We start from the raw sequence: 128,724 nt of genomic DNA on the forward strand, positions 1-128,724 counted from the left end.
AGAGGCCGTTCACAAATGACACATGACACACCTGACATCCACCACCTTGGAAAAGCCACAAAGAATAAAAACGATGGTGCACATGTTTGTGTAGCTGAGCTGAGCGATCAAACAGGAAAAAATGTAATTAATGTTACCATCACTTCACCACAAGCACATGCTTCAAATATCTTCAACATTTTGTCACATTTAGCTTCAAACAATGTTTGAAAAAGTGGTGTGAATTTTTTTATCTAAATCTAAATGTTAAATCTAAATGCTAAATCTAAATCTAAATCTACATCTAAATGCTAAATCTAAATCTAAATCTAAATCCAAATCTAAATCTAAATCTTTCGGTTGAAACTAAATATTTAGCTAATATGAAAATTCACACTGCCGGTAAGCAGAAGTACCAAAATAAAAGCTCAAGGAGGTAATTGGCCTGTCCTGTGATCCGCTGGCTCAGACGTCTCTGTTGTTAGATACCTAAACACTTGCAAAATGTGCAAATGAGGTGGGTTGGGTCGGCCTTGGGCTTCCTTTTTTCCGCTCATTAAACACATTTCTTGCAGGTTGTAAATGATACGTTGTTGGTTGTGAATCCTCATTCACGTGTGGTGAAGAGTAAATCTGGTCGCCTGCTTGATGGAGAGGGGCAGACCTGACACCACTGCGTGCTGGCCCCCTACACTTTGAGCATGTTAGTTTCATTTTTGTAGCATTTTTTGATGCGCAGCGTGAACTGAAGGGGCTCAAATATCCCACTCTGCATTTTGTGCTGCTATGGGCAGAACGACTCAGACATCAGTACCAGCAAAATGCCAACGATACAGCTTTTATGTTGGTACTTCTGGTTACCGGCAGTGTGAATTTGCACATTAGCAAAATTTAGATTTAGCATTTCGATTTCGATTTCGATTTAGCATTTAGATTTAACATTTAGATTTAGATTTAGATTTAACATTTAGATTTAGATTTAATATTTAGACTTGCGGCCTGGAGGTGGACCCAAATGCAAGAGGCTGTCCGTAGATGATCAACAGTTTATTTAACAAAGGTTTTCTAAGTCCTTAATTCAACAAAAAGTGGAGAATAAACACAGAAAAAGGCAAGGTTAGAATTAACGCTCAGCTCATTCACAGGAATTCACAAGAGTCATTTCACTGGAGGACTCTCAACCACTGGTTTTAGAAGTGATACATGAAAGACAGGGTGCACCTTAAGTGCTGTGGGGAGCTTTAGTCAGACGGCACTGGGGTTGATAATGCAGTCGATGATGTACGGACCGATGTATCTGGGAGCCATCTTCCGAGATTCTGTCTGGAGGGAAAGGTCCTGTGATGATAACCTGACCCGTTGAACCACCTTGTATTCAGGGGTCGGTGTTCGATGGCGGTCGCCATTTGTCGGTTCCTGGCTGCTGTTCTCTCCAGAGCAGCTCGGGCTTCCCACCGGACTCTGCGGGCTCGTCTGAACTGGGCTTGCACAGATGGGACAGCAACTTCTGTCTCCTGGCAGGGGAACAAGGGAGAGACGAGAGACTGACTGAGGACCTCAATGCTTGGCAGAAGGCTGTCCATACTCGGGAGGTGAACTGGGGACCTCGGTCTGAAACAATGTCCAGGGGAATGCCATGTAGATGGAAAACATGCTGGACCAGCAGGTTGGCAGTTTCTAAGGCTGATGGGAGTTTGGGGAGAAGGACAAAATGCACTGCCGACAATGGTTAGAATGGTGTTATTACCTTCTGAAGGAGGGAGTCCAGTGACAAAGTCGACAGCGATGTGTGACCAGGGCGAGGAGGAATGGGCAAAGGCTGCAGTAGACCAGCAGGGGGGCGGTGAGAGGATATATTGCGAGCGCAGGCAGAGCAGGCAGCAATGAATTCCCTGGTGTCTGCAGCCATTGAGGGCCACCAGAAATGCTGTGAACACCAGGGTGACAGGCCAACTTGGATGAGTGCCCCCACTGAAGTACTGGGAACCTAGCAGATGGTGGAACGAACAGTCGGTCAGGGGGCATCCGTCTGGGGCTGGATGATCCTGGAGGGCCTCCTGAATTGCCTGCTCCACCTCCCACCTTACCGCTCCTACCACACAGGATGGCGAGAAGATTGTTTCCATCATAGGTTCTTCCTCAGCAGGGCCAAACTTGCGCGAGAGGGCATCTGGCTTCTGATTTTTAGGGCCTGGACAATAGGTGAATACGAAGTTGAACCTCACTAAGAAGAGTGCCCACCAAGCCTCTGTGAGCTAAGCAGAAACGAGACCCACAGAGGGGGCGGAGGAGGAGAAGGAGACGGCCTTTAACAGTAGCAGTGCTCCAGCCCCAAGACAACAACTTTAACTCAACTAAAGCTGTCTCTCCAAGGGAGATTTACAAGCTTGTAGCAGGCTACATTCTAATGTGATTCTAATTTGGTTGTATCAACTGCGGAAGCCCCAACTTTACGTAAGATAATCAATAAAATCCCTGCTGCTTCTGCAACAAAGTTGACTTGGACACGGAGAAAGAACTGAAAAAGATACGTGTATGTTTGGAATGAATTTACACCACAGCAATTTGTGGACAACCAACAGTAAGTGTTTTAAGCTGAATCCATAATGTTTCTTTGCAGCACGTGAAAGCTGCCTTCATATACCGGGTGAGTGAATGACACTGGTGAGAGAGTCAGCAGACACATAATGCTATAAGGCTTTCGTGCTTGTTGTAACAAGCTACTTTTAAATATGCCCTAGCACTGCCTTAGCACTTATCAAATGGTTAAAGTCATGGGATAGGAAAGCTCATAGTTCAGTGTTTCCTTGATAAAGGGTGGGGGTAGGGACAATGCATGGGTCTTAAAGTAAGACCCTGGAAACACAGATCCTTTGGAAAATATAAAACCTGACTGAACTACTGTCGGGAATAAAAGACCCTGAAAAATGTCAGACCCTAGGAACATCAGATCTTGGAAACATAGGACTAGAAGACATCATACCTTGGAAATATAGGACCTGGGTATAGGATCGTGATTGGACCATGAAAATATTAGACTTTGGGAGCATATGACCCTAAACCGTCAAACTTGTGGAACATATCGGGTCCAGATCGTAATAAAATGGGACACTAGAAACATTGGACCTTAGATGTTAGATGTTGGGGTTATCTGCTCTCCTTGATGTTGTCTATGTACAGTGCCTTGAGATAATGTATGTTATGATTTGGTGCTATAAAATAAAATTGAATTGAATAGAATTAACACTAGAAACATTGTACCTCAGATGTTATATGTTCTGGGCATTAAACCCTTGAGACAACAGAACATTGGATCTTGGGAACATCAGATACTGGAACACAGTTAGCTGTCAACATTCATCAGCTCACACTGTTAAGTAAAAATAAGTGTGAATTCGAGTTGCATCAGAAGTCATAGGTCAAATCTGGGAATGAAGTGCACTCCAGTTCCCAAATGACCAGTGGTTAATGTTAACGTTATAGTAAGGTTCACTATCCAGCAAGCGAATCTAGCCCATTTGCCTGTACAATGCAGTAGCAACATGTTCATTGACACTAGTGGGACAGTACTGTGCGTACGTCTTATACTGGACAAAAAAAGTGTATTAAAAAACCCTGTAAAATCTAAAACGTCACCATTGAATCATTAACTGAGTGTATAAGTAGTTGAAACGAGTGGATGACTTGAAATTACCTCAGGCAGCATTCCAATTTTCATTTTCTCCTCGTAGCTGGGAAATTATGACCTCCGAGTACAACTGTGAGCATGATAACATTCTAATGTCAGTATTTACAGCTTAAGGCTACATTTTACCTTCGTGCAGCTGTGTATTAAACCAGCTTTAATTCCAAGGGTTTTATAATGTAATATATTCACTCTTAGTTGTTTTGTTTTAGGTTGACTTAAATGTTAGATGGAACCTAAATCCAGATGTTTAATGGTGAAATTCACCTTTGATTTCCTCCATAATTATTTATTTTAACAACTGTTTTATTGACTGTGTCTTGTTCACTTTTGTTTCTTCTTATTCACCTCCAGTGGGTGTGGACAGACTAAATACAAGAATCTAATAAAAATAGACATCAGTGAGGAATTCATCCCCTTTGGCCAGGGCCTGAACGTCTTGACACTCCCTTCCTGAATCACACTCGGATTTGGGATTCTGTGAACTTGCAGTTTTTGGAACTGGGTTCAAAGGGTCGTTATATGAATAAGACTTAATTAAAGAAGCAGCAAGTAGGAACAACATTTCAACCTGCTCTGTTTGTTGTTAATTTTAGAGCATGATTGTCATGGAGATGATCCAGCATCCAGCTTGACTCCAAATATTAACTGGGTTTCTTCCAACTTTCTCTCAATTCAGAAGCGTATTTCCAAAGAGTCTTTCAAGGAAAATATGAAATGATGTCTACTTCTATGAACAATATTATTATTTATCTAGGAGGGTGACCATGTCCTACAAAATGACGTTGCCCAGTGAGAGTTAAATGGTTTCATAGTGATCCAATACAGACCACCATTATACCTAGGTAGAGCACAGTTGATCAAAGCAGATTTGGCAAATTGTTGGTGTGGATTTTCCAGTGCAATGGATGGATGTTTGTAGCTCTGCATCATTAGAAACTGGACATTTTCAGACATGTCCCCAGAATTGGGCCAGGAAATTGTCCATTGTCTGGGTCAGGCAGTTCACAACAGCAGGTGAATGTCCAGAACATCCAAGTGAGGGAGTGGCACTGCCTGTAGACAAAATCCAGTGATTATTTTTGTCACCACAACAAAATTAGACAAACACTTCTTTAAAATAGAGTGATGGGTTGTTGTTAGGCTTCAGCTCACCTAATTTCTCTTCCTTGCACGTTATTTTTGCTTGAGTCACCTGAGGCTTCGACCACAGACACTCTCATTCACATTTCTGGAATGTTTTTGAGTCTCTTTGAACGTCTGCATGCACGCAACACACACACAGACTCTTACTGTATATCATTATTATTACATTAAACTATGAGATGATGTACACCCAGAGCTACGGATCATGACACACTGAGGATAGTATTATTATAGATAGTATTATGGCATTATTGATAAAACCATGTTACACAACATCAGTTGAGTGGAAATGGCTTAAGCTGTTATGCGAAACATGTCAGCAGTTTGTGCTAACGACAAGAAACCCAACAAATCTTTGACACTGTTGAAACTGTACCATCCCAGAATTCACATCAACCTAATACCATCATGAGCCTGATTCTTCACACACAGACACACACACTCACACACACACACACACACACACACACACACACTGATATCCAGAGCTGTGGGATTGTTTGTCTCAAAGTCTGCAAATAAATGTCTTTTTTATATGTGATATGTTTATATGTGAAACTGAGGAAATGTTAACAGTAAGAAGAGATGAAAAGTTATGGAAATTGTATTGGCAAGAATTTTTTCTACATTTATTTTTACTTATTGCTTAAAATCCTCTTCACACCCAGATTGTAATCTATGAATTAATACATTGTGACGAGGCCGGGCCTGAAAAAACGCCATCTAATCATAATGAAGGGCCCAAACAAAATAATTGGATCATGATGCATCAATCAAACTGCCATTGGCCCCTCAAACTCCCCATGCATGCACCCCTCTCCGTGCACTGATCGCGCATGTTCAGAAGACAACGCCAGAGCTTATGCTAGCTTGCTAAATCCAATGAGACATGAGACAGTTGCAGAAAAGGCAGAAAAGGTGCCAACGACAGGTGTTGGTCACAAATGAAATACGTTTTTTGGAAGGCTACTGCCAAGAAAAAGGCTGACAGAGCGATCCCAGACCAGAGTGATCATTGGTGCTGTGTTTGATGGCGACAACTGAAAGCCCAGACAGGGTTGCAAAGTGATGACAAGGTGGCCCTGTTTCTACTGGACAGGTAGGTTAACCTTATGTCTTTGAGATTATTTGTCCAAAAAAGTAAGTGTCACTGAAATGAACCGAAAGTTACAGATGCTGCACAGTGCTTGTGAATCCTTGTTTGTGCTCTGGAGGCAGTAGCTTCGGAGTAGGGATGCCAACTGTCCTGTATTAGCCGGGACGTCCCGTATATTGGGCCTAATTTATTTGTCCCGTACGTGCCCTCTCTTGTCCCGTTTATTGACTGCTACGCTGATCTAACCACTGAATGATACAACAACAGCAGCAGCAGTGCTGATCACGACACTTGAGAATCATCGACGACACCTGTCATCATCCAATCACAGTGTGATGATGACAGGTGCTGTCCCACCTCGCACCGGGAGACAAGGTGGGGCTATGAGTCCCGCATCAGTTGCACATGATCAGTATACTGCAAGTAAATGTGCAAATTCATCCAAATTAAACTACAATGAATAAACCTGCAAAAAAAAAGAGACTGTGCAGCTACAACAAATTATGGTAAGTTAAAAGGACGTGGGGTAAGCCCGTCAGTGGTGATTCAACAAAAGCCTTCTGCACTTTATGTTGGAGGGAATTTTCAGTTGGCCACAGATGGTGCACATTCACTTCTATTTTATTCCTCAAAAACTGCTATCATTATGACAAATGCCTTAAAACAATACACTGTGTAACCGAGATAAGGGCGTCTATACTGGGTACGTAAATAAACAATCGAAGGACACGAATGGGCGGTGTTGACGCCAACAGCGTCTCACTTTTATTCCACTTCCTTTTTTTTTTGTATGTAAAACAACGCTTCTTCCCGGCAACAACAACCTCCGGTCTCACAATAAAACTACACATCAGGTATGAGAAACACTACCTGACAAACTCTACTAAGAGCTGCCATAATAAAAAAATATGTTACACACTGTTTATTCACACAAAACTTTTGTCCCTTATTTCATAGTGACAAAGTTGGCAACCCTACTTCGGAGGGAAATCTGACTTTTGAATTCCAAATGTAGCCTGCTCGAACAGCTTTTCCACAAAATCCAACCCTACCTTTAACTTATTCAACCTCTGGTTTCTTCAGACTAGAATGTTCCTTGCACTGACAGTGTTATCAAAGCAATTATAACAATATGGGAAAATATATTGTGAGAAAAGCAAAGATGGCTGACACATCACCACTTCCATCCACTGTACAAAAATGACACTTGACGTCTACTTTAAATTTATATATCCAACAGAGGGCAATAGAGGTATTTTGGCCTCAGTAATGGGAGCTGTCATGTGTTCGTCTTTATATACCTTCATTGGCACAGCCTCAATGCAACCGCAGTGTGATGTGTAACAGCATGTACACACTTAATCTTTTCTTAGCTTTTGGCATTTTTAGACACTTTGCATTTGGAAGCTTATTTCACATCAAAGCACAGTCTGCCTCGCATGACCTCAGGTGTCATCAGTGGATTTACACAGTTACAGACATGTCATCAGCTCCAGGCTTTTGAGCTAATTTCTACTTGTGAAAGTGTTTTTGTGAATAAATGTCTCCTCCTGTTGGGCCCCCTTTACTCCTGCAGTCGTGCAGATTGTGGGTTTTTCATAGTAAACTAATGATACACTGATGCAGCCCAACCTCTGACTTGAGCTTGTTGTGCAGCTGCAGCAGCAATTCTCCCACAGCACTAAAAAAAACATAGGGAGAAGGTGGAGGAATTTTCATGGTGGGGGAGAAGTGGTTTGCGTGCATCTAAAAATAATTTTAACTTACTCCAACAATAATTCCAGTGGTGGGCGGGCTCTACCTGGCCACAGGCAAGCTGACAACACCTACTCCGCACATATTTAAAGAGTGTGTGTGCAGAATTTAGAGCTAGATTGGTGATGGAGATAGACTTCCAGGGGGAGAGGGAGTAATTGACGACAGGCTGACACTGTGACATACAGGCTGAGGCAGTTTGTGTCAAAGAGAGAGATTCTTCGACTGAAAGAGACGAGTAGATGCAGCAGCTCGGACTGCAGAGGTGCCTTGATTATTATAGGTGACAGTGTTCAGTCTAAGAGCAGGAGGAAAAAACACTGCAAGCTCAGCAGTAAAAACAAGGAAGCAAAAACGTGAGAACGTGAAAGGAAACAAGAGAAGGGGATCGTTATATAACAGTAAAATCGAAGAAGATCCTCAAACATCAATCATGTCCTCATCATCCTCATGCAGACCGGCCCCTGTGGCCCTGGGGCCTTTGGAAACAACCAGTAACCTCTCCAGCACCTCTTTTTCCTCTTCCTCCCTGCATCCCTGTCCTCCACGGTCTCGCCGCTCCCGTCGGGTCCTGTATCCGGCCTTCCGGAGCAAGAGGCCCCTGCCGAGGGAGGCCCCAGACCAGGCATGTCGCTGGCTCCTTTTCCTTTCTGCACTTGTCTTCCTACAAATCTACACTGAGGAGACACACACCTGCACAGGTATGTCTGAATGCTCTCAACGACTTACACACTGACTCCTGATCTGTTGCAGCACAACACAACTGAGTAAACTATGTGCAAATGTAATGACAAATGACTGCAGGGTATAGTTTAGCTAAATGCTTACTAAATCCAAAATGTACCCACAAATTCTACACGTATATGAGTGTCATTGTGATTCTGAAGTATTTTCTGCTCGGATTTGAAATGAAAAGTCTTCTGATATTGTGTCAGTGTAAACGTGTTATACACTATGTATGTTTTAGCTATTGCTACGTGGCCAACATTAAGAGAACCTAATATAGCTGAAATGTTGTGGCTTTCACTTCAGCTTTTATTTGTATTTATTTTTTTAATGTAAAACTAATCTCAATCATCATGGTTGTGTAGGTTAAAGTTAAGTATTAATTCTGTACTTCTTCTCTGATTGTAGAGGTCCAGAGCCAGTGCCCAGACCTGTCAGTATATCAACCCCAGGAGGGTGAAGGGAGCATGTGTGCAGCATTGGGGTGGACAGGAGAGGAATCCTGGAGGGTCCAGACTGTGGGAGGAGCATCAGAGGTTCAGTTGGAGTGCGTGGTGGCCTGATGGGGAAGAGAACAGTAAAAGAAGTGGAAGACAGTGGTTAAAAAGAATAACACCACTGGACGATTGTGGAGCCGTCTTCCGCTGTTGGACTGAAGTCATGAGTCACGGCTCAGCTCCATCAGTGGGTTTGAGGTTATCACTGACCACTGACATGAGACCACACACATGTTCTAGGCATATTTCTATCAGGAAGAAAACCCACAAAGAACTGTCACAGTGTCCATTAATATGTTGATCTTTGTAAAGGACTGGATTCATACCAGAGTTTCTTCAGCACCAAAATCAACTTCTGCTGTGCATCTCTGCAGAAGAAACTATTTAATGTTTGTAAAATTGTGCACCACAATAATAATACAATGCATATGTGAACTGTATAATATCTGTATTAACTTGTATAAAATTTGTAAAATGTGTAAAAAGTGTAATAAAGTAGTCATGAAAGTGTATTTATGTGTTTGTGTGTGTAGTGGAAGTAGAAAGTAAGTACTATAGTCATAATTTAGTTTAATGATGCATTCACACCAAAGCAAAGCAATTAAATACAGTCAGTGCAAAGATACAAATAGAGTCTTGAATAATGCAAATGATGTGACACAACTAATGCAAAGATAAAAAAGTTGCATCATTCACTCGACATCTTCAGCAAAATATTTCTGTTAAGATTTGTGGAACACAATGTGGTGAGCGCGGGAATGTGATAAAAATTCTAAAAAGACATAGCTCCCCATCCTGTCCTCTTTTCTGGAAAAGAACAGACAGGTGGTTATTTGTTAATGAATTAAGCTGCAGGAACATTGACTTCATGTTTGGTGTTAACACTACATATTTCTTTTATTTTATGATACTCTGCCACATTTTAACAGTAAATTAACCTTTTCTGCGTCGCACAAAGACACGAGGGTGGAACCAAAGATCTCAAATTTGGACTCCTCAGAACAAAGCACAGATTTCCACTGGTTTTATGTCCATTCCTTGTGTTTCTTGGCCCAAACCAATCACTTCTGCTTGTTGCTTTTCCTTAATAGTGTTTTTTTAGCAGCTATTTGACATAAAGGCCTGATTCACGCAGTCTCCTCTGAACAGTTGATGTTGAGATGTTGCTACTAGAACTCTGTGTGGCATTCCTCTGGGCTCTAATCTGAGGTGCTGTTAACTTGTGATTTGTGAGGCTGGTGACTCCTGGTCTTCCTTTCCTGGGACGGTCCTCACGTGAGCAGGTTTCGTCATAGCGCTCTATGGTTTTTGCGACTGCACTTGGAGACACATTCAAAGTTTTTGCAATTTTCCGGACTGACTGACCTTCATTTCTCAAAGTAATGATGAACTGTCGTTTCTCTTTATTTAGATGATTGGTTATAACAGTGGTCAATAGGGCTGACATTCCCACATCACTGAGTGAGAGTGTAGGTGCTGATGTGACATGTTGTCACACAGGATTTATGGTTTGTTTCAAAGTTTGATAAGTTAATAAATGCATTTCATATAGTGTAGATATGTGATTTAAAAGTTGTGGATGTTAACTACAGAGATAAAATATTATTATTATTGGATTTCTATTGGTTTATTGGTGTGTGACAGAACTGAAGTTTCCAGGTATTAGTTTTTGTACAATGTTGAAGTTTAATGTTTTTATTTGTAATTTTTGCTAAATTACTTTTTAAGAGAAGAGAGATTTAAAAGGACATTAGACTTACACACCTCTCTTTATTACAAGCTGCAATAAGGATGTGTTTGTTAGACTTTCACTTTAAGTTAGGAAACCTGTTCATTTCAACTGTGTTTGCTCATCACTGTAGTTGTCACGGTGAGCAAGGGTGAGGATTACCATTATTGACAAACGTCAATCATTTCCAAAAGATATTTGTTTTATGACTAATGTATATATACGTATGTATATATACATATGTATGTATATATACATACGGCAGTCTGACCAATCATCACATAGTACCAACTCAGCACGCTTTGGAACCTCGCCTGAGCAGGTACTAAGAATGCTATTGGAAACACTACTTAAACCGTGCCGTGGTGTGACGAGGCGAGTTTTGGAATGTAAGTGTGTTATACAAATGACATTTATACCATGGCTGACAGGGGAAACACACTGCAACGACCCAAAATACATACATCAACAGAATCACGCCGCAAAAACAAAATGAAAAAAATGAATGACAAATCCCAAAACACCAGCAGGAGAGAAAACACAAGCACATTCAATAACGGAAGTTCTCCGGGTCTGTGGGGCGCTCGCTGTGGTGCAGCTCTACGACCAGTGGGTCAAGTTATTTGGAAATAGTAATTAGTTACTGATTACTGCTGCAAGAAAGTAATCCAGTTACTTTACTGAGTACTTATTTTCAAAAGTAATTAGTTACTTTAATAATTACTTTACTTAGTTACTTTTCAAAAACACAATGCACAACCTGAATACGATATAAAGCAATAGGCCGTTCAGCCTAATTCTATTCTTTCTGCATATTCCAGCATATAAAAGTTAATTAATGAAACAGTGTCTTTTATCTTTCTTATCTTGTCTTTCTAATATTTCTGCATATTCCATATAAAATACAATAATTTTTTGTGTTCAGTTCAGCGGCACTAAGTCCTGTCGCTCTTATGTCTATTTTCATCTGTTGAGCAGCAGAGGGGCCGTCGGAGGTTTGACCGGTGGAATCGGATGCAGTCGCCTCAGTGGGGAGATTTGAGGGTTTCTCAATGAGTTTCACATTCCTGTGCTGGCTTGCTAGGGGCTCGCTCAGACTTGAGGTGGAATTGTTCACTGTAGATAAAAAAGTGTTCAACAGACGCTAAGATTTTTGTCACTTTTTACCGAGTCAAACTAGTAATGTAATGTCGCTACTTCAAGCATCACACGCTGCATGGCCCTGGTCTCTCCCATATGAGGGGCCGTTTGTAAAGAGGCTCCTTCTAAAAATAACTTCAACATTTTGTCACATTTAGCTTCAAACAATGTTTGAAAAAGTGGTGTGGATTTTTGAAAGTCACTTTTCTGTGTGAGTTTGTTAATTTAGAAATGTATTAAATAGTTAAATCTAAATATTAAATGTTACACCTAAATGTTAAATCAAAATGCTAAATATAAATATAAATATGACAAAATGTTGCAGTTATTTTCAGAAGGAGCCGCTTTAAGTCGTGTCTGTTGTTTACCACTGACGTCGCAGAAAATAGGTTTAAATGTTCAACAATTTTCTTCAAGTCAGAGACTGTTTTCATTTAATTTAATTTTTGCTTAATGCAATGTGCATAGAGTTAAAAGATTGAAACTAATAAAACGAGTTTTGAAGAAGAGACTTTCATTTGATTCAATTTTATATGATGGAATATGCAGAAAGAATAGAATAAGGCTGAAAGGTACAGTGTATTCAGGTTGTGCATCATGTTTTGGAAAAGCAACTAAGTCAAGTCATTATTAATGTAACTAATTACTTTTGAAAATAAGTAATCAGTAAAGTAACAGTAATCTAAGTACTGTTTTTGTAATTGTAATCCCTAACTTTACTTGAAAAAAGTAATCAGATTACCCATCATTGGTCCCTATATTAAAAGTTTGGAAAACACTGGTCTAAACACAGCCCACGTTAGTAACCACATGTGCGTGTGTGTATCCTGGAGAAAGAGTAGTGCTCCTCGAGGTAGTGGGGATGACTAAGAGGAGAAAGCAGGTAATCCCTGTTTGAGTTGAAAATAAACACACAAGAAAAAACCCATGACTGGTTATTAGTGTGAGAAAGTTAGTGTGTCTGTACATGTCCTGGTATGTGAATACGTGAGAACACACAGCTGACCACACAGAAATCAAATGAGTGCTTAATCCTCAGGAAAGATTAAATAAATAGAGAATAAACAAAAAAAAATCAATCAATCAGTCAATAATAAATAAATTAAATTATTTTAAATAAAAACAATTAATACACATACTCTATGAGTTTGTTTACATACTGTATTATATAATGGCAGCTAGCTTTTATTATCTAACCTTTTGTCTGTATGTTTTTTTATTATTGTTGTGATTGTGTATAATTTTCTGCTTACATTACAGAATCGTGTAACCTAAAACGTGTTTGGTATTAATGTAACCTCAGGATAGCTGCTATAAAATAATGTAATTGTACAATATTCGTGTCAGTTTAATCAAATAATAGTTCAGTTCAGATAAAAAAAAGAAGCAGGAAGAAGTTGTCATTTTATTTTTAGGAAGAACAGTAATAAAAACATCTGTGGTTCGGGGAAAAGAAGAAACAATAGGCTTGGATGGCGGGAGTCACTTGTGGTCATAGTTTTTCCCTCTAGGGTTTTTATTCATTTTCATTTTAAAAATAATCTCTTTTCGCTTTAGTAGTTTGTTTACAACTTGTAAAGAAAACCAGAATTAATATATGATTGTAAAGGGACCATGATCCCGGAACAGTCCTTCCTACCAGCATAACACAATAGGGAATAATCTCATGACATAAGTGTATAAAAACACAAAGTGCAAGGGTGAATTATGTACGTCCATTCACTACACACGTCCCCCCAGAATTCACCATATGAAAGAGGAAAAAAAAAAATAACAATAATAATAATAAACAGTCATCGGCGAGGTGGTCGTATCACCCGGCCACAACGGCTGCGCCGTACAGGAGACCCGGCAGGTACCACTGCGGCAGGCATCCCGCCACGACCCGGATGTGGGGTTCGAAATGCGGGAGCTGTGGGGGGGAGGGGAGCAGGGGGTGGGGGCCGAGCTGGAGGTCGCCCACGTCGCGGGGGCTGAGCCAATACAATGGGTCTAGCTACATCCAAATGAGCTGGTTTGAGGCGGTCAATGGAGAGCCGCTCCGGTTTGCCGCCCACGTCCACCACAAAGTGTTTGTCCCCCGTCTCCAAAACACAGAAGGGGCCCTCGTAGGGCGGACGCAGCGGTCCCCTGTGGGCGTCGTGCCGGATAAAGACATATTCAGCCGTTCGAAGTCCAGCGGGGACGTGGGACTGAGGCAGGCCGTGGCGTGAGGTAGGAACAGGTGCAAAAAGCCTGGCATTGTCCAGGAGTGTGTCCCGCTGTAGAGTCGCTGACCAAGGGACGGTGGTGTTGGGGACAAAATCCCCTGGAACCCGCAGCGGCTGGCCATAAACAAGCTCCGCGGATGAGGACTGTAGGTCTTCCTTTGGTGCAGTCCTGATGCCCAGCATTACCCACGGCAGCTTGTCGACCCAGTTGCAGTCTTTGAGGCCAGCACGAAGAGCAGCCTTCATCGACCTGTGAAATCGCTCACAGAGCCCGTTAGCCTGTGGGTGATATGCAGTCGTGTGGTGAAGTTTCACACCAAGGCCCCGGGCAACGGCGTTCCACAGCTCAGACGTGAACTGCGCGCCCCGGTCAGAGGATATGTCGGAAGGGGTGCCGAAACGGGCAACCCAGGTGCCAATGAATGCCCGCGTCACCTCCACAGAAGTCAGCGATGACAGCGGCACAGCCTCAGGCCAACGTGTGGTCCTGTCTACCATGGTCAGCAGGTAAGTGAAACCATGAGAGGAGGGCAGAGGGCCAACCAGATCCACGTTTACATGATCAAAACGTCTCTCTGGCACTGGGAACAACTCCAATGGGGCTTTAGTGTGACGGTGTACTTTGGCCCGTTGACATTCAAGACAAGTGTTAGCCCAGTCCCTAACGTCCTTTTTGAGGCCGCGCCACACGAATTTCGCTGCCACCAGTCTCTGTGACGCCTTCGAACCAGGGTGGGAAAGACCATGGATGGCATCAAAAACTTGCCGTCCCCATCCCGCCGGAACGATTGGCCGAGGACTGCCCGTGGAAACGTCGCACAGGAGTGTGGTGCCGGCGTCACCAAAAACCACGTTCTCCACTTTCAAACCTGTAGTCGAGGTCCTCAGGAGCTGCACATCCTGGTCCGTGGCCTGGTCTGCTGCCATGCGGCTGTAATCCAAGCCAATGTGGACTGCTCCAGCCACAGCCCGTGACAGGCAGTCTGCCACCGGGTTGTCCTTACCGGCCACGTGTCGTAGGTCTGTGGTGAACTCCGAAATGTAGGACAGATGACGTTGCTGGCGGGCGGACCACGGCTCGGCCACCTTGGCCATGGCGAAAGTGAGTGGCTTGTGATCGACGAAAGCGGTGAAAGGGCGACCTTCCAGCAGGGTACGAAAGTGTCTGATGGCAAGGTAAAGACCAAGCAGCTCTCGATCAAAAGTGCTGTACTTCCGCTCACAGTCGCGCAGCTGACGGCTGAAGAAGGCAAGCGGCTGCCAGGTCCCGCCTACCCACTGCTCGTAGACAGCACCGACAGCGTAGTCTGAAGCATCAGAGGTGATGGCGATCGGGGCTGTTGGAGACGGATGCGCCAGCATACTGGCGTTCGCCAGGGCGGCCTTGGTGTCGGCAAAAGCTTTTTCCCTCTCCTCACTCCAGTCCACAGCGTGTGTGCGGCTACCTTTCAAGGCCTTGTACAATAGTCGCATGTGTTGAGCAGCCCGAGGGATGAAACGGTGGTAAAAGTTTACCATGCCGAGAAACTCCTGCAGAGCCCTGACAGTGAGTGGGCGTGGAAAATGTGTGACCGCTTCCACCTTTGATGGGAGCGGGAGTGCACCGTCTCTGGTGACTCTGTGCCCCAGGAAATCAATGGTGGAGAGCCCAAATTGGCACTTGGCGGGGTTGACAATCAGTCCATGTTGGCTGAGCCGCTCGAAAAGCGCTTGGAGGTGCACCAGGTGCTGCGATTTGGACACACTCGCTACCAGGATGTCGTCCAGGTACACAAAAAGAAAAGGCATGTCACGTAACACAGAGTCCATGAGACGTTGAAAAGACTGGGCTGAGTTTTTAAGGCCGAAAGGCATCCTCAAAAACTCAAAAAGACCAAATGGTGTGATTACCGCCGTTTTGGGAATGTCTAGTGGGTGTACAGGCACCTGATGATATCCCCGGACAAGGTCCACTTTAGAAAAAATCACCATACCAGCCAGGTGTGCTGAAAAATCCTGAATGTTGGGGACTGGGTATCGGTCAGGTGTCGTCGCTTCGTTCAGCCGCCTGTAGTCGCCACATGGGCGCCAGCCGCCACCAGGCTTGGGGACGATGTGAAGGGGTGAGGCCCATGGGCTGTCAGACCTGCGTACTATACCCAGGCGCTCCATGTTTGAAAACTCAGCCTTAGCAACGGCCAGTTTGGTTGGGTCGAGGCGCCGAGCGCGGGCATAGACGGGTGAGCCGGTAGTGGCGATATGGTGCTCCACACCATGCTTCACAGCAGACGCAGAGAAAGTGGGTTGAATGAGAGTTGGAAAGCTGGCAAGCAGACGGTGAAAATCATCTGAGGAGGAGAGCATGCTAGACAATCGGACAGCATCAGCCCCCCCAAGCGAGCATGTATATGAACAGAACGTGACAGCGTCAATCAAACGGCGGTTCTGCACGTCCACCAGCAGTCTATGTGCACACAGAAAATCAGCGCCCAGGAGGGGCACAGCGACCTTCGCTATGACAAAGTTCCAGCCAAAACGCTGCCCACCAAAACATAGCTCAATGTACCTCTGTCCATACGTGCAGATGGGGGTCCCATTTGCTGCTTCCATAGGGGGGCCGTGGCTGTCAGTCACAATGTCCAGACGGGATGCAGGCAGGACGCTCCTCTGTGCTCCCGTGTCGCACAGGAAACATCTTCCGGAGATACTGTCCTGTATAAAAAGCAGCCTGCCTGTGCTGCCGACACTCATGGCCACTACGGAGTGCCGGCCCTGGCTTTTCCCGAGCTGCCGAAACTGCATGGCAAACGGCATTTAAGAGCCTTCGGTCCAAACTTTGCATGATAAAAACACAAGTCTGAAGACTGCTGGGGGCTAGAAGAATGTAGCCGACGAGAAGAGCCTGCAGCGACGAGCGTGGAATCCACCACAGGAGCGACGTGCGCAGGAAGCGCGGCCATGATACACTGTCCTTGACACGCCAGGAAAAATTTATCCGCTTCTCCAGCCAGTTCACGACAGTCAGTGATCGTGGTGTTGGCTAATGCAGCCCTTACTGCAGAAGGCAGCTGACGCAGAAAAAGTTGCACGAAAAGAAAATCGGGTCTGTGCTCACCCAGTAAATCCAGCATACGGTCCATGAGCTCAGACGGTTTGCTGTCACCCAATCCCTGAAGGGAGAAAAGCCTCCCGGCTCTTTCAGCGTCCGACAGTTCAAATGTTTTCAACAGGTGGGCTTTGAGCGTGTCATACTTCTCAGTCGCTGGAGGATTCTTAAGGAGGCTCACCACTCTGGACGCCGTTGAATTTCCAAGTGCCGACACAACGTAGTAGTACCGTGTGGCATCAGCGGTAATCTCCCGCAACGCGAACTGTGCTTCGGCTTGAGCAAACCATGCCGACGCTGACGATTCCCAGAATTCCGGAAGTTTGAGGGTAACAGCATTCGCGGCCATGGTCGTGTCGTGTTTCTGGATACGTCCAGCAAACAAACGTCGGGGTCACCAGTGTGGAAATTGCAATGAACAGGTAAAAACAATTTCTCAGTTTGAGTGCACAAACTGTGTGCCTCGTTTATTGAAAAAAGCAGAACCGAAGTAAACACAAGATGAGGGCGCACAGTAACCAACCAACCAGCACAGGGCTCTACGTCATCACAAACATGGTTACTTAAAGGGACCATGATCCCGGAACAGTCCTTCCTACCAGCATAACACAATAGGGAATAATCTCATGACATAAGTGTATAAAAACACAAAGTGCAAGGGTGAATTATGTACGTCCATTCACTACAATTGTGGGATTAACATACAGACAAACCTGTAATCCTAAATCATCCTGATAACAGTGTAAACCCACAAACAAAGTGGTGACAAATTCAGTATCAGCTGAACTGATCCATATACAGATGCAGAAGTTAAAGGATTGACTCAGAAGACGTTATCTCACTACACAGGAGTGTGACTGTCTCATGAGTGTGCACGTGTGTGTACTTGTTACCTTTTTAGGACCTCTGAAGATCCTTTTCTGGGATATAAACTGACCTTGTTAGGACCAGAGGGGTATTCCAGAAAGCAGGTTCAACACACTCTGAGTCTATCCCTGAACTCTGAGTTGACTTACTCTGAGTCGGGAAACTCTGAGTATCCGGTTCCAGAACAGCTGATCTGAGTTAGTTCAATCAACTCTGAGTATGTTAACCTCGAGGTACGCGCGTGCACAACCACTGAAAAAAGCCATCATCAATGGAGCCCCGATACCACGAGTCACCATGACAACCGAGAAAAAAAAGATCAACATATTTCAGTGCGAAGGAGTTGGAGATCCTTATGCTGGGCTACGGAGAATATGAGCACATATTTCGCCGCGAATGCAACACAGCTGCAGCAGCGAAGGAGAGAGAGACCGCATGGGAGAAAATTGCTGCCCGAGTCAACGCGTAAGTTTGAACGTACTATTCCATTGACGTAACATTTAACCGTAAGATCATAACATAGTCTATAGTTATGAATATAAGTAGGAATGAAATCTGAGTTTTTCATTTAGGTGCAATCCAACAGGAGAAAGGAGGACTTGGAAGCAGCTCAAAATGAAACATAAAAACATCATTCAAAAAGGTAAGGCATATTTTGCTAGGCTATGATTGCACCTCACTTTGATTTATTTTTTTATTTTTAATTGACTAAGGCTATTAAACGTAACGTAAATATTAATTCAGATTGCAAACATTGAGTTCTGCTCAGCCAACAGAAAGAAGGCAGAGGCCCGAAAAACGGGTGGAGGGCCACCTCCACCACCTCTGTCAGAGGCTGAGGAGCTGGCTCTCAGCCAATACAGGGGTCGCCCTGTGGCTGAAGGCATCCCCGGGGGAAGCTCATCTGAGCCTGTCACCCCCAGGACACAAGTGCATACATCAGATGCAAGTATACACTTATGTATTTTTTTTAAATAAAACTTTTTATATATATATATATATATATATGAGGAGGAGACGACGACGCTGTCTGCTGCCACAGGGAGAGATCCGGAGGGGCCTACTGAAGTGTGTCTTAATATTATGTGTAGCTACTGGCACTGCTCTACCCATTCATATTCATTTACATTCTTGAGTGGAATTTGGAGTTTGACATGTACACTGAAGTGATGAGCATAGATAATGGACAAACTAGCACATTCTTGTCCTTCAACAGAACATGGCTGGGCATCACCAAGAGGAGGGTCCATCAACTTCTAGAGCACAGCTTGACACAGTGAGATTTTCAGTCAATACCATGTTAAATCTGTTTGTAGAACTGCAGGAATTAAATGTCGTCCATATGTTTCCCAGTTGCCGGTAAAAGAGTTGTACAGGGTGCACCTAATGAAAACCATTCAAAAAACCGAGAAAGAAATGGTGTACCTGGACCAGCAAATAAGAATAACAGACTTGTAAATTCTATTACTTGAACGCCAGTTGAGGTGGGTGCATTGTCATGGTGAAACAGGTGAATATGTGAAATATGTTAATAGTTGGAACTATATTACAAATCCTGACTGTTGCTTTTGTACTTTTAGAGAATAAAGAAGAACCAAATCACATGTGAATTTGTCTTTTAATTTTAATCAAAACGTCTAATCTGGGTCGGAAGATTCTCTCACGACGTAATGCATTTCTAATAAATACGGCTTCGATGTCGATTGGATTTCTAATGAATGGGCAATCCATGTCTAACTGCTTTCTTGTGTGGGAGAAGACAGGTAGAAACTCTGGGTTTCTTATAGTAAACCTGCCAGCGAGCAGGTTATGTTCACGGAGTAAGTTACCGCAGTAACAGACCCAGAGTTTAAGTTACCTCTCTTTCTGGAACGGATAACTCAGAGTTTCCCTCATCTCAGGGTTAACAAACTCAGAGTTCTCACATAACCCGCTTTCTGGAATACCCCTCAGTAGTCTTCATGAAGACCCAAACCTGGTCCTAATGACACAGAACCTTATTTCAGTTTACGTTTAGGACTAAGATTTGAAATGTGGTTAGGTTATGGTTAAGGTTAGGCAGTACTGTATGATGCTGTCAATACAGTGTCTGAAGAGGAATAGCTCTAGGAATAGTGTGTGTGTGTGTGTACCTGTATTTTCTGGCATGAACTCTGACCTTGTCAAGACCAGTTGTCCTCATGGAGACCAAATCCTGCTAATAATGAGGCCTAATGTGAGTTAGATAAAGAGAAGAGAAAGATAAAGAAAGTACTCATATATGATATTGTTGAGATTCTAATGTGACTCCTGTGAACCCTCCCGTTGTTGTTATTGTTTTGTTTGTTTGCTGCTGTATTGTGGGAACAATCACCATATAAACAGTTTAGTTGTCATCCACACTGCCACACCTTAGCTTCACTATGAAACATTATTTTCCATTTGTGTGTCTTTTGGCTGAGTTATGCATGACAATAAGCAGCACGTTGTCCTGGTAAAAGTAAGATTGCACAACATATGATCTAAGATAATGATCATTATATGTGGTTTTCTGATTAGTGTAATGCTTAATATGCTGTTATCGTCTAGATGATTTGTTTTCTTTGCATCACATTATTCAGCATGAAGTATGTGTTCACCTCAGACGCTACATTAATATCACCTGAGACAAATGAAGGAAAAAGGATTTTGTGAATGAAGCTGTCAGCTTTATTGTTTGTTGCCACACTACAGCAGAGAATCTAAATCATATTGAATATTACAGAGAAGAGAAACTACTATTTTACTACTGCTACTACTGTTACTCTGGTGATATGGGTTAAAGGAGACATATTATACCCTATTTCTCCAAGTTAAAATAGTTCCCCGGTGTCCTAATGAACATGTCTGTGACATGCTTTGGCCAAAACTGCCCTTTTCGGAATGCTTGGTTTTGTGCATGGTCCCTTTATATGCAAATGAGACACAGGCAAACACACACCTACTTCTTCCAGGGGGTTTCTGATTTGTCCTTTTTACATCGCTCACTCGCTCAGCTCCTGTTCCCTCCGCTCCATTCCTCTCCCCCTCCCTCCACTAGTTCTCTGACAATATCAACATGGCAGCGTGAGGGCCGTCACAGGAAGAGACGTCCGACACAAGGATCAAGCCGAACACTGCCGAGCTGTAAATCAGTTAAAAACACTTAGGGACAGCATCGCTGATCGCCAGCTGCATAAACTGCCGCTGTATGTGATTGTATCAGACTGAGTCTGTGCTCCGGTCATGGAGGACGTACTGAACAAATATTTTTAATTAGGACGTGTCAGAATGGTCAGTTATGAGCTCTATTTGACCTTTTCTTAAAAATGTGTGTGTTTGTACGTTGGTGAAATACGGTCGCTGACTAAATACGGCGACCACTGGCCGCAGTCTGATGTGAAGTGGTGCGAACACACAAACACACGTTTGCTGACTTTATCCGGCACATTAGCTTCATATATAAAATCCTCTGAGGCTGGAAGTTTGTGTAAAACACTGTGCTCCACTGTGCAGCCACCAACAGCACACTTGTCCCTCTGCGTTGACATAATAGCGCTCTTCCTCCCTCGGCTGCACTCTCACATTTTATATGGACAAGGTGGAGCTAAGGTGGAGCTCTCGAGGTAAACTTACTGGTGGGCGGTAACATTCGTGGTGAAATACGCATGCTGCCGTCATAAACGCAGGGAATTCAACATCGCAGGTTTTATCGCCTATACTTACACTAAGGGGGACCACGAACAAAGGACTGAGTATTCTTTTTCCACACTTTGGCGACTGGTAGGGCCTCCAGAGTCCCAAATATAAGTATTAAAATGATTAAAAAGTTGATTTTGCATAATATGTCCCCTTTAAAGGAGAGAGTCTCTTTCGTGACACAAATACTTATGTTGATTTAAGGCGAAAAATGGATGCTTTGTTAGATATGAGAAAATATTGCTGACATTATGTGTTCTATTACTTTGTTATGACAAATGTATTACCGCTCCCAACACTGCAAGTTCTGTTTACAACTGACAGTACATCTATTTTCAGGTGCAGTCGCATCAGATGTGCAGGGATTTATTTATTTATTTATGTTTGTGTTGCGTATCTTGTGTGACAGAGACAAATGCTAGAACTGTGTTGACATGTGCATCACACTTCTTTTCTCCTAACCAATAAAAGATTTTAGAGCCTTTGTGAGTTATCCACAACCTGACAAGAGCTCAAGTAACTGTTAGAGTCCCGATCCTTTTGTTATAGCATGTCACCATCTGCAAAAAGTCTATCCGTCAATCAACTGCACAGTGACATTGTCAGCACCCGCTGACGTCATTTGTAAAATAGGAAACTAACCCCTGCAGGGAGGAAGCATTCCTGTGCTGCTCATCAGGTTCATTATAGAACAGAAAGTAAACAGGTGAAACACTTCATGATAAACCTGATCTCCTCAGGGTTTTTTAATCATCTACCTGAGCCAAAAACAACAGGACATAGTTACCTCCTGTTACTGTATTTCTGCCCCCCTGGTTTGTGTTTCAGTCGCCCTGATGTAACAGTTGTTGGCTTGAAGCCTGATCTGGCTCCGCTTTGTGGAATCTTTCTCGACGTGAGTTTTGCCTCTCACAAAGTAAACGGGGAAATCCTCAAGTCACTTGTTCCGTGAATCAAAGAAAGAATACACTTGTAGAAATTTCCCTGAACAGAGATAGAAGACAACGTGATAGTGAATAAAGCAAGTGTATTCTCTTTAATGTTTGTATGTGCTCTATGATCGGCATGATGTTCATTTTGGAAGTTGTGATCCCATTTATGCTGCTCTCACATGTATGTCTCAGCTTCTCCCCTGCTATTTCCCTCTCATCATTTGATGGTTGCACTGTATCGATCTCCTCATCAACTCATCACCCACATCCAGCTGCCAACCGGCAACAAAAAGGCTACAAAAGTGAGTGATTATGCCGTGCCATCCAAATAGCAAACAGTCTACTAAAGAACTTTGTATACTGACTTTTCAGCCTGCTGGCAAACTACTCAGACTTTGCTCAGACTCCTGCTGTCTCATGAGTGTGTGTGAGTGTTTGTGTGCACGTGTGTGTACTTGTTACCTTTTTAGGACCTCTGAAGATCCTTTTCTGGGATATAAACTGACCTTGTAAGGACCAGCTGACCTGCTGGCAAACTACTCAGATTTTGCTCAGACTCCTGCTGAGCTGTTTCAATCCCTGCTTTCATTGATTAACAAATACATCCGCCTTCTGCTGTTTTATATATTTATTGTGTGAACAAAGAGAGCAAAATGGAACCAAGTCAAATTCCTTGTTTGTGTGCACAAATAAAGCTGATTCTGATATTGTCTGTTTGTTTTAGATGCAATTGAAAAAATAAATCCTGAGTCAGTCATGACTCCAATACCAATGCTTATGATGAGGTTCTGTGTTCTTACCTGTATTTTACTGCTGTGTCTTTTTGAAAGTGACCAAACAGCAACCACAGAGGTGGTCTGCTGAGACTTTTAAAGAAAGTGTGGAAGTTTCTGGTAGAAAAAGCTGCACACTGACTCCACAAGTCTTTTTTTTACTCAACGTTAAGGTCATTTCTTTCAAGATGAGATTATTGTTGGACAATTTTAAATACAAGATGAATTTGTTTCATATAATCTGTTTGAGTCTGCTCTCTGGCTCAACAGTAAAAGGTTGCATCATCTTGATGTGATTGGCTGAGCAAGTTGGAATGGTTACTAAGCTTCTCACGTGTTTACAGGAATAGTTCACAGGGAGATGTTAAACTGACCACAAATGTGCTGCTTTTCGCAGCTCACCCCTACCTCAGCAAACAAAATACACTACTTCCTGGCATTGAGGAACTTGTGACTCCGTGTCAACGTCAGTACTCCACCAGCAGCTCCCTGGGCAGATATCCACGGCATGTCTCATATTGGAAACTACACACACATGGGAGATTTTATGTCATGTCATGCTGCTGCTGTGTGTCAGGGTTTTTTCTCCCCAGTCTTCTTGTAACTGCCCGACCTCAACTGGAATATTCCAGAGGTCTGAGTTTGAGGAAGTTTGACCTTTTGAGCTTCCAGACACCAGTAACTGGCATTTATGATTAACTGAGATCATTTAAACCTGCAGTGAGTAACTCTTGGTGATTATTCTTCCCTGTCTTTGATTCATGTATGCCATCAAACTGTTGAAATGTTCATGCTTTCACACTCCTGTTCACAGACAACTCCCTTTGCTAGTGCAATGTTGCTTTTGCCTCCATCGGTCTTGACATAAAACAAATCACTTTCTTTGGTCAGAGCAACACACAAGATCTAAATTCCGCTATAATGAGAAACAGAGTCATGTGGAGCTGATAGGCTTAATCAGCATTGCGTGAACTCATTTGACAGTGAACAATCCAGGAATAATCATGTGATCTGATTCTGGGAGGCATGTGGGCAGAGCAATGGTAAAAGTGGGGTCATGCACCTCCCCCACCTCACTCCGTCACCTGCTGGACGCTGCCTGGTCCAGCACGTAGGCTGGTTCTCATGGCAACAAGCCAATGACGAGCCAGCACAACCAGTCAAAACCATCTTTGATCAGAATTATCACACAATAGTGACCCACATCACATGGTCACCGTGCTGTGTGTGTGTGTGTGTGTGTGTGTGTGTGTGTGTGTGTGTGTGTGTGTGGTGGTTTGGCAGGATCAGAGACAGTTACTGTAACAGGAAAACTCTGGAAGGCAGAGAAAATAAACACCATGTAAAATCGAACCAAAGGACTCGACAGTTTAAAAAAACACAGGATGCGTTTATTTTCTCCACTGAAGGTTGTGACATCATTTACGGTAAAGCTGGATAAAGCGGACAGTGAGTGAAAGAGGGGGAAGCTGTGACAGCTACAAAGGTCGACTCAGCCGGGAAAGAAACACATGAGCCTAAAACATTAAAGTGCTACTCTAATGTTTTACTGGGGAGGAGTGAGACCTTGCTTACGTCAGAGTGGAATTTAAAAAACTGTTTTGTCTGATTGTGACTCACCTTCAGAATAATAGACTTAATCCCTTTGGATTGTAACAAACTCACCATATTGTTCACAGTTATGATACAAATAGTTTAAGAGCATTTAAAAGTGGAGATCTAAATGAACATTTCATGATCTGCCTTTTAATGCTGGAATAAACAGCATTTTTGTTGTGGTAACAGGGACTGGACCCAAATGCAAGACACAGAACTGAGTAATGCAGTAAAAGTCAATATTTATTTGTGACACGGTGAATAAATGTGCAGGGGGAAGGGGTGCTGGACAATCCCACGTGGTTTTGTGAAGGTGGCAAGTGAGTAAGTGTCTTTGTTTGGAGTCTGCACGTGTAATGACAGACCCACGTCCAACAGGGAGGTTTGTTCAGGGGACAAAGAACTCACGGCTGGGACAGGAGACACAGACAGGGAGGCAATGTTGTGAGCTGGAGCACAAAGCAGGCAGGAACAACAGGGAGGTGAATGGAACAGCTGTCTTGGACCTGAGCAGAGGCAGACGAAAAAAAATTAGAGAGTTCTCAAAAAAACAACAACACTGGACAATCAAGCAATGAGTGGCTGGAAAACCAGAGGCTTTATGGAGTGGGTGGGTCTGATTGTGGAAATGACTTTCACCTGGTGCAGCCTGGAAGAGAGCGTTAGCCACGCCCTCACACAGAGCACACAGACAGGAGAGGAAGAAACAGGAGGAACAGACAGAGGAGAAGGAGGAGCTGCCATGACTAAAACGTGTCATTGTTATGTTAAAAATGACTGCAGGTAAGAGTAAGGTTGATTAAAAAAAAATATCACAATCCATGTTTATATTAATTACTCACTTCTACGTTATTCTCAGCATAACAACAGCTCTGAGGAGCAGTGATTTCCTACTGCTGCATCATGACACTGACCCAGCAGGAATAGTTAGGGACATGAAAATTGTCAACAGCTCTGATCAACCCTCCATCTGACCTCGTAACATCGTTGAGCAATTTCAGATATAAATAAAGATAATTTCAGAATAAAGGTAATTTCCTTTCCTTTCTTAGGCTTCCTGGTCACATGTGCATGTCCATAGTTCCACTCATACTACAAATGTAGTAATCCGTTGTATTACAAAATATTGTTTTACATGGAACATGCACATTGGTTCACACAAAGTCCACATGGTGCAGGCATGCTGTCAGTTCATATCTTAATTGATATGGGTGGATTATTATGGAAGACCATATTAAATCTCAGTGGATTGGCGGATGAATTTGCATTGAGTTGTTGAGACATTTTAGTCTGATTCACTAAATCAGATATTTGATGAACATGGTGGAACCCAACATGCCAGAAATGTGGCTGAGGTGGGAGGCAATGCATCATTGACATCAGTCACAATGTTTCTGTGGTTACACTTTAGAATTTTAACGTCAGCCCTTTCAAACTTCAATGACTGCCAACTGAAGAATCTGCACCTAAAATGTCAGAAAACAAAATGTCACATTCACCTGGGTGTCATGTTCACATGAGTGCATCTACTGCAGAGTCATTAGAGAAGGAAATGCTGATACTTTCCATTCACACTGCAAACAAAAGTCAAATGTACCAGTGGAAAAAAAGGTTGTCTGCATAATTCTGCATCACTTACACTGTTGCTCTGCAGACATATTAGAGTATCAGTGACACTGTAAAATCTGAGGAATCCTGTGTTGAAGCTGGAAACCCTGAGGTGATAGTTAGTAGTGTGTCATAGTGAGACTTAGTAGGTACTTGTGTGTAACACCCACTCAAAATTGTTCAAACCACAAAACCTAAAAAATGCAACAACTGTGAACAAAGTGATGTTGTACAATATCCAAAGTTTTGGTCAGACATGTAGTTCCGTTTAATTTTCATCTTAACTGTTATCTTGGCAGATTACCAACAGAAACTAATGAAACAAGCACGTACTAACGTTTAAAGAAGCACATACTCTCCTGATAATTTGGTTCCTGAGAAACAATGCAACGCCTACATAAATCCACCTTTACCCTAAAAACATACAGTATTTACACTCATGAGGTTTTAAACGTTTCTGATTCTATCAACACTTTCTGTACAGAATGAAATATCTAACATTATAACACTTTGGGAAAGAGTTTCATTTGTGACTTATCATCATTTTTAAAGTGACATTTTTCACAAGTATTTGAGTCAGAATTCTAACCAGTTGAGGAGGAGTTTGTGGTATGAAATGTGTAAGAGAGATCAAGAAGAAACTTTTCTTATAAAGTTGTGTTGCAAGGACATGGTTGCACCACACTGCATGTGTGTGTAATGTGTGACAGCTACGTTGCCGATCTCCTGCAAATCACACACCACTGTTGTAGGATGTTATAGGATTTTTCTTAAAAATAGATAAAATAATGTATTTATTTATATCATAAGAATGTTTTTTATAATCATGTTAAAAGCCTTGTTGACAATAAAAAACAGCAGCATGGTTCACTCACACGTCATGACCCTGAGATAAATGACGCACACAGACAACGTGGCTGCTCCAATCTGTTTACATGGAATGTTGTAGCTCAGTTGTTAATACCTGTGGCCAGCAGGGGGCGGCTCAACACACAAGAGAGACTGTTTTGGTTTGTCTGCAACTCTCTGCATCTACATATGTAACTGCTGTGTAGATTAAAACTACAACCCATAACTAACATTATCATCCTGCCTTTTCACCTGAGGGACAATGAGGTGCCTGAATGAAAAGAACAATGTAGCACAATGCAGTCTGCATGTCTACTTGTCTCACTCATGTCTCCCAACACCACCAATACTTTTTGAATTATCTCTGACAGAAAAGGTTTACTAATATCAGAAAGCACAATTAGGGAGCCACTCTTATACCAGAAACACTGTGTACTGTCCTGTACAGAGCCCTAGACATGACACGGGGGAAAAACTCTCATTTGTGGGCACAAATACACAATACTATTTAATGATATTGATATCATTCCAAAGATATTCTCAAAATATTGCATTGCAAGGAGTCATTATTACCAAAGTTAAGTAAGAAAGTAAGTTAGAAAGATATTCATTGATTCGAACTTCCGTAATCAATTACATTTAAACAAAACATTGTTGAAACACATGCAGGACATCATAGTGATGTGGAAAACAAGCTTTATCAAAAAGATCCATCTTCCATTCTGTGGCAGTGTTACTGTACACGCTAATACAATAATACACGGTGCCTATGTTCCAGTCTTACTGACGACGGCACATAGAGATAAATGAAGTACAATCCAGGTACTTTCCTTGAATACGACCTATAGGGACTTTTTAGCGCACAGTATTATTCAACTCAACTAGGCACAAGTGTTTGGGAGGTTAGGGTTAGGGACCACAGAAGGACTGAGGTTAGACAGCTAGGCAGTCAGTTACAGATATTGGCGTATAAAGTGATTAGTGTTGAGTGGTAAAGTTTATATGTGGGACTCAGGCCTGTGTCAGTCACACTAAGGTAATGCTTTAACCACTAAATGAACTGCAGGTGGAAGGCCGGGCGCAGGAGGAGTGGGCAGCACAATTACGGAATTATGTACCTATGGGTCGTAATTCCTCCATAAACAAGAGGACAGTCTCGTTTATATGCACGTCTGTTAAAAGAAGTCATATGTATCTGTGGTGTGCAGAAATGTTCAGTGACTAACACGTGATCCTGGGGACTGGATTGGCACTTTATTTTATTTTCATAGGTATGTGTGTGTAAGGAAGGTACTCTCCACTTCTTTCAGGAATGTCACCCAAGGTTCCTACTGCAGTGAAGTGTGTGATGTCAGGGTACTGACGTCCTCGTCCTGCAGCAGGTCTCGATGCTTCACATTCTTCCTGCTGAAGCTCACAGCAAAACAAAACAAGCACAGGTATGTTCCTGCTATTTTAAGCTCACAGAGGCCTCAGAAACTCTGCTGTGTTGGGACCGAAACCTGTCGAGACTGTGCAGCACTGTGACACTCAATATAAACAATGAGACACTTTCGTTCTCAGTCACTATGATCGGGATCTGTTTGCTAATGAAGTTTGTGAAGAATACAATCAAGTGTAATCCAAGCAGCCGAGTTATCTCGTCCAACACTCTACTCTAAATTATATATACATTTGGGAGAAGAATCTTCCTCCCAATAAAAATACTATTTGAGGAAATTCAGGAGTAATAGAATCAAATGTCACTGACATTTCACCACCAATAAAAGCATATATCCTTAAAATAATGAGACACTAACAGTCTCATATAAATTCTCACATTTATTTAGCTAATAATAGCATCCACTCAGATCCTATTTTTAGTCAACCCTGCTCAACACAAAGCATTCTTTCTTCTCAGGTGTCACAAACTCTCTGGGCGAAATGTGAGTTCAGGATTAGCTGTTGCCTGGAAGTAAAACAAGTTATTTGGAATCATGTTGACGCTTCAATTATTTCCAGTTACCAGTTTTAACCAGTGCAAACATTTCCACCTGTGGGACAGATGTGGGGATCCTCACTGAAGGGAAAATTCCAGTGAAAGAGCAGCGAAAAAGACAAAGTTGTCATGACTTCCCTGATGCATAGTTTAGAAGAAGTGCATGAGTCTTGTTCTCTCTCAGATCAATGGATTGATATTATGATTAGATATTATTATGGAATAACTGATCAATAACAAATGTAGGTTATAATTTAAATCAAAGGCTCTGATTTGTTTCACTTCTGCCCCTGACACAGTGGGTACTCGCTGGCAGAATGGGACACACTTCAATCACGTGTTGTTTATATATATAAACAACACGTGATTGAAGTGTGTCCCATTCTGCCAGCGAGTAGATGAGAATTGTTTATTGATAATTGCAGTCATATTAACTGATAATATCTATTTACTGAAATAAACAATTAGTCACATTTCTCATTAAATGCATATTGGAGGTGGTTTCAGGTTGTGTTAGAAAATATTGATATTTCACTTGAAATAAAATGGAGAAGTTTAGATTTTCTTTTTAATCACTATGTGTCCAAACAGGAAGTTGTGCAAATGAAAAAGGGAACAAATGAGCTGACACACACATGACAATGGGGGATATTTAGGCTCAGTTATGACATTATGGGATATTTATTATTGTTTGCTGTTATGGGTTTGGGTTGAGTCATTGAACATTAACATTTTTTTGGTCATCACTGATTGAGTGACAGCTTTTTCTGCTTTTTTGTTTCCATTTTGAACTCAAACTTAAAACTCATCATATTTGTACCTTAGTCAGAATCAGCATTTGTTTTGTTTGCCTGTTTTAATGCAAGACAGAAATCTTGAAATCATGTCAGGACAGTCCAAAAATGTTGTGAATTGACTTTACTGTAAGTCCTGCAGGAAGTCCACCATTTTGGATTGAATGCCAAATCGAAGGCGATTTTGATTTTTTTGAACAAACTTATCTTAGAGTTTTTGTGTGATCACCTTCAACCTTGGTGAGGTCGCTGTGGACAAGTTGAGGAGCTTATGCTGTTGAACGTTTTTTTAAAATGTCGCATGGTGTACGAGATAGGGGGTGGCAAAGTTGGCAAAAATTCTCAATTTTTTGCAACACACACAAAACTCTTATAACTTTGCGATGGAAGGTCCAATCAGAACCAAATTTGCGATGATCGATGATGGGCCAATGCTGAAGACGTCTTGTTTGAAAACATCACCTCCTGGTGGTGATAGAAAATAAACAAAGAAAACGTGTCTCTACGGTTTTGGGAATACATTTTACAGAGATTATTGTCTCCAATTCAAAATTGGTGAAAACACTCAAAACACATGGTAGATGATGAAAAAAACATATTGTTATATCTTTGCGAATCCTGGTCTGATCTGAACCAAATTGGGTAGGATTGATGATAGTCCAGCCCTGAAGACATCTATACGAATGACATCTATGACTTTTTCATGCTGCTCTAATAGGGATTGTTGGATCCACCTAAAACTTGATATGTGAGACCACAGACCCACCCTGAACAAAAGTCTGCAAAAGACGACCTCCCAACAGGAAGTGGAACGCCCGCAACAGGAAGTAAAATGTATCTTTGCCATACACTGACCAATCTGCACGAAAGATGACATGTGAGACAAGGGAACTTCCCTAAACATGTTTACCGCCACGCCCTTGACCCAACAGGAAGTCAGTCATTTTAAACAGAAAGTGCCCTCTAACTTTACTGTACATTGACCGATCTGCACGAAACTTGATATGTGAGACAAGCGAACTTCCCTGAACACATTTACAACCATAGATATATATAAAGGCTAGATGTCTTATGGCGTAGTGTCGAATGTCCGCAGAGGGTGGCCATCTTGCCACAGTCAGCTCGCTCACCCATACCTTGTGTGTGTATGTATTCATTGCACCTTTCTGTTCTGCTTAATGTTATTTGAAGCCCATGCTTAAAATTATTCATAAATATGCAATAACTACATCTCTCACGTTTATAACAAACCAAACCGTTTGAAAATCGGTAGAATATTGAGCAAGTTATGGTTATTTAAAAAGTCCATGTACCACTACAACACATGTTATGTGTTGTGTGGACGTTCGACACTCCGCTGTAAGACATCTACCCTTTATATATATCTATGTTTACAACCATGACCATGACCCAACAGGAAGTCAGCCATTTTAAACAGGAAGTTCCCTCTAACTTTGCTGTACATTGACTGATCTGCTCAAAACTTGGAACGGGAGACCAGGAACCCATTCTGATGCTGTTGTTGAACACGTCGCGGTGGCTCCACAACCTGACAAGCGCAGGGGTGGTGCTGAAAATAACTAGTACTGAAAATAACTAGTAGATTGCAGTACTAGTTAACCTTGTTCTCTTTCTCCCTAGTTTGTGTCTTTCCTTCCTTCTCTCTCTCTCTCTCTGTGTGTCCTCATCTTGCAGGATTATTATTATCATACATATCATCAGCATTATTATTATGCTATAATTAAAGTTGATATCTTAGTTGATACATAGTTGATATATTTTTTATCAACAATTCCTGCTGCTGCTTATATAAATGATATTGTATCTATGTATTCTATCAACACATCATCACTGACTCAAAACTGTCCTGTATAAACTTATAACATATACAACATATTGTTGTTACATATACAACAATTGTTGTGTATCTGCTCCTGGTCTCTCTCGCTCTTCTGTCTCTACCTCATCTTCCTCTTGTCCTTTCTCTCCCCCCCCTTCTGTCCCCCATGTTTCCTTTCACCCCAACCGGTCGAGGCAGACTGGACGAGGCTGCACATCTCTGAGCCTGGTTCTGTCAGAGATTTCTTCCTGTTAAAAGGGAGTTTTTTCTCTTCACTGATGCCTAGTGTTTGCTCATTGTGTGAATTGTTGGGTGCTCTCCACGATGTTGTCTGTGTACAGTACCTTGAAATAATGTATGTTATGATTTGGCTCTATGCAAATAAAATTGAATTGAATTGATAGTAAATGGTCTGTATTTATATAGTGCTTTTCTAGTCGATGACCATTCACTTACACTTTCATACAGCACATCTATGTGCAGCCCATTTTCTATCACTCATTTTTCATACCCATTCACACATCAGGAGCAACGTCGGCTTAAGTGTCTTGCTCAAGGACACATCGGCATGTAAATGGGTATCAAACCCATGGCCCTCGAGTTGAAAGACGACTCGCTGTATCACAGAGCTACCGTCACCCCAAATGGAGTGGATCTCCTGTCAATCTGACAGATGAGTAGACAGGCAGTCATTTCCTTTTAACATGGGTCCCCATGTAGCCCTGTCCCTGGATATCGCAGGGAGTTCTGTGTTGAGGTGAGAGGCAGAAGTTTTCTGCCGCTCTTGACTGTTTAAAGGCCTCGATGCCTTGGTGCCTCCACCTTTCCCTGTCAGCAGCTGTATCCACCCTGTATTGATTGTCAATTGTGTGGGATTGTGGATAGAGAATTTTCAAAATCTGATCTGAGAGCGAACTAGACATCTGCATCTCCTCGAGACTTTGACCAATGATAGGACCGGTCAGAGAGAGAAGGCAACTCTTATTGACTGTGCTACGTACAAATCCCTGCAGTGGAAAGACCAGCAATCCAGTATGGATATCAACTGCTTATGCTGCAAAGAAATGTAAAAAAAAGGGGTAAAAGAATCTAAAACAGAGTCAAAAAATAAACACAATTCAACTGTGTTTCAGACAGGAGAGATATGTTATGTCATCTATAACGTATAATATGTTATAGTAATATGTAATATACATTAGATGTGTCAGTGTTTACCTGAGGACAGAGAGCTTTTCATGCACAAAAATCAGACAAGCAATTGAAAGAGATTCCCTTGTGTTAAAAATGTTTCCTGTCAGAGTTTAACATTTCATAACACATCCTGTGATTTCAGAGTGAGGACACAGACAAAGTCCCCACCGAGTGTTCACTTTTTTAAAGTCTGTTTCTGCAGTTTTACAACATGAAAAAGTAAACATCCCCCTGTGAGAATCCATTGATGTATTCATGTTTTGTAACAGAAAGGCTGAACCCACAGTTAAATGACTGAGCACAACAATTTACAAAAAGGGAAAAGCAGCAAGGAAATGGACATGCCTGTTTTGTACATCTGTTTTCTAAGTTCAACAATTAATTTCAAAATATCTTGTCATAATACTAGGTACAATTAAATTGAAGCGACCATGTTTGTTTATTATTTTATATGTCAACAGAGACAGTGTTCAACCTCTTGGCTGCAGAGTGAGCTCTAAGTGCAGTACTCAAGTAAAACAGATAATCAATTTATCATTGGGTTGGTTTTTTTTTTATTATACAATTAATGAAACAATTTTTCCTTGTATTGTTTCTTGTGATCTTCCATACTCGAACATGTTCAGTCTGTGCTGTTGACAGTAAACTGAGCTGTTCCATGTGAACATCATGTGAAGGTGACACTATCAACACACACACACACACATACACACACAGTATATATGTATATTTATATATATATATATATATATATACATATAATATACATTTTACTTAACATATTCTTTAAATTTTACTTGAGTGTTGAAAGGTAATTCCTGACCATATTTTAACAATTTTGTAAATTGTAATAGTAAATTAAACTTTTAAATTTAAAGAGATTGAACCTCTGGCTGATTTTCTTGGTCATTCGTGGTCATGACTTCATCAAAGGTCTGGTGATTCAGCTTCTCTGCAGCAGCCTGATCACCAACCATCCATCAAGAACTATGAGCAATAAGGTGCGGTGGCGGTTGAGCTTTAGGGAGTGGTCTGCTCTGAAAGGGCGTTTCTGAAGTAAAAGAAAAAAAGAGAACACACACACAACCTGGAGTCGAAGGTATAAAATGTGAGTTCGCAGTCGTTTCCCTCATATCTGACTGGCACAGCTGCACACACAGGAGAACACACAAAGAGACAAACTTAAGAGAAAGCCACACTCAAGCGCTAGAAAATGTACACACGCTCCAACAGCGTCACCACGACGGTGCAACAAGAGAGATTCGCCTTCTCCCGGATGGCCACGCGCAGCACGGAGCCGGAGGTCTTCACATTTGAGCGGATCCCGGCTCAGGCCACCGCCATGCGCTCCTACGTGCCCATCCGGCCGAAAAAGCGCTGTACCAGGGTCATGTACCCCGCCAAAGTCCGCATGCATCTGCCCCCACCGGAGAAGAGCCAGGCCAAGCGCTGGCTGGTCATCCTGTGCCTGGTGGTGCTGTGGCAGATCTACACCGAGGAGGAGTGCGCCGACGGGACGTTGAGCAGCACCGACGCGACGGTTTTCCCATTCCAGTCCGCGGAAGAGCAGGCGAGGCAGCTCACACAAGCCAGTGTCAGCTCCGAGCTGCTGACAACCACACAAACCGAGGCATCTGTCGAACACACCATCCCCGGCACTGCCTGCCCCACGTCCGGCCAGGAGGTAGAGAGCAGCCGGCACTTCGAGCAGAGCGCCGGGAAAAGCTATGTGGTGGCTCTGCTGGTCTACCACAGGTTGGGCAGCGACAACTGAGCGTCCCGGGAATGGTCTCAACTACAAACCAGCAGGGATCAAAACTGAACCGAGCTGGTGTCGACCCTGAGCGGTGCCACCATGCATAACGCAGCCGGGAAGAGCGTTCCATGCGCCGGCTTCACCCTGCCAATGGGTGAAACCTGAGAACTGAGACACGGGGTTTCTGGAACACTTGAAAAGAAAGAAAGAAAGAAAGAAAGAAAGAAAGACTTGAACTCCTGAATTGAAACTTGAATTAAAGAAAACTTGAACTGTCACTGCACTAACAAGCCTGAGGACAAAGTGATGTCACTCATATAGGCTTGAAACTGACGATGTCTATAGCCTACTGTTAATGTGTCATTTAGTTATTTATTCTGTTATTTGCTATTTATTTAATAATAATATTTTTTAATAAAAGAAATGTGTAAAAGAAATTCCTGTTTCTGTCATCTGTTTTCTTGGGTATTTTACATCTCATACATGTTATGAAACTAAACACAATCATCATTTTAAAAAAGTTAAAAAAAAGAAAATTGATCATAAAATGCAAATTATACTGTTTTAATATATATTTTTAAATGAATTAAACACACTTTGATTTTAAAAGTTAAAAAATAAATCTGTTTTCTGCAGTTATAAAAATTATTGGAGGATAATGTGAGATTTGTGCAGACTCGCAGAAAAACCTTCTGCAGAAACACTTAATTTTCCCCATTTTTCACTGTTTAGTGAATGCAGTAAAATGCTGAGTCATGATGCCTCATCTTTACATTACATTACAGCTTCATCCCATGATGAGCAACAGCTGAGCTCTGCTTCTCTAATGACTAAAAGTGTCAGACAGTTTGTAAAGGAACATATTCACTGTAACCTCATCGTGTTTCAATGATGTCATGGTGACTGAGGTCTACCGTTGCCTCTGGGCCTCTGGGGAAGCCTGTTGATGTTGATGTTGGAGGTTGCCATGTCACCATGTTGCCATCATTTAATACATATACAGCTGAACAGGTGTGCAAGTCACGTGTGAAGGTGGTGGTGGTGGGGGTGGGGTACTGGGTGTGAAACTGTGTGTCTCACTACCTCTCTTTTTTTTGTAGTGACACTGAAACAAAACTAATATTTTCTAGCCTTTTGTTAGAACAGTCACACGTGGCTGCTGAAACTGATCTGATTTCTGCTCATAAAACTCTGGAATTTGATCTGACCATATCGTCTTTTCTAGGAGATAGGAAGGAAGATATGGAATAAACCAAAAGAGTTTGGTTGATGCGAGGTATGTTTGTCCAAAATATTCTTAATTATTAGGGGGGAAGCCATATTCAGAAACGTCTCTACTGTTTCAGGGACTACACCTCAGGGGAGCAAATCGAGTTTGCTTCTTCTAAGCAGAATCTCCATTCCTAAATTTCTTAATATGTTGTATGTTGCCAGCTCCCTGTCCACTGTTATAGACACAAGACATTTTCAGACTTAATAAACCCTCTCTTTATTCCCCAACTACCAGATCAGACACTTATTACAGAGCCAATTTTCAGAATTTCAAAATCAACCTCACCCTGAAACTGACTCCATTCTCTGTCTGAACCACAATACAAAGAGCTTTACCATGACTTTATATACAAATAATCTTCAAATGGTCTGGGAGCAGGATTTAGGGATGGATCTGTTGAGCAGAACGTGAAAGACTTTCCTAGGACTAGATCTTTATGTATTTTAAGGAACATATTATAACTTGTGTGTGTTTATCCTCGACATCTTTAATATATAATGATAAAAAAATATATTTTTGTATCTTATTTACATAAACAATATAACATTAGTTCTGGTTGTTTACAGAGGTGGTTTAGTTTTTGATCGCTGCTCTGGACAAAGCTGGAGTTTGTGGCCTGTGGTTGTCTGTTTTTTCCTGTGTAGTTGTGTTGTTGTACTCTGTGTTGGTCCAGTGAAGGTCACGTTCACACAGATTACTCATTCTACTCACAACTTACTCTCTCTACAATCTATTTTTGACATATTTAAAGCCGCAGCTGATAACACACACACACATGGCTGTGGCATGTCTGGTATCAAGTTCAGGTCAGTTCACCATCGGAATCTTCAGGAATGAGCTAATGTTGCCTTTTCCAGGATTTTACAATACTCACTGGCCACTTTATTAGGTACACTTGTTACAACTCTTAGTCAGCCGATCATGTTGCAGCAACTTGATGCATTAGGCCTGACATGGTGAAGACATCCTGCTGAAGTTCAAACCACCAAACAAAATGAGAGTGAAATATAATTTAAGAGACTTTAAACATGGTTGTTGGTTTTAGACAGGCTGGTCTGAGTATTTCAGAAATTGCTGATCTACTGTGATTTTCACACACAATCACCTCTAGGGTTCATAGAGAACAGCAGTTCTCTGGATGAAAATGCAGGTAAGAAGAGAATGATAACACCAATAAACACTCGTGACAACCAAAGGATGATGATCATCTCTGAGCGCACATCCTGTCAAACCTTAAAGCACTTGAGATACTGTAATTGGTTGTTATATAATCAGATTTGATGCTCCAGACCTTTGCACAATGATTCATTAATGATAAACAACACAATCTATTGTCAGTAAATGGGTCAGAACTTGTGTTGTGGTCCATTACACACAACATGAAACAACAGCATGACATCATCATGACCCCACATATTGTTCATGAAGCTGCAGAATGTGGAGTTGTTGTTGTTGTTGTTTCATTGACTGTGAATTGTCTAACAAATACGCTCTATCAGTTGTGGTTGAACCACACACACACACACACACACACACACACACACACATATCAGGGTTGCAATAGTGTAATATGACAGCTAGAGGTGAGGTCATCAACCAAGTAATCAGGAACTGTGCTCACTCACACACACACACTCACACACACACACACCCTTAGAGCAGAAACCACAGTGGAAACTCTCCACTTGCGTGACAAATCTTCATATACAAGAAGCTGTTGCTCCAAACACACTTCACCGTCATTACCTCAACAGTGTAAACATGCTCTCTCTCTCTCTGTCTCTGTCTCTGTCTCTGTCTCTCTCTCTCTCAATCACACACACGCATACAAACATACAAATAACAGACATAAAGAAATGTATATCCTGGATAAAGAGATCAAGATAGGCGACACATGTATGTCATGCTTTAAGCACAGTATATCATTTCTGCCACTAGAAGACTGTTAATCAGAACAGTAACAAAATACCTACAGTAGTTCCATGACGTCAGAAGTCAGTGAGGCATCATTGAAATGGTTTTCTGTTGTCTCCTTTAGTTGCCCTGCAAGCTTATGCAGCAGAACATGCAGCAGACGGCATTGAGGAGTTGGGACTCTTTAGTGACAAATACACACAATAATATGAAAAACACCCTGGCCAAATATGTCCTTCCTCACACTCACACTGTTTCATAGGGGGTTTGCTCCAGAAGTTGTAGCTGAGCTGAGTGGATGACAGTCCATTACCTCAAATTGACATTAAGGTCAAATAAATAAATATTCAACAAAATACTTAAATGAATGCTGAGATTTTACATGTTTTATCTGTAACTGTGAGCTAACACCTACAAACTTAATTAACAATGCAAGTTAAAGTCACCTGCTTTGGAGTGGGGAGTGTGTAGTTTACTAGTTAACACAAACTGTCTTATGCAGAGTCTACAGCAGAAATAGGAAGCACTGTCAGTACCTCATACAACAACTCAAAGTATTCCTTTGAAGCTGGAGTCAGCAGTGTTATTGTTTTACTTATGTCTTGTCCCTCCTCTCCATCACATCATTAACATCTTCATTGTCTGGATCAGACATTTAATTATACAGCTTTAGCACAGGGGTGGAGTGGCTCAGTGGTTAAGTCCGGTACTCTGTGTGCAGAAGACGTCGTGGTCACAATGATCGCAAGTTCGACTCCACCCCTGGCTAATTGTACTTCCATTGTAAGTCGTCTGCTAAATGTAATGTAATGTAGCACTACTTGACTCAGACATGTTGTTTTCCATTACTATAGTACCTCTTCATGTGGGCATGGGTGTCATAGCATGTTGTCATATATGCGACACAAACTAGTGACAAGCAATTAGATCCATTAGAAGCCTAACACCAGTGTTGTTTTTGTCAACGATGACGAAATTGTTTTGTTGTCGCCCCTTTTTTTCATGACAATAACGAGACGGTGACGAGATGAAGTCTCAAGTTTGACGACGAAAACATGACGAGACATGTTTGAGTTTTTCGTTGATGAGACGTAAATGACGAGAATGGACGTAAATGTCAGTGTGTAGTTTGTCAGACGTTCAAAGTGCACGACATTTCTGCTTATTGTGCACATAATCTGTCAATCAAAACCTAAAAATGACTTGGTCCGTGTTTCGCCCTGTTGACGCGACGCGGTTGGGGCGCACTGAGGACAGTCTGCTCCTATCGACAGTCGCGCCGGGGGCAGGCGGGCGGGAGAAGCCGCAGCGAGTGCACATGTCACTCTTCACTGATGAGTGAAGAGAAAAACTCACTTTTAACAGGAAGAAATCTCTGACAGAACCAGACTGAAAGTGTGGATCAAATGCTACTGCCCCAGCCTGATGTGGCCCCGAAAGTATCTCCCCATTGCATCAGTTCGGCAGCCCCTAGCTCATATTCTCCGTGTCCTAGGCTGATGTCCACTCCCCTCATGCCCGGGTGGGCTCCTCCCCCTCACTCCTTGATTGTTCTCCTTTTGAAGCTTCCATGTTTCCATGTGCCTTTGCCCAGTCCTTTTTGCTCCATGCATTTTGTGATCACCAGCTCCAGTATTTTAGTCCCTCTGGTTCCTCTGTGTTTCTGTTCCTTGTTCCGCAATGCCCCAGCCTTCCTGTATGTGTAAGTCTGGTTAGTCTTATTGACAAGTCTTTTTTTGTTTCAATTTGTTTATTGGTTGTCCATTTATTTATATAATTTAACCTTTATTTAACCAGATAAAAGACCAATTGAGATCAAGACCTCTTTCACAAGGGTGACCTGGCCAAGAAAGGCAACATCACACATCATAGTTAATAAAAACAGGGAGATAACAGTTACAAAACAAACACTAAAATATAAAAGTGCAAGTAAATAGACAAATAAAGTGCACAAGTTATGGTTGCAGTAACAATTTAAGAGCAAAGGCACTGTTCAATGGATTCCTGTTCTCTGTCTTTTAAGATAGAGCGGAAAGCTCCCAGTGAAATAAAAATGTTAGTTCAGTTCGGAGGGTATTCCAAGCAGAGGGGGCAGAGAAACTGAAAGCTTTTTTTTCCCTTTTCGGCCCGAACACGGGGAGCAGACAGCTACAAAATGTAATTGGATAATGGATAAGGCATAATGGCTTTTGGTTTTCTGAAAAAAGTGCATAAATAAAAAAAAACAGAGTCATCCAGTGTGTGTAGCGTCTTACATTCAGGGAGGGCATGGAAGCTTTAGAATACAATTTGCAGTGGTGGATGAGGCGACTACAACCAGTGATAAACCTCAGTGCACAGTGGTAGACCGGAGTCAAGGACTGTCGGCAGCTGGTTGAAGCACACATTTACACAACATCGCCATAATCAAGTAGAGGTAAAAGAAGTAGTCGATATCAGAAGCTTCCTAGCTCTGTAAAGGAAAACGACTTTCACCCTTAATTTAGAAACCAAATTTCTAACATGCGCTTTGAATGAAACCTCTCCAATAATTAATATAATAATCAATAATTAATCCCAGGTACTTGTAACTGGTGACCAGCTCAAGAGCTTTGCCATTGGTAAAGCCATGGGTAAATTATTCCTTAGATATTCTCCAACGGAACAGATGAATTTGAAAGTAGCATTACTTTAGATTTTTCAGCATTTAAAACCAATTTCAATTTCTCTGAATCTGAATCAAAGGCAGACTGCAAAAATTTGAATGCTTGTGCAATCGAGTGTGAACAACAGTAAATTACGGAATCATCAGCATAAAATGGTATGAGGCATGTGTCATGTGTTTGCACACAGATCGTTAATGTAAATTGTAAACAAGATAGGTCCTAGGACTGAGCCTTGAGGTACACCTTTTGTGACCTGAAGGAAGTTGGAACTAACTCCAGCCATCAGAACACATTGCATCCTATTTGCCAAATAATCTTTAAACCATGTGGCAGCTTGTGTGGCGATGCCGTTTTTGATAAGAATATCTTGCAAGAGACTGATCCACTATGTCAAATGCCTTGGACAGGTCAATGAACAGGGCATCGCAAAACCTTTTTGAGTCCAGTGCCTCAAACACATCATTTAAAACGTTTATGGCAGCAGTGGCAGTGCAGTGCTGCTTCCTAAAACCTTATGAAGAGAGTTTAGAATGTTGTTGGATTCTGAAAATCCCTTCACTTGATCGTAAACCATCTGATTGGATCCTCTGTGGGCCTTCAGAGATAATGTAACTGCTCACAAAGATACACAGAGCCGTCTTGTTTCCACTGCACCTCAGGTATCTTTTGTAGTTCTGAATATTTGCTTTATCTGTAATCACATGTGTGGGCCCATCAGTTGCTCCTCTTCTTTGCCTCTCCAGGATCTTCATTGACTGTGGGTTGTCATAGCTGTCAAAGACTATAACGACACATTTAATCTCTTGCTTCTTCAGAAGAGACATGAAAAGGCTGAATCAGGAAGACTTTGGAGCAGAGCCATGCCATCAATGATATAGGCTGATTTTGCTGTGATCTCAGGCAGCTCTTGTGCCACCTCCACTACAGACTCCAGTTTCTTTGCTAGGTCAGCTTTTGTGGTTTTCCTCATCTCTCCATCATCATAGAAGAGAGAGAGTGGGATGGAAGCCAACTTGTGAGACATTACATTTTCCAAGGTCCCCTCTTTTTGTTTTGAAATGGCCAGGAATCTCCTGAAGAGCATCCATTTGAAGCTTTGTAGATTTGCTGGTTGCAATTCATTCATTTTCTTTTGTTGAAAAGATTGAAATTTCATCATTTGGTGATGGTTTCTTCTTTCTTTTATATTTTGTTCATTACCCTATTTCAGTGTTGTAATCTAACGAAGTACCGATACTTTGTTACTGTACTTAAGTAGAATTTTCACATATCTGTACTTTACTTTATTATTTATATTTCTGACAACTTTTACTTTTACTCCACTACATTTCCTAAAGAAAATGTGTACTTTTACTAATGCCTGTTTGTTGTCGCTAGTTGTTTTTAGTGGCACCAGCCGTTAGCCACTCAGCTGTTAGCCACGGATTTCAGCTCCAAGTGGACTTAAAACACACCCGCGGCTCGTTGTTTACCGTGTCCGACACCAAGGCTCTGGTCTCCGGGTTTCTGTTGTACACTCCAGACACCGGGAGACTCTAAAAGCTCCACAAACTCCAAAAGCTTCAAAAATACAAGCAGACACAGGGAGATAGAGAGAGAGCTTGTCACCATTCATTCAAATGTTGTTTGAAGTTGTTCGCCTGTACCTATTATGCTTTTATTGTTAAGAAGCCACAATAAATGTCAAAATTGTAATTGCTCACTTTGTATAATACTTTCATGTAATACTTTCACTTTTACTTCTAATACTTAACTACATTTTATATCAGAAAATAACTTTTGATACTACAATAAATGTCAGATACTTTAAGACTTTTACTCAAGTAATATTCTAAAAGGTGACTTTAACTTCTACCAAAGTAATTTTCTGATAAGATACTTGTACTTTTACTCAAGTCCCACTTTCAAGTACTTTATATAAGACTGCCCTATTGACTTCAGAGGGTGATATGGATTGCATATACCAAATTAATACTAAACAATAAATATATCTCTTTCTGGAAGGGCTAGATTATGGTAAATGAAAAGGATATTGTCTTCCTTTTGATTTTGTTCAATGAAAAGTTTTAGATTAGTTTAGAGGTCAACAGTACATAATAAAAACAAATTATCAACATAAATTCAGGTGATCCATGTGCACCAGGTACCTGACTACTCTCACACAAAAAGTGGATCAGCTTCCTTTGGAAAACTAGACTGTGCAATAACCCTTTCAACCCCAGAATCATCACTTGTTCAGTTGATTTCACAAATGTCCCACAGAAATAAGTTCCACAACAATGCATTTATTGAATAGGTGACCCTGAAGATTAAAAAAACAAAAACATTGCTGTTTTGTTCTAACTTGAGGGCCCTTCCTGCTACAATTTCCGCCTACACTAAAGTCATGTTTGCAGGACTATATTCTAATATTTCTTTGGAGAAATTACATTTTAAATATGTGGTGTTGTTGAATAGTTACTTGGGTCAAACCACAGCAAATTTAATGCAAATTTGAGTGAGCATTATGAAATTATGGGCTTTTTTGTTACTTCACCCCTATCCAGACTGGCCTAATTTGGCTCTTTTTCACATATTAAGGAGGTCTAAAGAATAGCCCAAAAAAACCTTATTTCCCACAAAATAAAGTTCCACAACTGTCCATTTCATTAATGGGACACATATGGGATGTTAAAAAAACATGCTTGTATTTTGTTCTAACTCGGGGTACCTCGAAATCTGAGGGCCCCTCCTGCTAGACTAACTTGAGGACCACCTCTTTGACCCCTCATTGGACTTGGAGTGTTATGAAGTTGCCACTGTGGTCTATTTTGTTGTTTCATAAAGGTAAGAAGGTGACTTTTACATGTTATTAGGCTATTGTGTTATATGTTGTGTGCCGTCATACCTTTTCATATTTTCTCAAAAAGAGAAAAAATAATTTGTTGTTGCAATCTACCTATAATTGTGGGGCTGCTGTGTACTGGAATGTATAATTAACAGTGAAGTCGCTCTCTCTAATCTATTACCGTCTATGGGTGTGCACCGTCTCATTTCACATTTTAATTCAATTATTGTTGTCGCAGTCTACGTGATACAATTTTGAAAGTAGGTGTGAGATTGTGGGTGTGTGTGTGCGTTATTTATATAGCTCAACCTCAGTCTGACATTAATTTTTTATTAGAGACCTCCACAAAGTACAGATTATAACTTGTACCCTGACAAAATGAATGGACAAAGAACAAATAACCCTGAAATAAGGACAAAGCAACATTTAATAATAACATAACAAGCAAAAAAGACCAAATGTTCAAATTTCAAACAAGCAAATGAATGGCAAAACCAATAAAAGAGCCAACAAATAACCAAACAACCACATGGACAAACAAACAAATATAAAGCTAAGCAGATATCTTTTACAGTCTAACTACAGTAAAGTTACACATTGCTGTAGTTAGGGAAGTAAGTGAGTACAAGACACTGATGTTAGGAACGGTGAATACACTGCTTGGACCCAAATGCACGAGACAGGAGGCACGATGAATGATTCATGAGTATTTATTTTCCCCTTGAGAAAAACAGGCAAATCAAAATAACTTCTTAGAAGGAAAAACTAAACTAGACTGACAAAAACAAAATCACTTCTTAACAGAAGGAGAAAAAACAAGACAAGACTCGCCTCAGCTAAACAGCAAAGGCAAAACAAACTGGGACTGACGTGTTCTCTGAAAGCATAAATGACACAGTGGCAAAAGACAAAGGAACTGGGGACACTATATAGGGGAGAGGGAATCAAGGGCAGGTGCGAGTGATTACTTAATTCAAGATTCAAGATTCAAGAGGTTTAGTGTCATATGTTCAGTTAAGACAGACGTCACACTGCACAATGAAATTCTTACTTTGCACATCTCCCTGGTCACACAAAAAAAGAGAGAAAAATTAAATTAAAAAAAATATATATATAACTTAACAAGTTAAAAATGACAAAAAAAACTAAATTAAAATTAAAATGAAAAATTTAATCTTAGAACAGATCCAAGGACAATATTGCACAATTGATTCTAGGAAGAAATGATAACAAGTATTGACAGTACAGAGAGTAGCAGCAGTGTTTGTATGTTAATCAGTTCGGGGGGGGGGGGGGGGGGGTGTATGTAGATCAGTTCAGGATAAGGATCACCAGGTGAAGTGCATCAGGGAATTAGGGGAGATGTGTCTGAGGAAACTACGAGACAGGAACACATGACATTTACCAAAATAAAAGGGGAAGTGAAAATCAAACCCACACCAAAAGTGACTGGAACTTAACGTGACTTTAAACCTAAACTAATACGATAACTACACTAAGCAGAACAAAAACACTAACAAACTTGACGCTTCGTGACAGCACTTGGAGTGGGAGGTCCTTTGTGTAAAGCCAGACCTTCTGCCCTGGCCTGGGGCTGGGAAGGGGTTGAAGGAGTCCCTGCTGAGGTCTGGTGGAAGTCTTATTACGGACGCAGACCGGGCAGGCTGCCACATACACTGTGCTGGCTCAATGTAAAAAATTTAGTTTTGTATTAACTGTAAATGTAAAATGTAGTTCTTATTTCTAAAACTTCTTTTTTCTGCTGTGCCACTGTTGCTGCAACAACAATATGATTTTCCAAGTGACTTTAATGTGACATTTCCCAACATCAACATTTGAAAAAGTTGCAGATGAAACAAAGAGAAACAGAAGGCTAGAGAAGAGAAAAAGCAGAAAGGACAGGTTTTTTTTTCTTTTTCAGTGTCATGAGCAGAAATAAAGACAATGAGACTTATCTGTCTCTCCCCCTCGTCCGTTTCTCCTCCTCATACCAGCACAGTGAGTCATTGCTGGCAGGAGGCCACCGACAGAGAAACTCGCCAGTCTGAACCAGAGCCGAAGAGAAAAGGAGGGCACAATCTGGGGAGGAGGAGGAGCAAATGACGACGGAAAAGAAAGAAAGGAAACGGGGGGGGGGGATTAATGGGAGATTCCCGATTCCCTGATTACATCTAACAGGAAGTAGAAAAACATCAGATCAGGATTTCAGAAGAAACGATTCATGATATTGACACTGATATTACTCACACACATTTATTAGTCTCACTGTAAAAGTGGTGACCTTTGTTTACTCAAACTTGAACTTGAATTCTCACTGTCCTTTTTCCACTAAAATGATTATTTGGTGGCCTATTTTTAGCTATGTAGTAAAAGTATTAGCTTCTTACTTACTTACTTACAGATTATCACCCATAGTACTCCATCACACTAATCTTAAGCCACAGTGGCTTTTTCGTTGGATCGTGTTTGTGGTCAAAGGTCAGCCGCAACAGGAAGTCAACAAAATGCAACTGCTATTCATTCTTATATAATGCATTACATATTTGAAATAATAATTAATTATATCATTCATTTTAAAAACTTATAACCACAAATATTTAGTGGATTAATACATACATTAATATGGAGCTGGGAATATTGCTACAGCATTGCAAAAAATGGCATATAGAATAAACGATGTGGTAAAACATCATTTCTGTTCTCTGTTGTATTTGGATGCACTTATTACTGTTTATGGAGACCTTTAGGATGGGGAGGGAGGGAGGGTCTGCCAGGGGCCTTTTTGTGTTGCTATGATTTTGTTGCATTATTTCTGGCTGTTGTTGTTTTCTTTTGTGCAACATTTATGACAAAAAGCACTAATTTTAACCAATAATTATTGAGTTATTAACCATTAATAAAACCAATCAGGAAATTACTGTAACAATCAGTTTTGTCTTTATGTGATTTTGAAAGTAACCTGTGTTCAGTGATCAGCTGACCTGGAATCAGTCTCCTGGTTATTGTGTGACATGAATGAGAGCAGTGTGTTATAGACTATAACACAGAAACAAACACACTGTGTCAATTAAATAACTCACACACTGTGTGTTTGCCATTACTGGTCGATGTCCACAGTGTGTGGCCTCATCACAAGAACTCTTTAGGAGTGAAATGTCACTACCTCAAGTTACAGTCATCTGGTTAAATGTTTCTGACTTTTCTGGTGATTTTGTTCTTGAGTTTATTGGCAGGCTTCACCAAGTCAGAATCAGAATCAGAATCACCTTTATTGTCATGCTACAGTGTACAACGAGTCACCCTAGTATTTACAGTGCTGATGCAGCGGTTGCCATCTGTACCCCTTGAAATGCTATTTGAATATTTAATGAGTTAATATAAATGTCAGGTTTGTCCCAGAGCCAGTGGAGCAGAATCAGAGGTATGTGAAGTATTTGTGTTGGGGGTGAAGGGAGAAAACACCCAAACGCCCAGCCAGGTGGAGCTGCATTCAGGGGCCGAGTCATACATCCGAAATAAATCCCACATTTAAAGTCATTAATCCACAGTGCTTTCTCACACTCACAATGGCACTTAATGTCATTCAACAGGCCAATCAGAGAGCAGACATACCTGCGCCATGACCACGAACATGCTGCACATTCCAAACAAGCCACAGAAGTTGGAACGCTGTGTCTCTGAGGTGACAATGAAAGGTGCAGCCATTCAGATACACCTGAACACATCACTGCTGTTTAGTGTCAGCACATGGATGACACAAGTGTACTGTAATTAATGCCAGGGGTTCCCAAGCTGCATGTTTAAAGCATCCAACAACTCTATGGGTTTAAAAAAAAAAAAAAAAAAAAATTTACTTTTATCTTTGAGACTTTATTTTTTCTCTTTATTTTTCCAGACAATATTTTTTGTACTTTCCTCTTAGCATTTGACAGACTGACAGATAGATCTATAGTTATAGTTTCTGGTGAAACCAGGTGTCTGGTGTAGGATTGACAGTGACAAAGAGAAATGCTCTGTGAAGCTCAGAGTGATATCTTTGTTTCCTCCACAATAGTTAAATCATGTATCAGAACATGAACTGGACTAACTGAAACAACTCATTACTCAACCTTTTCATCAGCACAGCATACCAACACACCCTGGACACTCCCTTACACACACATGCACACACGCACGCACGCACGCACACACACACACACACACACACACACACACACACACACACACACACACACACACACACACACACCACAACCATAACCAGTTAATGCCTAGTCCTAGTCGTAACCTAACCATAATTCTAATCTTAGCACTAAATTTAAATGTATGCCTATATGTCCTTGATTTCCTAAAATGTCCTCATGGTTATGGTTTATAAGTTTTTGGTCCTCAGAAAGATATACTCTCTCTCTCTCTCTCTCTCACGCACACACACACACCCACACAAACTGATCATTTCCACTGATGAAATGGATGTTTTGAAATAAAGGTGAGTGTAAACCTCTCTTCACCACAAACATTTCCTCAGAAAAGAAGAAAAGAAATTCCCGGATTGTCTTCCTTGTTTCTACAGTATGTCACCAATACGGTGTTATGTGATTATCATGGATATAACGTAACCATAGTATTTTTGGTATTACACTTTTAACCCATTCAGATATCCATTGTTATTACTGTTTAATTTGTTTATCATTGAACAAAAATGTTCGATTGTGCCACTGTGAATATTTTTAACCATGTGGCTGAGAGCCAGAGAGACAACACATCAGGTGATTTCCCTCGACAGCCTGCAGCAGCCACAGAGCAGTTTTTTCTCGATCTTTCTCATTGTCTTCACACGACAAGCTCTTAGCTCTTATGTGAACGCTGTCATATCTTTACCTGTGTACATGGCTCTAAGTGTCCTTGTGTCATGTCAGAGGAATCTAAAAATGATGAAATGTGAAACCAAGAGAGAAACAAGCTGAGACACATCTGAGACTCATCTCTCCAGATTCCTTCTGCAGCTCTAACCTCAACTCTGGAGGTGAAAGTGCAATTTCATGTGTATGTCAAGGACAAGACAAACAAGAAGTCCTGAGGGATTAGACTGAGTCACCATTCAGCCTCTCTGCATCCAAACATTGGTGGTCCTCTTCTTCCTTCATTTGACTTTTCTGCCAACCACGTTACACTTTTGAAAAAATTAGACTTTTATGTTGGTTAATGACTTCATACATGTATAACATGGCATCGTTCTGAAGTATGTGACTGTCTGTATAAATGTAAAGAACATTTTTGGTTCAGAAATGTGAGCTCACTCATATCCATAGTTTGCTCCCACAATGATGCTTGGAAAAAATGGTTGAATTGGTCAATAAGCAGGTTCTGCAGATGTATTTAAATACATATACAAATCAAACATTACTTCTTTTTCTTTTTTTTGATTATTGGCAGGTTTGGTATTTCTTGGACTTGAAAGTCACTTCACTAAATAGACATTTCCTCTAGGACCAGATGCACATTATACACACACTGACTCTGACTGAAGAGGAGGATGTGATGTGAGGTTGTTGGTGTTGAAGAACTCCAGCTGTAACAGAATGAACCAGATGATTAAAATAAACTCATACACACTCCATTCATGTTTTTATTACCATGATTATTCTGTGTGTGTGTGTGTGTGTGTGTGTGTGTGTGTGTGTGTGTGTGTGTGTTACAGCAGCCAACTGGAATGAGTCCAGTTAAAGGAATCTCTGACCTCCTCCTCATCCTCGGCATTTCTTTGAATGACTCACAGACAGTGACGCGCGGTCAGGGGAGGCAGTGCCAAGTAAAATACTAACAATGATAAAAGAAAATCAATTTGTCCACTTGACTGTTCTATAAATTAGTTTTCTGTATGATTTCAACATTCAAAATCACAGAATTTACACATTTCCTGTCAAATACACAGGAGAATGGTGAGGTATATACATGTGATTATACATGTACTGCACATGCTGACGTTCCACAGTCTGTCTAATATATTTATTGAATGTGTGTGACCTATTTAGTCTTTCTGATCTGAACGTCACTGTGTGCTCTTCTTCTATGCAGAGGGCGGTTTTTACGACAGAGTGACAGAGATATTCTTAGTTAACCCTAAATCTAACCATATACTGTATAAAGGTAAGACCATACACGATTTTCAATTTTAATATAAAAAATGAGAGATCAGCCAAAAAAAAGCGATTTGAATTTTAAAAAAATTGAATTTGACCGTATATTAATTTTTTGCTATCGTATTGTTGAACAGTGTGGGATTGATTAAAGCATAATTAAAATCTTTGAAAACAAATAAATGTTTCAATTAAGGTCAAAATTAAAATATAAGCTTCTATTTTGGGTTCATATATTTGTACATCCAACGAGTGTCTCCCCAGTCATGAACCTCACCGCACATCACTGCTTGCATTCACGGCATTTATTCGCTGTGGCATAAGCTTCTGCAATGTCACAATGTTAAATGAATTTTTCACCAAGATGTCGTATTGATGATGGAGAGTCGGACCACTGCGCAAAGCCTTCTCCAGCACATCCCAAAGATTCTCAGTGGGGTTTAGGTCTGGACTCATGTGGTGGCCAATCCATGAGTGAAAATGATTCTTTCACAATTTGACCCTGATGAATCCTGGCATTGTCACCTTGGAATATGCCCGCGCTATCAGGGAAGAAAAAAATGCATTGATGGAATAATCTGGTCATTCAATATATTCAGGTAGTCAGCTGACCTCTGAACCTAGACCTGACCAACTGCAGTAGGCTCTTACCTATTAGCTTAGTTAAATCCAGGTTTTGCCAGGCAATGTATTTAACTGTGATAGTGGAAGAGAAGCTGTGACGACCTAAAAACCTCCTCCACTCTGACTCTGGAAACATGACGATGAGTTAAAAGGCTATTTATTTCAACACAGACGCTGTGACATGTTTTTGCCACAAAGGTGGACAATGTAATTGGAGGACAGACAGAGTGTGTCTTTGTGTGCAGAAATGGGGACAAACTGTAGCCATTTGGACAGAGTCCATGAGTTAAACAATGTCCTAACCTAAAAAGACACAGAGAAAAACAGCAATTGGTTTTGTCCTGATCTGAGTTCTGAGTTTTTAATCATGAGCATCATCATGCTCCTTCTTCTTTCTTCTGCCTTCTTTAGGAAAGTGTCTGCTTATGTGAAAAGCTACTGTGGAGAAGACATTTCTCCTGCAGTGATTATGAGTGGATTATTAGCCTGTAATGTGGTATTATTGCACCCCCATGTCTCACACTTGTACTTGCCCAGCATAACTCTACCCTAATTATGGCACCACCACCAGGTCAGTGGGTACACATTGGTCTCTGGTCTCCTCTAGTAGGACAAAGCTATGTGTGTTTACAGGTGTATTTGGCTTCTGTTTCATCGACGTGTTGGCTGGCACCAGCACCGGTGCTGGAGGGTGGAGTTTCTCTTTTAGACCCTCAATGTTGTTGTGTTTCTTCATGTAACAGAGATGTTTTATTATTATTTGAAATGTTAAATGTTACTTCATATAAATTCATCCTTTTTCATTTGGCTGAAAAGCTGATTCAGGCAGTCATCTCAGGCTGCACCACAAACATGTAACACGCATCATTCACCATAGAACATAACAAACACACCCTTCCAATTTTACTGTCAATTTTAATATTTTAATTGCAACACTTTTCATCCATATCCCTCTGCCCATCATTCCATTTGCTGCCTCATTTCAGCATTGCTGCCTGTACTTTAGCGCCTGCTGCAATAAACAGTTCAAATATGAGTTGTCTCAATTAAACTGGTTTGTCTTTGTCTGAAGCTGTGTGAACACAAGGTGAGGACACATGTCCCGTCATATGTGGTTTTTCACAGTTGATTGCTACCATATTTGGCCTGTGAGTGACTAGTTTTGACCCGGTCAAAACAAGGGCCTTTCTAAATGGAGTTTGCATGTTCTCCCCATGTGTGCGTGGGTTTTCTCTGGATTCTCCGGTTACCTCCCACAGTCCACAGGGGTGCAGATATGGGGATTAGATAAATTGGACCCTGTAAATTGACCATAGGTGTGAATGTGAGAGTGAATAGTTGTTTGTCACTATGATTGGTTGTGCCCACAAAATATTCATATTTCTGTTTCTTGTGACACATGTGTCACAAACATTGTGAAAACAGCAGTGTGAAAACATTGCTAAGAATTGAAAGAAGAGAATAATCTAAATTAAACTGCAACATCTTTGACTGTAACTTTAACCCATACATTTAAAACATAGACTCTGATGTCCTGGCACCTGTTGGACAATAAACATTCTGACTTTCACTCTATTTACCTCTGAATGGGAATATAATTAACAAAAATCATTTGCTGTTGAACTCTTTCGGAAAATGGTTCCTGGTGTCATAAGAACATTCCCCAAGACTTACATTCAAACTGAATTTTTATGTAATCACTTGTCACTGGAGACTAACTGCTGCCCTCATCCTGCTTCCTGGGATCACCTTTAACACCATAAACTGCATCCATTTTGATACACATTCATTCATCTTCCACTTTATCCTCCATTTGAAGGTCGCGGGGCCCCTGGTACCAATCCCAGCTGAGGGCAAAAGGCGAGGTACACCCTGGACAGGTCACCAATATTTTACATCTTTATCCCATAAATCCCTGAAGAAATATAGCAAACACAAGTGTGTGCAGTTCACTATAAAATGTCACTGGTAGCGTGCAAGAAAGTAGGCCACCGAGGCCACTTAGTAAAATCTGTTCTTTATGTTTACTCAGAATAAAAACGAGTCACATGTGTTTTCTGTGGAGGATGTAAATGTTTCCTGTGAGCACCAGTGTGACTGATGGACAACCATTAGAGGAGGAGAAGGAGTAAACGGATGATGAGATAGAGTGATGCTGATGGGCTTTGTTTATATTTGGCACACTAGAGCCAGTTTATGTGTGAGTCAGTGCACGAAGATGCTCTAGTTCTGCTGACGGTTGTTTGACATTTGACATGCTGTGTGTGGACAGCCCGCAAGATGTTTCCACTGTCTCCTGAAAGTCTTGCCGCTCGGCAGACATTTGGCAGTGCCTCCGGACACCTGTGTGGCACTAACAGTCCAGGCTCTGATCTACATGAATGGGCAGAGAGACATAACCTGACTTTGGAAGTGAATCTTCAGTCAAATCTGAAAAGAGTGATGAGTTTGCCCCAAAATATGATTCACTAGTCACAGCTGACTGTGCTGTGAATACTATTAAGATATAAACTGGGCACTTCCTTCACCAAAACAAATCAATGATTTTACGTCACAGAACACTGGAAAGGATGATGTTTTTTCTTCACATGTGTGATCATCCTCTCCATTAAAACACAACATGTTACAGACTTCAAACAAACTGTGATGGCACTCTGAGTTGAGGTCAACCAGTACTGACAATTAGAATTAGAAGATTTTTTTGGTCAATACGATACAATACAATACATTACATTACATTACATCACAATACAATACAATACTTTTCCGATTTTACTTTTTTTAACATAATAATAACAAAAGACTAAGAAAATTGCTTAACTTTAATAAATATTTACTTGTGATCTGACAGCAGTGCACTTATATATTTTAAGTATAAATAACTAAACTATCTAAATATTAACTAAATATTAAATACATGAATCAAGTAATCAAAAAACTCAACTTTAACAAAAAACTTTAGAGTGCACTTATCAGCATGTATCAAGGGTTTGGGAACAAAAATGTGTGACTAAGATTAATAATTAAGAATTTGCTGATTCTTTAGATAATTATCAGTCTTCATGTGAAACTTTGCTTTGAATGCAAAGAATGTACAAATGTTACATTCCTCAAACACGGTCCAGTGTTGAGCTCAAAAATATAAAATGAAAGACATTGTAATGCTTCTGGTCACTACACCATACTGTTTCCCAGTCATATAAGTCTTGTGTGGCACCAGCGACCCTCATGGAGGATACAGCGGTAGAAGAGCGAGCGAGTGAGTGAGTCTTGTTTTTAAATGGTTATAAAAACAGTATGAAGAAGCAGAATCCGACTTCTGCTTTGAAAGTCAGGGTTAATCTGAGGCTACTGGAGGTTGAGAGGTCTGAACACATCTGTCACTCGAGCGTCAGCAGGACAAATTCCACTGCCAACTAACTGTGGTTGTGTCATCACCTGTGACATGACTTGCTCCTCCCTATATGACTGTGACTGTCAACTCAGAACTGAAGAGGCCAAAGCTGCATTACATTTGCTAATAAAATGAAAACAAAAAGAAAAGTGTTTGACTCATTGTTAAGGTGTTCATTAGCTCTGAAGAGTGGATCTAAGAAAAGCAAAACACTCATGTGATGCAATAAAAAGGTCACCACAATTGTTGTTACTGGTTGTGACCTGTGGTAAACACCCCAAAGTAATATTGAGTGCTACACCTTTATTTGTTTTACTAAACTCTTCTGCCATCTGCTGGCTAACACACACACACACACACACACACACACACACACACACACAGACTCCCATTGACTTACATACATTTGCACAGCCTAACCAAAGCCTTATCTCTGACATTAACTATAACCAGTTTATGCCTAACCCTAAACTTAAGCTAACCACAATTCAAATCTTAGCCCTAAAATGAACCTGTTCATCAGAAATTGGGTTCTACTTCATTAGGACCTGGTTTTGGTAGCCAATAGGACTACTGGCCCTGACAAAGTCAGTGTTTATGCTAGAAAAAGGTCCTAACGAGATACAGATACAAATACAAGTAAACACACACAGCAGCAAAGGCAGTTTATTTTTTCCTGATATGAGAACAGTGTTTCAGCCTTCAACATTACATGTGCTGTGACATTGGTTTGAGATTCATATCATCTTGTCTCATTATCCATCTCATCCTTCATTCTTCTGAAGACATTGGATCACATGTGAGATTCATTCTCATGCACGATGAGGGTTGCTTATTGTGGCTTGTTTTGAATAAGACATGGCTCAGGCTGGTTTGCAGTATGTGCATAGTCACTACCTCGTGCAACAATGCAAACAATCTGAATGATTACTGAAGCATATTTTGGGGAAAGTCACCCTTTATAAGTGTTTTATCAGATTTCACATCCCTCTAGACTTTGGTGACAGGGAGAGAGTTCTTACACACTCCCTAAATAGCTGGCAGTCATGTTGGGATCTAAGTAATGGGATCACATAAGCGCCATTAGCGCTAGTCAGAGTCAATGTATCACTGCTGCATACAATCCCCACTGCAACTGATTATTTTAAGTATTCTCTGGATTAGTTGTCTCATCTATAAAATGCAGAAAATTGTTTTTAATTTTTTTAACTGGTGTTTCTAAATCCTTAAAATGTTCTTTCCACAAAACAAATATTAACTTTCATAAAGGAGCAAAGGAAGTACACTCTAAAGTGGTAAAAACATCCAAAGTACCTCTACAGCAAAATAGAAATTAAAAAGTGTGTGTTAATGTATTGTTTCTAAAGGAATGTCTTTCGAGTGGAGGAAAGTCATGCAGTGTCCTATGAGATGCCCTTGCAACTTTGTTTCCTATGAGTGTCCTTCCAATCAAGAAGGGTTCCATTATGAAGCTACTGTCCCTACATGACAGTGTCCTAAAGGGTGTCCTTACAGAAAATGTCCATCTCAGTGATACAAAGTGATGCTGTGCAGTAAAGGATGTCCCTGTATACCTGTGTGTACGTGTGATTCAATCGGAATCATCAACAGTAATCTTAATCAATGATGAAGACTATTTTATTATACATGATGAACAGCCACGGTTTTGAATGGAGGTCAGAGTAGGTCATATACAAACATGTAGGCACCAGCTGCTTCTTACATCAGATACAAAATAAATAAAACAAAATCACATTGACCTACAATAGATTGTCAATTTTATTTTCAGTGACAAATCAACAGTTCATTGGGATATCAATAATCATTAACACACCAAGGGTTTGTTGCATATCTTCAAAGGTCAAAAAGCAACTTAAACTTGCTTCATTATACAATAATGTGTGGAGGCCCATATAGAGGTCAGTGTTTTTCAGTCCCCTCAGCTGGTCTGCCTTCAACTCCAGGGTTCACTTTAGACATGTTTGCCCCTGCCCTCCCAAATGTCTGTGTACGCCACTGCAAGAACATATTTATTTATTTTTGGAAACTGCAATCGGAGAACCTGTTTTTAACTTACAAAAAAACTGATATTTCTTAGTCGATAATCCGATAATCAGAATAGTTTCTGATTAATTTACTGATGATTAAGCATTGATTCATTGTTGCAGCACTAAATACAACTGTAAAGATGTTAATACTCTACTTTGGTTGTTGAGTTAAAGTTACCTTACCAAAATAAGAGTATTTCCAGGGCACAGTGCAGCTCTAATAAACCTAAAGAGTAAAGAATTAAGTTTTGCAGCAACCGTCCAGTCAGTAAGTCAGTGTGTAGTTCTCTTTGCAGAACTCTACAGCACATTTCCTACAAGTTCTCAGATGTCACACCCTCAGGGGCTCGTGTTGCCCTCCTCCTCCTCCTTCTTCTCCTCCTTCCTCTCCTCCTCCTCCTCTGAAACGGGATGTGATGTAAATACACATTATCTTTTTTCTGTGTGTTCCTCTCTTTGGACTGTGTAAAAAAACAACAGTTTTTCACGTCCTTCCAAACTCACAGTTTCAGGAAAAGTTGAAAAGGTGTTTATAAGGAGTCAGAAAAGAAGCGAAAAGACCCGCCGCAGAGACAAAAGTGACCGTTGGTTTTTTCCACCATGATCCTGTAGCTGCTCCGCCTGGACTCCGACAACAGCCCAACGAGCTGCCGCCGCCGGGGCAGGAAAAAAACAACCGGAAAGGAGTTCCTGCTGCTGCCGCCGCCGCCGCCGCTGCCGCTGCTGCTGCTGCGGACAGGTAAACAACTTTACAGCACCTGTGTGTGTGTGTGTGTGTGTGTGTACAGAGTGGAGGACAGTGGGCAGGGACACATGACTGCAGCTTGAAACTGAGATTGCATGACAACAGCGGTGGTGGATCAGTGCTACTGCTACTGCTGCTGCTACTGCTGCTGCTGCTACTGAGGCCTACACATGTGACACCTGAGCTCTGACCTGAGACCTGTTCAAGCATTATGGCGCACATTTTACACTGGAATTTACATTTCAATAACATTATATGACAGGACATCTGTTACACTGTGCAGTCATAGTATACAAACATAATATAAACATTGTTGTCAAAATATAAGACATAACAAAGTCCTAGTGTTGATAGGCTACAATATAACTGATAATACGGAAATCATAGATCGCCATTATATCTATTCAGGCCATAGTAATAATATAGTAGCATATTTTTTAAAGGCACTGCTGGTAGACAACAGAATATAGGGACTTTACTAGAACTATCTGAATTTCCACAGTAGGAAACAGCAACTAATTGGAAGAACTGGGCAACCTGTTCAGAGTACTAAAGTACTTTTAGATAGTACAGGGACAATCAGGGTGACCTGGTAGTGCTTTAGTATTTTAATTCAGCTGATCAGTCTCTCTAAACCTGAGAACACTAAGATTTGTTGCTCAGTTTTACCCACAATTCACAGTTCGGCAGAGTCTGCACCAGTCAGCACTAGTTGGGGACAGTCTGCATGGCTAGTTGGCACAGAAATATGTTAGTGTGTCGAGTCTGCAAGTGTGTGAGGGTAACAGACCTGACCCAGCCTCAGTTGCAGTCAATCAAACATTTGATTTTTTGAGCTGGATGCAATCTGGTAATGTGTAATGTGTACATAGGACATGGAAGGAAGTAGTGTTGTTAAATGTGTGATCCCAGTCTTTGAGTCGGCATAAAAAACCTGCAGTCCTGAAGCTACAGAGTCTCAGAGTGTTTGACTCAGACTGTGAACACTGGGAGCGCTGTTTACATTAAAAAAAAACCTGGAACAAAGATTGTTTCACCCATTGTGATGTGACCTGAAACTCACATCCTCATAGACGTTCTTTTTCTGTGTCCAGGTGTTTATAGATGTTCAGGTGTAACAGCAGCTTTGTCTTCATGACTTTTTGCCACATGTGTCTCAGGTCAACATCTGAGTGTGATCAAATCCTTCAACTGTGTCACATTCATTTTCAAATCTGTTTGTGCTGGCTTCATTTAACGTTGGAGACCTATAATGCTAACCCTGCAGCATTATTCATCGTGGTGATGAATAATGCTGCTTGAGTTTGGCTCAAAGAAAAAAAATACTTTGACTTGTTTTAATCAAACCTCAAACTAAGGTGAACCTCAGCAGGTGTGTCCTTATAGCTTCAAAATACACATTTATGCTTCTTGTAATTAATTTGTAGCCATTATAATTGGATCCAGATCTCCTCCTGAGCTCAACATGGAGCCAGTAAAGTGGTGTGTGTGTGTGTGTGTGTGTGTGTGTGTGTGTGACTTAAGGCAAGGATGGAAATGTCTTACATACAAACACCCCTGTCATTAAATGTCAGGTAATGTAAAATATCTGACCTTTTCATCAAGCTATGATCTAGGTTATGATGCTCCCATTATAGCTCTGTAAACTAATATCTACTCAGACGCACAAACATTCACAGGAAACAGTCAAAATGGCTCCTGATATTTATTTATTTATATAAAATCATGGAATGAATGTAGAATAAACACAAAAAGTATATTTAAATTCAAAGACTGTTTTAATGGCTTTCTTTAAACTTTAAACACAGTTTCTCATCTTGGTGTTTTAAACATGTTAGTAAACCTTCACAGAGAAATACAAAAGAAAAAAGCACTACATGAATAAAAAAAAAACCATCTAACACAGATCGAAGTGGTGGGTGATCGATTAAAGAGGCCATAGCATGGTCCTATCTCACTTATATGTGAGATATGGAGGTGTACTCACAAACATGAAGTCGGTTTATGGTAAAAAACGTTGTAGTTGCTACAAACGAGCCGATGTAAATGTCTCATCACTGACGCTCTTGTCAGCCGTGCTGTTTCAGACCAAAACTACACCCGCCGAACACGGACTGTCTTGTGATTGGCCAGCCAACGAGAGCTTTCCCACTGTCTTGTGATTGGCCAGTTACCTGGAAGTGGCGTAATTGGCACGTCAGCTCTCAGACCCGCAGCTCCCCCTCTGGAAAGGCAGATGCACCGCTAGCAATTATCAAAACATTGAGTAATGCCGTAATCCCTTACGCATTTGATCTGGAGTCTGAGCCAAGAAGCCAGAAGACACTGTGACAAGTGAAAGACTGCTGTAGGACACCTGTAGCTTGGATAACGTTGTGGTTACCGAGATGATAAACACACATGCAAATGAAACACGAGCTTAGCGTGTAGCTTAGCCTGTAGCCGACTATTGCTAATGCTAAACGACAAAACAAGCACACAAAGACAGTTATATACGTATTGTTGGCACTGCTTCTTCCTTTAGGTGAAGTTTGGTGCTGTGTCCTGCTTTATATTGCTACTTTCAACCGTAGAAGAAGAATAAGAAGAACTACTCTCGTTGTAGCTGCTGAGCGTATCGGTTGTACGGAGCTCAGCAGCTACAACGAGAGTAGTTCTTCTTCTTCTACGGTTGAAAGTACGTCACCAGATGTGGCCGGACTCTAGTGCCCGGAATAGGAGGCGCTGCTGTTTAGAGGAGTGGTGAACTTCGCCAGTGACGTAATAAGTCAACAGAAGTGCCGTTCCGCTTCATAGAGCTCAGGAAAACAATCAAACCCTGCGCTCTCAACAGTGGCTGAACTGATTGTTATGGACTTTTAGGGCTTCATAAACGAGGTAATGACGCAGATACACACACAAATGCAGCGTTAATTGGCACTTCTGGGCTATGTCCTCTTTAAAGATCAGACATGGTGCTCTGTTTAGAGCTGTGAAAGCGAGAGGGAGAGAGAGACACACACAAGGAGAGAGAGAGACACACACAGAAAACACTGGTGGTGCACAAAAGTCAGGGAGGGCAACAGAGAAAACACAAACTCGCATAGAGAAAAAGAGGGAGAGAGAGAAACAGCGCATGCACACACACACACACTTAAGTTTTGTCCAACAAGCCGTCGGGTAACTTTTTAAAATGAAACTTTCCGCCTGAAAGTGCATCATTATCCATCGTTGTGCCGTAGACAGGATGGCTTGGTTTGCCTGCACATGTGACCAAGTCGCCACCGGAAGTATAACAAACAACGTTAACTGTGTTTATTTTTTTTTAACGCGTTAAATAAATGTCTGTCTTTACCACACATTTTCATAACAAACCATGCACAGTAATCAGGTTCAGTTTTTCAGGTGTGTTCCATGACCACCGTGGCTCAGGGATGGTTTGTCATTTTGAAGCTCTGCATGTTAAATCAAGCTCTCCTCACATTCTTCACATGCCTCCAGCTTTTTTACTTTGGGCCTAGTACCCATTACCTGCTCTATGGTCACAATGCCCTTTAAATGTTCTGATAATGCAGGAAGCATGGAAACATTTACCTGAAACGACAGTGGCCCCTTTTACACCTGGTATTACTGTAGAATGTGTTTTCTGTGATCAGACGGCGCTTCACCACATGCATGTACACCTGGTATTAACATCCATCTCCAGTGTCCACATCAAGATCTGATTGCTATCTGCTGCCATATAAACAACAACAACAGTGTTAGCTGCATGTAAAGTCGCACTATTGTATGGACTTCACTTTGCTTTTTGTAGTAGGAGAAGAAGTCGTCTTCGACTGAGGAGACTGTGCAGTTTTCTTGCCACTTTCACCGTTTGCTGGGATCGCAGCCACTGTTGTATATCACATGGTTGTTGAGGGTGGAGCCTGAAGTGTTTTGGCCGATCGGATTACAATCCATCCCCAATGAGTCATGGGTGTATTTACGCCTGTGCACCTGTACTTGTGTGCAAGTGACGAGAATTGTAATCCGATCACAGACAACACATTTTAATGCCAGGTGTAAAGGCGCTCAATGAGTCAACCATACCAAAATTAGTTTATATGGCAAGGTTGTACATGTTGTGACTGTTGCATAACATTAAAGTCCTTTTTAGAAAACTGAGCAATTGTTGCACCTGTGTTGCGGTGCCACATTCTAACAGCTTGCAATGTGATTGGTTTTACACATAGCAGATTTATGTTTCTCTTTTCATTGAGTCATAACATAAGAACGGTAATAGATACTAGAGCTGAAACGATTAATCGATTATTAATCGATTACTAAATGAATCGACAACTATTTTGATAATCGATGAATCAGTTTGAAGCTTTTTTCAAGATTAAAACAAGATTTTTAATTGTTTAAACTTCTTAGATATGAATATTTTCTTCATTTCTTTGCTCTGGATAAAGAAATCATTAAAAGTCAATCATTTTGGTTTGTGGACAAAACAAGACATTTGAGAACATCATCCATTCCAGGTTTGACAAACACCGATCAACATTTTTTAAGGTTTTCTGATATTTTATGGACCAAACGATTAATCGATTATGAAAATAAACTTTAGCTGCAGCTCTAGTAGATACCAGTAACAGGGGAATTACAGCAGATAATTCAGCAGCACCGTAACCTCCTTCTCAGTCTCAGGAAACAGCGGTGGTTGGTAACTGTAAGCACACTGAAAAGGAGACAGACCAGAAGCAGGTTGGCATGGTATTGTGTGCATACTCCACCCAAATTAAGTGCTCACTCCAGGTAGTAGGATTCTGTGACACCAGGCACTGCAGGGTGGTCTTGAGTTCCTGATTCATCCTCACCGTCTGCCCATTGGACTGGGGGTGGTAGCCCGAAGTGAGGCTGGCAGTGGCTCCCAGTAGGTCACTGAACTCCTTCCAGAATCTTGATGTGAATTGTGGCCCCTGGTCGGAAACTGCGTCCGGGGGGATCCCATTAAACCAGACCACTTGGTCCAGCACCAGCTTGGCTGTCTCCTTGGCCGATGGTAACTTTGTCAGGGGAACGAAGTGGACCATCTTGGAAAACCGGTCATTGAGCGTGAGACCACAGTGGCGTTGCTCCTGGAGAAGGGCAGGCCGGTGACGAAGTCCAGCGAGATGTCGCTCCAAGGTCGGCTGGGCACTGGAAGGGGTTGAAGGAGTCCCTGCTTGAGTATGGTGGAGGTCTTATTCCGTGCACAGACCGGGCATGCTGCCACATACTCCTTTACGTCGTGGTCCAGAGATGGCCACCCGGATCTCTGGTGGACGACGTAGCTGGTTTGCTTACCCCCAGGATGACAAGTCAGCAGCGAGGTGTGTGCCCAGTCAATGACCTGAGAACGTTTTTGGGTCGTGGGCCAGTCTCTTACGGCTTGGACTTTAGCCGGGTCCATTTCTATTCTCTCCGGGGAAACCACTTAGACTAGGAGCGTTATGGTGGGTGAGTGAATCAGGTGAGAAAATCAGGATATCGTCCAGATATACGAAAACGAATTGTTTCAGGTGGGGGTGTAAAAGCGAGTCTTCCACTCATCGCCCTCTCTGATATGCACTAAGTGATACGCGTTTCTTAAATCTAACACCCGTGCCTCCTGTAACTGTTCGAAGGCGGTGACATTAGCAGTAAGGGGTACCGATTCTTGACCGTGATGCCGCGAAGAAGAAGCCTGCCCCTGCTGGAGAGGAGGATGGCCGAATTAAGCCCGAGCGTAGCGACTGATCTATGTACTCTTTCATAGCCTGGCGTTCGGGAGACAAGAGTGCATAAACCCTTCCCTTGGGAATAGTGGCGCCTGGTAACAGATCTATGGGACAGTTGTATGCTCTATGGCAGAGTTGTGCCCCTAAGTGGTGATAGCAAGTCGGTACATGATGCAGGTCGGTCTGGAGTGGAGGGTGAGGGCGAAGCGTGCTATCTGACTCAGAAACAGCCGGGGAGATGGTCACGTTATTCTGCTGTGAGAAGCTCCCGTGTTCATCCCCCCAAGATAGAATCTTCCTTGTGTGCCAGTCTATGGTGGGGTTGTGTTTGATCAACCACGTTAATCCTCAAACTATGAGGATTACTGTGACATGAAGAGTGATAACGTCGTTGACGTTCGGTGAGGGAGAGCCCCGTACTGCCAATTTGCATGGGTTCATCAGTGTTGGCTGGAGGTGCAGCAGAGGGATCTCGTCGAGGGAGAGCAGGGGTCCTGGGACACGGAAGGCGTGAAGGAGACGTCTGACGTTGCTCCCGGTTCCGCTTGCGCAGACAAATGACCAGGCGAATGGCCATCTCGACAAGAGCATCACATGGATGCTCAGGGCACATGGATGTGCAGGCAGGCGACCGACGATCTCACTCCACCGTCGCCAAGTCAGCGGCTAGACCCGTCAGGTGGGTGATAATGAAGGCTATTTTTGCGCATTCAGTGGAAAATGCTTGACGCTTGGACAGTTGGAAGTGCAGGTTGCAGTTTATCAAAAAAGGGGCGCAGTTACCGGATTCACCAGTGAACTTGTCCGGTGGTCCCAGACGTGGAGGATATACCGGTACCATTCTGGCTGGCGGTGGTATGGCGACCGATGGCACCGGAACTGTAGCTGCAGAAGGGAGAGAGGAGGCAGCGCGGGGGTCGAGGTGAGTGACCAGCTGTTGCATGGTTTGATTCATGGAGGTGCTCTGGTTCATCACCGACTATTGGATCATCTGCTGGTGCGTTGTCAGCTGCCGAACCGCGTGGTTCAGTTTGGCGTACCGCTCTTCACTCTGCTGTAATCTCCTTCTTTGGGCGCCAAGAGCTACTGTTACTGTCTTGGTCTCGGCTGGGTCCATGTTTGGCCAGTGTGTTTTGTTAGGAACGGGGAATACACTGCTTGGACCCAAATGCACAAGACAGGAGGCACGATGACTGGTTTCAAGAGTCTTTATTCTCCTCTTGAACAGGCAGGCGAAAACAAACCTTCACAGAAGGAAAAAAATAAACTTGACTATACTCTGATGAAAACAAAATCGCTTCTTCACAGAAGGAAAAACTTATCTAGACTTGACTTGAATCAAAAGCGAAACAAACTTGGACTGACGTGTTCTTTCGAAAGCATAAACAATGCACTGGCAAAAAACAAAGGAACTGAGAACACTATATAGGGGAGAGGGAATCAAGGGCAGGTGCGAGTGATTACTTAAGGATCACCAGGTGAAGTGCATGAGGGAATTAGGGGAGATGTGTCAAAACAACTGAGGAAACTACAAGACAGGAAGACATCACATTTACCAAAATAAAAGGGGAAGTGAAAATCAAACCCACACCAATAGTGACATGAACTTAACGTGACTTTAAACCTAAACTAACACAATAACTACACTAAGCAGAACATAAACACTAACAAAGCTGACGCTTCGTGACACACTGTGAAAAAAAAGAATGACTTCAATATTCAAAAACCTTTTTTGGATTTTCCTTGTCCTTTGTTTTAATGATATTAATAATTCACATACTGCGTAATAGGTAAAAAATGGAACATAGCGTGGAAAAACACTGTTTGAGGTAGAGATGTTCCGATACCATTTTTTCCCTCCCGATACCGATTCCGATACGTGTGCTGTGGGTATCGGCCGATACCGAGTACCGATACCGATACCAGTGTGTTATAAAAAAATATATATCATACTACGCCTGCATGACTGTGATATGATTATCATCACCAAATCCTTTACCGTATCTGTCACGGATGTCAGACAGTGGAATAATCTGGATGAGGAGATGAAAAAATCAGCAAAACGGAGTGTATTTAAAATGAAGTATGTAGAGATGATCATTAATCGATACAGAATGACCCAGGAGGAAAGTATGACAAAGGTCAGAGACAGAAATCTGTAGACACCGTGTGGATACGGCAGTGGAAGCAAATGTAACCAAACAACAGCTGACATACATGGAGTCTGATTGACTGTCTAGAGCTAGACTGCATCTCTGAGTGCTACCTGATGCTGAAACATGTTTTTGTCAAAATGTCATAAGAAAAAGAAAAATGATGTATTGTATGATGAAAATATGTATTCTGTGGGTAATGGGGACGGGACTAGATAAGCTTTTGCTTCACCGGCTTTCCCTTTTGGTTATGTGTATTGTGTAAACTACACTAAGATGATGTGTGATGATGAGTGATCTAAACTGACATGACCGAAATAAACATACATATACAGTATATATACAGCGGAGAAAATAAGTATTGAACGCGTCAACATTTTTCTCAGTAAATATATTTCCGATTGGGCTATTGGGATGAAATTTTCACCAGATGTTAGTAACAACCCAAGTTATCCACACATACAAAGAAATAAAAACAAATGAGTCCACAAATGAAGTTGTGTGTAATAAAGTGAAATGACACAGGGAGAAAGTATTGAATACACTTGCTGAAATTTATTTAATACTTAGTAGAAAAGCTTTTGTTGGTAATGACATCTTCAAGACGCCTCCTGTATGGAGAAACTAGTCGCACACATTGATCAGCTGTGATTTTTGCCCATTCTTCCACACAAATTGTCTTCAAATCTTGAAGGTTCCGGAGGCATCTTCTATGAACTCTGATCTTCAGTTCTTTCCAGAGGTATTCATTTGGATTCAAGTCAGATGATTGACTGGACCATTCTAACAGCTTGATTTTCTTTCTCTTAAACCAATTGATTGTTTCCTTGGCTTTGTGTTTGGTCATTGTCTTGCTGAAATGTCCACCATCTTCAGCATCCTTGTGGATGGCAGCAGATTCTTATCAAGAATATCACAATACATTTCTCCATTCATCCTTTCTTCAATTACATGAAGTCTGCTAGTGCCGGATGCTGAAAAACAGCCCCACACCATGATGCTCCCACCTCCAAACTGCACTGTTGGTATGGTGTTTTTAGGGTGATGTGCAGCACCATTTCTCCTCCAAACATATTGTATGTTATGATAGCCAAAGAGTTCAATTTTGGTCTCATCTGACCAGATTATCTTTTCCCAGTATAACATTGGCTTGTCCAAATGTTGTGCAGCAAACTTTAAGCGAGCTTCCACATGCCTTTTCTTGAGCAGTGGTGTCTTGCGTGGTGAGCGTGCATAGAGGCCATGGCGGTGGAGTGCATTACTAATTGTTTTTTTTTTAAACAACTGTACCTGCTTCTTCAAGGTCTTTCTGAAGATCTCCATGAGTGGTCCTTGGTTCTTAGACAACTCTTCTAATTATTCTTTGGACTCCTCTATCAGTAATCTTGCGAGGAGCACCTGGTCGTGGTCCGTTAATGGTGTAACTATGTTCTTTCCACTTCCGAATAATAGCTCCAACAGTGCTCACTGGAACATTCAGAAGTTTAGATATACATCTGTAACCAATGCCATCCGTATGTTTGTCTACAATAGGCTTGTGAAGGTCTTGGGACAGCTCTTTGCTTTTACCCATCTTGAAATGCTTCTTGAGTGTCACCTTGGTAATGAGAAACCTTTATAGGCCACCAATTAGGACTTATCCAGCTAATATTAATTTGCACTGATAGGGGGCAGGATTGCTTCCTAAATACTGGCTTCCTGTGCCTTCTTACACCTTTTTTTCTTCATGTGTTCAATACTTTCTCCCTGTGTCATTTCACTTTATTACACACAACTTCATTTGTGGACTCATTTGTTTTTATTTCTTTGTATGTGTGGATAACTTGGGTTGTTACTGACATCCGGTGAAAATTCCATCCCAATAGCCCCATCGGAAATATATTTACTGAGAAAAATGTTGACGCGTTCAATACTTATTTTCTCCGCTGTATGTATATATATATATATATATATATATATATATATATATATATATATATATATATATATATACACATATATATATATATATATATATATATATATATATATATATATATATATATATATGTGTGTGTATATATATATATATATATATATATATATACATATACTGTATATATATATATATAAATATATAAATAAATAAATCATTTGTGGTAAGGTTTGGCTCACGTTAAACCCTCTGTAAAACCTGAACGAATACAGCAAATGGACATCATTTATTTTTACCAGTGATATGTTATTTCGTTTTTCAGCTTGTACGTTTGTTTTCACTCTGGTCCAAACACCGCGGCACTGGCAGAGCTTCATGTTTCCACGACGACTGACCGGGAAAGGACGTGCGTCACATCATTTTTACTTGACTCCAGATTGTTAAAATGAGTCTCTGAAGTAAAGCTAAACTTTAAAAACAGAGGCATACATACGCAGGACACAGGTACGCTGGTTAGCTGTAGCGCTGCTCTTTTCGTTTAACAAACGGGCCGCTCCGGTTTGACTGTAGACGCGCTAACGGAGCTAGCGCAGCTAGCGCAGCTAACAACGCTAACGGAGCTAACTGGTAAATACTGCCAAACCGCCGAGATGATGAGCCAACGTTAGCTCCTTGTCTACAGGTGTCGGGTGATCAGTTCTTCTTCACACCTCTAAAACAGCACAGCGCAACTGTTTCAAGAGCGGCGAAGAAGAACCGCGTCAGAGCTAACGGAGCTCTATTAAATAACGTGGTATCGGATCGGTGCATGGACTCCAGTACTCGCCAAATACCGATACCCACATTTTCGGCAGTATCGGAGGCATTACCATACCATACCTGTATCGGAATCGGAACAACTCTAGTTTGAGGGGGCTTTTCACTGCTGCACCACCCATGCTAAGGGCTTAGCTAACATAAGTAACTATAACTGTTATTAACTACTAACAGTTTTATCTTCATGTTTTTATTATGACATACAATCATGCTATCATTTACTGCTGCCCTTCGCCGACTTAAAGGAATACTTCACCGATTTGCATTTAGCTTTGTATTAGTAGAATAGGGGTAGTATTTTTGAAAAATTGTGCTTCCTGACCTCAGTTTCCCCTGAGTTGAGAAATACCTTCATTCTTTTCTTTGTTACATGTCCACCAGTGACACTTGACAATCATGAAGCCTTATTTCACAGCCTTTGAAGCAGAAACATAAGGAACCAAAGGCAGTGAAAACTTGAAATAATTAAAACAAGGCAATCAAAGATGGCAGACTTCACCCCATTCACCCAACAAGCCTCTGTCATGTGTAACAGACTCTGTGGTGCAGCGGTATTGCGTCTAACTCCAGGGTCAAAATTCGACAAAAGTTATTCTAAATTCTAACAAGCCTCTGTTGCCCAAGTGCAGAAAAGGAAGCCAACGAAAGTAAAACAAATGTTGTTGATTGGGAGGTAAACAGCAGCAACAAACTTTCCCTTATGTGTACAGTGTATATGTTGGGTCTTAAGTTTTGAACAATATGTTTTGTTCAGGGTGAACTCAGGCTCCCTCACCCCCAACGAGAGAGAGAGAGAGAGAGAGATGCACATTCCTGTGTGTTACAGTAAGATAGAGAGCGAGAGAGGGAAAGCAAGAGAGACTCGTGAAAGGCATGTGGATTCTGAAGTTTTTGGGTGAGAGAGAGAGCGAGAGAGAGAGAGAGGCAAATCTGGGTTGCGTTGAATGTTTGGAATGTTGAGGCTTTTGGCTCCAGTTTGTTCTGACAGAAGAGGGAAGAGAAAGAGGGGGGAGGACAAGGGAGGACATATGAGTAGGGAAGGAGGAGAGAGGGAGGGATTAGAGTGGATATAAGGAGTGAGGAAGTGAGAAAGAAGGAGAAAAAAAGCAGAAAATGATGGGAAAGCAAAACAGGCTGGATTGATCAATCAGAAAAGTGACTGTTGTGAATGGTTGAGGGTCACTATTTTAACAATTTTTTTTCAGTGGTCCAAAGTAGAGAGTGACATCGCCATGGAAACCACAGTCGATGATGTTACGGATGTCTTCTACTTTTAAGTGTTGTTAAACTTGCCAAGACAAACGCAGACATTCAGATTAAAGAGATGGTTTATGATCATGCACAGTAAGTGTATTACAGACAGGTGACTGCTCTCTGTGACTCCAGGCGTAGACAAGCGTAGGCAGGCGTAGGCAGGCGTAGGCAGGTTTAGGCAGGCGGACAACAGACACAAATGGCTGTAGCCACCAAAAAAAGGCTCTCCTTGTAAAATATAAGTTTATGTTATCTTAACAATATAACATCCACAACGAACATCAGCAATTTTAGCCAATTTAAGGTTTTGGTGGATTCTGTTCTCTTGGTCATTTTCCTATGATTACTTTTACTCATTCTGTAAATAAATGTTATACTTGACACATTGTTACAATTTTGTGGGAGTCGGGGGACCCCTAGGAAATTTCTTCCTCCAAAGGGGGGCCCAACAGAAAAAGTTTGAGAACCACTCTCAGGACCAGAACCAAAAAGTACAGGTGAGGATTAATGCCTTTTACATTTGATGACCATTCTTTCAGATTAATACAATAATGATGGAGATGAACGCTTTCTTCAGTTCACTTGCAATGTCCTATACATTACTTGTATCTTTGTGAGGACCAAAGCATTTGTGAGTGAGGGAAGTAAGGATGTTTTGACTGGTCCTCCCATTCTGTTACCCCTTAAAAGAGGGTTAAGTAAGACTTGGTTTTAGGGTTTGGCATTTAGTTGTGATGGTTAAGGAATGTCTGTGGGTGTCCTCACTATGAAAGCTGTGCAAACGCGTGTGTACTTGTATTTGTTACCTTTTTAGGACTTTTCTGGCATAAACACTGACCTTGTTAGGAGCAGTAGTCCTCATCAAGACCATCAAAACCTGGTCCTACTGTGGCAGAACCTAATTTTTGATGAACTGGTTAGGTTTAGGGTCAATATTTGAACTGTAGTTAGGTAAGGGTTAGGATTAACTGGTTATGGTTAAGGTTAGGGATAATGCTTTGTTTGAGCCGTCTTAAGTGTAGTGCAGTGTCTTAAGAAGAAAAGCTGCACAAACCTAGGTTTTTAAGATTTGGAAAAGATATACTACTAAATAACACACATGTTCTCTATGTGTTTGTGTGTGTCAGTGTTGCATAACCTCTGTGAGTGGGCTGCTGTTTGTGTTTCGCTTTCATAAAGTGCTCCACTTCAACAGCAATAACACACACACACAGACCACCAGGGAAGTGTCTTTTGCACTTAGTGCATTAGTCCAATTTTCAACTACAGGAACTTTTCATTTGATGTCATAACAGTGAACATGTAGCTCTAGTTGTAGTGGAGCAAAACATGTTCCCATAAGTCATTACATCTAAAATGTGAACATAAATAACTAAACTGAATGGTAGTAGCTAATTTGGGCACATCTTTTGTACAAATTGTTGCTCAAACATAATATTATTGTACAACACTATACTACAAGCCAAGGAATGGTAGCATATAGAGTTAGGATGTGATACAATGCAATTAGATGATAAGATTAAGATAAGAAACCATAAGGTTAAGATACAGTATGAGGTAAGATAAAGAAAAGATGTAATGCAATAATAGAAGTTAAATACAAAACTAGTTTACGATGTGATATTTAGTAAGCTAAAGACACAATATGATGGTAAAACGTTTCTACAATTTGGACAGTTTGATAAAATATCAATATTTGCCCAAACGTATTGATTATCATATTGCATTAGGAAGGATGAAGATATATATGGGGAGCCTGAGCCCAAGTGGAAAGGGAATTTGGCTTGTAATTGGAGGGTTGCTAGTTTGAGTCCCCACCAGGTCAAAAAAGGGCTGGGGTACCCCTGAGCCACGTACCCAAACCCCATAGTTTCCTAGGCGCTGCTCAGTGGCTGCCTGCTGCTCCTAATTCTAGGAAGGTTTCTCGTAGAGCAGGGGTGTCAATCTGGTGGCCCGGGGGCCACATGTGGCCTTTCAATGGATTACATGCCCGCCCACCACTGTGCGAGGTGATGCAATAGAGACAGAATATAAGACTAAATGTATTTTCCGGCAATATTTTTATAATAGTAATAAGACATTCGGTTGTAATCATTGCTTTATTAAATGTATTACACTCAACATGAAATGACATATATTTAAGCTGTTTTAATCACAATTATCCTCGTCATTATTTGCTATATGTTATATTTAATTCTCCGTTTTTGTGCATCATAAATGTGTTTTTATTGTGAATCATTTTATATCAAAACAAGCACTTTTACTTTGCAATTCTGTCTAATATCATAATGAATATCTTATATTGCCCACCGGCTACTAAATAGTTGTTTTTTTCCGCTTTTTTTCCTCTATGTCGGCCCCTGCTTGACCAGACTAGATGCTCATTGGCCCCCTAGGTCATTTGAGTTTGACACCCCTTGAGTTAGACGATGGGTTGAATGTAGAGAAGGAATGTTCCCTGCGGGACTGATAAAGTACTAATTTAATATCACCAAATCGATATTCTGAATTAAGGTTTGGTGGTAGGAGATGAAACTTTTTGTCTCAACTCAAAATCACACAAAGTAACTCTCAAACTAACCTCTCTCTCTCTCTCTCTCTCTCTCTCTCTCTCACTCTCTCACTCTCTCACTCTCAGAGATGTAGCGTGTGTGCTGGTGTGATCGGTGGACCATCATGCACCTCTTCCTGCTGCTGATCCTTCAAGTTATAGCAGCCTTTGGACAGATTGACCCCAGTACGAAAACACACACACACACACACACACACACACACACACACACACACACACACTTCCAGGAGTCCTCACTGTGTGTGTGTGTGTGTGTGTGTGTGTGTGTGTGTGTGTGTTACAGCACATTGTCGATATGCGCTGGGCATGGAGGATGGGCGGATCAAAGATGATGACATCACAGCATCCAGCCAGTGGTATGAGACAACAGCACCACATTACGCCAGGTCAGTGTGACGGTGACTCTAAATGATGTTGACTTTGTTTTGATCTTTGGTTTTGTGCTTTTATTTTGTCATTATATTTCACATCCTCTCCACCCACTGAGCTTGAATAAAACAAAAAAACTTGAATCCTTTCTAATGTCTTTGACTTTAGTCAAGTTGTTATTATGCACTTCATTTCAATGCAATGTAAAAATTTTACATTACACTTTTTTAGTATATTTTAATTTGAGAGTGTATACATTTGCTCTTTATTGTATTTTATTTAATATTTATTATTTCTCATTCGCTGTTTGTCTTTACATGACTTTATATACATTTGATCAGCTGTAATATCAAATTATATTACAATACAGAATAAACACTTCACTGACCTTGGACTGTGATGTTTGAATGAATGAACATTTCTTTTATTACAATGATGTCACACTGAAACAAACATGAAAAGAACTGCTGCTGAGTCCCAGATACAAACACACAAACAAACAGTATCTCCATTATATTTGTTTTTGACCTTATGAAGTGTGAGTGACAATCTTCCAGTGGTGGGAACGGGTGAGTGTGAGAAGCATCATCCTTTTAACCTTTGACATCATCATTCAGATTGCTGTCATGCACTAAAAATAGTGAGTTAGTTATTTCCTAAGACACTAAACCAGCAAGTGAATCAGACTCAGAGGATGAAATGTTCTATGCCTCTGACTGCAGAACCTGTAGATGTGCGTATCAACCATGTGTGCATTTGCAGGTTCAATCGTGAGGAGGGCGACGGTGCGTGGTGTCCTGAGGGACAGCTGGAGCCTTCAGACAGTCAGTACCTGCAGGTTTGTCTCTGTCCACCACTTCAAAGAAAGAAAGCACAGTCTAACATGGAGTCACAGTGAGGCTTTTAAACCAGCAGGGAGTCATGACAAGAAGAAAAGACTGAAAAGATATTGAATATAATGTGTGAACAATTCAAAGACTCACCCATGTGTGACAGACTAACTGGAAATGTGATCTGAGTCTGCAAAAACTCAGCGATCCCAGCCAATCAGAGACCAGGCTGAAGGAGGGCTGAAGGAGACAGAAACATCAAAACCATGGCAGAGATCACTGAGATCACTGATACAATAACCATTTAGATGATGGTTATCATCTAAATGGACAATGGACACCAATAGACATGAAACTGAGCTAAATTAATCCTGGTTTCACGTGTCATTCCCTGTGTCACTAGGGCTGTCACCCTGTCACCCTCTAAAAGTCATGCTTGAATGAATATAAAAATATCCTCCATGTGGTAATAACTTCAAACAGCCCTGTTCGTCACATGTGACCAAACATAGATATGACACTAGACAGACGAGTAGGCAGCATTATTAGCAGGTTAGTAAAGGAAAATGATTTGTAGGTTTGCTGTGTGGAGCTCTCATCAGATGTGCTTTAACAGTAAGTGACAGATGACATGAGGTAACCTCTCTCTCTCTCTCTCCCTCTCTCTCTCTCTCTCTCTCCCTATCTCTGAAAGATGCAGAGTAGTTGTAGTAAAGCAGCCAATAGCAGCGCCCTTCCTCTCTTTGAACTGTCTGGTGATCGGTCAAAATCTCCAGTCATGCAACAGAATTAGCAAAGACTGTAAACACAGTTACGTTATGATAAAATGTTTAAATGAACTGTTGATCACTAACCTGTGAGAGAGGCTTTGAATAATATGGTTAAAGAACATCACACATGAAAACAAAGGAGTTTAGAAAGTTTGAGTCTGGCTTGTTGGTGTGGCATGTGATTTGACAGAAACCTTTTGTGTGTTCTTCAGGTTGACCTAGGCAGGTTGACCTTCTTGACAGTGGTGGGGACTCAGGGACGATATGCCAGAAACTCTGGGAAAGAGTACGCCCGAGCCTACCGGCTCAACTACAGCAGAGATGGTCTGCTGTGGAAGTCCTGGAGGAACCGCCTGGGAAACCCAGTGAGTGGTGACGTGGTCGGAGTGGAGCAGTGAGGGACAGACAATGAAGCAGGAAACCAGAAAGAATGGATGAGAGCATGTAGAGGAAAGATGTGATGGAGCGATAGAACAAAATGATGGAGAGAAGACTGGGAGAAAGAGGAAGGGAAGGAAAAAAGAAAATACTGCTTCAGGTTATTTCACACACATGAAAGGAAATGGCACTCAAACCAGCTTCCTGTCAGCCTTCGAGGTCCCTGGCTGTCATGGAAACGCCACTTGGACGCAATTTAAACAGATTTCCAACAGCCTTTTAAAACATGAAAGCTTGTTGGACATAGCCCGGAAGTGCCAATTAAGGCTGCGTTTGGGTGTGTATCTGCGTCATTACCTCGTCTATGAAGCCTTGAAAGTTAATAACAATCAGTTCAGCCGCTGCTGAGAGCGCAGGGTTTGATTGTTTTCCTGAGCTCTACGAAGCGGAACGGCACTTCCGTTGACTAGTTACGTCACTGTAGAATATCACCACCCCTCTAAACAGCAGAGCCTCCTAGTCCGGGCACATCCGGTGACGTACTTTCAACCGTAGAAGAAGAAGAACTACGCCGGTTGTAGCTGCTGAGCGTATCGGTTGTACAGATCCCCATGGTAAAAAAATAATAATAATTGTGCCCGCTATAATGTGCACACAGAATACTATTTCGTGGCCAGGAAGTAGGTATAATGTGCGCACAAAATACTAATTAATAAATCATCATTCCTGGACAGTTGGGTAAGCAAATCGAGCACACCTCCTCTAAGGTGGACACGATGGACAGCGATAGTGTGATAGAGTTTTATTTTAGGCTGGGAATGAGCTACAAAGACATTCTGAAAAGCCTGTCATTGCAAGGAACCATTATTACCGAGAGGCATTTACTGAGAGGCAGGCACAGGTACAACAATAACAACACCACTCGATTTGCTTACCCAGGTGTCCAGGAATGATAATATTATTAATTAGTATTTCGTGTGCACATTATAGCTATTTCGTGGGCACAATATATTTAATTTTTTTTCCCATGTCATGTCCGAGGCTCCGTACAACCGATACACTCAGCAGCTACAACGAGAGTAGTTCTTCTTCTTCTTCTTCTACGGTTGAAAGTAGGAGGACACAGTACCAAACTTCACCTAAAGGAAGGAGCAGTGCCAACAATACGTATATTACAATTTTTACAAACCGTAAAACGTTTTTTACGGTTTACGTAAAAAAGTCTTTGTGAGCTTGTTTTGTCGTTTAGCATTAGCGATAGCCGGCTACAGGCTAAGCTACACACTCATTTGCATGTATGTGTGTTTATCATCTCAGTAACCACAACGTTATCCAAGCTACAGGCGTCCTGCAACAGTCTTTGCGATGATGGTGGTTCACTTGTCACAGGGTCTTCTGAATCTGGGTGAGGGATTACGGCGAGGGGTCGTGACGACGGCGTTACTCAATGTTTTGATAATTGCTAGCGGTGCATCCACCTTTCCAGAGGGGGAGCTGCGGGTCTGAGAGCTGATGTGCCAATTACGTCACTTCCAGGTAACTGGCCAATCACAAGACAGTCCGCGTTCTGTGGGTCAGAAGCTCGTTTGCAGCGACTAGGAGGTTTTTGACCATAAAAACAACTTCATGTTTGTGAGTACACCTCCATATCTCACATATAAGTGAGACAGGACCATGCTATGGCCGCTTTAAACAATCAGACTCTTATGACGAATATTGTGCACTAATGTGTTTTGATCTGGAATTATGGCATTGGTAAATATTTTCCTAAAGAGTTAATGGTTACAATCACTAATTTCAGGTCTTGTTAAGCAGCACATGATGTGAATTTGTAATGTATATGTTGATGTAAATGATATTCCCATTTAGAGGATGATAAAATATGATAGATATGATATGATATAGATGATGAAATATAGCACACAGAGTCCAACCACATGCACATGCAACCACTTCAAAAAACCATTATGCCTTTAACTTTAACTTTAACAGCGTTCAATTAAGATTCAGCACCTCTAACAAACATCGCTGTAGCCCTGGTAACAATAGCATCAGTCCTGTTCAACACTGCTTTGCAGCCCTGTTTACTGCTTTTTGTTTCTCACCTCTGGGGTATTTGTTTCCAGGTGATGGATGCTAACAAAAATGCCTACACCTCCGTCATCAACGACCTTCATCCTCCAATTATCACTCGCTACATCCGTCTGATCCCCGTCACCAAGCTGTCGACCACCGTCTGCATGAGAGTGGAGCTGTACGGATGTCCATGGGATGGTGTGACACACACAAAGACACACTCACATGTGTCATGAAGTTGGGTGATAAAACTTGACATCCTTCCTCTTTAATCTCCGGCAGATGGTCTGATCTCCTACAGTGCTCCAGAGGGTCAGCTTATGATGCCGCCTGGTTATCCAAGTGCTAGCCTCAATGACTCCACGTATGACGGAGCACACGAGCGAAGGCATGTCGCACACACTCATGCGTCACTGTTGCCTGTTTTTCTGATCTGCTTTAGTGACTGACAGTCCTGTCATCCATTAGGAGGCTGTTTGGTGGACTGGGTCAGCTGACAGATGGCGTAATTGGCCTGGACAACTTTCTACTGACGCGCCAGTACAACGTATGGCCAGGCTACGACTACCTGGGCTGGAGGAACGACTCACTGGGAACTCAGGGATACGTCGAGATGGAATTTGTGTTTGACCGACAGCGGAACTTCACATCCATGAAAGTTCACAGCAATAACATGTTCTCCCGTGGTGTCAAGATCTTCTCCTCCGTGTCTTGTTGGTTTAAGCCCCGTCTCATTGCTGGCTGGGAGGTAGAGCCTGTGGTGTTCAAGACAGTGCTGGACGACAGGAACCCGAGTGCCCGTTATGTCACTGTGCCTCTGAACCGCCACACCGCCAAGTCTCTGCGCTGCCGCTTTTACTTTGCTGATGTTTGGATGATGTTCAGTGAGATCTCCTTTCAGTCAGGTAATGCATATACATGTGCGCACACACAACACATGCAGGCACACATATGCTAAAATAACATCCAGTATTTTGTCCTTCAGAGGACACCATACTCCCGACCCAAATGACCCTGGTGGTGACTACCCCTCTGGCCAGTCAGGAGAGCACTGTGACACCAATACCAGAGACAGGTGTGATTAAAAAAGTGTCAATGTGACAGTTGTTAGACAGACTTTTCCAACTGGAAACTAGGAAGTAGGTGTTGCTTTTTAGGGAAAAAACAAATCATCATCTTTAGCTCACAGATCTACAGCTGCCTTGTTTTGGTGAGTTTAAGTTACTTTTGTAGATCCATATTCAGGACTTCAAACACTGTTCTAACAAAACAAAGCATAACAGTGATGGAAGCAGCAGTGGATCAACAACTCCTGTGCGCTGCTATGTAAAATCACCAAAGTGGACTCTTGTGAACAATTAACCATTTAACTTTCATTTTCTTGTTGGAAAAGTCTGTACAATGGTGGAATGTATTCATATGCTTTGAAAGCAAGTTGATACGGAGGAAACAGATGAAGTGATGATCAAAACGTATTAATTCTTCTGTAATTGTATAAAAATATGTTATTATTGAACAAAAAACTAAACTTCCATTGTTTTGGTGCTTTAACAATCACTCCACATTCTTTCTCACACATTCATCTCATTGACACTTCTCTCTTCACAGCAGCTAATCCATCTGCCAGTGTTCCTCCAGAAGGGAACACAGCCATTCTGATTGGCTGCCTGGTTACCATCATCCTGCTGTTAGTCATCGTCATCTTCCTCATCCTGTGGTGTCAGTACGTCTGTAAGGTGCTGGAGAAGGTGAGTGAGTTTCTGTTTCGACAGTCGATGTGATTTATTTTGAATATTTGAATTTCCACCTAAATTGTGAACAGCTAAAACCAGTTTTACCAAACAAGAGACAGAAAAAGGTTTAGACATTTATTTTCCCCTTTAGGACGTAAGATCGGAGTCTGTGGCTTTGTGTTGGTGTGATGTTTATTACAGACAACTTTGAAATCCCAAGGCAACTTTATGATAAACTGAGAAATGGGATTTTTTTGTTTTAGTCAAGTGATTTCTTCAGAAACTAGAAGAGACCCAACTGTAGCAGCAGCTGTCCTCAAATGCAAATGGAAACTGAAGTTTGTGATGCCTTTTTTAACTGCTCCTGTTTTTGATTGTAGTGCTAAAATAAAAGATGCATTTGATTTACCTGTGTCTTCTCTCCAAGGCTCCACGTCGCATCCATGATGAGGAAATGACAGTTCGTCTGTCATCCTGTAGTGACACCATCATCCTGCAGACCCCCCCTGTGCCCCCCCGCTCTGGACACGGCCCTTCAGGTTGTCAACAGCAGATATTTTTAATGCCGAAACAGTAGAATTAGAAAAGGTGAAGCTGGATTTGATTTTCAGTATGTTTACAGTGATTACAGTCTGAAAGTTGGACTCTGATCTATTCACTCAAGTTTTCCTGCAGACATTTTCCAATGAATTTGTTGAATCAGTGAAGTTACTGAATGTTCTAATTTGTGTAACACCCACTGCTGTTTCATAAAGACGATGGAACTAACTACTAACACTACTGCACCCACGTGTCTAGAACCAGCATAAAAAAAGCAGGCACAAGACACAGACGTTCATTCATTCATTCATTCATTCATTCATTCATCCATCCATCCATTTTCTACTGCTTTATCCTCCACTTGAAGGTTGCGGGGCCAGTGGAGCCAATCCCAGCTGATATAGGGCAAAAGTAAGGGCAAACCCTGGCAGTTCATCACAAGTGTCCAGTAAACCTCTGAATGTGTTTGGACTGTGTGAGGAAACTGGAGTAACTGGAGTAAACCCACTCAAACACAGGGACAACATGCAAACTCCAGCCACAATGCCACCATGTGTCCCCTTCACAAGACGTTCTCCCAGGAATATGTTGAATACCTTATCTCACCGTTGCAAAGCCTTTTCCATAGAGAAAGAACTTTGTGTTGCTTTATAAACAGCTCACTCGCTTCACCAAAGTCTGCAGAGAAAATCTGCTGATTTTGATTGTGATCGTTTTGTGTCAGGATTTCTAACACCAGTATCACAAAATAACTTGTTTGAACTTACTATTGGAGGCAGCAGATGATCAACAACTCTCTTTGCTGCAAGGGAGTTGATCTATGAGGATCTATCAGGTACTGACTGTCCGTGTCAGTATCATAGTTTTTGGTGATTTATGTTGTTGTTGAAGTTATTATTCTGCTTCCACCTGTCATCAGCAGTGTTGGCTGAGTTACTTTAAACATGTAATAGTTTACACATTACATGTATATTAAAGTAATACATTGTTACATTTAATCTTAATGGGATTGACCTGGTTAAATCAAGGTTAATAAATGAATAAATAATGTATTCATTCATGTGCTGTGATGTTTCCTCAGGCCCTGCCAACACTGACCCTCACTATGAGAGGGTTTTCCTGCTGGACCCACAGTACCAGAACCCAGCGATGCTGAGAAACAAGCTGCCAGAGCTGTCACAGAGTGCAGAGGCTTCAGGTGAGCACACACTGCAACAAAGCTTGTTTGATTGTTATTGTTTTTTTGTTCTTTTGACTTCAGTTTAGTCATAACAATCAGTGCACCAGGAGAATGATGCCTTCAACACTGAAGGATCAGAGGAGTCCTGTAGACAAATTGCTGCACTCTGCTCTCTAGTGTTTTTTTAAATAAGCAGGACAGATATCAGTCCTCTGTCACCATCACTTACTAACAGCTCTTCACTTTATTTCCTCTAATATAGTTTTTTTTCTCTTTTTCTTCCACATTTTCTCACTGAAACTGAAAAAGTAAAAGCTCATTCATTCTGCAGTGTTTCTCTCCTTTTCTTCTCTGTGCCCGTTTCCTCTTCTTCCTCCTCCTCTTCCTCCAGCTCTTCTCCTTGGTAATCCTCTCTATGACCTTCTCCTGCTGACTTCCTGTCACATGGCGTGGCTGGCTGTGTGGTAAGAGCAGAGAAGTGTGAAGACAGTCACTTAAACATTCAAACATCTCTGAGACTGGACGATGGCTTGTCTTCATTCACTTCTCACCCATGAAGCTACAGTACTTTGGAATGAACTGCATGCTGAAGTGTGTTGTGATGGGAAAACTATAATACACTAGCCAGGAACAATTCTATGCTTCCATGCTCTAAAGTAGCCGCTCTGTTGTACGACCACTGGTGTTCAGTGATTTCAGTGGTGTAGTGTTAGTGAAAGGTAGTTTCGATGTTCCAACACAACACCACTATTAGAAATGCCTCCTATTGCAAAAAATGCCCAGTTGGGCATCACGGGTACACTTATCTATGCACTGATCCAAGAACACATAACTATGTTTCTCCCACCCATGTGGTTGTTGTTCCATAAACAGCAGGTCTGCTGCACATCAGCAAACACTACCTTTACAGAATAAGTCATTTCCACTAGTGTAGCATTAGTTAGTATCAGCTGTATGGTAACATTTCACACTGAGAAACCTGTAAGTAAAATGCTGTGTGCTTTTACGCTTTGTGTTTCAGTTTAGACCGTCAGTAATTAAATTCAAATTGTTTTCTTCTACTACAAGTGAGTAACAAGCTGAACACATGATGATTAGATGCCTGTAACGCTGCATGATGGTGCAGCAGATTACCTCACAGCTAAAAGGATATCTGTTTGAATCCTTATGACACTCTTGAGTTTGCATGTTGTGTCCTATTGTGTTTGTTTGTGTTGAGTTTCTCAGAGCATGTTGGCCTGAGTGATAAGCTGGCATCCCCATCAATCATTGAAGGATAAGCATTAAAAAGATGGTGATATCATCTACCGCTTTATCCTCCACCGGAGGGTCGCAGGGATGCTGTGCCAATCTCAGCTGACATAGGCTGATAGGCGGGGTCACACCCTGGACAGTTTGTCAGTCCATCACAGGGCCACACACAGAGACAAACAACCATTCACTCTTACGGTCAATTTACTGTAGAGTGACCAATTTACCTAATGCCCATATTGCATGTTTTTGGACTGTGGGAGGAAGCCGGTGAACCCACACACACATGGAGAGAACATGCAAACTCCATGCAGAAAGGCCCTTGTTCTAACCGGGGCTCAAACCTGGGTCTTCTTGCTGCAAAGGCAAGAGTGCTAACCACTACACCAACCGTGTGGCCCTGGATGGTTATTATACCTTTTCTGTTTATCCTTGAGACGTGATGAGATTTTGTCCTACTAAAATGTGGAGCACTAACTAGTCGATCCAGATGGTTTGTTACAGAAACATCTGGGAAGGGTTCCTCAGAAGCTGCTGAGAAAGGAGCAGGCTTTCTCCAAAATACTTGCAGATTGATGCAGATAATTGGAAGAAACATTTGTGAAAGTCTCTTGGTAAAACAGAAAAGTGAAAACATAATTTCCATTGAGAAATCCTCCAGTGCTGATCAATAATCTAATAATTTCCAGGTTTGTTATAATTGATGATATAACTACAGTATATTGATATATACTGTATATGTACAGTATAAATTGGTCCACTATGGTTCATGCTCAACTTTTTTTATGGATGGATGGACAGACTGAAAACTAAAAACACACCTCTCTCTACCATCAGCATGTGGAGGAGGTTACGCTGAGCCTGATGTCACTCAGTGCACCCCACACCAGTGTTTCCATAACAGCGCGCCCCACTATGCAGAGACAGACATTGTGCGTCTCCAGGGTGTCACCGGCAGCAACATGTACGCTGTCCCCGCCCTCACTGTGGACTCTCTCACCAGGAAGGACATCTCTGCTGCTGAGTTCCCACGGCAGCAGCTGATATTCAGGGAAAAGCTGGGGGAGGGGCAGTTTGGAGAGGTGAGCTCAGGGTGGGGCAAGTTTATGAACTTGAATTGTTGGATGAACTTTGTTGTTTCTTGAGTTTGTATAATGTTCCAGGACTGCATAAGGTATTTATTTATTGCAGGTCCACCTGTGTGAGGCCGAGGGTCTCCTAGAATTCCTGGGGGAGGGGTCTCCCCTCCCTGACAGAGAAGGCCATTCTGTGCTTGTAGCTGTAAAACAGCTGAGGGCCGACGCCACCAGCCAAGCCAGGTATTTGTGTGGTTCTTGCTGCTTCTTTCCCCCAAATCAATGAATGGGTGTTGATGATGGGACTTTCAGAGTATTACACTTAGTAACTATAATGTACTTAATAAAGTAACTGTTAACAAACAGGACTTTTTATCAAATTTTCAAACAGACACTCTAAAGATCATCCTTAAACGGTGAAGTACAGTTTAAATGAGCACACACTCATCATCACAATGTTGACTGCAGTTTATAAAGGTGCAGTGAAATTAACTTTAGAATATCATGCCATTTAAAGCTATGCGGCATCATATTGCACTGGCTCCTGTTTTCAGTGATAAACTACTGCCAAGAAGCTTAGCAGACTGCTATTCTTCCACCAGGGGGCACTGTTTAGTTAAATCTATACTAGATTTTCACATCTTCGTGACTTTGTTCACTCAATGCTCCAATTACTGCCTGAATGAAATTGCAGTAGATTGTTGTCGATAGATTCATAGCCAGCGTTTGTTTGAAGTGGGAATCTGAAATATTTAATGTCTGAGTTGAAGACTTCAATTCAATTCAATTTTATTTGTATAGTGCCAAATCATGACCTACATTATCTCAAGGCACTGTAGACAACATGGACTTCACCTGAGAATGTGTCCTCTCGTCACTCCCTCTGTCAGGAATGACTTCCTGAAGGAAATTAAGATCATGTCTCGCCTGAACGACCCAAACATCATTCGACTGCTCTGTGTGTGCGTGTCATCTGACCCGCTGTGCATGGTCACCGAATACATGGAGAACGGAGATCTCAACATGTTTCTGTCACAGCGGGAGATCGAGAGTACGCTGACACATGCCAACAACATCCCTTCAGTCAGGTTAATACACCTCACACGCAGGTTTTACATGCTGCCAACATAACATCCTCCCCTTCTCATGTTTAAATCAGTCAGAACTTATGTTTCCCAGAGGAACATGTGCATTCAGATCTTTGATGTTTCTCTTCTTCCCTGCTCAAATCTGATCTCCTGCTCCCTCCAGTCTGTCCAACCTCCTCCACATGTCAGTGCAGATCGCATCAGGGATGAAGTACCTGGCGTCTCTGAACTTTGTGCACCGGGACCTGGCCACTAGGAACTGCCTGCTGGACCGACGCCTCACCATCAAGATTGCTGACTTTGGGATGAGTCGAAACCTATATAGCAGCGACTACTATCGCATCCAGGGCCGGGCGGTGCTTCCCATACGATGGATGGCCTGGGAAAGCATCCTGCTGGTGAGGCACAAATGGAAAAACTAACTATTTCACTGAGCAAGGTACCCAAGGTAAAAGTAGGCCGTCATATCTCCCTCCATAAATGAAATCCTCCAGGATTTTAAGTTCAGCAAATTCAAATATAACTATGATCAGGTCGTTTACACATTCCACAAAACTTTTGGCGATATGCCTCTGGCACAAGTTCATATGCTTTCAGTACTGCATTTTTTACACATGAATAGGTTTTACTCTCAGCAGTACCTAGAGTGCTTTTCACAAATGTGTGCGTTTCACAAATTTGGGTAGAAGTCTCACATTTTTAGCCACATTAAATTTGTCAGGAGCAACCTGACCTGAAGGGGTCAGAAGAACATCCTCCTGCTGTCTTAGATTGGACAGAAGGATACGTTCCTTGGTCCTTTTATCAGAGCTAGTCAAAGCACTCTGCAACTAACAATAGCTGTTAATAAACAAATGTAATGTCTCAACCGAGGGAGCATTGATGAAGTCGTCAGTCACTGTCATATTTAGGCTTTGTTTCGCAAACATTCCAACAGTTCACAGTACCAAATGAAGAAGGAAAAGAGCCTCTCAGGAGCAGCATGCAGGTGTAGCTGATCAGCTGATCAGCTGTTCGGGGGTGCCCCGCCCACAAGCACACCTGAACCTAGGCTCAGAGGGAGCGAGCACAGTCGTAGGTCATCACAACTGGGGGTCGCTGTAAAGCCGCCTGCCATCTTTGCCCCGAGCCTTTCCAAGTCGACCAAGAGCCGGTCGCGGCACACCACCGACGGAGGAAGTTTCATTTTCATTTTCAGTAGTCATGAAAAAGTTGAAATATGGAGATAAAATGTTTCTGCAATCTTGAATACTTGTACTTAAGTATTGTCCTAAAACGATCACTTATAGGAATGACTAAAATTTGACTAAAACTAATTAGCATTTCAGTCTAAGACTAAATCTAAAATGGCTGCCAAAAACAACACTGGAATAATCTCAGTCAATGACTTTCTATAATCAAGCACTCATCCGTAGATCATGTCCCTGCCTTCATTCTCCTCAGGGTAAGTTCACCACAGCCAGTGACGTGTGGGCATTTGGCGTAACCCTGTGGGAGATCTTCACTCTGTGTAAGGAGCAGCCCTACAGCTTGCTATCTGACGAACAAGTCATAGAGAACTCTGGGGAGTTCTTCAGGAACCAGGGCAGACAGGTGAGATGAATCAAACCCACCCACAAAGAATACAGTTCAGTACACTTTAATGTGTCATGTCAAGTTAATATAACTAAGGAATGTTTTTTTTGTTTGTTTTTTGCTCTCTTGTAGATTTTTCTTTATGCCCCTCCTCTCTGCCCACCATCTCTCTTCGAGCTAATGATGTGTTGTTGGAGTCGAGATATCCCCAACCGACCCTCCTTTGAGGGACTTTTTCAAGCCTTGAGGCCCCACGTTAATCAGTGAGCTGGGGTCGCTGGGATGTACCATTCTGATACTATTTGTTGGTAACACATTTGTTCATCTCTGGAAAGGCAATAGATTGACATGAGAAGCCGATGGTCTTGTATTGTGTTCCAAGAGCAGGTCATTGTGAGAGGAAATTAGGAAACTGGCAGAGACTGTGGTCAGATGGTTCGTTTGCTTTGTGGAAATTATAGCACACTATGAGATGGGAATAGAAAATGGCTTGAAACATTTCATGTGGCCAGAACCTTTCAGTCATAGTGAACAAAGACTTCTCAATGCCAGTTTCTTAGTTTCTTAGTTTCATCCATCTTTGTAAATCCTCTTTGACCAAAATGTTCCTTCTGACTCACTTCTTTTTTATGCAGTGGTGTCAAAGCTATCATCATCTTTATTTCCCTCTTGTAAAGCACTGTGTCTGTGTCTCAATTATTCTTGTTCATATATTAACCCACACTGGAGATAGGGTTAGGGTGAAATTGTAGGGTAGGATTTTATTTTTAGGATTTTTAGTCAATTTAATTTTTTTCTTGGTTAATTGTATTTCATTTGTTTGATCTTTCTTGTTGATAAATGTTGTTCAGAGGGGGTTCTGCCAAAAGGCTGTGTTGAAACCTCTCTGTTTATTTGGAAAAGAATAATAATTGGAGCCAAATAATCAAATTATAAGAAAACACCAGCTGTGCCTTTTTTGTTGCCAAAGACAGGAAGAAGAAGGAACAACAACACATTGGTGTATTCTTTTCTTCCAGGTGACTTACTGTTGTCTACCAGTGAGAAACGAAGTAATGTTAGCAGCTCAAATACTGAAAGTGGTGATTGTACCCAACCTAAAGTATAGTACAGAGATTTTATAAAATCATGTTAACAACTTATCTTTGTGTCCAACTATGGGTTCCAAACAAGGAAACGTAACATTTGTTTTGAACATATCACTAATAGTGACCCTATTCCTGATGTAACATTAGCTCCTTGACGTACAACAAAAACGTGCAAGTTGTCCATCAATCAAATGAGTTCAAGATCAGTTCAACATCACACTTTATTATTTACCTGGCCGTTTCATGTCACTGATTCAGAGACCTACTGAACCTCCTCCTCAGAACATACACTCTAAAGAGCCTGGACCTTGTCGTCTGTCCACTTAGGTCATAGGTCCTTTTCTTTTGCTCCATATTTTTGAAATGAATATGTTCTTCTTTCTTCGTCTTCTTTTAAGGGTCTTGTTGAAAGGTGGGTTACAGCTGCACTGGCTTAAATGGCTGCAAAATGTGTTCCACCAATCAGCGTCCCTCAGCAAACAGCCCCACCCTTGTAGAGTTCCTGTAACGTCGTGAGTACGTAGGCTTCTTTGGGTGAAAATTTGGGGTCGAGGAAAAGTTTTTCAAAATCCCTGGTAAATGAGAAAAGTTCCTGCGGTAGAAAAGGGGCGATTCTCTCAATGATTGGACCAGCTTCCTTCTACCGTGTGTCCGCCCACTATGTTCCTTATTAAAACATAATTAAGGAGGCAGTTTAGTTTGGTGGGAATAAGAAATACGTTTGTTGAATTACAATCTTTTCTGACGTGACCATCAGAACCAAGGTCCAAACTAAGTTTCATACAGTATCTTTGTAACTCTGGGTTATGGTTATACATTAGATCCAATGAAGCTACTGTGTTAACAAATCACTGCTGCACATTTTCTTTTCTTCAAGGACATTTAAGAAAAGGTAGATTCTATTTTTAATGAGCAGTAGTTGTCAACAAGCCATTCTTGAAATCTGCAATAAACAGATTTTTACTGCATAGCATTTGAAAAAGTCTTGTGGAACAAAATAAATATAGAGCTGTGGACTTTACAGTTGTCACCTCTTGCAGACTTTGATCAATCTGTGGAAAGGCAAATGTAGAAAAAGAGATGATCATGATGATGTGTGTTCCATACATGTATACATGAGAGATTTGTTTTCAACTAAGTACATTTAACAACGTTTTTGCAAATGTTGATCAAAAACAGGAAACACTGAGGCTTATTTGATGTGTTCTTCCATCCACAGTATTTTCACAGTTAAACATCAGAGACATTAGTTGCTGACACTTGTGAGACAGAAGTGTAGTACAAACAGAGATGATAGAAAAGTGTTAACCAGCTCTTCATGTTATCAAGCCATCAGTTTACCACGTTTGCAGCATTATGTTATTTTCCCACTTTCACTAAGTATTTGATTAATTGAACGTTGTGATATAAATGCTGAAATTGAATTTGTAAAATGGCTCAAACCAAAATCACATTGACAGGAAACAATAGGAAGACATATGTAAAGTTTGTAAGTGTATAGTGTTTTGTTATCTGTACTGTATCTTAACACTTGTATTGGTGTGTGTGTGTGTGTGTGTTCATGTGAACATTAGTTTTGAGAATGACAATTTTTGACATTCCTTTGAACTGGGGGAGCTAATTGAGATAAAGTAGTTCACCACTAAACCACTAAACTCAATTTCCCAGAGTTCTTTGCTGCAGTGAGCCTGTGTTTTGTTGTGGTTGCTTTAGAGAGATAGACGTGACTGTTAGTATGATAGTGTACAGTGTATGTGATCTATAATATCTGAGTGTGTGAATGCAGATTAGGTGTGATGAATGTTATTCAACGTTATCTATCAGAATTTATTGTAGCTAGTTCTCTGATTAGTTCATTCCGGAAAGGTGGTTGGTGTTTTTCTTCTTCTTCTTTTTCAACAGGAATTCAGTAGTTTAAAATATTTCCAGCACAGATGTTTGATCCTCAGTCTTCAGTATTGTTTCAGACATATTGTACATATTCTAGTAGCTGTGTATATTAATATATTGGGAGTTAGGCACTCAGTGTTCTGTCGCCCCAAGTCAATTTCACTCTGTACCCCCTGATGTCTTGGTTTGTTTTTCTTATAATAAACATTAAAATTTGTCAAACAGAAGAGTCAACATTGTGTCTTGTTAGGAAATGTTAAGTTGTATTTATATCTGTTGACAAGCAGGTGCAGGTGGGGCTGCACAATGATGGAAAACAAGCTTTCTGGTAATTGTAATTTATTTATATTAAATATGAAATAATGTCATTTCCAGCAGATGACTTAAACAGCTCTAAAAGATATAGTGATTTGAGAATGATTGAGGTGATAGTGAAGGAGAGTGTATCATCTGCATAGAAAACAAAAATGACACAAAATATAGGGAAACATCCTTTCCTGAATTTCGATGGGGCAGCATAGTATTAAAGCGAATATGCTTCTTTATTGCATTAGGGAATTAACAGAAGTGATTATTGTTATTCAAAAACCATTTAACATTTTATTTTGTTTATTTGAGTCCATCGTGACATAGAGATACAGAATACATCTTAATATTTGAATTTATTTAATTTAATATGGATTTCCATATGATTTAGTGGCACAGCTAAAATGAGACACAATTTTTTATCTGTTGATTTGATATTTTTTTCAGTTTAAAAATTATCACAAATGCTTCTTTATGTGAATAATAATTATTATTATGTATATATATGTATATATATATATATATATACATATACAGTATATATATTATAAATATAAAAAAGAATACAAAAAAATATATATATACAGTATATATATGTACATATATACATATATGTATATATATATATACTGTATATAGTTTAAGAACACCCCAATTTTTCCAGTTTTTTATTGAAATTGAAGCCATTCAAGTCCAATGAATAGCTTGAAATGGTACACAGGTAAGTAGACACCCCTTGTGAACTGCTAGGTTAAAAAAAAGGTAAGGTTAACCAAAACTGAGAAATAATATACATTTCAGAATGGCCTTTTTCAGGGAACAAGAAATGGGTTAACAACTTAGAGCTGTTCTGCAGCAATGGAGCTTGATCAAGCCTTGAAAGTTGGTGCTACCAATTCCTACAGGTGTTCTAACTTCTCTTTATTACTTACAACCCCCTCTGTCTGCATAAAAGTAGTGTTGGAACACACTGTGGTACCATACCATAACCTTGTGAGCATCATTTGAACAGTATTGTACTGCTGAAAGTAGTGTGTTACCATAAAAATGGCAAGAAAAAGGCAATTAACAATGGAAGAGAGACAGACCATCATAACACTTGTTAAAAATGTAGGGTTTTCCTACAGAGAAATTGCGAAGAAAGTCAAGGTGTCAGTGAGTACAGTTTCCTTCACCATCAAAACGCACTCAGAAACTGTGAGAAACTCTGACAGGAAGAGTTTCCACAACAGAATCAGAAGACAAGTTTCTGAGAGTCAACATCTTGCGTGATAGGCGGCTGACAGGACAACAGCTTCAAGCACAGCTTAATATTAGTCATAGTAAGAAAGTCTCAGTTTCAACTGTGAAGAGAAGACTTAGAGTTGCAGGTTTGAACGGTCAAGTTGCAGCAAGAAAGCTATTGCTAAGACGTCAGAGTAAGAAGAAGAGGCTTGCCTGGGCCATGAAACACCGCCAATGGACTACTGAAGACTGGAAGAAGGTGTTATGGACTGATGAATCAAAGTTTGAAATCTTTGGAGTTTCGTACACCGTCGAGTAGGCGAAAGGATGGTTCCTCAGTGTGTGAAATCAACTGTCAAACATGGAGGAGGAAGCGTGATGGTCTGGGGCTGTTTTTCTGGATCCAGGGTCGGTGACTTGTACAGAGTGAACCAAAACCCTGAACCAAAACGGCAACCACAGCATTCTGCAGCGCCATGCAGTACCCTCTGGTATGCGCCTAGTTGGTCAGGCGTTCATCCTACAGCGAGATAATGACCCAAAACATACGTCCAAGCTATGCCAGAACTACCTCAGGAAAAAAGAACAAGATGGTAAGCTTGAAAACATGGAGTGGCCAGCACAGTCTCCAGACTTAAAGCCCATCGAGCTGGTTTGGGATGAACTGGACAGAAGAGTGAAAGCAAAGCAACCTACAAGTGCCACACATTTATGGGAACTTCTGCATCAGAGTTGGGAAGAACTTTCTGCAGAATATTTGATTTCCATTGTAGAAAGAATGCCACGAGTGTATTCAGCTGTTATATCTGCCAAAGGTGGCTACTTTGATGAGTCAAAATATAGAATACATTTTAATTTATAAATTCCATGATTTCTTTTTTGACCTAAATTGTTTATTTGTTCTATGCTTTCATTTCAGAGTACAATAAGACATTAAACTGCAAAATTTTCAATAAAAAACTGGAAAAATTGGGGTGTTCTAAAACTTTAGACCGGTAGTGTATGTACACTGCCGGTATATATATATATATATTAAGTGAAAATGAATATGTGATTGTTTGTAGATTATCGCGGTTCACCACCAGAGAGCAGCATTAAGGCAGAGAACCTGCAGAGAATATCCAGATTCCAGTATAATTCACATCACAATTGACTTCATATAGAGTATCAAACAGCTAAAATATTCTGAATCACTAGTTTATATTAGAGCCTCTCCAAAGATTCAGGAACCATCATGTAGCAAAAATATTTCCTTCCTGCATTTGAAAGAGCTTTATTGTCATATTGATTAAAGGTGAGGATTTAGTGTGAGTGTGGCTTTATAGTGTTAGTTTAGTAAAGTTTGAAAGCCCATTAGGAACACAAATACTATAATAGGGTGTTGAAAAACCTAGCCCTGGAGTAGTAACCTAAAAGATGTTTCCTGGTATATTAACCTATTTGTATCTCCATTTTTGTGAGAAACGCACATGCTCTTATTGTCCTCAGTTGAAGTTGAGCTAAATTTGTCAGACAAAGAAACCAAAGCAGAGGTTCTGTGACCACAGGTTTCATAAGGGTTGGCCAGCAGTCGCTCAGAGCCAACATTTAAGTCACTGAGGAATAAACAGGGTTCATTTTGATACAGGGGGGAAAAACAGCTTCTTCAGGTATGATAGTAAGTACATGACTCTTAGCTGGTTGGATAAATGAAAGAAAAAAAGCCAATTAACCAACACAGGCTTTTCTCCAGCTCAGTAAACAAACACTCAATGAGGTGACAACAACTTTTGTCAAAGTGTTTTTTTATCCTCCCTGGTGGTGTGATGGTGTGATGCTAGAGTAGTCCCTGCCAAACCAGACCTGGCTGTAATTGTGGTGCTGCTCTGCTTGCTGTTTATCCTCTAAATGTGTGAACGCATCTGGTCACAGCAAGAACTATTTTTATCTCTATCTCAGGGTGACAACTGTCACGTCCACATGCAAACTGACAAACTCTGTTCACTGTCCTGCGTTTTTATTCATTCATTCATTAATGACAGAAAAAAACATGTATGCACACAACATGTGTATGAGCAGGAATTCATTTGCCAGTCCAAATATTTACACACATACAATAAACAATAATTATGTGATGATCAAGGTTTAGATTTTATTAGGGCAGATTCATTTGTCTGTTTTACAATTGTAATTCATTTAGTTTTTATTTTATTTTTATTAAAAGTCATCACCAGTGTTGAGAGCCAACATCATAGTAAAACACTAAAAGCCTATTCTATTCAGTCTATTGACTGATGTTCTTAATGTCATGTCAACATGTTTGTGCGACTAAAATCCAACTAGTTTTAAATTGGACTAACACGTCTAACAGTCTTTGACCTGGAAGTAGAAGGAGACAACGTATCAAGTGCATTACTGTCGCCTGAAAAGAACAAACAACACGATGGTGTCGGCGAGAGCAAAAACTACAGAGAAAACCACAGCATGATCCATCTCACCGTCCATCTCCCTGTTTGCTGTTTGTCTTTCTGTGATGTGAAGGTCAACAGGAAACTCATTCAATGCACACTAGCTTATAGAGAGATACAGCACCACCTACGGAGGCGGAGTCAGATGTACATGCCAATCAATAGATTTTCTCCACATGTATACTTGGACTCGGCAAGTTACTGACAGACTTTGGCACAGAGGGACTGGGATTCGATTCCCGGTTAGGACATGGTCATCCAGTTGGACCCTTAGGACTTTAATGCTATACCTATAACTTAAACATGAGTGCAGGTGCAAATGTTAGAGGAATACCAGCTGCTAGCTCAGTGTTCTTATGTCCAGAAGAGGAACTTACTATGACAGTTAAAGGCGACATAGACCGGAAGCTCCAATTAACGCTGCGTTTGTGTGTGTATCTGCGTCATTACCTCGTTTATGAATCCCTAAAGCTTCAGAACAAACAGTTCAGCCACTGCTGAGAAAATAGTGTTGTATTGTTTTCCTGGGCTCTGCGAAGTGGATCGGCACTTCCGTAATTTGATGTCGTCATCAGAAAACCTCACCACTCCTCTCACCACCGTAGCGCCTCCCGGTGCGGGCACTAGTCCGGGCACATCCGGTTGCGTACATTCAACCGCAGAAGAAGAACTACTCTCGTTGTAGCTGCTGAGATGCAGAGCATCCACCGTGCCAGAGGGGGAGCTGTGTATCTGAGAGCTGGCCTACCAATTACGTCACTTCCAGGTTCCTGGCCAATCACAGGACAGTGGTAAAGCTCTCGTTGGCTGGCCAATCACAACACAGTCCACGTTCTGGGGGTGTGATTTCGTCTGAAACAGCGCGGCTGAAGAGAGCGTCAGTGAGGAGATATTTTGATCGGCTCGTTTGCAGCGATTAGGAGGTTTTTGACCATGAAAACAAGTTAATATATGTAAGTAGACCTCCATAACTAACATATATGTGTGATACAAGCATTCGATGTCACCTTTAAAGACTGATCAGGTACAACATGCCTCATCAATGGTACAAAGATGCTACAGCATTGGGGAGCCAGAATGACAGGTCGGGGGAGATCTCAAGCAACAGCAAGAAGAGGGAACACAAGAAGCTTGAATATTATATATACTGTATAGGTACACGTTTATGGCACTCCAGACCAGCATGGACTCTCATTTTTGTATGAGTCGATGAGTGGTGTATGCTACTCAAGAGCAGAGCATATGCCCAGCTGTCTTCATTATGGAGAGGCATTGAGTCAGTCTGTAAGAAGAAGAGGAGAGAATAGGTCCATAAAGGAGCAAAGAGACCTTAACTAGCCATACGTATATTGAACATACTCACACATGGTTGCATTCAAGTCCAGTCATGTACCACACATGTGTTTACCAAATGCAGATGTGACGTTCATGAGCATTATGATGTCCTGAAAGACTTTAAATTATCCAATCATGTTCTCACTTCAGCTCCATGTATGTGATGCTCTGGTGTTACAAAACACTTCTTAATTCCATTACACTCTCCCACATATTAACACTGATGAGGATGTTGGTAGGGATGAAGGCAGTGCTCTTTTGTTTCCATGGCTCTTTATGTGTCCTGTGCACAGGAGGCCCCTGCAGGCGGCCAGCCCTCATTATGAAGCCGTTGACAGTGGCTCACATCAGGCCGACACCTGCTTCTCATTGGAAACCACAGTTGCTGCTGCCTTGTATTCCTGAAAGGAAAGTGCCGAGGGCTGCGATAAAGTCAGCCTGTCTTTCATCTTTACACAAAGGTCATTAAAAGCAACGTTTGTTCAGCTAGATCACTTTTTCCTTCAATCATGGGGCAATTGGTTAAAGTGTGCACACGTGTTGGTGCTTGCCAGCTCCCTGGGATCTGCATGGCTGCTTACAGCTACTGGAATAAACTTCTAATCCCAGCTGCAGCTCTCAACTACAACATAAATTATTTGACCTACAGAAATCAGAGACCAAGCCAGTCTCAGTCCCACTCACTATTCTATTTCCTCGTTTCTCATTCAGTATTTCTTTTTTTTATCACTCTTTATTTATCGATTCTCGACAAATAGATTTTTCTGAAATAATGAAAGAATATATGTTTACATTACCCTGACAATGATGTGAAATTGACCTTATATTTGCTTTGTATTAAGACTTATTTGAAGTGAAAATCAAACAAGAAATGACACAAAGCAAATCCTGCAGGAGATAGTTACTAACAATATTTTCTCTTCTTCCTTATTGTTTTTGTAGTTTAGACTTAAACCATTAATCCCTTTTTAAGTTGTCCTTCCTTCAGTCTAATTTTATATTTCCACTGTTTAAGTGTTGGTATCAGTCGGTCATCATCTACCGCTTTATCCTCCACCAGAGGGTCGCGGGGGGGGCTGTGCCAACCTCAGCTACATTGGGCGGTAGGCGGGGTACACCCTGGACAGTTCGCCAGTCCATCACAGGGCCACACACACACACAGATAGAGACAAACAACCATTCACTCTCACACTCACTCCTATGGTCAATTTAGAGTGTCCAATTTCCCTAATCCCCACATTACATGTTTTTGGACTGTGGGAGGAAGCCGGAGAACCCGGAGAGAACATGCAAACTCCATGCAGAAAGGCCCTTGAAAGGCCTCCATGCAGAAAGGCCCCGGATCTTCTCGCTGCAAGGCGAGAGTGCCAACCACTTCACCACCGTGTGGCCCTAGTGTTGGTATAATATACCAATTTTTTGTGATGGTTTTTTTCCTGGCTGTAAGGAGGATTTTGTTTAAATATTGGTCTCCTTTACATACTGTCTTTTGTATATATCCGAGATACATTATTTGAAATGTTGCTGGTATTCCATGGCCCAAGACCTTACAGAGAACTGAATGAATTTCATCCCAGAAAGACTGGATTTTTGTACAACTCCAAAAGAAGAGTATGGTTGGGTTCTATGTGATTACATAACCTCCAGCACAATTGTGTTATCTTTATACGTTTTCTTGTAATTTTAGGTGTTATGAAATATCGGATTTGGTACTAACAAACAAATACCCTCCATCCCTGCGAGTGAGTTGTATTGAAATAAATTTTCCACATGTCGTTCCATCTGCTGTATCTCAGCTGTTCTTCATATACATAGTCGTGTCATTTCTTGATTCCATCAGGTATTTATAGAGAATGGAGACTATTCTAGGTATTCGAGGTATTACTGTATGCTTGCATAAATACCTTAATTATTGGGTGAATTTCCTCCTCACCTTTCCTAATTTGCTTGTTACAACAATTCCACCTTTCTTAATTATTTTACATATAGCTGTATGTCATGCATTCAGTCCATTGTTTGAATGTGTTGTCAGTTTTCCCAGGATCAAATTTATCATCCCATCCAATCCATCTCAGTAAACACAGTTTAAGTTGTTTACTAATTCTATGCCAGGTTTCTATTGTAAATTATGTAATTGGGCTCAATTCTATTTTTTTTTTTACAGTGGACGAGGATATTTCCCTCCAGTACTGTTTGAATGGGATAACTCGTTCAGTATTTCTATCCACAAATGTCTCTGAACACTTTTGGAACACAGGCTTGATGTTCTGTTTCATTATTGTTATTAGAAACATCAATTAAGGTTAAATAAGACTAGAGGCTCAACCAGCTCAACAGCTGCAGTATAGAAATAACACTCAATCATCCTGCAAAGACAATAGACATTGATTAAGGCTTGAATATGATGGCAAAGAGGGACAAAACACGACATTTCCCAAAATCAATCATTTAAATATTATCTCACAAAGCACAATAATATTTCAATATATGCAACATTTCCAACTATATTGGACTATAAACCCACACAGAGAACATGCAAAATCCATGCAGAAAGGCCCTTGTCCTGCTGCAAAGGCAAGAGTGCTAACCACTACACCAACTGTGTTGGTATTGGCCAGCCACAATTAAAATACTTACCAAAACACATTTTGCAAAACATGTGATCATATGACAGCTGTTTCTTTTTGTGGGTCGCACGCTGGACCAACACTTATGTGACTGTGGATGGTGCTTAAAGCTCCAGGTGTTTCCCTGTGTCAGTTTAGCAGTGTTTAGATATCAATGACATTTACACAGGAAGTTATAAGTTTTATGTCAAGACAGACAGAGGCAACATTAATATTGTGCTAGTAAAGTTAGACAACAGTAAACAGGAGGGGTTTGACTAAAAACTCAAAGAAGCCCCTCCAAAAAGGTTCTGAAGTGAAGTCTACTGCTCGTAAAATCCTGTCACCTTTCTCTTGTGTCCCCATTGGCAGCCATGTTGTCAGTGAGAGTAAACTAAAGATTTATCTGACCTACTTTCTCTGAATCAGCAACAGTTCTGTCTCTCAACTGAAGGGACATGCAGGATAATAACTTTCATGAACCAGTTTGAAGGGAACATATTGGCTTTTTGAGTGTATTCTTGTTTGAGTGCTATAGTGTGTTTGTGTGATGAACAGCATGTGTGGCAGCCTGTGTGTGATTTTACAAAGGAGGAAACATCACAGTTGGTAAGTGTTTCAATTTCAGCTCATTTTAAAAGCATCCTGAGCGCTCAGCAGGGAGGGGGGTTGTTCCTTCAATAAAACAGAAAAGCAAACAAAATTTTCTTGACTGTACAGGAGCACTAAGCTTTTAGCTGTAAAGCAAAAAAACAAGGTGTATATGGTGTGTGGTTCTAGTTTTCTGGACAATAACATCTTTGTAAGGCTAGGCTTCTATTGTATTACTGTTTTAAGTATTTTTAAAGAAATTGTCTATTTTTGTAGGATGATGAAAAACCTACCTCAAGAAGTGTCATAAACCTGGTTTCCAGTGGGGACACAAGGAAAAACTCACCACTTTATCTCAATTGCCGACTTTGACTGGATACTAGGGATACATGATATTGGACTTTTTGCCGATAATCTGAAAAGCCGACATATACAATACCGGTATATATATATATATACATTTTTCCCTGCACCCAACTGCAGAGGTCATTTAGTCTCCTCTAGTGAATTTAACATATTTCTTGCCTATACTCATGTCGCAGCATCAGATGTAGATATACATTTTATTCAATGAGAAAAATATATAAATGTAAAAAAATAATAGTTGTAGAGGACACCAGCAATAAGTCAAAGAAGTAGCAGCCTGTGTAGCCAACTCATTAGTCATTTCAGCAGATCTCGGTGTGTTTGCCAATATCTGACAATACGATAGTGTGCCTACAATATCGTGCATCCTTACTGAATACTTAAGTTTGTGTTGCTTTGAAATGTGCTAACTTCTTTCACCAAAGTCCATAGAGCAGAGGTGTCAACTCAATTACAGAGAAATTAAATCAATTTAAAACTGTCCAAGCCGATGACCAGTGGGTTTAAATAACATAGAATCCAGAACAAAGCAAAGTTATACATTAAATAAAGAAAAGAATAAAGAAAGATTCAAGACGTTTGTCAATGGAGAAACAGAAAAGACATTATATCGCCCTATGTCTCATAGGCCGAATAAGATTGTAAGGCAGTCCAGATGTGGCCCACATGCCTTGACACATTTGACACATGTGCCATAGAGAAAATCTGCAACACTTTGAAATACAGGAGTTTATCCTTTGTTACCTATCAGTGGGTTATTGTGTTAGTTTCTGATTCTGGTGTTGAATTCACAAAATAACATGAGGCAACAGAGGTCTGTAGTAAATCTGCAAGGTCACATTGTGAGCACAGTAACAGGTCTGTTACTCCACAGCTTTGCTACACTTTTGGGTTTGGCTCTGACTTGTACTGTAATTGTGCAAAGCCTTAAAAATACAAAAAAAAGGCCTCAGTGAAAAAAAGAATGCATGAAACCACCGGTCCAGTCTTTCTTTAGTTGATGCCAAGAGAGTCTTTATCATGCCAATAGACAGCTTTATTATGTAAGCTGAATTTTATAAACAGCTCACTTGCACAAACCAAAGTCTGCATCTACTGCTGCCTCATTTGATTGTGTCACTGTAGGTATTTCAAACATTGAAGTCATAAAAAAACACATTTCACCTTGCTGAAGGAGTGCTGTGTGCTGTCATGAAAAATATGGTGTGGGGTGTAGATGTTTAACAAATTGACTGAAGATTTGGATTCTTGTTGGAAAAATCTGACGAACAATAAAGCAGGTGACACATTCTTAAGATATCATAGACTGAATAAGACGTTGATTTTCTTTGAGCACTTGTTAAGGTGGCTATAATCTGTTTTCCCTTGTGTCCCTGCAATGTTTTCCCTGAGAGTAAGCATATGTGTATCTATCAGCACAGGCATTGCCTCACACAACCACACATCAAAGAAACATGATGTGTGGAATGCAGATACATTAAAATGCTGATATCTGATGTTTGCCATTGTTTAAGGGCAGCCATCGCTCAAACGGTTCTTGATGCAGGTGGAGCACAGCTGACTGTCTGTCAGCACCTCATCAACTCCACTTCAAAAACCCTGTAAACTCTAATCATGTAATCAATTTAGTTCTTTGTTGAAAGTGTCAAAGTTGAGTCAAATAAGGGCCAAAGGTCAAGCCCCCTAAACCAAAGTGATACGTTTTTAAACTCCTCCTCTCTCCATCTCTCTCCCTTTCTCTCTCTCTCCAGCAGCAGCAGCAGCAGGATTCTGACACATCTCCCTCAGCAGCAGTGTGTGTTTTTGATTGTTTGTGTGTTATAAACAAATATCATTTATTTATTCTCAGACATGAAGGAACTCTCTTCAAAGGTCTTCATCTTGTCTTTAACATACTTGTGTGTCCTCTGGAGTGGTCTGGATGAGGCTTGGGCTCAGGACGCAGTCGCTGGTCATGGCTCGCTACGGCCGGGGTTGACATGGCAACATAACGGGCAGGTTTTCAGCATCCTGAGCCGTGGTGCCCAGTACCGGCCGTCCGGCAGGAGGCAAGCCGAGACGCAGACCCGCGGCGATACCGTGGTGGTCGTCAGCAACGGCGACAATGACACGGTGCCCTCCGCAGCACAGTCCCGCGGCTCCCCGCGGGTCCCCGCAGCCAGCGGCAGTGCGCAATTACGCACGATGACGCGTCGGTGGCACCAACAGCAGGATCCGCCACCATCCGAAGGCGATGGTGCCTCTGCCACAGTGAGACGTGAGGACATGATGGTCGGAGATGATCCGTACAACCCGTACAAGGCTTCTAACTATTATCCCTATTATAACTACTACAACTCCTACTACAGACCTAGAGCCCGGAGCCACTACCGACATGGACACGGCACCAGCTACCACCAGAACGGTACGAAAACAAAACCATCATCTTACAAGACAAATATAACATTTATATTCCATAGCATTAAAGTAGTTATCTTTTCTATTTATATTCTTATATTAAGGTTCGTCCAAAAAAATCATCCTCTAGTGTAATTAGCTGAGTATTCATGTTTAAAGGAGAACTCCACTGAATTGTTTCTCTGTGCTTTGGGTTCATTGACTGAGCAAAAAACAACTGGCACAAACCAAATTGTCTGGATCATTTCAGCAGAGTAAAGATGGATAGTGACGACTCTACTGCTGTGGGTGGAGGTGCATCTCCAAAACAGGAGGGGGCAGTAATTCTCAATTGTAAAATGTTGAATTTCTCACAACCTTTCTTGTAGAAGTACAATTACATTATTATTACAATGAGAATGGCTTAATTTTCCCTTAAAGTATTTGAAAAGTTAATGTCATTAGACACGTTTTTGACTATTTTTTAGAGAAAATCTATAACCTTGAGACACAGTCATTAATTAGACACAAGTATGAAAGTCACTGATGTGACATTTTTGTTCAAAATTTGTATGCCATTAATTCAAGTTACTAGGTCACTCAGTTTAGACAGTCAATTTAATTCAGTTTACCTTAACATGATTCTCTGTGACATTATTTTGAGGAACTTATGCAATATGGGAATTATGCAAGTTGGACACTCTAAATTGAAAGTAGGAAAGTAGCACCCCCTGTGACCCTCATGTGCAGGATAACGCGGTATAAGATGGATGGATAGATGGATTAATTTGATACTAAGTCATTAGTGTGAGATACAAAAAAAAAAATTGAGTTTGAGATGTCAACGTGTTTGACACACTGTATCTTTATCACATTCATGTGAATGGGTTTCCATAATTGAGCTAAGATCCCAATTTAGTCTTGTCTGAATAATCTGTGCTGTCAGTGCAGGTCTCCCTGACCTGGTTCCTGACCCCTACTACATCCAGATCGCCACCTACATCCAGAGAATTCCCATGTACAACCTGCGCTGTGCTGCTGAAGAGAACTGCCTTGCCTCGTAAGACAACATTCTCCTGTCAACAGCAAGTTTCACTTCACTTCTGCTGCATTTGATCACACACACTATGAGACACATGGAGGCACACTGTCTGCCATGGTGGGGACACATGAAAGGGTCTGTAATCCTGTAGGAATATGTTGACAGTTTTATTTCACCATCAGACAGATTTTTCCAACTGGAAAGAGACAATCTGTTAACAAACAGGTTAGACTTTCAGTTTCCAGTTGGAAAAAAAACCTATATATTATATAAAGAGATAATGTGGCAAACATAATCTTAAGATGTGGAAGACTTGAGCTGAAATTATTAGGTGAGCCTTGGTAATTTAGCTGGCAGCCTTTTTTCATTGTGTCATTACCTCACACAACCACACTTTAATCACACACTAAATTAAATTGAATTAAATGTGTTACATTCAGTGTCTGCTTTTAATAATTTCAAACATATTATAGGTATAACACTAAACCTTCCAGATTGAACTTGTTTTTAACATTTTAAGATTGACGTCCTCATTTTGTTTCCTTGTTTTGTTTCCTCCAGCTCCTCCAGAAACGCTCATGACTATGACACCAGAGTTTTGTTGCGTTTCCCTCAGAGGGTCAAGAATCAAGGAACATCTGATTTCCTGCCCAGTAAACCTCGATATTCCTGGGAGTGGCACAGCTGTCACAAGTACATCCATTGCTGATAAAAGCTAAAGTTAATGCTAACATATAAACAAATGCAATAAAAGGTGATGTCACATGCTCTTTCTTTGGCCAGTCACTTCCACAGCATGGACGAGTTCAGCCTGTACGAGCTGCTGGACTACCAAACGCAGAGTCAGGTTGCTGAGGGTCACAAGGCCAGCTTCTGTTTGGAGGACACTTCCTGTGACCCAGGATATTACCGCCGCTTTGCCTGCACTTCACACACCCAGGTACTTACAAACTAGGGTTGCCAACCATTCCGTAAAATATGGAGTTGTTCCGTATATTAGAAAGATAAAAGACGTGTTCTGCACATTGCTCCTTTTTTTCAGATTATCAAGTCAGTGCAAAACCATGACAGAACAATTACAGATCAGTCCACTAATAAAACATTTGTAAATGTATGAGGGGAAAAATAAAATGTGCCTCCTACTGTCAGGCCCTCTCCATCTGTCTATCATTTATTGCTCTCAACAGAAAATGGGCACTTTTAATTGGTCGTCCAATTCACTGTGAGTCCTGTGTAAGAAAGAAAGTTACATACATAGAAATAATATTGTAAAACAGCAAAACCTCATCTTTTAAGTGTAAATTGCAAGTGTGGGGGGTGTTTTCTCATCAGGAAGTTGGCAACCCTATTACAAACACACAGGTACACATGATTAGATGATTTCTAGGCATCAATGAAAACAGCAGTCATCTTTCAGAGGTTGAAATTTCCAATTTAGGAGCAGGAAGTTTCAATTTGAAGCAGCCGCTGAAATTATAATTCCAATTTACAACTTGTTTCATCCCCTGATGTCCTCAGTCCACAATTCAAGATGGCTGCTCCAAGCATCAAAGATGTGTTGTTTTTACGTTATTAATTGTGTCCTTTTTGTCCAGTTTAATAAGTCATGTTGTGTAGGCTATGTATGCTATATTGCTGACATTAATCACACAATAACCAGAGTTGAAACCTTGAGACCTGTTGAAACTGGAATGCCCTTAACTCAGTTATGATAGAATTCCCTGATCTGACTTACGAAGCAAATGAAACATGTTAAAGGGGCTTAACTTTGCTGTGTGTGTGTGTGTGTGTGTGTGTGTGTGTGTGTGCAGGGTTTGAGTCCAGGTTGCTACGACACCTACAACGCTGACATTGACTGTCAATGGATTGACATCACTGACGTCCAGCCAGGGAAATATGTTCTCAAGGTTTATTGTCTAACAGTTTGTTTGTTGTTTGTTTAATTTAATACAATAAAAGTACGTTAATGTGCATTATTACTTAAATATGTATCATTCATTAATCACTGATTCTCTGTGATAGGTGACGGTAAACCCCCGGCAGCAGGTTCCAGAGTCCAACTATAACAATAACGTAGTTCGCTGTGACGTCCAGTACACCGGCACCGCCGCCCATGTCTCTGGATGTACCATGACATCGTAAGAATCCTATTCATCATCATCATCATCATCATCATCATTATAATGATCGTCAGTTATATTACAAACACTGACGGTGACCAACCTGATCTTTTCCAAAAATGTACCAGGAAAAAATATTTCTATAAATACTATTATGAAATAGTCATACAGTTAAAAATCTGTCATAAATACTTTTCTATGAGTGATTGATTGTGTTGCTTTTACTTTGCAGCTACTGAGATGAATTCATGATGGACCTGAAGGTGAAGACATGTTTGGAGTTGAGCGAATATTCACAGGTGTGAATATTGAAGTTACACTTTGTTTACATGTGACTATAATAATTCAATTTAATTCATATTACTGAAAAAAAAAACACTATTTGATTTAAAAACAAAACAAAAACAATAGACTTTATACTAAATGGATTTTTTATTAATCAGATTACTTTCTATTAAAAACGTAAAAGTTTAGGTGGTGGGTTGTTACAAAGATGTTACACATTTATTCTTTTTTCTATTCTATTCTGACCAGGGCTGCAATATTTTTTTTTTCAATAACTAAAACAAGCTTTTTGATTTTTCTTTGCTACAAATAACAAAGAAATCATTCAAACTGAATCAATGACATTGGAGAACATCATCATTTCCATGTTTGGGAAACAATAATCAACATTTTATTGTCCAAGTACTTCATTATTCATGAAAATAATCAACAGATTACTCGTTTATGAAAATAGTTGCAGCTCTAGTTCTTTCTTTAGTCATGAAAATTGTATATTTTCTTTATGAGACTTTCTTCTTTTTCTTAATGAAGCAGCACAACTTGAAACAGATAGTTCAGGCTTTTTGAAGTATGGTTGTATGAGGTAGTGTTGTAGTACTCGAGATCGGTCTTGGTCTCGAGACCGATCTCAAGACCACTTTTTGAAGGTCTCGGCTGCATTTTTACCCGGTCTTGTCTCGGTCTCGGACAAAGCAGACTCTGGATTTTATTTCAAGACCACAACTGTGGGGATATCAATAAATTGCCTGTGCATTTTTGGATTAACTTGTTAATATCATTACTGTGATTTTGCGTAAATCGTATTGCATCGGGTACAACCAATAACTTGACTCATTTATCATTTGAAATGTTTGTCACCGTTAACGGCTGTCACCCCTCCCGCCCCCTTTCACACGCCCCCCACAAAAGTGCATGTGCCGTGAGAAGATGTCAGCCAACTTATCTATAATAAAATTTAGTTACCTGAACCACAAAGACTTTTTGTGCATAAATACCTCCAAAAGAAAACACAGCACAACGTTGAAATTCAGCAAAGCGACACTAACGGAGACGGCTGGGACCACGTCCAACTTTTACTGCCTCAGTCTTGGTCTTGTCTCGGTCTCGACCCCTCAAAGTCTTGGTCTTGTCTCGGTCTTGACCCCTCAAAGTCTTGGTCTTGTCTTGGTCTCGATACACTGTGGTCTTGGTCTCGACTTGGCCTCGGTTTAGGTGGTCTTGACTACAACACTAGTATGAGGTACTTGCACACATAGTCAGCATCGTACATCTAACTGCACACTGTGTAAGGCACCTGCTCGCTGAAAACATGGCTGCCAGTAGGGAAATGCTTACACAATAAAATCATCACAAGCTTAAGTGTATGTTAATATTATTTTCACTGCTTTATCTCACCGTTAGATAGCCTATTCTAAAAGGAAACAGGAGGTTTATGTCTCACTGCATGTAACATATGATAAAGCAGTGAATATATTTGTAAGATAACACACTTGAGATGTAAATAGTAGTAATCATGTTTCCACTGAGGGGGCCTGCATGTGTCCTGCTGTTTCTCAGCAAAGGGGACGGAAAGAGCACATTCACCCATACATTCACCTGCATATTCACCCATACATTCACCCGTACATTCACCCGTACATTAACCTGTACATTCACCCGTACATTCACCAATATATTCACCCACACATTCACTCGTACATTCACCCGCACATTCACCCGTACATTCACCCGCACATTCACTAGTACATTCACCCGTACATTCACCCGCACATTCACCCGCACATTCACTCGTACATTCACCCATACATTCACCCATACATTCACCTGTACATTCACCCGTACATTCACCCACATATTCACCTGTACATTCACCCGTATATTCACCCGCATATTCACCTGCACATTCACTCGTACATTCACTCGTACATTCACCCACATATTCACCCGTATATTCACCCGCATATTCACCCGCACATTCACCTATACATTCACCCGCATATTCACCCGCACATTCACCTGTACATTCATCCGTACATTAACCTGTACATTCACCTGCATTTTCACCTGTACATTCACCCGTACATTCACCCGCATATTCACCTGTATATTCACCCATACATTCAGCCGTACATTCACCCGCATATTCACCCGTACATTCACCCGTACATTCACCAGTACATTATCCTGTACATTCACCTGTATATTCACCCATACATTCACCCGTATATTCACCTGTACATTCACCTGTACATTCACCTGTATATTCACCTGTACATTCACCCGTACATTCACCTGTACATTCACCTGTACATTCACCCGTACATTCACCTGTATGCAATATGCTGACTCTGTGTCACTACCTCATACAAACTCACTGAAAGAAAACTTGAACAATTTCTTGAATGACATAAGCTAATTTGGGCATTTTCTGCTTTCATGCACACACGGTCAAGAGAGAGAGGGCAATGTTTTGTATTTCTTTTTTATTTTACCACAAATATAGATGCCACAATAACACCAAAGTTATTTTATGGTGCTATAACACCCACATCCTCTCTGTACAAATATACAATTCTCTTATACAGACTGTAAATAAATAATTGGAACACAGTTTTTTATTGGATGTTTCATTGACAGGAAACACAGACACACAGGAGATGTATTATTCATTCATGTTCTACCACTTTATTATTATTATTATTATTATTATTATTGGTGCTTTAGAGTGGATTTTGACATTTTTAGTGCTAAACTTTTTCACTTTGTCTTTGTGTCAAACTAAAAAAAACTGAGCACAGGTGAAAAATCCTGTCACACTACAAACTAAAGTGTGTGAACATTGTACAGAGTGTGTGTGTGGGTGCGTGTGTGTGCGTGTGTGTGTACAGAGTGTGTAGTTGTACCTGATGACCTGTAACCGTACATACGTAATCTGTAGAGCTGTGTATTTGTCTGGAGGCAAGCGCACAGCTCATCTCTCTATCAACCTGCTTTACTGCTTCATATCACATTAAATACTTTGCTTGATTGTGAACACTGTTTTTGTTTGTCATGTTTTTCCTGTTCTGTTTTAGTTCACAGGCTGTCTCCTGTTACGTTCTTGTCCATATGCTGTGAGATATGACGTTCAATTAGAACTAAATAAGAGCTGCACACACACACACACTTCACTGCAAATTACTAACTGCTGGAATGTCAGTTAGCTAAGAGGAATTAATTTAGTAAAAAGAAATAAATGTATTATTATTATTATTGCTATAATAATAATAAAGAATAATAATACACTATAAAGTAGTATTGATAAAGAGAAATGACCATATAGCAATGACCAGTAAGAAGCATATAATACAACTAACAGTCAATTAGCAATAATAATAATAATAATAATAGATAACTATTAACAAATGTCATAAAATAAAATGATTAATAACAATAACAAAACATTTATCATCAAAATAATGTTACTACACAATATAAAAAATGTAAAACTGAAAGTAATCCTATGTAGTCCACTGTTTAAGGGGTCAGCTATAAATATAAATCAATAAAATAATTATATTATAATATAAATGTCATCAGACACTTAACAAACTGAGAGCATGTGTTTCTAATTCAAAAGAACTGTTGTCTCACCTCAAAACGTAAACTTAAATTGTGTGTTTTAAACTGAATGCTTCACAATCAACGCGAGTGTCAGTGTCAAATCTGGCCTCTAGGTGTCACAGTTGAAGGTAAAAAAAAAGTTAAAGTGATCTTTAAAACTCAGAAAATGCCATTATGGAAACACACAGAGCAATTATAACCTGCAGCTTCTGAGTTGTTCTGCTCCAGACAACTGTCACAGTTATGTAACAGAGAATGACATCCACAGCCAGATGATTTAAAAAACCGATGACAAATTTACAATATTATTTATTCACAATATTGAAAGTATTCGGAGTAACAGAGTAACAGTACCGCAATCAAGAAATTCAACAGAGCAAAACCATTCATATCTAAACCTTAAGTACTCACTTAAGTACTCAAGTAAATGTCGTATTTGGTGATGTGGTCTTATTATAAGGATAACGGAGAAAGTAACGGCTTCTCTGCCAGAGCGGCTGCTCTCCTCAAAGATCGTCTATTGCAACGATGGCTCAGCAGACGGGGGAAAAGGACAAAAAAAAAAACCTCATTCTGAGACAGTGGGCGTGGCACATTGCAGTTACCGTCCAATGCAGCCCGTGTTATCAAATCAGACTGTGAAACACTCGACAACAAATAAATAAAATAAAACAAAATATAGAACAAATGTGCTATATTGTTATTGTTATTATTATTATTATTGTTGTTGTCATTATTATGTGTTAACAATACCAACACACATATAATACTATGAAATACTGTATATGCACAATGACAGGTTGAATACTTGAGATACATCATATAAAATGGTTGGTATAATGGATTTTCTGTGGACAATAGTATTCTCATTATTCATACATTCGATTATTTCCTGATAGAAAAGAGCTTTCAGAATAGAGAGTTTTGTTTTTTTTACTCTAATTTAGCTTCTTACATTATAATTGTATTGTCTGTTTTTGTTTTGTCCCACAAAAATGATCTTAACAGTGTTCAAATTCATGTGGGCTATTTTAGTGAGCGGTCCACGGTTGTCAGAAATGTGCTCACAGTAAGCCCTCCTGTCGCTCGTTCTCTCTGTGCTGCCCATATGTCAAAGTCTTTGTGCTTTTCAAGACATCGAGGCGACACAAGGAAAAAAACACAGCTGGATCCAAGTATTCCTGCTAGCAGATCCACTACCAGCCTCTTCCCTTCGGCCGCTTTGACTTCGACAAGGTACGGTATCATGACAATAACCTTTAAACGGAGACTGAGCCACTGGTGTGTGGTTTTTTTTATTACAGGAGCTTTCTGTTCCTGACCTATTTTTTTCCAGCTGTCTCTCCCTCTCTCCTAATTTCTCTCTGTCTGGCTAACGCTAGCTTCCACTTTAGCATCCCCGAAGCTAGCCGCTAAGCTAATTAGCCCCCTGCTGCTATAATAGCAGGTAGAGCAGGTATGAGCGGATCAAGTGGAGTCAGGAGAGGACAGAGCAGCTCAACTCTCCTCAGTAACTGTTTTCGCCTTCAAATACTCTCTGTTAGGAACTGTAATCTTGACACAACTAGCCCTGCTCTGGTTATTAGTCAAGTCTCCCTTAATAGCAAATAAAGATAAGACATGTGAGTTGATATTGCCATCTACTTTATTCAGCCTGAGTGTATTTTTCTTCCAGGGCCTCCTCACTAATATATGTATATATGTTCACCATTGTGATCATGACAGTATTAATTATAAGTGAAAGTCAGCGTGGTTTCAAACTCTAAACTAAAGTGGTTTATCCATCCATCCATAGTGTATGTCTGACTTGAAGTGTTTCTGAGCTAAAACAGAAAGAATTCAATAATCAGCAGACTAAATAACGATAATAATAACAATTAGGAATGCATGCGGATATATCGGTGTGCTTGGGCCAATAACCGATACCAATTTTAATGACAATAAACACTTTGAATCAATACTGATGTGTATGATACCGATACCAATACTGATGTGATGTGTATGTATATGTACACACATATATACATATATATATATATATATACACTGTATATATATATATACATACACAAACTAGTGACTTGTAAAGCAAAGTGTACTGAATCATCAGAACGACTGAACTAAAATGCATCTGAACAGGTTGTGATTTGGCTCACGATCTCCAGCTTTCGGCAGTGCTGTTGCCAAGTACACCAGACTCTTCTGTTAAATATTAATAGTTTAGAAATGCTTAATTTGGAGATTAACAAGTCTTTTTAACTGATCTACAGTTCAGCATTGTTGGGTTTGATTTCTGTGTCAAACATTGCACTCATGACTCTTCTAGTGATGAAATTAGAAGTGTCGACCAGGTACTAAATCAGTACCAGGTACCAGGTATTATCGGCAATGGAAAAGCAAAAAATAGTAGTAGAGCCGAGCCTTGCTACAAAAGTATAGTGTAAAAGCGCCAATTGTCATCGCAGGGGGCTCACATAGCACTGTCAGCACTGATTATGTGTTAGTACCTTATACAATCACATCAAAAAATCAGAACTATCTCTTTAAATTATCTTTTAATAACAGTGTTGTGAAAATTGTTTCTAACCATTGACAGTTAGTGCAGCTCTGTCTCTCTAACACTAATGAGATTCAAACTGGCCTCTGTCCATTCTGCAGGGTTTAGTGTCTGTAATCAGGTCTTCGTGTAATCTAAATTAAAGCCTCAGTCTCAGCGGTGACATGCTATCATTACAGAGAGAGTGAACACACAATAACCAGCTCTGGTTCAGGTTAGGTGTGCAGTTACCATGACGATGTATCTGGTAGATGGACGCCAATACATGACGTTATCTCTAGGGAAGGCTCAATACTGGTATTAGTCCAATTCAGTCTTTTATACAAACAACTAAGCTATTAATGACACATTACTGCTAATACATTTACCACCAGTAATTGTCATAAGTAACTATGCTGCAACTGTATAATAAATGTTTTGCTTGTTTAAAGGACAGAATAACACAACATGACTCAATTAAAATGCTTGCCTCTTTTTTATTTCCATTTTTCTGCTCAAAACTAAATCTGTTTTGTTCTTTTCTTATTTTATCATAAAGTAAGTCCATGCCAATGTCATAATTACAACAGCATAGCAGACATGCACAGCCCTCACTAACATTCTGGCTGTAGTCTATGTTTCTCTTTATAGCCTGTGAAGCATTCATGTGATAATTAGGGTTTATGTATCAACGATTTTGATTGATGAATGATGATTTTGAATGATGCCAATAATGAGTATCAGATTTGCTCATTTCTAATTATCTTGTAAACTACACATTCCACTTTGTAGTGCAGCTTGGTTTAGTCGAGGGCAGAGATGACAGAGTTTAAACCCTCAAACCTATAGAGACATCAGGACTTCAGAATGAGTGACAAAGCAAACTTGAAACAAACATGACTTCAACTAGTGCAGAACAAATAATCCTTTTCCAATAGAAATCACAATTTGAAACAGTGCAGTGAGCAAATTGCAAAAGCTGCAATTTGTGATTGATCTATATTCTGTTCTTTTTTAAGTTACACATACATGTTGAAAACAGTTCATATCTGTAAGTTCTCACACTTGCATGAGAGTTGTATAAAGTTATAGGTTGGTTCATTAATATTTTGATGTCATGTGTTAATGCTCCATCTTGTTTTAAATCTACAACACAATAAATATTTAACTGATGCTAATATCATAAATCTGACATCACACAGTTTGTTTGAAGGGAATTTTTGGCATGGTGTTTGGGAAAAATATCAGTAATTTTACTGTGCAAAAGAATCATAGAAAACTCTGCCTGATTTCCTTTGTGTCTCATTGCCTGGTGAGTCAGCTGTTCGCGTAAACAGAAAGAATAGTCATCCTCCTCCCTCCTTTTTTTTTTTGATCTACTCTTATTTTCGACACCGGGTTTCAGGCCTAAACTGTTGTTATCAAGGAAGTTTCGGCTTAACTCTTCCTCAAAGCTGCAATCAGAGGCTTTTATTTTGACCGGCTTTAGTTCTGTGGTTCCTCCCACACAGTCTGAAAACAGAGCCACTCAAATACAGAAGCTCAGCACTTTCCTGCTGAGGCCCGAAGTAAACTCATTCACTTTAAAACATAAAGATATGTGTTACAGTTTATTTAAAGAATAGTTCAGTTTTTTATGGTTATGGTTGTATGAGGTACTGACATATAGTAAGCCTCTTATATACAGCTGTCTGCAATGTGCATGCCCCTGCATTGAATGCTTAGGGGCCAAGCAGCCCCACATTACATTCTAGGTGCAGGTTTTTCACCAGTGGGAAAGTTTTTACCCAGTATACTGGTACTCATTTGCTCTATTTTTGATAGAGATTGATGCACCTTTATCTTCCAGCCGTCCTTGCTTTTTAATACTTCAGACAGTGATCAATATCATTAACTTCATTAGCCAGCTAATCTAAACAAGTTATTCAAAGAGAGACCAAAGTCAAAGATGCAAAACCTTAATATTATCATTGAGGGCTATGGTGGTGGTGTTTTTCCTCGCAAATAGTTTCATGTATGTGGCATTATAGTTCCTGTATGGGTCATACACATTTTTAGAGGCCTCGTCTGGGTTTAAAAATCCTGGCTATACCCTCTAATTTTAGTGTGAATGAGGCTTACATGGCAGTACCTTAATACCATCTGGCCCATTACAGTGATTTTTTTCCTAATCATCTTTTAAAGCAATTTAACTATTTCATTCTTCATTTTGTATAATTGGACTTTATGCTTAAGATGAAAAAATATTAAAATTTATTTTAGTTTCAGATTCTGCAAAAATGTAGCTTGTAATTGTTAAGTAAACTGAAGCAGACAGCCGCCTCAATAGTAACCTTAACTCTCAACAGAACCTCAACAAACCCTCTGCTTCCTGCTCAGTGATATTCAACATTTCCTTTCCTTCCGGCCCGCCACATTCTCGTTTGGGTTCACCAGAGACTCATATGACATTGTCTGGAGCTGTCTTTGCTGCATTTGGCGCGGTCCAGCAACACCGTGTCCATATCTGACAGTGGGACGGGACGGCATTTGAAGATAGTATGAGCAGGGCCGCTGCTCAGCTTTTGGGGACCTAAGCACACAAAACCTTGAGAGTTCCACTCAAACCTTTAATATTTATTTTTAAATTGACATTAAATATACATATGAAAATGTATATATTAAGTTAAAGAACAACAGCAGCACCATCAGTAATATATAAAGCTTTCTTAACAACAGCATCACAATATAGTAAAATAATTACAATTGTAGACTCCAAAGATGAACAAAAAGCTTTGGTCAGCCGTGCGGCGTGTACACCGGGAGATGTGGCTCCGTATGACATGTCAACATCAGTCCGGCAGACTTACCAGCAAGGTGTCATCTCGCAGTTTTTTCTTCTTATGTTTTTAATCGCCAGAGTCATATCTCTTACTTGCCATTATGCCAGCTTCACCATTCAAAAACAGCTTGATACGGAAATATGGGAAACTTCAGGTTACTACCAGATGATAACTTTGAAGATTGTACCATTTTGGGGAAGGGGTGGGGGGGCCCTCTTAGGTAAAAACATCTAATTTGCCCGAATTGAGGGATAGGGTACATAAAGTACACTCATTCATCTTCACTTCTCGATCCATGTCATAAAGATCATTATTTGGATGTGGGGATAAAGCTTTGTGTAGGTTCTCATAAACTACAGTGGTTTATCTACAAAAAAGAGGCAAGCATCTATCAGTTGTCCCTCCCTGCCTCTCACGCCACCCTGACAACTCACTCCGCCCCTCTCAGGGGGGCCTGCGTTGGATACCGAGAGAGCACTTGGAGCTTATAAAATTAATATTATATGAAAACAATAAATGCTTAGAATTCCAGTGTGTTTCATTAGTAAGAAGCTGTAGGCCCCAGTAACAATCAAACACAGTCAGTCGCAGGATCTCCGACAACCGATTAATGAGTTTAAATAAACTGATAACCAATCACGATCCGATCATGTGAGGGAGAAATATGCCTATTTAAATAACTTGTTTATTTACTGTATACTTTACTGTACTGTAAAAGTATGCATATGTATATATGAAGATTAATGACTTTGTGTCATTGTTTTTTTTTTCAAGATTAAATTTAAAATATTCCTGATATGCCTTTGAAAGTTCTTATGTATGTTACCAATCTGTTATGTTTGTATACAGCAATTTAAATTACTTTCAGTGGTCTCAAAATACAAACGCTTGAAAATGTATACACACCCCCACCCCCATGGGTCAGAGACCCTCCCACCACAGTCTAAAATCCTGTGGGAAACACTGCTTTACAGTTGATTCTTTCTTCCTCTTCTGGTGGCGTGCTGCTGCAGATTTAAACCCTTGTATTTTGCTCTGTGACTAGTCGTGATTATCCTGCTGTTTGTTGCCTTTGATCAGTTCAGCCACTTTGTGCACTTCACAACATGAACTGTAAATGGTTTCAGAAATCAGAAGTGTCTGACTTTACATTGGGCCTTTGTTGGGTGGTGAGAGGGGAAAAATACTCTTTGCCATAATTTCCTCTCTAGATGGCGAGCAGCAGTTTATCAGAAAGACAGAAACATATGTTTCCTGCATCAGCTTCAGCTTCCTGATCCTAGTGTTGTTTCTTTTTTGTCAGCAGCTGTGTCTGAGGCTGATGATGTGGTATGAAGATGGAGGCTCCTGAATACCTGGACCTGGATGAGATCGACTTCTCTGATGATTCCGTGGTCAGTATGAACCTCCTTTTAATATAAAATATAACAAAACTGTGTGAGGCTGCGGCAGCAAGGCCTGTATGTTGTTTTTTTACAAGGATAAAAACAAAGCATAACAGTGTTGATCTTGATCAGGGGTGGGATCACAGGGGAACAGTCATTTTGCAACAGTTGATATATTCCAAGACATTTGTATAACAATATGTCACAGTATCTGCCCAACTGAAGAAAACAACCTGAGCCTGAAAACATAAATGGATTAGGATTTGGAGGAGTTGCATTCTTTTTACTTCTGTCTGCCATTATCCCACTATTAACTCCTTCTTTAGCCAGTTAACTGAATTCTATTCACATTACCTTTATCCTGTGATAAATGCCACATAATGATTTAAATATTGACACTGATAATATTGTCAGATAATCTCTAGTCCAAGTTATAAGTGACACCTCGTTAAAATGAAGTGAATGAGTATAAATGCATTCGCAACAAATCCAGTAAACAAACAGATTGTTTTGTGCAGTGAGTTTGTACACAAAGTCTTGAGTCGACACCCGAATTTTGCATCAGTCACGCTGGGTGCTGTTTACATGTGTGATGTGATTTTCTAAATCTTAGTTGCTGTTGAGATTTTGACGATGTCCTTCTGTTCTATCAGAAATGGAGGTCAGTGTTTTGCACGCCTCTTACTGTAATAACTCACATTCATATTCAAATATACAGTGTGAAAGTACACATTACACAACAGGGAATTTGGCAACAAATCCAGTTATTAAGGATGTGATGTTCAGTTACTTTTATCAAAAGCGATACATTTAAAGCTGATAATATTTCAGTGTCAAATCTTTCCTAAATGACTCTGTATTCTAACAGCCGTAATTGATTGACCCAGAGTGTTTGCTCAGTGACATGAGCAAACACAAAGATGAGGTCCTCTCTGCTGGTGAGGTTCGGCTACTTCTTGGTCAATAAAGGCCTCGCCTCCTCACCAAACGAGGCTCACAACAGCAATGAACAGGAGGTTCAATACTGCATCAGTGTCCGCTTCATGTTGCAAATAATATTCTTACCTTATCCTGCAGTATTCAGTGACGTCTCTGAAGAGCATCCCAGAGCTGTCCAGGAGGAGCGATGGTCAAGTTGAGGAGAGACCAGGTAACAAAGTAATGACCTGGTGATGCTAATGCCTTATTTCCACATAGTTTTGACTCCGTACCAAAATATGCACGGAAAACAATTTTTATACAGATGGATAAAGACACCACTGCAGCATAGATGTATATGCACTGCATCCATAGGAGAGAACTCAGTGTTTTGCCACCCAGTTTTGTGGAAATTTGAATGAGCCTGATGTATTTTATCATTTTTATTTCATTATTATCATTATTATTTACAACACTGGTGGTTAAAGCACATTGCTATCAATATGCTGTATATAATGACATACAAATACATTCATGCCTCAGGAATGTTATAATTAGCTGTCTTTTTTCATGATCTATGGTATTGTATTTTGTGTGGCGAAGTTTACATATTTAATCACACAATACACAGTTGACTTTCAACAAAGCCATACTACTTAACTGATTTTTTTTTAAATATAAATTGTCTGTTGGCCAACGCCTTTTTTGCTAACGTCCTGTGACATAATATGCTCTTTGTGTGACCATATTATGGTCTGTCCAAAATAAAATAAAAATTCTATGCACATTTGGCAAATTCCAGACTGTTAAATACCACTAGAGATCACAGAGTTCCTTAGACATTAGAAAATTAGAAATTAGAATTTATTTTCAGTAGACACAGGGACACAGAGCTGTGTGGAAACAAACCAGAAGTGACATCAGAGGTTTATTGCACCAGGACTTAGGTTGATCTCTCATCATCTCTTCTTGTTGTGCAGCTCTGGCTATCAACTGGAGTCGAAGCATTTCCTCTCACAGTGGTGTGGGAATCAAACCCACAGGGCTTGCTGAGGTCCACAGTAAGTTCCGGCCAGTGAAGAGGGTCTCGCCTCTCAAACACCAACCAGAGACCAACGACTCTGAATCTGATGGGAAGGTCCAGGGTGTTGGGCTAGGGGAGCTGGGGGAGGGCAGTAAAGAGGACCCCAGCTCAGAAAAGCCCAATCACACCTCCTCCCCCTCTGATGGACCAGGAGGAAAGGCGAAAGGCCCGAGTAGCATTGGCGTCGGTGTCGTTGGCGGGAACAACCCTCAGGCCCTGTTCGGGGAGCTGGAACACTACGACCTGGACATGGACGAGATCCTCGACGTACCTTATATTAAGTCCAGTCAGCAGATGTCCACTCTGCCACGTGTCCCCCATGACAAGCGCTCGGTGACGGGGAGTAACCTGGGTGGGGGCACCCTGGAGAGGAACCGGGGTGGAGGGCTGAAGAGTTCTACGTTATCGCACAATGAATCGCTGAGCCTTGGAAGCAGCAGTGCACAGACCCCGGTAGATGCAGAATAACCTGTTGTTAAGTTTTGTGATTAATGGCAACAAATATTAACTTTATCAAAACCTTAATCATTATCATCATAAGAAAACAAACAGTGACCACCTGCCCACCTATCTCACCATTAAACAGCCTTTTCCAGCAGAAAACTGACATTTGGGTCACTTTGTATACTACCCACTCCAAAATCCATAATAAAAATAAGCATTTTTAGCTCACAGGGACACATCACTTGCTGGTCAACAGCTGCCTCATTTGGTAATGTTGTGTCCCTTAGGTCAATCTGAATAAAACACCAGAGTTACAAAACACATTTGAACTTACTAATTGAAGCAGTAATTGATCAAGGACTCTTCTGTGCCATGATTTGATCCTGATCTGTTTGCTGAGAGTGAGCATTTTACAGAGTTTACCTCAGTTACCTCAGTTTCCTGTTTAAAAACAAACAAAACTGCCTGACAATGAGACAAAGAGACAAACATATTCTTAAGGTATCATAGATTCAAGCTTATGTGGATTTCATAATGTGAGTCTTTTGTTAGTTAAAGTTAACTGGAGTTGATTTTATGCTCTTATTTTGTTTTATCTTATCTTACGTGTCTATACCTCACGCAGCCACCTCATTAGAAAACTTACCTCTTTTTTTTTAAAGCAGAAAGTGTCAGTATTGAACATCTAACCTTTGTTATTGTTTTGTGACCAAAATTATACGATGATAATAATTGTTAGTATATGATTGCCCAGATTTAATGGATGTGTGTCACTGATACCTGTGTCTTTTATTTGCAGTACTGTGTTCTGTCTCCAGTGAAGTGGTCAGACTTAAGGAAGTCCAAATCGATGGATCCAGACCTCCACCATCTCCACCGTTCCCAAACTGGAGGAGGTTATCAGCCAGAGCCACTCTCCTCAGGTCTCCTCAGCTGCCCTTCCTCCCTCTCATCATTCTCTGATGCAGGTATATCCTGAACGTTCTTAAGTGTGTGTCTTTGTGTGGATGATCCCAGTGACATGTTTGACTGATGCCCTCCAGACAAACTGCTGTCTGCTCGGGTCTACCCAGACTCCCAGACGCAGAGACCCAGTGTGGAGCCTGCAGGCGGCCCAGGGCTCATGTACCCCCTACCAGGATGCAGCATGGGCAGACAGGATGGATCCAAGCCCTGGGCTGCTGGACCAGGACCAGGAGCAGGAGCAGGAGGTACAGGAGGAGGTGGTGGGCTGAGGGTGTTTGGAGGAGGAGGAGAGTTGGATGAAGAGACAAAGAAAAACCAGAACATTATCAACATTGTCAGAGAAGGACAGATCTCCCTGCTGGTGAGTTTGAGGTCTTCAGAGGTTCTGACTAATCGGGTGCAGGAGGTGTGCCATCTAATATGACGTCTTTACCTTGTCCCTTCTCTGTCATCCCTTTATCTTTTCTCACTTCCTTCCATTTCTCTCCTCCCCTTCCTGTTTCCACCTTTCTCCACTCTATCCCTTCCCTTCCTGTTTCCTTTCCTTTCTCTTATTTCTCTTTCTCTCCCTTCCTTTCTTTTCCTTGTCATTTTCTACCACCAATTCTGCCTCCTCCTCCGGGTCCTCCTCATCTACTTGCAACTGCACTTTTCTTCCCTCTCCTCCTCTCTTATTCCTTCTCCCTTTCACACTTCATCTTGTTTCTTCTCTGTTTGCATCCTATTTTTCTTTTTCTTGCTCTCTCCTCTTTCATCCCTACATTTGCCTCCTTTCTCCCGGTCCTGTCCTTTGCCCGCTACATCTGTCTTACTCCACATTCCTCTTGTTTCTCATCCTCTTTCTCTCCTCTGTCCTCTCACCTCATACTTGTCCCTGCCCTACCTCACCTTTCTTCTCCACCTCTTCTTTTCTCTCCTACATCCCCCACCTTTCCTTTCTCCTCCTTCTCTTCCTCCTCTTCCTCCTCCAGCCTCACCTGGCAGCAGACAACCTGGAGTTGATCACAGACGAGGACGGGAACAACCTACTTCACATCTCGGCATCTCAGGGTCACGCTGACTGTCTGCAGCATCTCACCTCTCTTATGGGAGAAGACTGCCTCAATGAACGCAACAACCAGCAGCTCACCCCTGCAGGCCTGGGCGTCAAGGTGTGTGTGCGCGTGTGGTTGTGTGGTTGTGTTGTGTGTGTGTTGTAAACTTCTACATCAGTTCTTTTAGCAGCAGTAGAATGGTAGACCAAACTGAGGAAACCTGTTTATTCACTAATTTCAACAGTGTGACAGAATTCCACCTGGTGATTTTTACTGTGTGTCTCTGTGGATTTCAGAACGGTCACCTGGAGTGTGTCAGGTGGATGGTGAGTGAAACGGAGGCCATCGCGGAGCTAAGCTGCACCAGAGAACATCCCAGTCTGATCCACTATGCAGCTCGCTATGGGCAGGTAATACATGCACAAACATGGTACTGTTACCACAGTAACAGTTGCATGTCACAAACTAGAAACACAAATGTAGGGCAGCCTACATTTCAGGTTTTGGTTAGTACCCCAGACTTGCCAACCTCTATGCATTTTAACATTAAACTATGCTGCTACGATGAGTCACTTCAAACTATGTGAAAAGGGAACGGCTTGCAGTTCATCTGTTTATGTGCATCAGTGCAGCAGCCCACAGGCTACACAGTCTATGGGTCTAACTTTAGCAACTTTAGCCTGCTGGGAAAAGATGACTTTGACCAATTATTGTGCTCGTTTCCATCCCAGTGTCGAACACAAGTGGAGAGCCGGAGAGACGCCAAATTCAAATTTATCTGTCTTGGTCCATCTTGATAGTCGGGATAGGAGGGCGGCGCTGAACACATTTCCAATGTGAAATGGAACAGGTTTGACAATGTGAAATTTACAGACCTGTCAACCTCTGGGTGAAATTTTACATTTATGGCGTGTCCGTTTTAACGCCACAGCTCAAAAAATGTAACACTAATAAGATCGTCTTTTATTAGTCCCACAGTGAGGAACTTTACAGTTAAAAAGTAGCAAGAGCTGCTGCAACAGGCTGCACAAGTGTAGCCTAGGATTGTTTTAAAGGAACAGATCAGGAGCAGTTTCACGCAAGTGCACGTGGCACAGAAATAATACAATAGAATAAATACAGGGATGATGTTGATTATGGTATGTGCGCGCACGCCTGCAGTTAATAAACATGACGTCCGATACTGACAGGGAGAGAGGGCAGGACACCTAAACATGTATTGAATGTAATAACTAACAAGTTAGTTTTTGATGACTATTGAAGTCTCTACTCAAAGGCTGTGAGCTACATCTTATCTCACAGCAGCGCAGCAAAGGTTGCACTGCCTTCATGTGGAAGACAGCTGAACTGCACCAACATGTTACACACTGCATATTTGTGCATATTTTCAAAGATCATTGTGTTGACTTGACTCTTTGTGTTGCTCTGTGTCTGTCTGTCTCTACAGGAGAAGGTTTTGCTGTGGTTACTGCAGTTCATGCAGGAACAGGCAATTTCTTTGGATGAGGTTGACCAGAATGGAAACACTGCAGTCCACGTAGCAGCTCAGTATGGACACCTCACCTGTATACAGGTGTGGACTGCTGGACACGCACTGACGGAAATGTTAATGATCACATCCATTTTTGGTCAAATCTTCCTCTGAAGAGTCAACATCACATTAATCTGCTTCATAGTAACTGAAGATGGTGATGTAGTGTTTTTTACTTTTAGCATGTGTTTTGCACGTGAGATTTTTCCTGCAGTGGAAGCAGACTGTTTTTTTTACCCTGCTGGAAGTGGATGTTATCAGTGTGTCTGCTTCCTGTTGGCTGACCTGCGATGCTTGTGTGTGTTTTCAGACGCTGGTGGAGTACGGCTCTAATGTAACAGTCCAGAACCAAGCAGGGGAGCGGCCTTCCCAGAGTGCTGAACGGCAGGGTCACACGACCTGTGCTCGGTACTTGGTCGTTGTAGAAACGTGCATGTCCCTGGCGTCACAGGTTGTTAAACTCACCAAGCAGCTGAATGAGTAAGTTGCCGTTAGTCTGTGTTAGTCTAGTTTATGTTTGAGTTACAGTTTCTCTCGACAGCCAGAAATCATTTGTTACGTTTTTGGATTGTCCGTCCTATTCTTGGGATCATGACATCTGATGAACGTCTTGAGGGTATTTCTTTTGTCCACTTAGACTCTATGATACACTGAATAGATTTTTATGGTCAAAGGTTAAAGTGACCTCATGTTTTCTTTTTAAACGTGATGTTTAAAGAACAACTGAAGAGGAAGAAAGGACTAAAAATCCTGACAAAGTTAAGGTGTGTGAAGGAAACAGAAACAAGGCAGTAATATGAATACTGCCACAAAACACTAAAGAAGAAGAGCAACTTACTTTCTGCACTGAAAGTGTTGGTCAGAGATAGCAATCAACATCTGGTTCATATTCTAGTGAAGTAACTGATATTAGTATACAGTATTAATGAGGATTTATCTTGAAAAAGAGTTACTTCATTTATATTTTGAACTTTCATTCTGATATGTTTAAGTTAGTTTTTGTCACCAGGAAGAGTTGTGAGCTTGTGTCAGCGTTCACTCTGACATCTGTGTATTTTCTCATCATGCAGACAGGCCACAGAGAGGATGGCACTACAGAAACAACTGCAGAGACTGATGGAACCCAACCCCAACAAGGCAGAGGGGACACCAACCCGGTCACCTAGGTAACACACAGACACCACACACATTTTTACACCAGTCAAAACCTTGTAGCAAACCACACATTTAGAATTGCTGCTCTTTAACAAACAGAAATCAAGGCGTAGCAGCAAAAACTGTGCCACAATATAGCAGTTTGGAAAAGTGATGAGAAACATGAAGAAACACACTAAGAAGCTTTTAAAGGTAAAGTATGATTTCTCTCTCCCTCTCTGGACTCCAGTTCCCATCAGCCCTCCGTGGAGGTGTGGCCAGAGATGATGTTGACCGCAGAGGGGACTCCAGGGGATGGTCAATGGTTAGTTCGTCAGGGTGGGGTGAGTCAAGACTCCGCGCTACGGCAGCTGTTGGGGAAAGACATGTCAGACACGCTGTGTCCCAAAGAGAGGTTGCCTCCAACAGGCAGCCTGAGCAGAGACGGCTCCTGTGGTGCCGGGGCCCCTGGGGGCCGCAGGGCAGGGTTAATGGAGAGGAGGGAGCTCAAATTAGCAAGACTCAAACAGATCATGCAACGCTCTCTCAGTGAATCAGATTCAGATGGTTATCCGCCAGAAGAAGGTAAAAACCAAGGAGCCCCGCCCCCAAATGCTCAGCGCCCTGATAGGCCCTCCCACCTGCCAATCACGGAGGATGAGTCTGCATCAAACCACCTTAATTTGATGATGAATAAACACCTTCCCACCACCTCCTCCTCCTCCTCCTCCTCCACAGTTGAGAGGAAGCAGGCGTTCCCTCTCAGTGGGTCAAAGTCAGTTGACAGCATTGGTTGCAACCCATCTCCCACCTCCAGTGACCCCGACGCTGCAGAGAGTAAAACGCCAGACTCTTCCATCGACTCCCAGGACGGTGCCAATGGTCTGAAAGTTGCCACCAGCCCCAAAAGTGCACTGAAGTCTCCATCATCTCGCAGGAAGACGTCCCAGAACCTTAAGCTGAGGGTCACTTTTGACGAGCAGGTCCACAAGAGCTCGAGTCAGGAGGCGGAACCAACCAAAGGGCATCATGGGAAGGAGAGGACTCCAACAGGAAGCTCTGAGAGCAAGCGTCCGTTTGGGACGTTCCGCTCCATCATGGAGACGCTGAGTGGAAACACTAATCACAACAACAATAACAACAACAGTGGAGGTCAGTCAGGCTCAGGGATCAAACCCCCCACATGTCAGAACTCACCAGGCAGGAAGTCGGAGAGTAAGAGCAGCACAGGTGGCGCTAGAGGCAAAAGCAAAACCAGTAACGCTTAACTATCAGGTGCCTACTGAAGGGCAGAGAATGCAGAGTGAACCGAGGCGCAGAACGTGAGAAATCAGTCATTTATACTGTGGGTTTAGAATCATACTTTCCCACGATCCTTAGTTCACAATACCAACACGAATGTACTGGTTGTACTTGCATCAATTATAGCAACTTTAATTCAAAGTTACTTCTTTATGACTTCATTAACAAAACATTAGTTTAATTTCCACAAACAGCAGGTCATTTCTCCATATGAGAAACTACGGTGGCCTTCAGGTGGCATCAAATTTCAAAAAGCCTTCCCTACAGTGTCAGATTTTTCCATTGAGCGACTGTACAAACAATGGTACAACAAAGTGGAAGCGGACCCTCCCCACGTGTTTGTTCTGAGGTAAACACAACACCTCTTCATTTTGAGCTGATAATAAATTATTGAAAATGCAATAGTAAATATTATTTTCTATTTCTGTACATCCACTCAATTCTTCACACTTGTCCTTTAACATAGAGACACAGGATTGAACTGAAGGATGAACGTCTCTTATTAATCTGTTAATCTGATGTTTGCAATGTGTTGTGTATGTTCTTTGCCTCAAACATTCAACGTTTGTTTTAACAGTTGAAATGAGAAAGGGTGAAACTGACTTGGCTCTGTGATGAACTGTCCTTATCCTGTGAAAATACTGATATGCTTTGAAGCTTTTCAGACTGGTCATAGCGTCACCATCTGTAGCAACATAGTCAATTTGATTTATTATTATTTGGCAAATTCACTGTTGCATCGCATTGTTCTTCAATTGTTTTAACTCTTTATATTTAACTTTTACTTTGAGTCCGAATCAGAATTGACGTTAATTTGACACTTTTACTATTACTTTCATACTGGAGAATTGAATCAAAGATGGCAGTAAACGATCACATCATCCCGTATGAGGTGTAACAGATGGTGTTCTCAAATGTTAAATTACCATCACCAACATCACCAAGAGTCACACACATCCAGGTATCATGGGAAACTGTGGTGGTCGCACACAGGGACCATGGGCCACAGGAATAAGAAAGAAAAGACTAAAAGACATGAATCAGTGCAAAGATGATGAAAAGAACCTGTGTTCAACATGACTGACATGAGATCAGTACAGACAAATGCATCAAACACCATTTATTCAACATTTCTCTTTTTTTGTTGGTGTTTTCACTTGTAAGGTTCTTATTGATGACAGACTTTGATCTTTGTTGTGTTTCTCTGGCTCTCTGTGCAAGACAAAAGATGAATTATTAGTATTTATGTTTATGCACATTTATATGATTTGAAATGTTTAAAAATGTCACTATAATCGTGCACGTAGATAACGTGCATCAGCACAACAATTTGTTTTACTTTCAGTGTTTATTTTCTATGCAGTACCTTTGGCATGAAGTAGACGTTAGTTGTGTGATGTGTCTTTGAGACGGGGAGGTTCATTACCTTCTACAGCAGTTGACAGATGAACTGATTATAAAATAAACTTTCAAGGAGACAAAGTGGAACAGCGTAAAACACACTTTTTTTTCTTTTTTTTTACTTAACTGTGACAAAATTGTCTTCATCTTTTACGAGGTTTTGAACATGAACAAAAGTGTGACACAGTGGACTGAGGCTCTGTTCTGTTTGGAAAAAAGCAAAAATAACAAAGCACAAACATGTGGCAGGATGATCACTTACCATCAACTGGTCATTTCCCAATGAAGCCTCTCTAGCACCCCTAAGAGGCTTCAGTGTTTATTACACCTCACAGTACACCAGATTTGAACAGAGCAAACATGATGAATATACAGTATGTGTGTTTTATTTACTACATGTAATATGATGGAAATGAGACACAAAACTTGTCAACATATTTTATGAAAAAAGGCCCTTTGCATGTTATGTGATCTAGAGATGGAAGGGTGAACATTTTAATGTTCAGATGTTCTTTCCGGGTTATTCCAGATTATCTAAACAATTCTTGGTCTTCAAAATGTTCACTAAAAATGATATAACTCTTAACTCATTTTGTTTCTGACCCCAGTTAAAGGTAAAGCGATTTCAGTCTTTCAAAATAATGATAACATGACATTTATACTTGTCCCATGAAGCTGCCGTAAACCAAACAGTTTTTTTTCCATTATGTCTGTTAACTTACACAAACCATTTTGCACTATTCGCTTTAGTTAAAATATTTGAACTTGAGTGAAAAATGAATGTGTCATGATGCTGCAGAAGCCAATCAGTGTTGAGATAAGGACACTTTACGTAGCAGTACAGTAAAAACATCATAATATGGTCATTACCATACTATTACCATATGTAATGTCATTTGTTTTGTTCGGGGGAGAATGGGCCAGTATTTGCACATAATATGATCCTGTAGGCAAACGTCCGCCTGTAATGCAATGCAAATATTCCCTTTGTCGTGAACCCACAATTCATCTTTAATTTGACTGACATATAGAGGTTTATGAGATGATTTATTTATAGCCCCCCTCTCACAGCTGTGATGTTATACCAACATTCAAACAATATAAATAGTGAGATTGTTCCTTAAACTGTCACTACACATGAAACACAGATCACAGATCACATTTCTGACACACGTTCATGTTAACACACCTCACACCAGCCAGGATTCATGTATCTGTTTACTAGATACATTGTGATGAAGGATGAAAATGATTCCAGTCACCTCGAGTGAATGTTTGGTTTAATTCTAACAAATGTATTTTCTTGAACACACTTGTCTTGTCTTTTTTTATATATCATTTTTTTGTTTGTGTTGATGACATTCTTATAAAAAAAATACTGTTTATTTTACTGGAGGTGAGAGAAGGATGAGGATGAAGGAGCTTGACATCAGATCTTTACTAAATACATGGAAAGAAAATGTGGCTATTGTTGGAAAAGACACTTTAAACCAGAGGGGTTTTTATGTTTTTTTTGTACAGAGAGAGACAGACAGCTGCTTTTCACTCCTGTAATTTAAACTGTTGTGAAAACTGAAAACAAACTGAAATAAACGGATTTCTGGACTTTGCATTGTGTCAAATCATATTTAATTCCAAAGAAAGTCAGATTTTTGCCACAAAAGATTAAACTAAAATATCTGCGTCTACTTAATATCTTCATAATATGTTTGCCATATTATCTTGCTGTTACACATCCTTTTCCAGCTGGAAACTGAAGTTTAGAAAACACTCACATACCATAAAAAGAAAGGTGTGTCTGTGTGTGTATGTGTGTTATTTCCATATCTCTCAAACTGATGATCCAATTGTGAAGTCATTAGTTGACAGACTTTATTTATTTTAATTTTGATTTGGGGCAGTATCAGGAAGTAGGCGTGGCAACTCAGTGTGGCATGCAGGTAGAGAGAGACAGGCTGATGAGGAGAGTCAGAGCACCTGATCTCTTGGGCAGGTGAAGCTCTTTTATCTGCCAGAGTCAAGCTGTGTGTGTGTGTGTGTATGTACATTATATTTTAGTTTAGTAACATTTATGATGCAGGTCTGTGCTGTTAACTTTGGTGGCATCCTGTCGGTTTATTTCATTTGTCTTTGTATCTGAATTATGTCTGTTAATTGAGAGGATTATTAACTACTGAAATTATGGTTTGGACTGGATTGGCAATGTGATGAGTTTGTGTTTGAGTTGGAATGGTTTATATAACTAATAATAATAATTGTTATATTATTGATTTGAGTTTGATTTAATTAATTCACTTTGTAAATAGAAGCGAAGGAGGTAAAATCATTTAATGCACTAAATATACTAAAGATTCAAAGGTTGTTAATTGTAATTAAATTAATAAATGTAATTTAATGGTATATGTAAATGTAATTAAATGGTATAAATTTATTAACTTATGCCGTTCAAGATTATCAACTGTATATCAACTACATTATCTTCTGGTAGACTGCCTCTGTGTTTATTGTCCAGAACCACACCCAGGTATTTGTAAGTGTCCACCATGTCGACGTCTGTCCCACCATTTCAGACTGGAGAGGGCGGGGTCATGTTCCTCCTGAAGTTCACCACCACAATTCATCAGAGAATTTCTGCAGATGACACGACTCACTGCGGTACTTAAAATCTGCAGTTTTGTAACCTCACATACAGTACTGTGGTCTGCCCGTCAGATCGTCATCGACCCATGTGACGAGGGGAGAATCCACCTGCGTGTTCTCCAGTTTGGCCTTCAGCAGTTTGGGCTGGATGGTGTTAAAGACGCTGGAGAAGTTGAGGAACATGACGTGGACCGAGGTGTTGGGTCTATCCAGGGAGGAGTAGGCTTCCTGCAGCAGGTAAATGTTTGCATCGTCAACCCCAACATGGGGCTCATATGCTAATTGTAGGGGGTCCTGTGATGGGCACACTAGGGGTCTGAGGTGTGCTAGGACTAGTCTCTCCATGACCTTCATGATGTGAGAGGTCAGTGCAATCGGCCTGTAGTCATCCAGTGCTACAGGATGTCCTTTTTTGGGCACTGGAACAAGGCAGGATGTTTTCCAGAGCACTGGCACTCTCTGAAGGTGGATGCTCAGGTTAAAGAGGTGCTGGAGAACTCCACAGAGAGGGCCGGCACAGGCCTTCAGCACGTGAGGGCTGATGTGATCCGGTCCAGCTGTTTTTCTCTGATTGAGCGTCTCCAGCTCTTTCCTCACATGGCTGGCTGTGATGTTAAGATTTTGTTTAGTTAAAGGTGACATATTTATTGTATGCCATTGAGTCAGTATCAGTATTTGCTTTCTACCATACACAAATAAAAATGTCACTGAACTTTTGCTGTGTAATAGTAACAATGAGCACTCAAACACACCAAACCAACAATTACTAAAAACACACACAAAGACAGATTTTGTCCAGAAACAGTGCTGCAGTTTATAAGTTGTCTCTTTCTACTTCCGGGTCAAAGACCAAGGAGGAAATTTTGGTGCATGCCCAAAACACCAAGCCCGACCCGAAGTCTGACTAAGGTTGAACATGCAGGAGTCTTAGAACTAGGAATCACATTATCCAGGTATGTTAATCCGATTAAGACTAGCTAGATAGTAGTCGGACTAACATGTTTACATGACATTAACAAATCCGAATTATTGTCTTAGTCACGTCTCAAAACCTGAAACTATCCCTTTAACTGTATGTGAATGCAGATAAATGAAAAAGTCTGAGAATCTTGTGGAGTCAGTTTGTGAAGTTCTTTGGTGACAAACTGACTTCTGAGCTGAAGAAATATTCAAAAATGTAGTTCTGCTGACCACACATCACATTCTCCCTGTGGACTGTTCACCTGTGGGCAGCCAAAGCTCAAACACCAGGGGTCAAAGTTCAAATGGAAAGTAGAAGGCTCCCTAGGCCCAAAATGTCTTTCCTTGCCTACAGATTCTGCATCTGTTTACCTTTAAAGTCAATTCTAAACAATTTAAAGATAAAGTTTTCCATCAGTTAATGTGAGACCTCCTCCAGCACCATCACACGCCTTTAGCCACTACTGATCAAGATGGGTGTCGCATGGGAATTGTGTGCTTGGTAATTTAATCGAAGATACGTAACAGAGCATATATTTATTTCTGCACGCTTCAGCAGCATCAAAAACAGTCACTTAACGGGGCAGGATTTATGGTGTTTGTGTAGCAAATTGGCCTTTGACGGTTCCCACGCAGGGTAGGTGGCTTCCCCATGGAGCCTAATGGGGTCTGGCGTAATAGTGCCCCTCAATCATCGCTGCAAATATGAAACATTAGCTGCCGGTTGACAATTATCTAAACAACACAGAGAGAGAGAAGGAACGCCAAATTTATCAGGATTTTCCAAATGCTCCTCGCCACTTACAGTTACAAAAAATAAGAGCAATTTGTTTTGTTTTGTTTATTTTTTCCCCACTCACACTCTTTTCCTATCCACTTTTCTTCAGCAGGGAGAGGGTGACGTTAAACTGATAAATTAGACCTCATTTATTGGACAACAATTTGAGTCCATACCCAGGGGCCTCTGTTCTGTGGTATGGCCGAGGCTCCACAGCTGCTAATTGGTTTGCTCGGTGTGGAGGGAGAGGGTGTTAGGAGGTGGTAGTGGTGGTGGGCGGGGGTTTGAAGGGGCGGGTGGGGAACCCTGGAAGAGCAGTGTGTTTGGCTGTGGCTGACACACACACACGCATGCACACACACACACACACACACACATAGGAGGGAGCAGTTGTCTGGTGGTGGATGTCCGCGGTGCATGCCACGAAAACAGACGAGACAAGTGCTTGATTTGACAGCCATGGTGGGTTGAGGTTGGCGGGGGGGGGGGTATTCATGTATAGATTTTTGTGTCTGTTGTTTTGGCTTATTTGTGTGCTTCTTTTACTCAGTCAATCAAATTTAATTGACACCGCTGTGCTGGGGCCAAGGCCCCTGCGCCACGCTGGGATGACAGGCATTTAATGCCAAAGAGAGGAGAGGAGGTTCTTCTGCCTGTGAGGGGTGAGTGCGGGGGAGGCGCGGGATGGTGGGTGACAAGTCCACGGGCCGTCAACGGCATTAATTGATGTAACGACATCGATGATGGATACTAATTAATACAACCTTTAAGAAAAAAAAAGGTAATTGGATGGCGTCCTGTGCGAAACCCGCTACCGCCAGATGATAAACACCATTCGTCTTCCACGGAGGCCGTCATGCAGACACTCTTTGTCATTTGCATGCAGGTCGAACTCAGCATTTGCATTTTGGCCTCATCAACAAGACGCCGGACAGAACATTGGGGAGGAAGAACTCAGCTCAATGAAAAAGGAGCTAAGGACCCAAAACTTCATAGTCTGGATTTTCACACCTGGTGGCAATGAAAAGTACCGATATTAAACGTGTGCCTTTTAGAGATGGGTATCGTTAGGACTTTATCGATACCGATACTAGTAATTGATATGGATTCTTTAATTTACTATAAACACTGATGTGGGAGAACTGTGATAGAGTGTTGTGCTTACCACACCACCGGAGGACAGGATCTTCTGTTTTAACCAATGGACTATCAATAAATGAAATCGATGCCTCGATACTGACCAATGAGGAATTGGTTCTCAGCACATGGGTTTTCTTTAGTGTGCACAAGTACAGCACAAATGAGAACAACACTGTCAGCTCGTCTTCTGAAGTAGGTCAACTTACTTACTTAGACTTTGTTGACACTGAAGTCAGTTTCAAACCTCCTCTCTCTGGGTCTCCCTCAGAGAGAGCTCCCAGTTGAGGTAGTTCCACACCTGATAAGGATGCAGCCAGGGTGCCACCAGGGTACCATCCTAGCCTGGATTGTTTCTATAAACAGTAAAACTCACACTAGTAAGTGACGCAGTGGGATGAACTCATGAGCTGAAAAACAAGGTGTGGAAATGTGAGTTCAACATTATGGGAAGATGTTCTATGCTACCGTTAGCTCGTTTAGCCTTGACAAGAATCCAATGCTACGTACTTACCGAGGTGGCCTGTGGATTATCACAATAGTTATTATCACAATAATCCATGTCCAAGAGTCCATTTCCCCGGTTTTATTCGTTATTTGACACATAACACATAACATTTAGATTTAACATTTTACATTTAGGTGTAACATTTAATATTTAGATTTAGCTATTTAAAATATCTCTAAGTTGACAAATATTGTTGTAAATGTGCAAAAAAGTGACCCTGAAACATTCATACCAGTTTTTTAAACATTGTTTGAAGCTAAATGTGACAAAATGCTGCTGTTATTTTCAGCGTGAGCCACTTTACAAACGGCACCCCATAAATTACCAGGGGGCGTGGTCACAGCTGACTATTTATTCTTGCATGCATCCACACTTAAGACCGGAACTACGCTTTTAATGTTTAATGTTAATGTTTTTATACGACTGACAAACAGACACAAACCATTCTTCAACGATACATCATTGAAACAAATAACAACAGATGCAGTATGATGAAATACAATAAAGCTCTCCTATTTATTTATTTATTTATTAACAATGTGTGTGTGTGTGTGTGTGTGTGTGTACTGTGTGTGGACCAATTGTCAAACAAACTATCTTTGTGAGTTCATTATCAAATGATGATAAATAATGTTTGTGTGTTGTGAAGAAACAAACATGAGCTGAGTCTGCAGTTCCTCTCTCGTGTCAATGGAGGGCAGCACTACAGTGTGTAAGCTTCAGCAGCAGAAACAAACACAGGTCCTACAGTTCAGCTTCTCAGCAGCAGTTTGGCATTTAGCTCCTGTGTCACGTAGTCGATTTAGCTGATTGTGAGCATGAAAACAACAGCAGCACCTCGTTAGACTGTGTGTTTGTCTCTTGAGGTTGTTTATACACACACACACACGAATAACCGGCAGTGAACTGGTGTCTTATTTTAATTTTCCTGCCTCTGTAATTGACAGTGTGCTCAGTTTCCTGTGTGTGTGTGTGTGTGTGTGACCCCAGAGACGGGGCCGATCGTTGATGATGTTCTGTAAAATGTCAG

At 41.0% G+C, this 128,724-nt stretch overlaps 4 protein-coding genes and 1 long non-coding RNA gene across 10 annotated transcripts in view; all 5 read left to right on the forward strand.

Annotated features, from left to right (window-relative positions):
* Positions 1-9,037, forward strand: part of LOC131464691 (uncharacterized) — an 18,423-nt gene extending 9,386 nt beyond the window's left edge. Inside the window, exons 2-3 of the long non-coding RNA XR_009241195.1 lie at positions 1-8,362; positions 8,796-9,037. The exon at positions 1-8,362 is cut by the window's left edge and continues 4,842 nt beyond it. This is a non-coding gene — a long non-coding RNA (uncharacterized LOC131464691). The remainder of the gene's footprint in view (positions 8,363-8,795) is intronic.
* Positions 9,038-34,184: 25,147 nt separating this feature from the next.
* Positions 34,185-35,365, forward strand: ier3 (immediate early response 3). The gene has a single exon (XM_058636508.1). It carries the CDS (start codon positions 34,386-34,388, stop codon positions 34,944-34,946), a length of 561 nt encoding a protein of 186 aa, XP_058492491.1. The 5' UTR covers positions 34,185-34,385; the 3' UTR covers positions 34,947-35,365.
* Positions 35,366-56,191: 20,826 nt separating this feature from the next.
* Positions 56,192-87,039, forward strand: ddr2l (discoidin domain receptor family, member 2, like). 5 transcript variants are annotated; one of them, XM_058635437.1, is made up of 18 exons: positions 56,192-56,532; positions 71,035-71,133; positions 71,252-71,354; positions 72,100-72,175; positions 73,150-73,302; positions 75,442-75,589; positions 75,674-75,779; positions 75,860-76,296; positions 76,362-76,466; positions 77,003-77,139; positions 77,552-77,663; positions 78,746-78,862; positions 80,933-81,177; positions 81,287-81,414; positions 82,062-82,259; positions 82,423-82,657; positions 83,703-83,852; positions 83,967-87,039. In XM_058635437.1, exons 2-18 carry the CDS (start codon positions 71,073-71,075, stop codon positions 84,099-84,101), a joined length of 2,646 nt encoding a protein of 881 aa, XP_058491420.1. In that variant the 5' UTR covers positions 56,192-56,532; positions 71,035-71,072; the 3' UTR covers positions 84,102-87,039. The 5 variants fall into 5 exon arrangements, with proteins under 5 accessions (XP_058491420.1, XP_058491418.1, XP_058491421.1 ...); XM_058635435.1 differs by having other exon boundaries at positions 56,193-56,532; positions 77,000-77,139; XM_058635438.1 differs by having other exon boundaries at positions 56,194-56,532; positions 76,377-76,466; positions 77,000-77,139.
* A 10,373-nt stretch (positions 87,040-97,412) lies between these two features.
* LOC131463968 (protein-lysine 6-oxidase-like) lies at positions 97,413-102,797 on the forward strand. Its single transcript, XM_058636171.1, has 7 exons — positions 97,413-98,092; positions 99,016-99,124; positions 99,668-99,799; positions 99,890-100,046; positions 100,918-101,013; positions 101,129-101,244; positions 101,459-102,797. The coding sequence occupies exons 1-7, from the start codon at positions 97,540-97,542 to the stop codon at positions 101,463-101,465; spliced, it is 1,170 nt and encodes a 389-aa protein (XP_058492154.1). The 5' UTR covers positions 97,413-97,539; the 3' UTR covers positions 101,466-102,797.
* A 3,407-nt stretch (positions 102,798-106,204) lies between these two features.
* On the forward strand, positions 106,205-121,402 carry sncaip (synuclein, alpha interacting protein). 2 transcript variants are annotated; one of them, XM_058636527.1, is made up of 12 exons: positions 106,205-106,350; positions 111,779-111,866; positions 112,935-113,007; positions 113,756-114,312; positions 115,103-115,271; positions 115,347-115,630; positions 116,241-116,420; positions 116,600-116,713; positions 117,751-117,876; positions 118,145-118,314; positions 118,905-119,000; positions 119,219-121,402. In XM_058636527.1, the coding sequence occupies exons 2-12, from the start codon at positions 111,804-111,806 to the stop codon at positions 120,234-120,236; spliced, it is 2,850 nt and encodes a 949-aa protein (XP_058492510.1). In that variant the 5' UTR covers positions 106,205-106,350; positions 111,779-111,803; the 3' UTR covers positions 120,237-121,402. The 2 variants fall into 2 exon arrangements, with proteins under 2 accessions (XP_058492510.1, XP_058492511.1); XM_058636528.1 differs by having other exon boundaries at positions 106,229-106,350; positions 111,776-111,866.
* Positions 121,403-128,724: the final 7,322 nt, after the last annotated feature.

The sequence above is a fragment of the Solea solea genome, chromosome 8, assembly GCF_958295425.1.
Source record: "Solea solea chromosome 8, fSolSol10.1, whole genome shotgun sequence".
Classification (NCBI taxonomy): domain Eukaryota; kingdom Metazoa; phylum Chordata; class Actinopteri; order Pleuronectiformes; family Soleidae; genus Solea; species Solea solea.

Bases quoted from the DNA above. Each gene is read 5' to 3' on its own strand.
- ier3 (XM_058636508.1), top strand. From the start codon at position 34,386: ATGTACACACGCTCCAACAGCGTCACCACGACGGTGCAACAAGAGAGA.
- ddr2l (XM_058635435.1), top strand. From the start codon at position 71,073: ATGCACCTCTTCCTGCTGCTGATCCTTCAAGTTATAGCAGCCTTTGGA. The intron at 76,467-76,999 runs GTGTGATTAAAA...CTCTCTTCACAG, and splicing joins GACACCAATACCAGAGACAG to CAGCTAATCCATCTGCCAGT. The intron at 81,178-81,286 runs GTGAGCTCAGGG...TATTTATTGCAG, and splicing joins GGGAGGGGCAGTTTGGAGAG to GTCCACCTGTGTGAGGCCGA.
- LOC131463968 (XM_058636171.1), top strand. From the start codon at position 97,540: ATGAAGGAACTCTCTTCAAAGGTCTTCATCTTGTCTTTAACATACTTG. The intron at 99,125-99,667 runs GTAAGACAACAT...TGTTTCCTCCAG, and splicing joins GAAGAGAACTGCCTTGCCTC to CTCCTCCAGAAACGCTCATG. The intron at 99,800-99,889 runs GTACATCCATTG...TTCTTTGGCCAG, and splicing joins GAGTGGCACAGCTGTCACAA to TCACTTCCACAGCATGGACG.
- sncaip (XM_058636527.1), top strand. From the start codon at position 111,804: ATGAAGATGGAGGCTCCTGAATACCTGGACCTGGATGAGATCGACTTC. The intron at 115,631-116,240 runs GTGAGTTTGAGG...TTCCTCCTCCAG, and splicing joins AAGGACAGATCTCCCTGCTG to CCTCACCTGGCAGCAGACAA. The intron at 117,877-118,144 runs GTGTGGACTGCT...GTGTGTTTTCAG, and splicing joins GACACCTCACCTGTATACAG to ACGCTGGTGGAGTACGGCTC.